We start from the raw sequence: 102,363 nt of genomic DNA, 5'->3' as shown, positions 1-102,363 counted from the left end.
TGAGAATATATGCGAAGAAATTTGCCATACATGTGTAGTACAATAAAGTAATCAAAATTGAAGAGGACTTTGCCCTATGACTCTTAAAAACCCCCACTATTAGTGTGGTTCTATAGGGGACAATCAACTTGAAACACCTCCAAACAGCGCTAACCAAATAACACCCCCCTCTCGGTGAACGATCAGCCTAGAAGTTTAGTAACAGCAGAGTTCTTTTGTTTCAAAATGAAATATCATTTATTTTAAATATTGAAAACAAAGGCTGCTTCGTTACTGTTCGATATTGGATGGCAACAAAAACAAAGTCCAATACAATACAGTGAATAAATAGAGTTTTGTAATTGATATGTAATCATAGGATATACGAAATAATTATAATTACAATAATTGCATGCAAAATAAAAAAAAAATAAATCAGAAACTGTGTCTGGACACATCCACCGCGATTGCGGTATCCCTGAACATTTACACACAAAGAAATATGTTAGTAAATACTACCACAAAAATTTGCTAAACAACAAATATTGTCTACTGTTTCCTAAACTTTATTATCCCGTAGGTTAGGTTAGGTTAGGTTATGTGGCAGCCCGATGTATCAGGCTCACTTAGACTATTCAGTCCATTGTGATACCACAGTGGTGAACTTCTCTCTTATCACTGAGTGCTGCCCGATTCCATGTTAAGCTCAATGACAAGGGACCTCCTTTTTATAGCCGAGTCCGAACGGCGTTCCACATTCCAGTGAAACCACTTAGAGAAGCTTTGAAACCCTCAAAAATGTCACCAGCATTACTGAGGTGGGATAATCCACCGCTGAAAAACTTTTTGGTGTTCGGTCGTAGCAGGAATCGAACCCACGACCTTGTGTATGCAAGGCGGGCATGCTAACCATTGCACCACGGTGGCTCCCGTAAGATGGTGTGTCATATCCTGGCTAGGAAAGCTGCCGTAGCGATGAGTTTCCCGGCAAAATAGTTTGCTGGAGCAAGCATCATCACTCATAGAAAAAGTCTGCTAAAAGCAACAACCTGTGTTTGCTGCTGTGTTGGGGGTTTACCCGCAAATTTTTTTCCTCTTTTGGGCGGGTTTTAGGGGAAACATTTATTTGGGGGGTTAAAAAAAAATAATTTATTTACTTCCAACAATTTGGACACTGCCAATCCAGAAGATTTAGACATTTTGGAGAATAATGCACATATTTACAGATTTTTATTTTGTCAACTTTTCTACATTATAAACCGAATTTTCACTTATATATTTTTAATTAATTCGATTTAAAAAAACTTTATAAATTGATATACATATTGTGTGTACTTGTATCAATACAGGAGTTGTTCTCACAATTTGGAAAGGCATTTTATCTATTTATATTCCTAAAATTTTTGGGGGTTTAAAAAAAAAACTCTAGAACAGTTTAGTGTTTTTTCTTAATATTTGGGGGTAAGGTCCACAAAATGACCTGGCAACACTGGTTTGCTGTTAGAATAATTTCAAATTTTTTTAAATTCTAAAGCAAAAATATTTCCAAGAACGAAACATATTAAAGCTCCTAAATGCAATAATCAAACATTTTGTTTTTAATTTGAGAAATATCCAGATTTTTTTACAAGACATACATATTTCCTGACAAAGTTTTTATTGTGTTATAATAGCCCAGTTTCACTTCGATTGATTGTTATAACCAATTTAGAACATCATAAAGGGTAGTCGAGTTTAAAAAATAACAACCAACGTTTGCTATTTCAGCAAACAATGAGAAAAATATTTCCTTTCTTTGGGTGAACAAATATGAAAATTCAAGTTCAATTGCAGCATTTAACTTATTTATCACTCATACTTATTTATCACTTTGACTAATAATTATGTCTGTGACGTATAGCAAAATTGTAATATTCATTTATCATTATAACTAAAAAAGTTGAAGACAATTCAATTAAATAATTAATACTCAGTTTTTTTTTTTGCTAATTTACGAACGAGAAAACAAATCTCAATAGATCAAGAAAAGAAAGTTGTTCATTCTTTATGAAGAATATTTAATTTAAAATTATTACTTACATGAGTAGTTGCTTCGCAGACGAAAATATGTAAAACCCTTCCGAATAGTGTCTTACTTACATTTATGTCCATTATATTTTATTATAATAGTTGCATACCTATTTGGAAAGACAAAAGAAACATATATTCAACATTTACCATCATCAATTAAATAATAATAATAAAAGTGTTTTTAAAATGGAAATAATATGATTTATTAGTATTCATAGTGTTTACTTAGCAGACTAATTCCCTGCATTTCAGTAATAAAAATACACCTGCAGACAAATTTCTTTGAGTATACATCGATTGACTGTTGTACCTAAATATGCCAACTTCGTTTTACCTTTTCGGAAGACCATGAAGTCAAATCTACCACCATACCAGTGACAACAGAATGGAACTAAAAATACAATATTTTATATATACACAGTAAGATTGTTTTATTTCTTCAATCACGAAATTAATTGATACAATTATTATTTAATTTAAATGGCTTTAACCATAATATGAACAACAAATTTTAAGCGGGTCACACACTAAACAAAAACATGTTCCAAAGATTCCCGAGTCAAAAAAGTACTTAATTGATATAAGGGTTCATTTAAGACACATTTCTCTTTTAAATTTAAGTTTTGCATACTTGATTCTAAGAAAAAATTCAATTTAATTATGTTTTGCAGTTTTTTTCATCGTGTGATTTTAAAGTCCCAGCAAAAAAAGCGTCGCCAAAAAAGTAATGAAAATGCTCTTTTTGGATCCGGAAGTGGTGCAAAATTGACGCAGAAGCGATGAATTTAACATTGGCTTGTCATAGGACGGAAGTCCTCCATTTCAACAGCCGTTGCACTGAATTTGCATCACTTCTTTAGGTGTGATTCGAATTCAATATTTTGGATGTAAATTAAAAAATTCTGTGATATTTTGTCAAATAATTTTTATAATTTTTTATAATTTTTAATAGATTCTAACCCTTGTCGGAAACGTTTGACCTCAAATATTTTCAAAAATTCACAATTTTTTTAGATTGGATTTAGCATCTTTTTCGACAAAATTTAAATGATTTGTACCAGTTTATGAATTCTTAAACTGTTTTTAACCAATTTGAAGCAAACAAGTTAAAATTACCCATTAAATGTATGAAAAACCCAAGTTATAAAAATTTGAATTAAAAGAACTTCCTGGGTTGTTAAAATAAAGAACATCATTGGGAGTGCATCTTCTGGAAGTGCTTTTAAAGTTGTGCCTTTGGAAGAACTTCCAAATTTTTTTGCTGGGGTCCTTTAAAAACGTGTTAATGAAACTTTTCCACATTGGGCAAAATTTAACTACACGCTCACAAAAAATCGCTTCTGTAACATATACTCCCAAACATATTTTGCTTCAAGCATATACATTTTTGGGTATTGCCCAAACATTTATATGTTTGATCTCTTCCAATATATAATATGTTGGAAAGCTTATTAGCCTAAACAATATATGTTTGGGTAGTCTAAGTTCGAAACATTTTGTATTTTTGCATCCAAATTCAATAATGTTGTCTTCCAAAAAACATGTGAACATATAATATGTTTGGAAGCATTTTGCACCCAAAAATATTATATGCTTAAAAAATTCTCCCAAACAATATTGTGCTCAAAATTTTATTTATTTATATATTTACAATCATAACGAATTATGAAAATAAACAGGTAATATAGGTGCTAACAACATAGATTTTCGACCTGAATGCTCAAAATTTTGTTTTTGCCTAATTGTATATTCCCCCACATCTTTCTCACTTCCACGAGATTTTTTAGTTCTTAGCACCTTTTTCTGTAATACAAACATTGTAGAAGAAATTATTCAATTTTATGATTTTTTTCTTATTTTAATTTTACCTTTTGCCGGACGGGGATTCGAACAGCGGACCACACAGTTTGTAAGGATCAAAGAAGTAGCTGATCAATTGCCCAAGGAAAAATAAAATGTTAATTTTGTAATAACAAGCAACAACCACCAACTTAATTCAATATCGCTCCCTGTTAAATAGCGCTCCAAGCTACTAAACACATATATGTTTATAGGCTATTTCTAAATTAATATATGTTTGCATCCAAGCATATTATATTTACAAACATTTTATGTCCCAAACATAATATGTTCTAACATATTAACATATATGTCCCAAACATGTTATGCTAGTTTATGAACATTATATGCTTGCACTCAAAAATATTGTGTTTAAAAATTTGTGTTCCAAACATATAATGTTTATAGACAAACATATGAAAAACTGTCTTTTTCATCCGTGTAAACGTGTCCTTCACTAAAACGTTCATCAGTTAAAATAAAGTTAAATTGTCTATAGAAATTTTCCTTGACTTTTTTCTAAAGGTACACAGAAAGAAATTTGTTATTAGACAAAGCAGAATAGTTTGCTGAAATAGGGAAAAGCAGGGAATGTTGATCAAATTAAGGCATAACAGCAAACAACTTTTTTGCTCTTCGCATATAGCAAAGAAATTTGTTAGTACCTTCGAAACTAAAGGAAAAAATGTTCATCAATTTAGTTTAGTAAAATTTACTTGTTTCAGTAAAAAAATCCTAAACTGGAAGCAGTTTATTAACTAGATACTGTTTTCTTTGCTGGGTATAAGAATTTACTACTGAACAAGAAAATTTTATTCACTGATAACAAAGCATTCGTAAAAATAAACAAAAACCGAACTAAAACCAAGTTTCCTCAAATTTAGTAAAATTTCTTATAAAATGATAATTCTGACTTCCTTTATTATAGAAAGCTTATCATAATTACGAATAACACTTGCCATAGAAAAATATTTTAGTTCATTCGTACTAAGAAGTATTCAATCCTTTCAAAACTTAAGGAAACACACTTGCTAGAATATAGGAAATTTTCCTATATTTCTTTTGTCTACCTGTAGTCGATGTAGCCATTGAAATTGAAAATAAGATTAAGGGACTTGAAAGTTATATAAAAAGATGATGTACAGTGGGAGAAAAGATGATTCAATTTGTAAGAGGAAATTTCCCAAATGTTTTCTCCATAGGGAGTTAGCATAAAGGGCCCAAAATTGAGTTATCGCTCCCAGCCAGATCTACACACAAAAAATTTTTTTCTGATTCAATCACGAAATTAATTGATCCAATTAATTTTTTAATTGAAATGTCTTCAATCACAGAAATGATAGTATCAATTAAAAAATTAATTGACAGTCAATTAAAAAATTAATTGATCCAATTAAGTATTTAATTGATACTATTAATTTGTGTGATTAATTTTTATTTCAATTAAAAAATTTGTTGAATCAATTAAATTTTTAATTGAATATTTTTTAAAACTCAATTAAGATTTTAATTGGAAAAATTTTCGTGAAATTTTTTTCTGTGTATACTAAAGGCTGTGGAAAGGTTCATTCGCCCGAACCGAAACATGTACAGTCCAGGCGTGTATAGATTTGTATCTGGCGTTTTCTTTTCAATGGCTCTATTAACCATGTTCCTTAATCTATATCTGTCCATAAAGCTCGAAAAATAATTGTATAATTAGATATAATGCATTTGGACGTCAATTGCCTGTTTCGGTATCAGGCTAACATTAAATATAATATATTTAATATATTAATAAAACATGCCTTTTATTGAAGAAAAAATTGCTTATATAAATAAATGGTCAGACCCTACTTATATGCTGATGACGTTCAGCTGATCTTTACTGGCTTTAGGGGAATTCCACTTGTTCTTGAGTCAGGGATTAATTATAATTTGCGGTCTCTTTCGGGGTGGTTGACGGATAATGGCTTTGTCGCCAATCCGGATAAGACTAAGGCGGTTATGTTTCGTACCGGTCATCGTTTGTTTTCATACCGGAGGATTCATATGTGTGGTACTGATATTGAATTCGTTGACAGTACTAAGTGTCTAGGGGTGATGATTGTTTGAATTTTAGTCACCATATTGATTATGTTTCCTCCAGGGTCACACTAGGACTTAGGAAATTGTACAGATGTGGACTGAATTTGCCTCTTCCGGTGAGACGTATGATGGATTTTGCGTTCCTAATGACTCAGGTGAACTACTGCCTTGAATTGGTATCATGCACTCAACACTATAATAGACACAGGATCAGGCTCATCGTCAATAGTGCGTTTTGTGTACGGACTTCGTAGGTTTGATCATGTCAGTGACTATGTTAAGGAATTCCTTGGATGTAATTTTGAACAATATGTTTCATTGCGTAAATTGATTTTTTTCTATAATAGACACAGGATCAGGCTCATCGTCAATAGTGCGTTTTGTGTACGGACTTCGTAGGTTTGATCATGTCAGTGACTATGTTAAGGAATTCCTCGGATGTAATTTTGAACAATATGTTTCATTGCGTAAATTGATTCAGAGATCGTTACTCGCGGATTTACTTTCGAAATTTATTTTCTCCCACTCTGTTAGGAACCCACAGATTAATATACCTCAGATTTCCTGTTCTACATTCGAGAGATCGTACATAGTGTCCGTTGCTAGAATTTGGAATTCTCTCACGATAACACTCAGGTGCTTCAACTTTACTGTTTACCAATTTAAGCAATTCTTGTTACAGAGTTTTCTGAATGAATGATTTATAAAAGAATAAATTAATTAATAAAGATGTCTGTCATTGCACCCTCATAAAAAATCGCTTCTGTAACATATACTCCCAAACATATTTTGCTTCAAGCATATACATTTTTGGGTATTGCCCAAACATTTATATGTTTGATCTCTTCCAATATATAATATGTTTGAAAGCATATTGGTCTAAACAATATATGTTTGGGTAGACTAAGTTCCAAACATTTTGTATTTTTGCATCCAAATTCAATAATGTTGTCTTCCAAAAAACAATATGTTATTTTGTGAACATATAATATGTTTGGAAGCATTTTGCACCCAAAAATATTATATGCTTAAAAAAATTCTCCCAAACAATATTGTGCTCAAAATTTTATTTATTTATTTATATATTTACAATCATAATGAATTATGAAAATAAACAGGTAGTATAGGTGCTAACAACATAGGTTTTCGACCTGAATGCTCAAAATTTTGTTTCTGCCTAATTGTATATTCCCCCACATCTTTCTCACTTCCACGACATTTTTTAGTTCTTAGCACCTTTTTCTGTAATACAAACATTGTAGAAGAAATTATTCAATTGTATGATTTTTTTTATTTTAATTTTACCTTTTGCCGGACGGGGATTCGAACAGCGGACCACACAGTTTGTAAGGATCAAAGAAGTAGCTGATCAATTGCCCAAGGAAAAATAAAATGTTAATTTTGTAATAACAAGCAACAACCACCAACTTAATTCAATATCGCTCCCTGTTAAATAGCGCTCCAAGCTACTAAACACATATATGTTTATAGGCTATTTCTAAATTAATATATGTTTGCATCCAAGCATATTATATTTACAAACATTTTATGTCCCAAACATAATATGTTCTAACATATTAACATATATGTCCCAAACATGTTATGCTAGTTTATGAACATTATATGCTTGCACTCAAAAATATTGTGTTTAAAAATTTGTGTTCCAAACATATAATGTTTATAGCCAAACATATGAAAAACAGTCTTTTTCATCCGTGTAGGTATTGACATTTTAAAAGGAATACAAAATCGCTAGGCAGCAACTTAGGTACTACAAGAAGAAAAAATGTGTTTTAATATTTCAAGGCCAGTCGATGCTGTTTATTCTAAATAAATATATTTAATATATTAATAAAACATGCCTTTTATTGAAGAAAAAATTGCTTATATAAATAAATGGTCAGACCGTACTTATATGCTGATGACGTTCAGCTGATCTTTACTGGCTTTAGGGGAATTCCACTTGTTCTTGAGTCAGGGATTAATGATAATTTGCGATCTCCTTCGGGATGGTTAATGGATAATGGCTTTGTCACCAATCCGGATAAGACTAAGGCGGTTATGTTCCGTACCGGTCATCATTTGTTTTCATACCCGAGGATATTGAATTCGTTGACATACCCGAGGATATTGAATTCGTTGACAGTACTAAGTGTCTAGGGGTGATGATTGATGATTGTGTGAATTTTAGTCACTACATTGATTATGTTTCCTCCAGGGTCACACTAGGACTTAGGAAATTGTACAGATGTGGACTGAATTTGCCTCTTCCGGTGAGACGTATGATGGATTTTGCGTTCCTAATGACTCAGGTGAACTACTGCTTTGAATTGGTATCATGCACTCAACACTATAATAGACACAGGATCAGGCTCATCGTCAATAGAATAGTGCGTTTTGTGTACGGACTTCGTAGGTTTGATCATGTCAGTGACTATGTTAAGGAATTCCTTGGATGTAATTTTGAACAATATGTTTCATTGCGTAAATTGATTTTTTTCTATAAGGCTATTCAGAGATCGTTACTCGCGGATTTACTTTCGAAATTTATTTTCTCCCACTCTGTTAGGAACCCACAGATTAATATACCTCAGATTTCCTGTTCTACATTCGAGAGATCGTACATAGTGTCCGTTGCTAGAATTTGGAATTCTCTCACGATAACACTCAGGTGCTTCAACTTTACTGTTTACCAATTTAAGCAATTCTTGTTACAGAGTTTTCTGAATGAATGATTTATAGAAGAATAAATTAATTAATAAAGATGTCTGTCATTGCCAATGGTAGTTATCCTTATTTTCTGGAATAAGTATTGGTGGATATTATTTGAACCTTTAGTCATATTTTTACTTTTTACTTCTTAGTTTTATTTTTATCGTTTGCTTTATTTTTGCTTATTTCGTTTGCACTTATATATTCTACACTTTTTCTAAAAATTCATTCATATTGTTACTTAATCAAATGGTAAATTTATTTTAGATTTTATATAATTAATTAGTTATAGCAATATTTTTGCTTATTTCGTTTGCACTTATATATTCTACAATTTTTTTAAAAATTCAGTCATATTGTTCTTTAATTAAATAGTAAATTTATTTTAGATTTTATATAATTAATTAGTTATAGAAGCAATGAGCTATTATTCGCCTTTCTGGCTTATTGTATTGTCGTAAATAAAATAAAAAAATAAAAATAAATCAAAAATAAATTTGTATTTAAAAACGAAGGTAAGCAGTTCTAATTTTGAAGTAAAAGGTTTACCACAAATATATAAGATTTGTCCAAATGAATGAAAATGTTCAATAAAATCATTCCATATATGAATTCAATTCATTTAAATTTGTTTTATTCTGTAGTATAGTGGTACATAAATATAGGAAAATGTTAACTAATATATGGAATGCATTCTACCTAATTTCTACGAAAGTCACATCGTTCAAACAAATGTCTCAAAAAAATGTCTTTGGCGCTATACGAACTTCAACTTTCTTCACAATGAGTTCATTTTACCTTAAAGAAGGCGTCACTTTTTTCTGGGTGTAAAAACAGCAGAAAAGTTTGCTAAATCAGCAAAATGTCTGCTGAAAAAGTGCACTCAAAAAAAAAGTGAACTCTCTATTTCACTAAAGCCAAATTAACTTTATATTAGTTCATAGAAACATTATGTTTGGAAAAAGTTTATTTTAGTCAAATAATTGTTTGCGTATGTTAGTTAAATGAACTAAAAAACGGGAAAAAGTTATACACAAATAAAGCATAAAGATTTCCTAATTTCGTATTTCTTACAAAATAGTTCATTATTTCTTTAAATTTGTAAATTTTACCAAAAATGTGTCCATCATGAACTTCGTATGTCACTAAAGACATTCTTGCAATTTTGAACTCCAAGATTTCTCTTAAAACTACAAAATTTTCTTTAACTACTGAAAAAATTTAGTTATGTCTAATAAATTTTCTTGAATTTGTCGAAAAATATTTACTTATTTTTGCCATATCGGAGTGATGCCAGCGCTTGTAATACCGTTTAGTTAAAATTTTCTAAAAAAGTTCCAAATTTTCTAAAATTAATCGAAAGTTATCTTTCCTGGTGGGTTCACTGTTTTTTCAGTGTGAAAGCAGTCACTGTTTGCTGAAATAGCAAACATTGTCTGCTGTATTTTAAGCTCGATTACACTAAAACATGTGTTAGTTTGGCTGAAACAAATAAAAATGTCAGCTTAGGGGCTATCGTAACACAATTAACATAAAACAACATTTTATGAATATCTATAGTATTTGCCCAAAAATCTGAATATTTATCAAATTGAGGCAAACAAAATGTTTGCTGATCGTATTTCGGAGCTTGTAAGTATATTACAGTGCAAATATATACCAAACAAGTAAGTAAAGTCTAAAGTCGGGCGGGGCCGACTATATTATACCCTGCACCACTTTGTAGATCTAAATTTTCGATACCATATCACATCCGTCAAATGTGTTGGGGCTATATATAAAGGTTTGTCCCAAATACATACATTTAAATATCACTCGATCTGGACAGAATTTGATAGACTTCTACAAAATCTATAGACTCAAAATTTAAGTCGGCTAATGCACTAGGGTGGAACACAATGTTAGTAAAAAATATGGGAAACATTTAAATCTGAAGCAATTTTTTTATTGATTTATCGCTCGATATATATCTATTAGAAGTTTAGGAAAATTAGTGTCATTTTTACAACTTTTCGACTAAGCAGTGGCGATTTTACAAGGAAAATGTTGGTATTTTGAACATTTTTGTCGAAATCAGAAAAACATATATATGGGAGCTATATCTAAATCTGAACCGATTTCAACCATATTTGGCACGCATAGCAACAATGCTAATTCTACTCTCTGTGCAAAATTTCAACTAAATCGGAGCAAAAAATTGGCCTCTGTGGTCAAATGAGTGTAAATCGGGCGAAAGCTATATATGGGAGATATATCCAAATCTGAACCAATTTCAACCAAATTTGGCGCAATGCTAATTCTACTCCCTATGCAAAATTTCAACTAAAACGGAGCAAAAAATTGGCCTCTGTGATCAAATGAGTGTAAATCGGGCGAAAGCTATATATGGGAGCTATATCTAAATCTGAACCGATTTGGCTGATATTTTGCAAGTTTTTCGAGACTCATAAAATATTCGGATGTACGGAATTTGAGGAAGATCGGTTGATATACACGCCAAGTATGACCAGATCGGTGACAAATATATATGGCAGCTATATCTAAATCTGAACCGATTTTTTCCAAAATCAATAGGGATCGTCTTTGAGCCGAAACAGGACCCTATACCAAATTTTAGGACAATCGGACTAAAACTGCGAGCTGTACTTTGCACACAAAAATACACCAACAGACAGACAGGCAGACAGACGGACATCGCTAAATCGACTCAGAATTTAATTCTAAGCCGATCCGTATACTAAAAGGTTGGTCTATGATTACTCCTTCTTGGCGTTACATACAAATGCACAAACTTATTATACCCTGTACCACAGTAGTGGTGAAGGGTATAAAAATGCTTTTGCTTTTGGGGGAAAATTTATAACCTAAAAATTTCATAATTTTCGTTAGGGCCTGAAGTACAAAAATATAAAAGCAGACATCGAATGCTGTTTTAAGCAGACTTTTTTTTAAATGAGTGTAAATAGCTTTGTTAAGATATCACAAAAAGTGAATATTCGGATCTGTAATAATGTTATAAAACTAATTTTAATGTTATAAAGCCTAGATTAAAAGTTTGACAACTCCCCAATAACCCCCCAAAAACTTCCCAAAAGAAATGTCTTATCTTTGACTCGGATTAATACCAAAGGAAGGTCAAACTCGTTTGATCCAAATATTTTTTTTTTTTTTTTTGAGTGTATATGCGCTTAATTTCTGGTGGATACATTGTCTCGTGCGGAAGCCCGCGTGATTTCGTAGAGGGTATCAAAAAGTATCTGCATTGGTCCAATATGTAATTTTGGAAAATAGAAATATTTTTTTTGCTGTGTATGTATTAAATTTCAGTATTTTGAAATTGGAATTCAATTTACAACAAAACGCGTTACGTTTTGATAACCATTTCTCACAGGTGCCTGCCAGAATGGGTTCATAGATCAATTTTCACAAAAACATGCAAAAAATTTGTTTCTGATAATAAATGTGAAACAAGGTGGAGGTAATCAATTTAATAACATTAAGTTTTTTGTTTTTCTTTTATTTCTTTGGCCATATACCTACGACTGATAAGCAGTAGATACAAGTGCAAAATGTATTAGGCGGAATATATGCGATCGATTCGGAAAGCGAAAGTGAGTTTATTGATCATAATTCGAAAAGCGAAAAACAATGAAACCCCATCCAAAAAAGGGGCCATTGATAAGACTTCGCACTCTATGGTCCCCCCAAACAAATTAGTCAATTGCTATGGGAATAAGTAAAAACAAAATTAATTACAATTGCAAACACTTTCGCGTTAAATTCTTAATATAATCGCATTAAGTGTAGTAGAACATTTAGATTTTTATTTATTTTGTTTTTTTTTTTTTTGTTTCTATTTGCAGAAATTACGCGCTTTTGTTGTGATTGTCTTGTTGTTTGGATAAAGTCAAAGGTCTCCAAGGTACATGGCAAAATATACAAAAATTACCCTTTGGACTTTTTGGTCATAGCAAAATTCTTGGAATATGGCGATGGATTAAATCCCATCATGATGGATAAGCATTTCCTTAATTCTCTAAGAGAGAGAGAGAGAGAGAGTGGTTACCTCTCTTAGATTACAAGTAAGCTATAGTTCTGCTAGTCGACTTTAACGATTTAGAATTTCAATTTTTGTTTTTTTTTTTTTCAGTTTCGCCTTTCCAACAATGTTCGGTGGCGATGATGGTGTCGCTTGCTTATGTCGCTCTGGCAGTGATAAGAAAACGATTTTCCCCAACGCCAAGAAATAACAAAATAATAATGACGAGAGAAGCACTGTCTCAAACGAAGTCGTCCAGTCGGAGCACTTCAACGCCAACGTTTTTTGTTTTTTTTTTTTGTTTTTCTGGCCAATCTTCTTGAAGACCGGACATATAAGTATACGTACTACGGCTACGTCTTCGGTCAGGTTCACAAGGAAGCAACATTTGTAGTTAGAGATCAGTTGTTTAGAAAAGCGCGAATGTCGAACAACCTAAATCCGTCCGATTTCAAAAACAACAAATAAGGAAAACCTAACAACCTCTTATACAAACAAAAAGTGATATTTAAGCTTGAATCATCAACGTTTCCAGCATCAATCCTGTGATAGTTAACTACAAACTACAAAAGAGACAAACTAAAAATAAATAAAATACAATTTTGAAATAAGTAAGTGTGGAATACGACGGTATAAAATATTCAAAAATACCTGCTCGTACTAAACGGTCATCACAGCAGCACAGCCACCTCCTTCCCACAAGTGAACAGAGATTGTTTTTTTTTTTGTCTAATTTCATAATTTTCCTAATTCAAATTGCGTGAGAAATTGCAAATATTTACTTTTTAAAATCATTAAGCAATTTTCAATAAATCTATTTACGCTGTTAAAGCTCAATTTAGTACAAAAACAAAATCAGCAAAATCATAGAATCGTTTTAAAAAGAAATTATTTCGTTGCTTATAAATACCGGCAGTATTGAAGTGAAAAAAAAATATTTTTTTAGTCCATTGAATGTGTGGTCTCATCATTTGTTACAAATACGCTCTGTGGTGCCCAGTGAAAATGTGCTTGCATTGATTTTTGATCCTGTATTTGTTTTTTCAATATTTTCTTATTTCCCCATATCTACAAACCTCTATAGGCATCAAATCAATCCTGAAAATGTCCAATACAAATAGTGAACAAGCTTTTAATCTTCGGGTTGGATATTTCACACCCGAAACTATGGAAATTGCCAAAAATGAATTACGAGAAACCCCAGAAGTCAAAGAAGCTGCCATTGTAGAGTTACGTGAATTGTTAAATTCCTGTCCAGACATCAAATACAGAGATGATGATGAATTTTTATTGATTTTCCTCAGAGCCTGTCATTTCTATCCTAAGAGTGCATTCGAAAAGGTATGTACATATGTGTATGTGTGCGTGTGTATGTACATATTTTTTGAATTATTTAAAAAAATGAGATTTTCTACAAAAATTTTATTTATTATAAACAAACAGCTTCAGTGCTTTTTTATGAATATTCAAATCATTCTAAAGTTAATTTAACAAAATCAAAAGTTCTCAGTTGCTGAAATAGCAAACAGCAGCAGAAAGTTTGCTATTTCAGCAAACGAGACTGTTTTCCTTTTTCAGTAAGCAATAATTGCTAAAGCTACTTTTTACCGTTTTACAAAGATCAGCTTTGTGTTTGTTAAATTAATATTGTCCTAAATTTTGTATAATGACCACTATCCAAATTTAATGGACTTTATTGTGCCCCCAACATAGGAAGTATATAGTATATTCTTGCTTGTGGTGAAATTCTGAATCGATTTAGCCATATCCGTCCTACCATCTGTAGAATTTGCGCCAACTTTCGAACGAATATAATATATTTGGTGCAAAGACTTCTTATTGCTATAGATCACCGCCAAATGGGGCATATCGGACTATATGTAGGGCTATATCCCGATATAGACCAATCCCCAGATATGACACCAAATGCTGTATTTTTCAGTCATTTTTTTATTAGCGTACTTTCAAAAGCCAATTTAACTTTATTTTAATCCATTTTTTTTGAGTACGGCACTAAAGACTTTTTTATAAATTCTAACTCTTTTAATTCTACGAAATTTCCCTTATGAAAGAAAAAATTAATTTTGTCGAATTAATTTTCTTAAATTTGTGGACGAATCCTATTTTTGATATTTTTTTACCATATCGGGATTTGTTAATTTAAAAAGAACCTGCATATTACAAAAGAAAAAAGCTAATTTTGTCAAATAAATTTAAATTTGTGCAAAAATATTTACCTATTTTTACCATATCGGTATTTGTTAATTAAAGTGAACCTACATATTACACTTTGCTCATGTACATATTACATGTACATATTACCCCCATAGGATGGGGGTATATTAACTTTGTTTTTCTGTTTGTAACACATCGAAATATTGTTCTAAGAACCCATAAAGTATATATATTCTTAGTCGTGGTGAAATTCCGAGTCGATCTAAGCATGTCCGTCCGTCCGTCTGTCTGTTGAAATCACGCTAACTTCCGAACGAAACAAGCTATCGACTTAAAACTTGGCATAAGTAGTTGTTATTGATGTAGGTCGGATGGAATTGCAAATGCCATATTGGACCACTTTTATAGCCCCCATATAATCCGACCCCCAAATTTGACTTGCGGAACCTCTTAGAGAAACAAATTTCATCCGATATGGTTGAAATTTGGCATGTGGTGTTAGTATATGGTTTCTAGGTTAGGTTAGGTGGCAGCCCGATGTTTCAGGCTCACTTAGACTATTCAGTCCATTGTGATACCACATTGGTGAACATCTCTCTTATCACTGAGTGCTGCCCGATTCCATGTTAAGCTCAATGACAAGGGACCCCCTTTTTATAGCCGAGTCTGAACGGCGTTCCACATTGCAGTGAAACCACTTAGAGAAGCTTTAGACCCCTCAGAAATGTCACCAGCATTACTGAGGTGGGATAATCCACCGCTGAAAAACTTTTTGGTGTTCGGTCGAAGCAGGAATCGAACCCACGACCTTGTGTATGCAAGGCGGGCATGCTAACCATTGCACCACAGTGACTCCCATATGGTCTCTAACAACCATGCCAAAATTGGTCCATATCTGTCTATAGTTATATATAGCCCCCATTGGGAGCCACCGTGGTGCAATGGTTAGCATGCCCGCCTTGCATACACAAGATCGTGGGTTCATCCGATCCGGTTGAAATTCGGAACGTGGTTAGACCGCTAACAACCATGGCAAAATCTATAGTTATATATAGACGATCCCCAATCTCACAAAAATTGGTCCATATCGGTTCATAATCCATATTGTTTCATAATCAATCACTCGAACCAAAAATAATCTACCAAAATTTCATTTCTATAAAAAATTTTGTCAAAATTTTATTTCTATAGAAAATTTTGTCAAGAATTTATTTCTATAGAAAATTTTGTAAAAATTTTATTTCTATAGAAAATTTTGTCAAAATTTTATTTCTATAGAAAATTTTGTCAAAATTTTATTTCTATAGAAAATTTTGTCAAAATTTTATTTCTATAGAAAATTTTGTCAAAATTTTATTTCTATAGAAAATTTTGTCAAAATTTTATTTCTATAGAAAATTTTGTCAAAATTTTATTTCTATAGAAAATTTTGTCAAAATTTTATTTCTATAGAAAATTTTGTCAAAATTTTATTTCTATAGAAAATTTTGTCAAAATTTTATTTCTATAGAAAATTTTGTCAAAATTTTATTTCTATAGAAAATTTTGTCAAAATTATATTTCTATAGAAAATTTTGTAAAAATTTTATTTCTATAGAAAATTTTGTCAAAATTTTATTTCTATAGAAAATTTTGTCAAAATTTTATTTCTATAGAAAATTTTGTCAAAATTTTATTTCTATAGAAAATTTAGTCAAAATTTTATTTCTATAGAAAATTTAGTCAACATTTTATTTCTATAGAAAATTTTGTCAAAATTTTATTTCTATAGAAAATTTTGTCAAAATTTTATTTCTATAGAAAATTTTGTCAAAACTTTATTTCTGTAGAAAATTTTGTCAAAATTTTATTTTTATAGAAAATTTTGTCAAAATTTTATTTTTATAGAATATTTTGTCAAAATTTTATTTCTATAGAAAATTTTGTCAAACTGAATTATATATGTATTTAATCGGCCTTTTTTTAGCTTAATATATACAATGTATGGACTAACTTAGAAGACAGTGTTAGGAGGGTTTAATATACCTTGCCATCGGCAAGTGTTATCGCAACCCAAGTAATTCGATTGTGGACGACAGTCTTTAGAAGAAGTTTCCATGGTGGAGGGTACATAAGCTTGGACCTGGCCGAACTTACGGTCGAATATACTTGTTTTAATTTAGGACAGAGAGACTGCTTTCTCTTTTTATTTAGCCGATTTTTTTTGTAATATGTCTACCCTCAGATAAAAGTCATCGAAGATTTCTATAGTCAGTTTATCCCTTTTTATTAAATGATAATTAATTGATTTTAATTAAATTTGGCAAATTCTGACAAAAAATTGTCCTTATTTCGATTATTTTTATTACAAAAATAACAATAAAATAGTGTTTTATACAAATAAAGTATACAATTACTAAATACTAAAATTCGAAATAAACAAAGTTCATATTTTTCTGAAATAAGTGTAATTTACTAAAATTATGTTCATAAGTATCTAAAATGTACATTTATTTTATTTTATTCCTTTAACTCCCACTGGAGCATAGGGCGCTAATAATATCCCTTCTTCCATCTCACTCGGTTTGAAGCTATGTATCAAAGTCAGTACTAGGTTAAACCGATAGACCTCATTTCTGGCATATTTTACATAAATTCTGTCTGTCTTGAACTTCGTTCAGCGCTAAGGATGTTTTAATAATTTTTAACTACAATTATTTCCTACATAATTTTCTTAAAAAACATAAAAAATGTAAATACATTTTCTTAAATTAGTAAAATGTTTTATATTTATAAACAAATTCTTTCTTGGTACGTTCACTGTTTTCGTTGTATTAAGACATTTCTTTGAATATTTAAACAGCTAGAGGATTTTTGGGGTTTTAAAACAAAGCTATGCTAATGAGAATCAAAATTCAGCTTTTCGTATTTTTCAAAATTTTTACAGTTCGTTTTTTTAAAATAAAAAAAAAATTAAAAATAATTAAATTTACCTAAAGGACACTTTTCATTGGCACAATAAAAATGTTTGTTAATTGTATGAAATTGTTCTAAGTTTAATAGCAAATCAATCATTACAATAATGAAAAATATAAATTTTATGAAATTGTTTGATTGGTTTAATTTTAATGACAAATTTACTTCTTTTTTTTGTATCGAAGCCAGTGCACTTTCAACTTTTGCTATTATTCAGAAGTCGACTTTTTAAGTGGCTTCTTTCGATTCTTTGATAACTTATCAGCCTAAAAAGATTTGCATTCTTTTTTCTTTTCAATCGAAAATCAACTTTTCGATTTGATGGTTAAAAAACCATTAGTTGATTTGCCTCGATTTAAAAATTTGATTTTATTCTTTACAAAAAATTAAATTTTTAACCAAAAGACTATTTTCGACATTTGTATCTCTAGTGGAATACTTTATATAAATAGTGGCATATATCGAGAATACAAAACTTTGTAATTTATTGAATATGGAAGTGATAAAACTGTAAAATAATATGGCACAAATATTGCAGTAATCTATAAATAAATAATATGAATTATTTTTTTAGAATTACAACTATTAATTTCGAAAAAAGCATTAATTAATAATTTGTCGTGTCATTTCGTCTTGTCTACAATGGCTTGTTCCCGTTCACAGGGGTCACAATAAATTTAGTGACGCCAATATGCATCAATACTGATGTTACAGCCATACTGATAAGGGCATCGAGACGCTCTACATATTATAGCCAATACCAATAGTATAAACTTATGACACATTTTTTATTTATTCTACTACTGTAATATGTAATTTTAAATAAAATTTATTAAATATAGTAATCTTTTGCAACGAGTTCCACTTTCTTAGGTTGATTCCATTATAAAAAAAATAAAATAAAAACGAAATTCATGTTCCTAATGCATGTGTATTTTATTGCCTGAGCCTTTGAACTTATAAATGTTCATTTCGTTGGTGATAAGATTCGTCATACAATTATGGAAATAAAATATAAATGGAATTATAATTATGTGTGTGTGTGTTTTGACAATTTACTGATTACTGATACAAATATACCATACGATGGTAATTCATAATAAAATAAAAACTGCAATAATTTCGTTTTGTCTAAATTTGAATGATATTTTAATCTTCTTAGAAATGCACAAGGACCATGAAATAACGAACTATACAGCGTGTGATGAAAACAAAATACAAAATTGATAAGCTTCTTCATAAATAAAATATGTCATTTCTATGGTCACTGATTTCGTCACATACAATATGTGCATGGATGATCATACATTTGAGTGTGTGGTATAAGATCCGCTTATTAAATATTTTATTTTATTTGTATTTTTTTTTTAATGGAAACATCAATCGTTAGGAAAATATCTTATCTTGCCCAGTATCATTTCATAGTGATGGATGAATGAAAAATATTCAAATTATTTAGATAGCATATTTTACAATTTAACATTGAAAATTATAACCAAACTGTTGTGAGTGTAAGCGATATTGTGGATATAACTTGCACAATTTTCGATTACTCACCCACAATGGTGATTTTTTTTTATTCGAAAATAAACCCAAAAGGTACGAAATCCTAATTGAAAATTAGTCTCAAATATCTATGGGTCTCAGCCCTCATCATTTAAAAAAAAAATAATGTAGGCATTTCCTGTTATGCCTTAATTTGGAATAAGTCCGATTTGTTAGCAAATACAAGACATATTCATAGTACATACATACATTGCTTTTATTGTTTTATACCCATCAAGCATTCTGTGAGTCTCAGGATGATTGATCATTGGAATGACTATTTTTTGACTCTGTCTGATGTTCAACTATGGATTAATCATGAATTATTGACCCTTTTGTTATGCACAAATGTGATGTACTGATTTTGGAGAATATTTTCTTTATCATTAAAAAGTGAGTGATGAAATTCTTAAAGAGTGTATATCTGAATTTACTGATTTTCTTATGTGGGACAAACAATTATTAGAAAGTCATTGTTTTTCTTTCCGAGTTAATTTGCAAAAAAACGATCATCAAATAAGCACACATGTAATTAATAAATGATATTTTGTTGTTTGCTTTGTCTTGCCAATTTGTATGATTGAGAAATGGAATACATATTTTTTCGGTTGAATAAAATATTTTGTGACCACATAGGTTAGGTTAGGTTAGGTGGCAGCCCGATGTATCAGGCACACTTAAACTGTTCAGTCCATTGTGATACCACATTGGTGAACTTCTCTTTTATCACTGAATGCTGCCCGATTCCATGTTAAGCTCAATGACAAGGGACCTCCTTTTTATAGCCGAGTCCGAACGGCATTCCACATTGCAGTGAAACCACTTAGAGAAGCTTTGAAACCCTCAGTAATGTCACTAGCCTTACTGAGGTGGGATAATCCACCGCTGAAAAACTTTTTGGTATTCGGTCGAAGCAGGAATCGAACCCACGACATTGTGTATGCAAGACGGGCATGCTAACCATTGCACCACAGTGGCTCCCTATGACCACATAAGTTATAATAAATATAATTTATGGGCATGAAAAAGATATATATTTTTCTTTAATTATTGTACAAAAAAAATTTGAAAAAAACATCGCAAATACGATTATTTATTTTTTTTTTTTACTCAAGGGTAATAACAGTTGTTGGTTGTTTCAGCTAAACTAAAACATATTCTAGGGAAATCGGGCATAAAAAATAGTTGACAAAAAATTTTTGTGTGTTTGGTGTGACTTTTAAAATTTTAGAAAACTATATTTTTAATTTTTTAAAAATTGGTTTCTAGACTTTTTGTATAATTATAAAAATATCATGTCTCGCTTGTTTAATAAAAATTAATTTTTAATTGAAACCCCAATTTTTGAAACCGTCTATTCTCTATTCTATTTGAAAATTGTCCTCTCATTGTTTATGCTTTTCAATAACCTTATAATTTGAATCTCTTATTAAAAAAACCGATTTTCAATTTCTCATTCAAAACTATTACGTATTATTTAAATATTTCAAAATTAATCACAAATAAATAAGGAACAAAGTAACAATAATTAAAACAATAAACAAATATGATTACCACTATTTCAAGTACACTTATTTTTGTTTATTTGCAAACTATTACAATTCTATTGATTATGAATGTCCCGAAGAAGACTTTTAGACGAAACGGTGTATTTTTATGGCTTATTGCTAATCGATTTATTGCCAAAGTTGTTCTTGTTTGCCTTGTCTTGTGTGGTCAATAAACCTTTTTCAAGATAAAGATATACATACATTTCGTTTTATTGTCATGGCAATACAGTTACTTTCATAAATTTCTTTATTATTGCCAATTTATTTTATTATTGACACAATATGTTAGTAATTGCGATAATTATAAACTAATATTACGATTCTTTTGACTTACCGTTACAGATGAAAACAACCGCTTCCTTCCGCAAAGAACATGCCCTCCTTGTACATGGCCTATGTGTAGACCAAGTTAGAGATAAATTTGTTAATGGCAAAGTTATCAATGTACTGAAAAATGTTGATCAATTGGGACGACGTGTTCTGATTGTGAATTGCGGTGAAATGTGGGATACATCATTTGTACCAGCCGATGATGTTTTTCGCATGTTGTATTTGGTGCATATTGCTGCTCAATTGGAAATTGAAACTCAGGTTCGTGGAGTTGTCTGTATTATGGATTTCGAGGGCCTGAGCATGAAACAAATAAAGGCCTTGTCTCCTACCTTCTCGAAACGTTTGCTCACCTTCATTCAAGATGCTATGCCCTTGCGTACCAAAGAAGTTCATTTTGTTAAGCAACCTTTCATTTTCAAAATGGTTTGGTCCTTGTTCAAGCCATTCGTTAGAGAGAAATTGAATAAGAGGGTAAGTGTTAGATTCGTTGTTTTAAAATGCCTGGCGTTTTATTATTTTATTTTCTCACATTCCAGATGCATTTCCATGGCAATGACATGAAGTCCTTGCATAAATTCTTGTCTCCAGAAATCTTGCCCGAAAACTATAAAGGCAAATTACCTAAGATTGATTACAGTGGCAAGGACTGGATAGTAGCTGTTGAGAAGCACAATGACTACATTAAAGAATGGGCAGAATTTGGCCCAGCCCAATGGTAGAATATATTAAATAGATCTAATTCCAAATATTAAAATGCATATGCTAAAGTTTTTAATTTAGCCCACATTCCAATTTTGTTGTTAAGCTTTAAGAATAATACCCAACTAAATTACAAAAAAAAATCTGTTTAGTTTTATAAGGTTTAGTTTAATAAAATAAACACACAAAAAAAACAAAACCTTTAGTGTCTTCTTCTATGTTTATTCGTACTTTCTTTTCTTTTGGTTTTTTTTCTAATACGAAACATAACAATTATCAATACCCCCTCCAATCGAGGGTCCATTGAAAATGCCAATAATTGTACCTCGTTATGTAAAACAATTGTTATCGTTGAAAAGGAGGTCTTGTTAATTTTCTACTACATATCTGCAAACTTTAAATTAAGTGATAAATAAATGTATTAAGGAAATCCGAGTGGATATTTCGCAAAATATTTGCTTGATGATACACATCCATGGGCGTATCATTAAGTTTCTTGAGGCTATATTGGTTAACAAAATAATAAATACAAGGTCTCTCATCAAATACAACAACAAACAAAAGAAACAAAAGAGAAATAAACTAAAATAAATAAAACATAGGGTTTCCAAGATTTAAGACCTCTCTATTTTGCGTTGTTGTTATTTTAGTTTTTTACAGTGTGATCCTATTTAGATCAATTTGCGATGTCCATTCTGAGAGTTTCTAGTTGATCTTCTTCTTCTTTCATCATCCATGCATTTCATGACATATGTCTTTTTGTGATGGCATTACTTGTAGCATTTAAAAAAATGTGATGAGTATGTGGAGATTATGTTTAGAGAATCATATTGGCGGGATCTTCAATGAAATCGCGGAAATATTGTAACCATTTGGCAGCGACAGCACCATCAACAGTTCTATGGTCGGCGGAAAGTGTTACATTCATAACGTTGACTTCTTTAAAGCTGAAACAATTAAAAGAACAAATTATCTTCAGGCCATATAAATGCATATTTGTATATTTACCCTTTCAGACTATCGGGATCGGGTAGGAGTTTCTTGGAAGTTGTGCCAATTGCCAAAATGCACGACTGTGGTGGATTAATCACAGCACTGAATTGTGTAACGCCTAAAAGTAGATAATATATTGATTGTATGTCTATGATAGGGGTTCTGTACAATGCGACTTTAGGTCAAACTAATTTCCACCTAAAGGTGGGTATTAAGTTCGAGTTTAGCCGCTAAAATCGTCATTTTTTCACGATTACTTTTCTTTAATAATTCATTTTAAGGAATAAAAACTTTGTGAAAATTTGCTTTGGGCTATTCCCCATCAAGTTATAATGATTTAAAAATTCTTTTATCACACAACTCCATAAGGGAGACCTTTTTATGTGGCAAATATTTTATCAAGTAGCGATTTTGGAACCTTATCATCTGAGTTTCGTAGGGGTTTGTCGAAAATTACTAACCTGTTGGAATCAAATCTCTGCAACGAATACACAAGCATGTTTCTTCATTGTACATTTGTCAAACGAGTAAAATAGAAACCTTGCAAATTGTGAAACAGAACAAATAGATACCAATAAATTTAAAAGAAATACCAAAAAAAATTAAAAGAAGTGCACAACGATTCCTTTTGAATGTGATGGCTCTGCAATGCTTGGCAGTGTTTCTTTTCTATTCATTAGTCGAAACATTCGAAGTATTCGTAAAGTGAATTGCCTTCACTAGAACATCGAGTATTTCGAATTTGCTTGTGCAGGCCTTTGGCTGGAATTTAATTCACATGTTAAGGTAAGTACTATGTTCATTTTCAAGCTGAAAACGAGCTTGTTTTCAGGTTACAGTTTTCAATCAATCAATTTAGAAGTAAAAGCGATTTAATAAAAATATAATCGTCTTCATATAGATTTTTGTTATGTTAATGCAGTGTTTTGGTGAAAATGCGAACATAGTACTCACCTTTAAATATAGCCATATCGATAGGCGGAAGCGAAACATTTTCCCGCACCGAACAAATAAAACATCCTTGTCGGTAAAAATGTCCCCCTTTCTTTTTTTATTTATTTAACTCATTTAAAGAAATACGTTTTTTGTTGGGTTATGTCAAGACAAAATATTTGCCAAGTAGTCAGACAGCAACAATGCCTAGTGGTCGGCATTAACGTAGCTAGACAATTTTCCTAGGGGGGGCTATAGCCCCCTAGCTAAAACTTTATAGACTGAACTTATAGGTTCAACTAATGTTTTATTTCATAAAATTGAATAAAAATAGACATCAAAATAACTCGAGAATCAATTTATAATAAAGCAACTAAAAGTAACCTACGGGAAATTGGTGCAAATTGCCACTGACGGACCTATCACAGAACTGGTACCTGTGCTCCAGTTAGTTGCAATTTTCGCATTTAGTGAAATAAAATTATCAGAATAACTTTTTGTTCGATATATTTCAAAAAAAAATTTTTTCATTTCGGGTTCGATTAGGAGCCCAAATTGAAAAAGATTTCTAAGAGTTTGTCCGAGACTGGTTCCTGAGGACCTGTTTATGGGTTGCTCCTGCTAAATTGTCCCAGGACGTGTCCTTTGGGGTGAGTCCAAGACGCGTCCTAAAATGTAAGTTTACTCCGTCAATGACAAACCCATGTTAAGGTGGACAGTCCCTTCCATACGTTTTGATCAGAACTGGGACTGGTCCATACACACCAGGGACTAGTCCTGTACCAGTTCTGTGATTGATCCATTTCCCGTAGGGTAGTTCCACACTTTTCCCAGCAAAAAATTGGGAGTTGTTCTAAAGGCACAACTTTAAAAGCACTTCCAAAAATGTCCTCAAAAAGAATTTAACTATTTTAACTACACAGGAAGTTTTTTTACTTCATTTTTTATATTTTAATGCGTAACTTTTTGTTTTCTTTTTTCAAATAGTTTAAAAAAAGTGTGAGAATAAATAAAATGGTACAAATTACTCAAATTTTGCCTCAAAAATGCTAAATCCATTATAGAAAAATCGATAATATTTGAATAAACGTTTAAAACAAGCGTTAGAATGCATTAAAAATCATAAAAAAGTATAAAAATTATTTATTTGGGAAAATATCACAAAATTTTTAATTCACATTCAAAACACTGAATTCAGATCACACCTTAAGAAGTGATGCAAATTCATTGCAACGGTTGTTGAAACGGTGGACATTCGTTCTATGACAAGTTCATATTACATTCATCGCTTCACCGCCGTACCACTTCCAGACCCAAAAAGAACATTTTCACTTCTTTTTGGCGACGCTTTTTTGCAGCATTATTAAGATATTTATTTATGAAAGAATAGTTCTAATATCAATTACTATTTTTTATTCAACTAAATCATAAGTTCAACCACAGCTTTATTTCATAAATATCAGACTTCTACCACAAACCAAGTAATTCGATTGTGCATGAAAGTCTTTAGTGGAACTTTGTGCGTTGTACGAGTATATACTTGTTTAATTTTTATAAAAATGTAAAATCGTAAATAGGTTTTCAAATTCTGGGGGGGGGCTAAAATTTTTCTGGGGGGTCTAAGCCCCCTCCCCAGAGGCCTTCCTACGCTTATGGTGGTGAGTTCAAAAATTTGATAAACAATGGCAACACTATCCCATTCTCCGTCAAAGAATTGGAATAAAATTTAATAGCCGTCGCGAATTTTGAGCTTCCCATAAGATAGACATGTAAACAAGTGTCCGCCTACCGCAATGGTTATGTTTGTTACACAAAGACATGTTACATATATGGATATTAGTAAGATATTCGATAGAGTTTGTCAGAAGTTATTGTTATACACATTGGATAGGATTGGCCTGACAATTACACTTCTTTAATGGAGCAGAAACTAACTTTTAATAGTGATATTAGTACGATGGTGAAGAAGGATTCTGGCGTCCTTACTTTCAAAAAGTGATGGGCGAAGGAGTTCGTGGATCCTTACATTATGAGTTGCTCTTTTCTCTTGTCACAACAATTCTTGAATATGGTTCTGTTATATGGGATCCGCAGTATGGATTATGGTGCTACAATTGATTCGGTACAAAACATTTGGGGCATCATCCTTGGGGTGATGCTTTAATTCTATCAACTTACACTTGAAGACTGAAGTTGATTAAGGTAGAATTACACACCATGCGTCAATCCGTGCGTTGATGGAAGGGTTGTTTTGTTTCTGTTTGCGGCAGACTATTCGAGCCTTTGATTTCAAAGAGAAATTTCAACTCTTCAATCATCGGACGCATTGTACGCATTGAACGCATGGTATGTAATTCTACCTTTAGGATATCTACTCTTACGAGCCGACGGATGATTTTAAATAAGAGATTCCCTGTTCGGATCTGGGATCTAGAATTGGGTTAAACGTCCTCTTTAGGCCATCTAGTAATCATCGGTCTCATGTTATTGAGTTTCTACGCATCAATTACGTATTGGTTGAACCTAGTTGGTAAACTTCTCTCACTCAAAGCTGCCCAATTGTATATTTAGTTCAATTGCAAGGGACCTCGTTTTTGGATCCTACGGAGGCTAGTATAAGAGTATAAGTACAGTGTAAGAACAATAAACTGATGGCTAAGAATCATTCTGGGGGCTCAGTACATCAGATAAAAAGATCAGATTCATCATCTCGAGGATACAAATTAAAACAGGGTGACAGCTTTAAATACTGAAATCATAGACACAACTACGGTTATAAATTTTCAGCATATCAAAAAAAAATTCCTGTTAAAGGGGGCTTCGGTTTATTAGCATTATATTCCATGTAGCACACAGCATAGACTAATGAAATACTAAAGGATGTCAGTAAATTGAACTATGAAGCATAAAAAATAAAAAATAAATAAAGATCTAGTCCAGAAAAAAGTTACAAAAAAGCTGGATTTAAAAAAATCCGAATTGTAGCTAAAAGTTAATATCGCCTGATCGAAGTGTAAAATAGGAAGGCGGTAACTCATTCCATACTTCGTGTTGCAGTAAGCAGAGTTAAAATGGCTACCATGGCAGCTTATCAAAACATATTTAACTACGAAAGAAAACTTGCCTCTTGAAAATTTTTCACCATTCCAACATTCACACACAAGTACATAGAAGGTTCTCTAAGAAGAAAACAATCGTTGTTAATGATTTATAAAGCAGACTGGATTAGTCCTACATTACATATCATATCGCAACGATATCCTTTAGTTTGTCATCAGAGAACGAATATGGAAACATATTAGTAGACTCTATTTGGAATAACCTATTTGTGACATATAACGACTTCCACCACATCTTGCCAATTTTGGGGATTATGTTTTCTTTAAGCAAACTTAGCTTTAAGAAGCTAATATACATCCTAATTTTCAAAAATTTCGCTTTAATAAAATGTGGTTGTGTTGGATTGTGATCAATTGTGGATTGTAACCAACGTAAATATTTACATAAAAGAATTTGTTCAATTGGAGAAACAGAATGTGTGTACTACAAAATTTATGCATTCCCAATTTGGGAAAAAGTGCTAGAGGTTAAAAATTGCTTGTTTAAGAGAAACTCTTCAGTATAATTGTTAACATATATTTTAAGTACCGCTTTATGGCCTATTTTCAATTCCGAAAGCGAGTGATAGCGCGCATATTCCTACTGTCCTTTCTACAAAGGTCTATTTAGCCACTATATATCTATAGGCATTGGAAGTATGCAAAGTCGTCATTTTTTGATGTTTCGCAATTTTTCCAATAACCAAATAGAGTGTTAATGTCATCTAAGAACCTTAGAGAGCTCATTACTACCGTACTCGCCTATTTTGTTTTGGAAATATTTCGAAACTATTTTTGTATCACTTAGAACGCGCTAGTTTTTAAAAAATTATAATCCACTTACCGAACATGCCCAAATTCGAAACACTGACAGTGCCACCTTGGAATTCTTGTGGTTTCAATTTGTTTTCCCTGGCTCTACCAGCCAATTCCTTGATCTCTTTGGAAATATCAATGACACCCTTGCGATCAGCACCGAAGATTATTGGAGTTATTAAACCACGATCAGTTGATACAGCCACGGAGACATCAACATTATCAAATCTGAGGAGATAAGTTAAATGTGGAAATTAAACATAAATTAAATATATTAGTGGTAATTTTTTTCCTACTGTCTGATTACATTTCCCATCCAATAGCTATTGGATTCTGGCACCTTACGACAAGCAATGGCGGTGGCTTTAATGATAAAATCATTGACAGATACTTTAACGCCTTGTTTCTCGTATTTCTTGTTGATCTTCGAGCGAAGTTTCATGAGCTGTAATTGTACACAAGATATTAGAAATGCAAGGTTGCATGATTTTTTCAATAACAATTACATTGTCCACTTGGCACTCTACGGTGACATAGTAATGAGGTATTTGTTGTTTGGATTCCAATAGACGCTTAGCAATGACACCCCTAATATTGCTAACGGGTATGTCTATATAGCCACCTTGTGGTGCAACGGGTCCGGCAGCGGGAGCTCCTGCTGTAGCTGTGGGCTGAGCAGCAGCCATGCCTGCAAGATCGGAGGATTTTATTGAGCCATAAACACCACTGCCACGACCTGCATGCAAAGGTATGGAATTAGTAAATGCAGAGTGGAACAGTTAAAAACACAAAAAGGACAGCGATAATAAACCTTCTAAACGTAATTGCTGGGCTTCGGCCAATCTCTTAGCCATAGGACTGGCATATACACGTGGACCACGTTGTTCCACTGCTGTCATAGGCTTACCGCCAGCAGGTGCAGCAACTGGTACTACGACTGGTGCTGGTGCGGGCTCGGCTGCAGCAACTGGTGGTGGTGGAGGAGGAGCAGCAGCGGCCGGTGCAGGGGCAGGTTTCGGAGCTGCTGCAGGTGATCCAGTATCTTTGAAGTCTTTGAAAGCGGCTATATCGGCGGCATCTTGAACAATAATACACACCAATTTTCCTATAGCCACATCTTTAGTACCGGCAGGAATCATAATTTTGGCCAAATAACCCTCTTCAGGTGTTTCAAAGCCCATGGTGGCCTTATCTGTCTCAATTTCAGCCAATAAATCACCTAAAACAAAGAATGGTAATCCACAGAACTACAAAAAAAGGAATTGTCAATCACATACCTTCATTCAGTTTATCACCCTCCTTTTTCTCCCAGCTAATAATTGTACCCTGTTCCATAGTAGGTGACAATGCAGGCAATGCCACTTTTATATGATCGGGATAATCGGCATAGGCACGTACGAAATTTGTACTCCATGCTCCCAAAGGTTTGTTAGGTGCAACCAGAATTTGTCGCGAAGCTCTTGAAATGAATATGAAGATTTATATATAAATCAACCAACCAAATTTGTATTAACTTTAAACATAGTTATAATTAAGTATTTTAAGCAATCATTCATTATTGAACTTTTATTAAATACAGTTTAATGAAAGGACTTAATTTATTTAAACCGTAAAGCTATAAATGGAACAATACATTGGTAGAAGATTTAAGATGAACATAAAGGGTGATTCTTTTGAGGTTAGGATTTTCATGCATTAGTATTTGACAGATCACGTGGGATTTCAGACATGGTGTCAAAGAGAAAGATGCTCAGTATGCTTTGACATTTCATCATGAATAGACTTACTAACGAGCAACGCTTGCAAATCATTGAATTTTATTACCAAAATCAGTGGCAGAAAATCCGCTTTTTTATCGACAAATTTTGTTCAGCGATGAGGCTCATTTCTGGTTGAATGGCTACGTAAATAAGCAAAATTGCCGCATTTGGAGTGAAGAGCAACCAGAAGCCGTTCAAGAACTGCCCATGCATCCCGAAAAATGCACTGTTTGGTGTGGTTTGTACGCTGGTGGAATCATTGGACCGTATTTTTTCAAAGATGCTGTTGGACGCAACGTTACGGTGAATGGCGATCGCTATCGTTCGATGCTAACAAACTTTTTGTTGCCAAAAATGGAAGAACTGAACTTGGTTGACATGTGGTTTCAACAAGATGGCGCTACATGCCACACAGCTCGCGATTCTATGGCCATTTTGAGGGAAAACTTCGGAGAACAATTCATCTCAAGAAATGGACCGTTAAGTTGGCCACCAAGATCATGCGATTTGACGCCTTTAGACTATTTTTTGTGGGGCTACGTCAAGTCTAAAGTCTACAGAAATAAGCCAGCAACTATTCCAGCTTTGGAAGACAACATTTCCGAAGAAATTCGGGGTATTCCGGCCGAAATGCTCGAAAAAGTTGCCCAAAATTGGACTTTCCGAATGGACCACCTAAGACGCAGCCGCGGTCAACATTTAAATGAAATTATCTTCAAAAAGTAAATGTCATGGACCAATCTAACGTTTCAAATAAAGAACCGATGAGATTTTGCAAATTTTATGCGTTTTTTTTTTTTTAAAAAGTTATCAAGCTCTTAACAAATCACCCTTTAGAATCAGGCAGCTCTTATTGCAATGAGAAAATATTTTCGAAATGTTGGTTTTTTATATCATTCAACATAATTTCCTTTCAAATTGTCAGAGTTGACCCAACTTTCAAGATCTGCAAATTTTGCCAACTAATATCTGTGGTGCCCAAGAAATTATAATGGAAGCAAACGAATTACTTAGCCCAAGTCGAATAACTTTTTATAAGGTGGGTGCATGTGAGTTTCATGTTCAAAGTGTACCCTTTGCTTTGACATATGGTTTTTATTTAATTCCTCTTCGCATCATCCCAATAACTTACCAAAGTAAAAATATGACCGATTTACTCTTCTCCTGGTAGAAGATGTGAATAACATTTTATCAAAAGGAAGTAGTCATCAGCTCTCCGACCGATATTACAGTATTTGACTTCGAAGTTTCCCTTGGACAGCGTCAAAAAATATCAGTGTGAGAGTAAAGAGATATCCATCGAATGGTATAAACGAGACACGTATCTTACCGACAGCTGTCTCATGCTAAAAATGTCGAGCTGAAATGTACTTTTAATTTCTACTAAATCGGCAACCTCGTACTCAATTAATCTCGAATACGAGATTATTGTCTGTGGTAGCCGTTTTTGGAGAGCAACAAAAAGTTGCAGGGACACAATTTCAATCAAAATATTTAATGATAGGCATCAACGGGAAAGAACCTTTTTCTATTGAATTTTGAATAAGATCATTAAGGTTTATATAGTCGATTCGGAGCTTCCAGACACCAAAATTATGCTCTGATGAAAATCATTTTTATAACTTCTTGTTCCAAAGATAAATTCTTCGTATTCATAAGTTAAAATAAATTGGAAGGTTGATATAATAGGAGCCATATTTTTTTTTGGGTTAAAGTTATAAGGACACATATTTTCTGCCATCTAAAATTGCAGAATAATCTGTTACGGCGTCTCTAATAGAATGACTGCATTAAATCTTTAAATCTTGGACATTATGAAATTCTTTTTGCCATCCTATGCGGTACCTTGTATTTATTATAATTCACCCCATCGACTTTCTAAACGGGCAAAGATAATTTTTGTGATTCATTCCTACTTTATGTCACGCGCACTTCTAATCCCTGCACCAAAAAATGATGAATTTCAATAGGTCTTCAAGAATTTATAACGTTTCGGTTATCTTGCGACGTCATTACTTATGTATGTGCATATAAAAATATAAGTGTTTCTTCAATAAGCGTTGGTGAAATTTTACATTCACTTTTCCAACCAACGTCAATCTTGTGCTGACGTAACCATCTAGGATTCTTTTTTTCCACAACTTCCCCCCATCATTGAAAGTGAATCTTATTGAATTTTATACCGGCTCTTAGATAATATTCACCGGGCATTGTAATCGTTTCATACGTTATCAGAAAGCATGCAAATTGTAACAAAAAAAAACAATACCTTCCCTAACAAAACAAAATAGTACATGTAAACAAAATTGGCTGCCATATGCTTTAAATTCAAAACAAAATAAGATAGATTAAGTTAGTTCGCCCTCTTTGGGAGGAAAACAATTATGTATTCTTTTTTCTAATTCAATTGCCGAACGGCATCTGTGACGACATCTAGTGTAGTGATAATGGGGGGCATGATTCGATGATTTGTCTAAACGTATGTTATGCCAACAACATGTTAATTTGGGGCATTTTTTTCTATGCTCCGCGCTACCTCTTCACATTCGTCTATACCTTGGGGATTAATTGCAATTGTATTTAAAAATGTAAATTGTTGTAGTCACAAAAGATTTGCATTAAGGTAAGAAATACAATGTTGATTAGTTTCATTGCTACTTTCGGCTATCCAAAACAATCACCACCGTTTCACAACTTTCATTGCTGACTGACATTGAGATTACACAACAGTTTATAACCTTAAAAGTGCACTGAAGTTATTGGAACATTGAATTGCTAATGGGAGAGCTTGGGAAGGATTGTCCGCAAAAATATTAAAAGTGTTGTTAGTTAGGCCCACCTGATTAAGGGTATGTTCCTCGCTGCTTGCGTACTAAGTACTCTGGCAGCAGCTTTAGACACAGATCTGCGAAGAATCCATTCGTTGCGAGTAGCAATTGTCCTCAGCATTTTGTATGCTAAAACTTATGACTGACTGCTGACACGGCTTTTCGTTTTTCGGTCTACTTATTTAGTTCTCTATCGCCACACGAAACAGTTCGTTTTTTAGTTTATGTAAACGTTATGGACCAATTCGATTCGAAATCCAATCAAAACCCGATTTTCCACCGACCTTACTATTTTTTGCTAGGTCAAATCGCACTCTTCTTCTTCTTCTGTACCGAAAGTCAATGGAACTAATGCCGAAATGTCACATTCTCTTCTTCTTACAATTACAAAAAAACAAAACAAGTGAAGTGATTTCTCGGTCTTCTTTTGTAGTAGACCTCCCCAAATTAAATCGTATGGACGCCGCGTATGTAAAATCAAATAATAATTGAGAATCATGCCCCCTTCAGACGATGCTTTTATTTGTACGACTTTTTGGGCATTATAGAAAACATATGGCAAAGGTGAATTATGCGTAGAGAATGAAGCCGCCGAGTCGCGCCGCTGATTTCAGTCGCCGCCGGCCATCTCGACTCAAATTTAGCCGCCAATTAATGAAAAATATCGATTAATAATTGTCGTATTTTTGCCAAAATGTCGAACCCTCCACCCACAATCAATCAGTTTCAAACTGCTATAACAGTTTTGCAAAAATTTAGCTCAGAAAATATTAACGAAATGTAAATTAGATTGTAAGATTGGTTGTACAACTAATCTCATTAGCATTCGAATAACTTCAAATTGATTTTATAATGGATAATTGACTTCCGCCGGATGGACAAATTTATATCGACATCTGCTATGCAAAGACAGTATACGTAGGAAGATGGGAAATTGGCTACTGAGCACATCAAACCGTTTACGGTGTTAGTTTTATACTTTTCGTTTATCGAACCAAACGCGTAAACGACAAGTATTGACATAGCATTAAAATGCAAATAAAAAGAAATTAAGTGCAGGAAATAAATTTCCAAAAAGGGAAAAATGTAATTTTTTTGTTGTTGCCTAAAATTTATCATTGTTTCATTAAGAAAATTAAGTTTTTCATCTAAAAAATAAAAACGAAAAACAAATAAAAAAATTACAAACGTGTATGGAACTAATGCGCTTTACGGATTATCAGTTTTTCCGGACGACAGTGCTCGCGTCGAACATATCCCATATATTGTGCACAGTATAAGTTAAATCCGAAACCATAATCGATACTGCTGCATGTTTATGGGATCGATAACACATTTACATCACATTTTATAGTGATAATAGCCCTCCGCCGAATAAACTAATTTATATCGGCTTGACGACTAAGCTGATATAAATTAGTTTATTCGGCGGAGGGCTATTATCACTATAAAATCAATTTTAAGACACCCGAACAGAGAATGAAGCCGACCCATTTTTGTCGGCGGCGGCGGACACTAAATTTTTGCCTCCGGCGGCGGCGGCTTGACGGCTGAGCCGATATAAATTTGTTCACTCGGCGGCGGACAATTATCCGTTATAAAATCAATTTGAAGTTAATCGAATGGTAATGAGATTATTTGTACGACCTATCTTACAAACAAATTTACTTTTCGTTCGCATTTTCTGAGCTAAATTTTTGCTAAATTATTATAGCAGCTTAAATATGATTGGTTGTGTTCAAAATTTTGAAAAAAATACGACAATTATATATAAATTTTTCTGATTTAAATCGACATTTTTGACTAATGCGCTTTACAGACTATCAGTTATTCCGGACGGAATGTCGGTGTTTGTAAAGAATCTTATAGTGTGTCGGATCGATACGACTTGTCGGCGATGACTAAATAATCGGTAAATATGTTATCGGTCCCATAAACATGCAGCAGTATCGATTATGCCTTCGGACTTAACTTATAATGTGCACAATATATGGGATATGTACGACACGAGCACTGTCGTCCGGAATAACTGATAGTCTGTAAAGCGCATAATTGGCGGCTACATTTGAGTCGAGATGAGTCGACGTATTCGGCGGCGGCTTCGACTGGCAAAAAATGGTCGGCGGCGACTGAAATCGGCGGCGCGACTCGGCGGCTTCATTCTCTGCACCCGAATGGCAATCAATTTCATTGTAAGATTGTACAACCAATCTTACAATCACATTTCCATTTCATTCAAATTTTCTGAGCTAAATTTTTGCAAAATTATTATAGCAACTGCTTGATTGTGGGTGGAGGGTTCAAAATTTTAGCCAAAATACAGCAGGTTTTAATAAATTTTCCTGATTTAAAACTATATTTTTTTGAAGTCGAGAGGAGCCGACATATTCGGCGTCTGCGTTGACTGGAAAAATGGTCGGCGGCAACTAAAATCAGCGGCGCGAATTCTTCATTCTCTGTTCACGTCGAGTTGAGATGTTTTAGTTTGACGGTTGTCATGGAAACTCGAAATTCCCATTTACTCTAAATTCAAATATATGCACCTTTTGCTCAAATAAATACCGCGATCGCAAAGGGAAAAATTTTTAAAGATATCTTCACATCCCTATGTTCTTCAAAGCCTTTTTTTATTCGTTTTTTCTATGAAATTGATTTTAACAAATTGACACATATTTTGAAAAGAGTATGTTCAGTCAGAGTATATTGCAAATTAAGTCCGTTAACATTATAAAATTGACGAGTTTTGGAGGAAAATTTGTGTTCTGAACTTAATTTTTTGTATGGGGAAAACGACTCGTTTTGAAATGCTTATAAAGGGAAACATTTCAAACCCCAAAATATTCTTGGTGAGACCGCAGTATAAGGTAAGTACTACGTTCAGTTTTCAAGTTGAAAACTAGTTTGTTTTCATGGTTACTTTTTTGAATCAATTTAAAAAGGTAAAATGCAATCATTGCCTTGGATATTTTCCATCCATAGTTTGAAAGAAAAAAAATTCAATTGTTGCTTTGGATCATTCCCCATCAAGTTATAATACAATTTACCAAAAAAGTTATTCTGTTATTCTGCTATTACAAAATTATTTTTGATTTTAGCGGCTATTGTTTATTAATTTGAATAAAAATTATATGTATAATAAAGGGTGATTCTTTTGAGGTTAGGATTTTCATGCATTAGTATTTGACAGATCACGTGGGATTTCAGACATGGTGTCAAAGAGAAAGATGCTCAGTATGCTTTGACATTTCATCATGAATAGACTTACTAACGAGCCACAACGTCGAATTTTCAGTGAATGGGCCCTAGAAAAGTTGGCAGAAAATCCGCTTTTTTATCGACAAATTTTGTTCAGCGATGAGGCTCATTTCTGGTTGAATGGCTACGTAAATAAGCAAAATTGCCGCATTTGGAGTGAAGAGCAACCAGAAGCCGTTCAAGAACTGCCCATGCATCCCGAAAAATGCACTGTTTGGTGTGGTTTGTACGCTGGTGGAATCATTGGACCGTATTTTTTCAAAGATGCTGTTGGACGCAACGTTACGGTGAATGGCGATCGCTATCGTTCGATGTTAACAAACTTTTTGTTGCCAAAAATGGAAGAACTGAACTTGGTTGACATGTGGTTTCAACAAGATGGCGCTACATGCCACACAGCTCGCGATTCTATGGCCATTTTGAGGGAAAACTTCGGAGAACAATTCATCTCAAGAAATGGACCGGTAAGTTGGCCACCAAGATCATGCGATTTGACGCCTTTAGACTATTTTTTGTGGGGCTACGTCAAGTCTAAAGTCTACAGAAATAAGCCAGCAACTATTCCAGCTTTGGAAGACAACATTTCCGAAGAAATTCGGGCTATTCCGGCCGAAATGCTCGAAAAAGTTGCCCAAAATTGGACTTTCCGAATGGACCACCTAAGACGCAGCCGCGGTCAACATTTAAATGAAATTATCTTCAAAAAGTAAATGTCATGGACCAATCTAACGTTTCAAATAAAGAACCGATGAGATTTTGCAAATTTTATGCGTTTTTTTTTAAAAAAAAGTTATCAAGCTCTTAACAAATCACCCTTTATAATATATGTATAATATAATATATAATTTATACGACTAAAAACACATTAAAAATAATATTTTACATTAATAAAGTTGCAATTCTGCTATATTCTCCTGATGTACCAGCGTCTATAAATCAATGTGTTTATCCTTGTTGGGGCAGCATATCTGGAAAATATCACTTTATTCCATTTGGATTGTCTAACATTTTTCACCATATAAATAAATATTAACTTAAACTGAGACATCGTATATATTAAATGTTATTACTATTATTGCAACCTATTTATTTATTTTGTTTTAATTTTTATTTATTTATTTTTTGTATGAAACTACAAATGCTTCACAAAAATTATTACAATTAATGAGATCAATTGCTTAGAGATGTATTTTACATAAACTAATAGGAACAATTTCTTCAGAAAAAAACTACTCCGAGAACTGAGCAGTTTAAAACCGTAAATTATAATTATTACTATGTTTCTTTTTTAATCTTTTTATTTATTTATTTTTTTTTTTTTTTGTTTAGCTTACCGTGGGTAACTACATATAGGTAAGGTATCTATGTTTACAATTAAACTTACAATGGGTAATGAGCTTTACGGACTATCAGTTATTCCGGACGGAATGTCGGTGCTTGTAAAGAATCTTATAGTGTGTCGGATCGATACGACTTGTCGGCGATGACTAAATAATCGGTAAATGTGTTATCGATCCCATAAACATGCAGTAGTATCGATTATGCCTTTGGACTTATAAAAAAATTCACACAGGGTTGGTGAATTTTCAATAAAAAAAATGTTAAAAGGATAATTCGGGAATAACTTGTTACTGAGTTAGATCTCGTCCAATTTGTGTTTGTTCGTGTCAACAAATTTTGAGTCGGTCAGTATATACAATGTTGGGTGAAAAACCAATATGTCTTAATACTCGATATACAAGCCGTGATTATCAAGAGAAAATACCGAACTGACTTATTCAGAACATGTTGAGAAAGTCCAAAATTAAAATCAGCGCTATAACATAAATCTCCAAGAACTAGTTAAGTATTCTTTGTTTAGTTCTGATATTGTTTAAATAGTAATAAATATTACTATGAAGTCCTCTATTGAGACCGAGTAATAGACATCGGTCAAAAACCGACACTGGGCCACGAATCGGGCTTCGACATGATAAGGCGCGATTAACCGAAGCCGTGTCTTAGTTTCTCCTTTGATGCAAGAAAAATTCGGCTAATTTTAAGATAATTTTAACCTTAAAAATAATACATCAAGTTATTATATATAACCAATGACGTGTCAATACATTCCTAAATTTAGCAATAAATCCTATTTTTGTCGTGAAAAATAGAATTATATATATTATTCTTTCGAGGTATGAACACCGGAAATTGTTGTTGGTGCCAGATCATTACAATATAATTGATGCAGAAGCAAAATTCATACATTTTACCATCGTTTTCACTGCTGGATCATTGTCTTGCCAAAGGTGACCATTCTATTTCTTTAATTTCGTTTACCCACGATTTCGTCTTCATACGGTCCAACAACCCTGTGGCTCCATTCGTTTTTGAATTTCATCAACTCTAATTCGTTTTGCTATTATTGTAAAAAAATTATTTAGTAATTCGTTTTCAAACAATTTAAACAAAATGTTTCAAAATGAATAATTTGTAATAAATTGAGCTCCTTTATTTGAACCACCTACAACGCTATGTAATTAATACTCATTCACTGCCTTTCGTTTTCAAGGAAGTCACTGAATATGATTCCATGGGCATTCCAAAAATTTCGAACCGAGTGTTCCTATCCATGGGGGAGATTTTATTTAATTTTACTCATATTCCATTGTAAAGCCATGTTTACTGCTGCAGAAGAAGAATAACATGTTTTATTCAATATGTCTCATATTCCACGCTTACCACTGCTTTACAATTTTTATTGAAATCCGAAGTACGATCCATAAATTTCAATTCAGCTATTATTACCGAACTTCACTGAACCCATCAAACTTCTCTTACCTACATACATAGAAAAAGAAGATTCCAATAATTAATCCAACCATACTATACTTATCTTTACACGGTTACTTGAACCACATCCTCCTGTAAAATGTATAAAAAATATTTGTCGGTCACATTTTGGTCCTTACGGAATTATATGTTTTAAGTATCCAAAACTTTTAATTTTTTAACGTCATTCGTCTCACAGTGAATGTACTTCAACATGTGCCGGGTTATATATGCACCAGAGCACCTGATGAAGTACAATAGACATGAGACATTCTATTCTTGTCGGCTAGCCATACATGCTTAGTTTTTTTGAGTTTAAACATCTGTTTATAGAGTAATGATGACGGCAGTGGTTTTAAATTGTGTTAACTTATGATGTCAATGTCTAAAACTTCGCGCGCTACTTCAGGTACCTGACTGCTTGTTCAATATCCAGCCCCGGTCTCTGATTAGCGCGCAGTGTCAGTAGACATTAGATGGTTATTTCTACAATCACAACTCACATATAACTATTTGAAACTTTTTGATTTCAAACTTTGCTGCAAAAGAGAGAGAGGAAGAGATTATACTCACACGTTTCGACCTTGTATCCGCGCAATGTAAAAAAGATTGTTTAAGGTTAACGATCCTCGCCAAATGAAAAAAACTGCAAATATGTACGCGCTGCGTTAGAAGCTGTCGAGTGTGGGGCTGCTTCCAAAAGTGAACGAGCAGAACAAAGGCTTTGTGATCATTACATTTTATTGAGTTTATGAGTATTACTCACCGTTCGACCTCTGTATGACTTGACTAATATGGCGATTTAAATTTTTATTTGTCTGAAAAGCTCCACTACAGCACTTGCACTGAGTGCGGAGTTGCCAAAATGGTAGCTTCACACCATATCGAAAAAATTTCCTGAAATTCTTAGAATGGCGATCACCGCACCATACGAATTGAAAGTCGTGAACGGCGAAGCGTTTGTAAGAATGGGCAAAAATGCTCTCTATGTTTACTCTTTAATTTTATTGCATTCGTCGAAGTTTTCATCCAGACTAGCCAGATGGTGAATATTTGACGGGATACACACATATTCAAATGCCATTTATTTTACAATTAAATGTGGGTACTATGTTCGAGTTTAGCCACTAAAATCAAACATAAATCAGTAAAACCAATATAAAATTTTAACTACTTAATGCAAATTTTATTATAACTTGATGGGGAATAGCCCAAAGCAACTTTTTCACAAAGTTTATATTCTTTATAATGGATTATGAAAGAAAAGTTGTCTTGAAAAATGGCGATTTTAGCGGCTAAAGTCGAACTTAATACACACCTTAAGATATAATTTAACAAATCTAGATTTTGCCAAGACTTTACAGCGATATGTTTGTTTCCATTTTGAGTATTTAAGGATAAGTAATCGCGAAAATAAAGTGGTTTTCAATTCGAAGAACGAACATAGTACCCACCTTTAAATAAATTAATTATAACTACTACAACATGCTCGACTTAATCTTGTGTCAACACCAAACCGTCTAAATGTCTTGGATTTTATTTGAAATATAACAACGAGTAGAAATTTCTGCAATTTTGTCAAACCTTGGATATAAAAAATAGCCAGAGCATTGATATATGTCAAAGCTTGGATATAAAAATCTCCAATAAGCTGGTTTTCGACAATATTCGCCTGGTGGCAATATTCGCCTGAAGACAAAGCCATTATTTTGAAGATATAATTTAATAAGATTCCAGAGATTTTCTTTATATTAATGTATTTTATTGAATAACGTGTAAAATCCTTTAGTTTGACAACATAATTACAATGCAGAATTGTTTCCTTCCACGACGAAACCAGAGGCGAGATACAAAAACATTTAAAAAATTGTCGGCTTCGGATAATTGGTCTCATCACGCCGAGGTCCGATTATCGACTTTTAGCAGAATCCCCACATTAATACAAAGGCAAACGAAAGATATTTGTTTTTTAAGGTTCTCAGAAATTTTGAAGCTTCGGAAATGTTTAATCAAATCCCCATTTGTCATGTTAACCATCTGGCAACTAATTCACTATATTGATTGATACTCTCGCATATATGAGAGCTATATTACACAAGCGCCCAGCTAACCGCTCTACTGAACTCAAGCTCTGCTGCTAATAACTGGATGATTGTGTTGGAGGCAGTGTTGCCAACTCCCCAAGGCCAAAAAGCACCAAAAATATTATAAATTCTAACATACCACCTTCCACCACAAAATCGAAAACTAAATGCTCTACTTAAAAAAAAAAAAAAAAAAAAAAAAAAAAAAAACTTCCGAAGATGTACCTATTATAGAACTTTTGTGAATTGAATTTTAAGACGTTAAGGTGGGTATTAAGATCGAGTTTAGCTGCTAAAATAGTCATTTTTTGACAATTACAATTTCTTTATAATTCATTTTAAGGAATACAAACTTTGTGAAAATTTGCTTTTGGCTATTCCCCATCAAGTTATAATAAAATTTGCAGCAAATATGCATAACTTTATGCCTTTTTTACTGATATAGTTTTCACTTTAGCGGCAAAACTCGAACTTCGTACTCACCATTATGAACCGCTATTCAAGTATACACTTTGATCAGTTTTAATGCTTTCGTCCAATTCATTTTGATCAGTGATGTTTTTCAACTTTCAAAATATTAATATATGGAAGGAGTCTATATTAATATATGGAAGGAGTCTTATTTCAGTTGTGCGTGCTTATGTGAATTTAATACAAACGTTTTTAATGACATCTTTACCAAATTCGAAAATTCGACACTCATCGCTCGACTTTCCTACAGAATACCCTAAATAACAATATTAATTAAAAAATAATCAATACCAACTTCATAACAATCAAATTCTATATTTGGCAATAAATTTGAGTTTCTTCGGCTCTTGAAAGTCTAATCAAAATTTTTGTATCAATTAAACTTAATACTGTTCAAAATAAAAAAGCACCAAAAGCACTAAATGAAAATGCCAGAAAGCACCAAGTTGGTGCTTTTTTTGAAAAGGCACCAAAAAGGCAATTTGGTGCTTTTTAGAAATCAAAAAGCACTAAATTTGGTGCTAAAAGCACCAAATTGGCAACACTGGTTGGAGGTGAGTAATGCTCGATTCAAAGTAATTGCGATAAAAGGATATGACGTCATTTCTCCAAAATTTATACCGGCATACTTTATAATAATAAGGAGTGGTATTGGGTGCTTGCATATGTAAGAAAGCAAATTCTCTATTATTTAAAAAAATAATAATAATGCGACATATGTGCAAATAAACAAGTGCGTAGGGAGACCCAGAAATGACCCTGGTTTTTCTAAATTTGAAATTGCGTTAAATATTTGCATATATCTGTTGCTGATCTGCTACAGCAAAGTATACAACATTGATATATACAACCTCAACACAATCGAGTATTGGTAAAAAAAAATAGCTCTCTTACTCTCGCTCTCTACTTAGCAAGACAAGAAACCATATGGTTGGTCGCGACTGGTTAGCTGTTTTTTTTTTCTTTGTCGCTTCTTTGTGGGGTAGAGCAGTTGTATGAGATGTTGCTATCTTTTCTTGTTCCCTGTCGCCTGGTAGCCTTATTGGCCTTGGTGCACTCTTTTCAGCTTTTCTGCACACAAATGCTGCAAGACATTTTGCGCTTAATATTTAACGCAAACTTGCAGGAGGTACAAGTTTTCGCGTTTGTTACCAAGCAGCGTGTGCGCGATGGCTGGTTTGTTTTTTATACCTATATTTTTTAATGAGCGCAGGCAGACGGCCTCAAACTTTTTCCTTCGCAGATAAAGATTCGCATTTCTCTCACATATACAAACGCAATTGAAATAAAACACGTGCCCCACTACATTGAAACAGGCAATCATTTTCTGCTTTTTTTTTTTTTTTGATAGCATAAAGAAGAAAAGAATGGGCTAAAAGCGGCATATGTATCAAATCGGTAAGAAGGGTCATACTTGAAAAATTACACAAAAGATGCAGTCAACATGTGTTTTCTCTCCATATACATTTCAATGACCGTTAGATAAAAGTGTTGCCAATTCTTTAAAACACCAAAGGTATTCGTGTGGTTCTCACATATTTTGGCGATCGACAGAAACGTGGGTTGGCTGCTCGATATTTAGCTTTATGATTTTCACTGATACACTTTAGTATATAGATGACAGACGGACGGTGTCTAATTTATGAGCAAGCACTAGCATTTGCATGTATAATTTAATGAGATGCTGCTGATTTCTTTTTTTATATCGGGGCATGTTCCTGGTTTTCGTCTTTTTCAAACATGTACATACATATGAGCATATTCATACATGTATGTATGTCGCACGTATATTCTACGTCTGTACATATGTATATAAAGACAATCATGTATGAATGAACGTAGGCATGCACAATCTATATGTAGTATATACCCATTTGAAAACGACGTGGTTTCTTGGTTCTTCGTAGCTTGACTGGGTGGGGCACTCGGAACTTGGTATTATAACCTCACTTTGACTCATGGTTTACTAACTCACACACAAAAATATATATATCTCACTTGTTTCGCTTTTTACAGCAGCTGAGTTTTAACACCGCACTTACCGGCAAAAGTAAGTCTGCTCAAGTTTAGATCGTCGACTCATAGACTCGCCACAAGCACTTATTGATATAGATGGATGAGGTACAAAGTAACTTGGCTTTTGCCAATAGTTGTTTGCCTACTATTCAGGCAACCCAGCCATATGATTAGCTAGCTCTAGACTGGCGCTGCTTTAATATTTGCGAGAACTTAGCGAAGCGCAGCGCTGCCGCTATACAACCTCATGATTCTTCATATTAGCAAAGAAACAACACCACGACAATGAAACGAAGAGACCGGTCGTCGTGCAATGAGGTTCGTTAAAAAGACGAATGTTCAATATTGAGTAATGTGGAGAGACTATTGAGTCTCAATGTTAAAGAGGCCAACACAAAACCATATCCATTATTATCATTTTTAATAAGAATGAACACTAAATGCATTTTTTCGATTTATTGCCAGCCAAGTCCGAGTTTTTCGGTCATACAAAAGGATAATTGATTTAAAATATCGGTATATTTAGGAGAGAAAGAAGTAGCAGCCCATGCGTGCATTTCTCGATTTTTGTAATGAGATCTTTAATTTTTAGTAGTGTTGCCAGACCGCGCATTCTTGGTTTATCTTTTCTGGCAAATATAATGAGAATTAAACAAATAATTGTCAGAAAATGAGAAAGTTAATAAAATAGTGGAATCTACGCTCGCCTAACAAAAATATTTTGTTATTCCTTTTACAAAATTAGGTGGAGCACATTCGTTGTAAAACAAACAAAAGTAATCTGAAGAGAAAAATTGGAGAAATTTCAAGTTTTGCAAAACTTGTTTTCCAGCAAAATCTTGCAAAAGAAATCTTACGTGTTTCATACTTTTCAATGGGATTGCAACTTCCATTAATTTAACTGTGTTTGAAAGCTGAAATTTAGTTTGTGGAAAATTTTTTGATAAATTTCTAACTGAATAGCTGCAATGCATTATAAATTTCTTTACTAATTAGTTCAAATTTTATGAGATTTCAGTCATTATTAGTGCAAAAAGGCGGTACTACTATGTTCGTTTTTCGCGATGGAATTTCCGCGGTTACTTTATTAAATAGTGCGATTACAAGCAGATAATTTAACTCAATTGAGACGCATTAAGATTTTATAAGAATATATGTGATTTCATTTATAATTTTGATTGTTTTAGAAAAAGTAATCGCGAAAATAAAGTGGTTTTCAACTCGAAAACCCAACATAGTACCACCATCCTAAATATGGCACGTATCTTGCATACACATAAAATATTTGTATGTAAAATATGCGACATAAAATTTAAAATAATACGAACTTCAATTAGTACTACATATGAAAACTTTTTAGCATGCAAGACCTTATAATTCGAAGGGTTCGTGAATGAAATAATATTTAAAATATAAATTGAGATATTTGTAAATATATAAGAATTCCAAATGAACTAAAATAGACAAAAATATTTATTTTGCCTGTAAATATCGATGTTACTGCTTCAATACGAACAAAATATTTACGATGAAAAGAAACTTTACATCTAGAAGTATTTCTTTCGAAGATTTTTTTAGGAAATATCGAGTATATTCATTTAAATAATATCAATTTTTTTTAGAATACATAATTTTTACCTTAAAAATTTATTTTTCTGGCCTATACGAGAAATGTTTTATACGGGCATATCTTGTTTAAAGATAGCGAAAACGTGCTTTCGCTAAAGATAGCGAATGCAATGTGATATGAATATTTGTTTTTTTATCTTCTAGAAGTTTATTGAAATTTGGAATTTCCCCATGGGATATATACAATCTGGCATTTTGTTTTCTTTATGATTTCTCCCATAAATGTGGTCTCACTCTTTTGTCTCTTTAATTTTTTGACTAACCGGCATTTTTTGCAATATTCATTGAATAAACGCGATGGGGGGGATAAGAGTGTGCAATTTGAATATCTTCTTGTTTTAACGAAAGCAATCGAGTATTGATATAATTTTTGTTGCTATAATCCTAGTAACGTCACACTCACGCACGCACATAACTAAATTTCTTTGTACTGTTATTTACTTGCTTGCGTCACACAAACTTTCGGACAAGAGTACTTTCGTTATGGACAAAAATGCATAGTACTGACAGTTCATTTGTTGTTCGTGCTTTAACACTTAATAATAATAATTTTGACTGCTTTTGTGCTATTGCTGGGGTTAATGATTCTCTCGCCTATAAATAACCGATTGGCGAATTATTTGTTTGATGATTTGTTTTTTTTTTTCAGCTCGATTATCGGGAAAGTTCCATATGAAAACATTTCGTTCGTCAGCAACACAACAGACGACAGCAGCGGATGCGAAGAGAGCTTTATTGTAGTCTCATGCTTTGTTGTTTTTGTTACAGAGTTTGTCACTGTGTTGTCTGCCGCTGGTATCTGTGTGGACAATTCATCCATCATATGCTGGTCGTTTTGTTGTTGTTTCTGGATGCCGGTTTGAATTTCACAATTCACTTATTGCGTTTTCTTTGGAAGTCTTTGTTAACCAACGGCGATTGTTCATTATTTTTTTATTCATTCGAACACATTACCATGCGGTCACGTCACCACATCTTTTTACAGAGACCAGTAGTACGAAAAAATTCAATTAACAGTTCACATGGATGATGACAAGCCACATTTCTAGTTAAAAATAAATTTATTTGTAATTGTTTAAGAGGAACACATTTCTATATTCAGCGATAGCTCTTTTATTTACTCAAGAATAAAAAATCGAAGAATCACTTTTTAACACAAAGTAGCAGTTTGCCATAAACACTAATTTATATTCTTGAAAAGACTCCTCGGAGCTCACAAAATTCCTTGAGACCGTTCAGACCCGCTGTTGGGGATCAAATGATGGTATTCAATGTCGTCGTTCAATCCAAAAGCCAAAAAGTTTGCAATATGCCGTCGAATGTGTGCTGCATGCCGGTAGCTGCCTCTGCCTGCAGAGGTTTTATTCATTCGTATGATTCTTATTTCTCAGCATGAGCTGCAGTGTAGCAGCGCTGTCGGATTGTACGATGTTGTTGCCGACCGATTGGCTCTCGCTGTCCGATGTTGTTGGTGCGTTCTGTAAGAGAAGAAGATGGATACCAAACCAGAACGTTGTCGACCACACATAGTTTGTCCATAATCAAATCACAAAATAAAAAGCACACATCAAAACGAGAGAAATCGAGGCAGTGAGAGAGAAGAAGTAAAGCATTATTCCACCATACTCGTTCGTTAACACTCCGTGGCGATGTGCATATGATTGTAATAATCTTTTCTTTGTCTCTTTGTCAGTCGTGAATTGCACAAACAATTCTCAGACGCCGTCCATATGTATTCGTGTAGTGCAAGGTATCCAAATCTGAAGGCCACATATGTCATCTGGCACAAATTTTGGTTTCATTTATATACAAGTGACCACTGTGCATGATGTTGTAGTTGTGTGGCCACAAATGTCTAGTTTTCAGGATCAAAATATAATTCTTGTTATCAGAATTTGGGATATACTACTCAACAGATTAATGCGAAAATAATATTAGAAAAACATCATGATCGCCAAGGTTGATAAAGTTGACACTTTTGTGCATTTTTTGATGCATTTCGACTACCAAAAGCACCATGGCACGACCACGAGTCATTTGGTGCTTTTTTATCACAATTACTCTGTATAGAGTTATCCTGCTCTAAATGTGAACGTTTCTCAGATATCAACTCAACTCTAAAAATTATAAATAGCGGACAATGAGGAAATAAACATATTCCAAAATGAGGATATTTTAGTTTATGTTACAGGAACTCAACATTTTTGAGAGGAATATTGTCTATACCACATTCGTCCGCAAATGTGAAACGTGCAATGTGAGGAACACTGAAGAACAAGTATTATAAGATAGTGCTTAGAGCTTGCCCCTGAGCCGGTTGCCACAGTTGGTAGAATTCTACAAAAAATAGTACATTTTTTACTGTTTTGCAGATTGGCAGAATTCTTGATTTTTGCAAAGAGGTACTTCTTCATAAATTTTCTATTGAAGTAAACTTTTGACAAAATTTTCTGTAGAAATAAAATTTTGACAAAATTTACTATAGAAATAAAATTTTGACAAAATGTTTATGGAAATAAAATTTGGACAAAATTTTCTATATATATTTTCTATATATAGACATAATCTAAAAAAATTCCAAATCTAGATTTAAATATACGTATACTTTTTATGTAATTTTAGCACCTTTTGGCTTCGAAAAGTAAATTTTTAATACATGTTTAGTACTTTTTCGTCAACGTCATTTTTCATCCCTGATGATCGCTATCATGATTGCCTTAAACGCAGATATTAAAACATATTACTGAAACAGAAGTAGTTGAAATACTTTGTATTTAGCATTTTCACTTCAAATGAAACCTTTTTCAAATCAAATGAAAGGTTTTTCAATCCAAACAAAACATTCTTCAAATCAAATGTAATGCAAAAGGTTTCATTCGAAGTGAAAATGCTATATAAACACTCGGCATATATACTATCAAGTAATGTTTGAATATAATTTGAAAAACATTTTCTTTATTTATCATGTAGTGAAAAATTAGTTTTTCATTCAAATAAATACGTTCAATAAAATAATTTGACTAAATAAAATCCGTGGAATCCAATTATTACAAGAGAAAGAACTTATGCTGTTGCTTTACAATACTTACCAGTTTCACGATATCTATCCGGTACCCCAAAGGTATATTTAGTAAGGTACTTTCATGCTATTCGGTGCTTAATATTTTTTATTTCAGCAAAAATTTGTCAGTAATTACTGTGCAAACATATTATGTTTCACCCTAAGCATTTATTTTTGTAAGATCCCAAATAGCTAATTCTTTTTTATTCTACTCTCATTATCTGTTTGTCCCACTGTCCGTCCGTCTATGAAAATCACGCTAACTTCAAAACGAAACAAGATATCGACTTGAAACTTGGCACAAGTATTTGTTATTGATGTAGGTCGGATGGTATTGCAAATGGGCCATATCGCACCACTGTTAGGTAGAGCCCCATATAAACCGACCCCCAGATTTGGAATTTTAGCGGGTATGTTATTAAAACAGTTCAATACAAAGCATATGCATTAACTCATTGATGCGCAGTTTCTTTTTCACCTAGATTTCGGCAAGACTTTACATGTTTATTTTCGTTTAAAATTTTGATTATTTTGGGAAACTTGAAAAACGAACATCCACCTTAACAAACAAGCAAAAATTGGTTCAAATCGGTCCATAATTATATAGCCTCATAGAAACCGATCCCCAGATTTGCTTTACGGAGATTCCTAAAAGAGCAATTCTCAAATTTGGTACGTGACGTTAGTATATGCCCTCCAACATCCATGCAAAAATGTATCCAAATGTGTCCATAATTATATATACACCCCATATAAACTGATCCCCATATTTGCTTTACGGAGACTCCTGGAATAGCAAATGTTATCCGATCCAGTCTAAATATGGTACTTGATGTTAGTATATGCTCTCCAACATCCATGCAAAAAATTTTCCATATCAGTCCATACACTAACAGAAAAATTACGTTCCACAATCGAGAACTGACGGTGACAAAATGAAACGGAATCGTTGACAAAAAATTACGATATCGTCAAAATTTAAGTTCTATATAGAAGATTTTGGCAAAATTTTATTTCTACAGAAAATTTTGTCAAAATTTTATTTCTACAGAAAATTTTGTCAAAATTTTATTTCTGCAGAAAATTTTGTCAAAATTTTATTTCTACAGAAAATTTTGTCAAAATTTTATTTCTATAGAAATTTTTATCAAAATTTTATTTCTATAGAAAATTTTGTCAAAATTTTATTTCTATAGAAAATTTTGTCAAAATTTTATTTCTATAGAAAATTTTGTCAAAATTTTATTTCTATAGAAAATTCTGTCAACATTTTTTTTTCTATAGAAAATTTTGTCAACATTTTTTTTCTATAGAAAATTTTGTCAACATTTTATTTCTATAGAAAATGGTGTCAAAAAAAATTTTTTTCTATATATAAAATTTTGTCAAAATTTTATTTCTCTATAAAAAATTTTGTATTTCTATAGAAAATTTTATCAAAATTTAATTTCTATATAGAAGATTTTGGCAAAATTTTATTTCTATAGAAAATTTTGTAAAAATTTTATTTCTATAGAATTTTTTATCAAAATTTCTTTTCTATAGAAAATTTTGTCAAAATTTTATTTCTATAGAAAATTTTGTCAAAATTTTATTTCTATAGAAAAAATTGTCAAAATTTTATTTCCATAGCAAATGATTACCAACTTTGGCAACGTATCTACCACCCAATTTTACTACTTGAATATTTAGAAGAAAATTTTCCTTCAAAAGTACAAGGTAACCGAACTCCCATTTTTATATCTCCAGTCTCTTGGTGTTGTTCGAAATCTTAATCTTGCTTGCTGGATTTTACAAAATTTTAATTTTTAAATATAACTGATTTTCAGAGCCTTTTGCTTTATTTTTTGTTTTCAAAAAGAATTATATTTTCAAAAAGAATTATATAAAAAATGTATTGGGGATTTTTTTGAGGAATCTAAGTTTAAATTGGGGATTTTTGAAGACGAAAATATCATAATTTGGTGATAAGAGCCAGATAAATACTGGCAACATTGATCATGAACGGTGGTTATTGTTTTGACAACGCATGGTGCCATTTAACCGTTGTCAGATTGAAACCGTTTGTTCTGCGTGTGACACGACTTGTGTGTTGATTAGAGCTGCAAAACTATCGATAGTCGCACCATTCGATATTTTCGATAGGTTCAATAAGAGCAATCGATAATATCGATACTATCGGATTTTGTGCAATAACTAATTATTTCCGATTTGAAATATTTTTCGTTAAACAAAAATATGATCATATTTCTTGTGCGATTGAAACTCACATTTTATTGAGATTAGATTATTCAAAACGAATAATGGTAATTACTAAGGTCTATTGAGAACATGTTGACATTATTTGAGTTCAAACAAGTCCTTCTTTTTGAAATGGTGGATACAGTTTTGCTTAACATCCCTCCAGATGCTGGAATGTAAAAAAAAAACGTAAGGCCCAAGATTTTCCACCGACACCCCGATGAAAATCATTGTAAAATTTATCACAATCGACTGAATAGTATATGTGAGCCTGAAATAAATCGCGCTGCCTATTTGACCTAAATTTGAGTTTTTTAATTGATGTTAACGTGATCTTCCCGGTGTTTATTGCATGAAAAAAACTATTTGCTACAAAATAAGAGGAGAGTCAATTCATTTAATGAAAAGTAGTCAACTAAAGATAAAAAGCATCAGTTTTTAAAAGAATAAATCTTTAGACATTAAAATAAATCAGAATGGTTCATATTTGGTTTATCTTCACCTACATGAGTACCTAGCATCGCCGGTATTTTTTAGTGATCTGGGGTTCTTCGATAGTATACAACTATCGATAGTGCTATCGATAGTTTTGCAGCTCTAATGTTGATTCACTTTCATGAACGGATCATTTTGAAATGAGCACGCCGTTCATGATTTTTTCTATGTGTGTAAGATTTATTCTTTAAAGTGGGTATTAAGTTTATCCGCTAAAATCGCCATTTTTCACGATTAATTTTCTTTAATAATCCATACTAAAGATAATAAACATATTTTTTCCAATTGATATTTGTTGATAACAAACATAAAAAGTTGCTTTGGGCTGTTCCGATTAAAGTTATATTAAAATTAGCATTAATAATATATAATTTTATACTTTCTTTACTGACTTATTTCTGATTTTAGTGGCTAAACTCGAACTTAATACTCACCTTTAAAGGTGGATATTAAGTTCGAGTTTAGCCGCTAAAATCGTCAATTTTTACGATTACTTTTCTTTAATAATCCATTTTAAGGAATAATTGTATAATTTTATGCCTTTTTTTACTGATTTAGTTTTCACTTTACCGGAAAAACTCGAACTTAGTACTCACCTTAACACGTATTTTCTACGGCCAATTTCCACATATATATCATAAGTATATAAGGACATAGGATTCAGAGGAATGGCATCCCTGTGTGTGATATATTTAATATATATTGCAATGTTTTTACAAATTTCCCCATACTATTCAATAAATAGAATTTACAAAGATCTATGTTTTTATTTATTGTTATAATCAAATTTACAAATGTTGTATCTATCATAATGTTAAAAACTTAAAAAGGATTTGATTTTGTTGTTTTCGAGTTTTTGCAAAGTTATAACTTTTCTTGTGGCGTACGTACATCTATGTGGTTCATGTGAGTATGTACCTACCTACTACCTATGTAATATTTTATTTTATATACTACAACAATTCAGCGATATCAATAGTTTTGGGCGGCTGATTTTTCCACAAAGAAATAACCTCTAATGCCGCCAAGAGGAGAGGGAGAGCGAACAAACCACGAAGTCCATGTTTCATCATATCGTGCAGCCAGAGTTTAGTGATGCATGTGAAGGTGTTCATCATAGCATATGCATGCATGTACATACTCACAAACAATTATGCACATTATATACCTGAATGAGCGCATGTGTGACTAATCATCATTGCCAAATTCATGGGCACCAGCACCACTGTTTCGGGGGTATCTTCAGCTGCTGCTGCTGCATTATTTTTTACTCTCATCCGTTCGTGTCTGACAGAGTAAAGCTTCAATTGAATAAAAGAACATGTGAAATGAACAAAGAAGTATGAAACACTGTGGTTGGCGGTTGTGGTGTGACCTTAAAGTTAAATATTTCCTTTGTTCATCATTCACAAACATACAACATGCATGCTTTCTTCCATACTTGCATACATACAATAAATATCATTAAACAAATAATAAAGTGTCTAATCATTATAAAATAATAATAAAAAAGTTCTAATAAATAAACTATGTATACACGTACATACTTAAATAAATAATCTATGGAGGAAAACAAAACAAAAAACTTAATCATAATTGGGAATAACCCTTTTTCAGGGAGAACTATTATTCTGTGCGGGAACAAAAGGCATCCAGCGTAAACAGCTTTCGTCTATTTTCGGGAAAGTACCACGTCTTTTTATACGCTCCTCATAATCGTCCAAAACATCCTGGAATCAAAGAAGAAGTAATTAATGAATTTAAAAAGGGTCGTCAAAAATGGGGTAACTTTATTAGCTGAAATGCAGAGAATCACAAAGCTTCTTATAACGTTGATCGTGGGTTCAGTAAGCCAACAATAAGATGTATCTAAATAAATTTGATTGATACTACACCCAAAGAAAAAATACTTTGCACCGGAACAAAATTTTAGACAAAAGAAAATTTTAGACAAAGCGTCAAAAGAAAACTTTGCTTGTCTAAAGTTCCTCAAAGACAACTCTTCTTTCAGTGTAAGATATAAGCGCAGCCGTACACACAAACAATTTTTTTTCTGATTTAATCACGAAATTAATTGTTCCAATGATTTTTTTGAATTGAAATGTCTTCAACCACGAAATTGATAGTATCAATCCCAGTTTTAATTGGGCATAAAATAATGTTCTCATATTTGCTTTAAGAATAGCTCCAGATTCCAAGCACTTTTCTTTCAAACATGTTGGAGATCTTTGAAGTTTCTGTCTACCTATTTATATTGCCCAATACATTTCAGTCCCAAGTTTTTCCTTTCTGCCTGTTCGAGAAGGAATAAAACTACCTGCTTTAGCTTTTATATGAATACTTCTTATTTGTTCGAATCGAAATTTTAGGCAAACAAATTTGCCCTTTAACCCATACCGCCGCTGTCCCCGTATGAGGACACCTGTTTAAAGTCAAACAACTGTGAGCTACCCGTTATTTTTGTAATTTTAAATGCACGTATGACAGCTTTAAACTAAAGGGTGGTTAAATTGTAAGGGCCGATGTTGAATGCGAACCACACCTAAACGCCAAGTTTTTTTCCCCGAATTTTAGTTGACATTTCTCTATTTCAGACTTACTCAATTTGAACCATGGATAGATACACAATCCAACAACGTGTTAAATGGTTCCAAGAAATGGCAACAGTGGATGATCAATTTTCGAAGAAAATCATCTTCAGTGATGAGGCAATTTTCACCTCAGTGGATTCGTCAATAAACAGAATTGCCGCATTTGGGCGAATGGGAATCCAAGAGTGATTGTCGAAAAACCAATGCACCCACAAAGAGTGACTGTTTGGTGCGGTTTATGGGCTGGCGGCATCATCGGGCCGTATTTTTTCCAAAATGAGGCCGGTCAGGCAGTTACTGTGAATGGTGTTCGCTATCGTGAGATGATAACGAACTTTTTATGGCCCGAATTGGAAGATATGGATGTGGACGATATGTGGTTTCAGGAGGACGGTGCTACTTGCCACACCGCTAACGAAACAATGGCTCTTTTGCGCAACAAATTCAATGGTCGTGTTATCTCACGTAATGCCGATGTCAATTGGCCGCCAAGATCATGTGATTTGACACCGTTGGACTTTTTTTCTTTGGGGTTATTTGAAACAAAAGGTGTACGTCGATAAGCCAGCAACAATTCAAGAGCTAAAGGATGAGATAATTCGGCACATTAACGGTATAGAACCTCCATTATGCCTCAGCGTCATCGAAAATTTGGACCATCGGATGAAGGTGTGCCACCGAGGTCGTAATTTTATTTTATTATATATTGAGTAATACCAATATATAATAAAATAAAATTACGATAATTTCCTAAATAGTTTGTGTTTTATTCAAAATCAACATTGGCCCTTGAAATTTTAATCTGATATATTAAGAAAAACACTTGGTGGAATTTTATAAATAAGTGTCATATTCAGTGCGTTATATTCTTGTTATTGTACGGATAACTTTCATAGTTTCATATGTAGCAAGTGATTCAAAATCTATAATTCTTCGCAAAAAATATATCGATTGTGAGTTGATAAAACTGTGAAGTCTATTGTAATAAAAAGTTTAAAATTGTACTACCAGGTTATGGCGATTTTTGGAGAATTTCATATTTAATTTACCCGATGTCCCCACATGGGGACACCTTTTTTCAGAAAGTGTAAGTTTTTTATTTAAATATTTTTATGTAGTCGTTACTGAGTTAATAAAAACCCATAAAATCCATTTTAGACCGGCAGTTTCATTTGGAGCGTTAATGGGTTAAAGTTGTTTCTCTAGGAATATTTCGTTTTGGCGAATAGTCTATATACACAGAAAAATACCGATATTAAGCAAATGCTAAAATTATCTTATGCTTTATTTTTAGTTCATTTATGGTTCTAGGAGAAGTAAGAATTTCGTACATGACAGTTACAAACCTTTCTTTAATTAAACTTCAAGGAAAACTCAAAAATTGGAATGCACATTAGTTAAATAGCTCAGTTTACTTTGATTCTGTGTATATTTCCATTGAAATGAATTAATATCATATGTATAGGAATTACCTGTTTCTTGAGTACAATGTGCTTCCCTTTCCAGTATTTCATCATACCTAGGGCCTGTAATGTGCTTACAATATCATATGAATATATGGCCATTTCCTGAAAAGTAATTTGAAAAAAAAAAAAAAAAAGAATTGATATAAAAATGGTTTGAATAGAGCCAGGTAATGTTATTTATATTACCGTTGATACGTCTTTAATGCTTAATGTATTTCCAGAACGATTACATAAATAATCGAGCAGGACATCTTTCCAATACGAACGATATGATATTAATCCTAAATCGGAGAGAGGCTTTTCCGGAGATCCAATTTTACCTTCAACTCGCGTAAGAAGATAACCTGAAATGAAATAATGAAAATATAAGTAATCGTCAAGGGGTAATGTGAATATTATGCACTCAAAGAAATTATATGTTGGTAGCTAAATCCAATATACACAGAAAACAATTTCACGAAAATATTTCCAATTGAAATTTTAATTGAGTTTTAAAAAAATATTCAATTAGAAAAGAGAAAGAAACAACACAAACCTAACTTCAAAACAGTAAGAATACTTGACAGAGAGAACATAGAGAATAAACGCTACACTCTTGAGAGCTTAAGAATCCAACAGAGGCTGCAGATATCAATAAATACAAAAGAAGACAAAGACAACACTAAACTGCAATATTCCATCGCTATAACTTGACAAGGATCATTCTGTGATATAGTATTAAGTTTAGACTTGACTCCCTCATATTGTGCAATTATTTATATTATTATATTATTAGTGTCGTGTTGTCCAGTTTTATAGTAATATAAGTAATTTTTATAATGTAATCAGAATCGTAAGTCTGAACTAAATATTTAAAATCAAAAAAATAATTAATGTATACAAAATTGTTGACAGAAAATCCAAAATAAATACACTCTCCTGATGAAGCTGAAACCCCATACCAGCGAAACGTCGAGAAAAAATAAAATGAAAACACATCGTTTTATTTACTAAAAATTAAAAACTACTGACCAAAAAGCCTATTAGAAAAAAAAAACCCAAAACTAAAACAAATAAATTGGTCATAGAAAAAATTCCAACAATAAAAAAATTTAATTGATTCAACAGATTTTTTAATTGAAACAAAAACCAATCACAAAAATTAATAGTATCAATTAATTTTTTAATTGGATCAATTAAATTTTTAATTGACCTTCAATTAATTTTTTAATTGATACTATCATTTCTGTGATAGAAAATTAAATTAAAAAATTAATTGGATCAATTAATTTCGTGATTGAATCAGAAAAAAAAATTGTATGTAGCGAAACAGATACTATTAACAGGTTGGCTGATAAATCCCCGGTCTAACAAAGAAAAACACATTTTTTTGTCAAAATTCGTTTTTATTATTCAACATAGTTCCCTTCAAGAGCGATACAACGATTATAACGACCTTCCAATTTTTTGATACCATTTTGGTAGTACTCCTTCGGTTTTGCCTCAAAATAGGCCTCAGTTTCGGCGATCACCTCTTCATTGCAGCCAAATTTTTTTCCAGCGAGCATTCGTTTGAGGTCTGAGAACAAGAAAAGTCACTGGGGGCCAGATCTGGAGAATATGGTGGGTGGGGAAGCAATTCGAAGCCCAATTCATGAATTTTTGCCATCGTTCTCAATGACTTGTGGCACGGCGCGTTGTCTTGGTGGAACAACACTTTTTTCTTCTTCATATGGGGCCGTTTTGCCACGATTTCGACCTTCAAACGCTCCAATAGTCACTGTTGATGGTTTTTCCCTTCTCAAGATAATCGATAAAAATTATTCAATGCGTATCCCAAAAATAGAGGCCATTACTTTGCCAGCGGACTTTTGAGTCTTTCCACGCTTCGGAGACGGTTCACCGATCGCTGTCGACTCAGCCGACTGTCGATTGGACTCAGGAGTATAGTGATGGAGCCATGTTTCATCCATTGTCACATATCGACGGAAAAACTCGGGTGTATTACGAGTTAACAGCTGCAAACACCGCTCAGAATCAGAGCTTCCGCATATCCAATTATTGATGAATGATATGACCAACACGTTCCTTTAATATCTTTAAGGCCTCTGCTATCTCGATCAACTTCAATTTACGGTCATTCAAAATCATTTTGTGGATTTTTTTGATGTTTTCGTCGGTAACCACCTCTTTCGGGCGTCCACTGCGTTCACCGTCCTCCGTGTTCATTTCACCACGCTTGAATTTTGCATACCAATTAATTATTGTTGATTTCCCTGGGGCAGAGTCCGGAAATTCATTATCATGAAATTCCTTGTTTTTACAATTACAAAAGTTGCTTCATAAAAGACGCTCTATCTCACAAACTAATTGACTTACAGACGTCAAATTTTGACACGAATCATTTGAAGGTTGGTACTATATAAAAATAATATGCATTTAATACTAGCGACGCCATCTATGTGTCAGACCGGGGACTTATCAGCCAACCTGTTATATTTCGATCTTAATTTTATTTGATTTCATTTGCATTATATTTTTTTTAACCAAATACTACAAGGACCCACTACTACACTACAAATCATATAAATGGTGATTTTTTAGCTTTTAACTTTTTGACAATACTGGTTTAAACAGCTAACGCACGTGTTTTTTTTACTGTAAAAAATCTTCAGTTTTGTCTATAATTTAATCATGATTACAAATTATTGAAAATTGTGTTCAGCGAATAAGCTCATTTTTGGCTCAAAGGATACGATCAAGCAAAAGCTACCAATGCATCCAGAAACTCAGTTTGGTACTGTTTATGGTCAGGTGGCATCGTTAGGCCGTACTTCTTCATTGATGATGTGAATTGTAACGTAACCGTGAATGGTGAGCATTGCCATGATAAGATATCCAACTTTTTATGCCCAAATTGCAAGAGCTTGACTTATATGACGTGTGGTTTCAAGAAGATAGTGTCATACTTCAATTGACGCATTGGAAGATAACTCTGAAGCATTTAACCGGCCGAAAGAGTATGCCAAAAATAGTCTAAGCGGATGAACCATTTGAGGCGAAGTCGCGGTCAACATTTGCATGATATAATCTTCAAACATTAAATTATATGAATTGTATTTTTTTAATTTTCCTATAGCTCATAAAAAATCACCCTTTATAATAGATGGTTTATAACAAGATTTCTTCTCCCTTAATTTCTGATTTTTGTTTTAGTCTGCTCCCAATATAGACAAGTTAAGCGATTCTGTAGGCACTAGAATAAATGATGAATGTAAAAATTCACGGATTTCAATTCTTTTTCACAACAATTAAACTCGACACGTAATTCATACAAGATTACATTGTACATTGTGGCGAAATAGGTAATAAAAAAGTACCATCGTACTAACTATTTTCATCCCTGAGTCTGACTCCCATTCATAAAAATATTCATTGGGAAGTTTCTTATCACAAAGACAATAAAAACAGTTCGACGCAGTTCTTGAAATATGAGAGAGAGGATGAGATTTCCTCTGGATACGTAACCAGAGCTCCCATTTCTATTGATGTGCTATTTTTATCCCCATGCTTAAGCAAGAGATTAATTTTAGACTTTAATAATTTTTTTATACTCTGATTAAATCAAACAATCACGTACTTCATGGAGAAGACAAGAAAAAAAAAAGAAATTGCAAGCACAAAAAAATGTGCATTGTTAGCTGCCGTCGTTAAAGCCATCGCTATTGTTGTTGTTATTGCTGCTGCTATAATAGAAGTGGAAAAAATGTTCACTTGTCTAGACAGTAACGCCGCCACCGCCATCCTTGGCTCATTGTTGAGACTCTGCAATCGGTGAAAAGTATGAGAAGTGAAACAAACTGCAAATGACCTCTTCTTCTGTTGCCACCACACATACACCACCATCATCATCATCGTATCGGGCGGCGACCAGTCAGTGGAGCGAACAAAGCCCGAAACTCTTTGACTGCTATCTCCTTATGTACTGCTCTACTCGCATGATGACGGCGATGATGTTGATGATTACTCATTCTGACTGACTTGCCGCCGCCGCTGCCTCATCGGTGTGGTTTCATTCGGTACGGCCGGGTGTTCTATGACTAAGACTACGACAACAATAATAATAAAAACAACAATAAACCAAGTTTAACTTTAGTCCATTCAACCCAGTATGCACGGGGAGTAGGCAACATCTACTTCTTTTTGTGCTCAATGCAGAATGGTAGTACGCGACTGATTGTGAGAGCAAGTACTCGTCGACGCTTATTTGCTCGCCGCAGTCGTAAACATTTCGCCTCACCGCCAGCCTCTCCACTTTGCGTTGTCGTTCCTACTTTCACATTATGTGCTACAATGTGTTCAAAGTAGCCAGACAGTCAACCATCCATCTAGGGGCTAAACGAAACATCATTTGAATGGGTATTGCAGCCGAAAGGACATGCAGTCGGAGTTGGTAGGCGATTTAACTTTAAAGGGATGTTAGTTTCTTTCCAGAGTTGCCGTATTGCATTCATTGAGGGTATGCATTTTAATTTGAGTACCAAAGTTGTTGTATTACTGGGCTAAGAGTTTGAAGTTCTTTAGCGAAATTTCTGTTACCCTTATAGCCCATTCACATTACGCTCGAAATCTACTAAAAGTGGATTCTTAATTCATTTTTATACCCTTCACCACTACTGTGGTACAGGGTATAATAAGTTTGTGCATTTGTAACGCCAAGAAATAGTGGTCATAGACCCATCTTTTAGTATACCGATCGGCTTAGAATTAAATTCTGAGTCGATTTAGCGATGTCCGTCTGTCTGTTTATGTAATTTCGTGCACAAAGTACATCTCACAATTTAGGTCCGGTCGTCCTCAAATTTGGCATAGGGCCGTTTCTTGGGACAGAGACAATCGCTATTGGTTTGGGAAAAATCGGTTCAGATTTAGATATAGCTGTCATATATATTTATCCTCGATTTGGTCATAGTTAGCGTGTTTCACAACCGATTTTCTTGAAATACCGTACATCCAAATATTTTATGAATTTCGAAAATCTTGCAAAATATCAGCCAAATCGGTTCAAATTTAGATATAGCTCCCATATATATCTTTCGTCCGATTTGAACTTATATGGCCACAAAAGCCAGAGTTTTGCCGTGATTTGTTTCAAATTTTGTACAAGGAGTACGTTTAATAGTATCGTTAAGTGTGTCAAATTTTATTAAAATCGGTTCAGATTTAGATATAGCTCCCATATATATCTTTCGTCCGATTTGAACTTATATGGCTACAAAAGCCAGAGTTTTGCCGTAATTTGTTTCAAATTTTGTACAAGGCGTACGTTTAATAGTATCGTTAAGTGTGTCAAATTTTGTTAAAATCGGTTCAGATTTAGATATAGCTCACATATATATCTTTCGCCCGATTTGGACTTATATGGTCTCAAAAGCCAGAGTTTTGACCTGACTTACTTCAAATTTTGCACAAGCGGTACTTTTAACGATACTACTGTATGTGCCAAATATGGTCAAAATCGATTCAGATTTAGATATAGCTCCCGTATATATCTTTTGTCCGATTTGAACTTATATGGCCTCAAAATCTAGGGTTTTGCCGTGATTTGCTTCAAATTTCGCACAAGGAGTACGTTTAGTAGTATCGGTAATTGTGCCAAATTTGGTTGAAATCGGTTCAGATTTAGATATGGCTCCCATATATATCTTCCGTCCGATTTGCACTCATATGACCTGGGGCCAAAGTTATACTCCCATTTACGTGAAATTCCGCATAGATAGCAGAATTATTATTCTAACTATACATGTCAAATTTACTCCAAATCGGTTCAGATAATATATAGCTCCCATTATACGTACACCAGAGTTGGGGAAATATGGTAGACTGTTACACATTTTAGGCCCACTTTCAATGGAAGTTTCCTACAATTAACTGGATAGCGTTAGCCGATTTAAATTTTAATTCTAGAGATTTTGTAGAAGTAAAAAATTTTCTCCTTTATATAGCTTCCAACAAATGTGAAGTAGTTGAGATGGTAACACAAATTTTGGCCTACATAGGGGTGAAGGGTATAATATAGTCGGCCCCGCCCGACTTTAGACTTTACTTACTTGTTATTCAAAAATTATTAACATCAAGAGGACTTTCTATTTCTTCATTCGAACTAAAATAGAGTTAAATTGGCTTTAGTGCCCTAAAGCGTTTTGAGTACAAAATCGTTTTTCATTTATCCAAAAATTTTGAAAATTTTTTGTTATTTCTGCAATTTGATAAATGAGCTAACTATTACGATGAATATTAACACTGCCTTATTTCCGAATCAGCCTATCTCTTCTATCCGAATTCTAGTCTTCGTTCGCATACAAAACGAAAAACGAAGACGTAACGTAATCTTTACAATTGGATTTCTCTAACTCGATTCGTTAGCATTTTGTCGAACTGAAATATCAAAACCACTAACTTGGTAAAGACCTTTCTTTTTATGGAAAAAGGCATTCATAAATAAGGAAAAACTTAATAATTGATAAATTGATTAAAGCTTTTAGTGTAAATGTAACCGCCACATAGACCGTTAAAGGGAAAGTCTAACACGAACAAACACATACATTTCGAATGAAATACTCATTAAAAGGAGAACTGAACTGTAATTATTGTAGAAATATGGAAATACAAATACATATCTCTCTACACGGGCTAATTTGTAAAAAAAAAAATTATTAAGCTAAACCAAATATCAAAAGTGGGAAAAGTTTGCCAAATGAACGGCGATGCCAGATTGAATTTTATGGAAAATAATTTTTGAAATGTATGGGCCATGGCTGAACAAGAAGGTTAAATCATGGGCCCATATGATTACATTTTTTTTATTTCGACAAAATTTTAAGATGTCAAAATCATATGTTTATGGTGGTTGCAGCTCTCCAAATGACACTGCATAGCAAATGCATCTAAAACTCACGCTTTCATAGCTGGAGATCTGTTCGAAGATGACTTTAGTATCTTGATAACATATTCCAGTCCCAAATACCACGCACATCAGTTTTTAAACTGCATCATGAATTGTTTTTGTTAATAGCTTAACTTTGGTGGGTATTATTGTCTTATTTGTCTCATATCGGCGTTCCTCGGATGAATTATCCACTTCACAATCACTCGTAGGGTACGCAATTAAATTTGAACCTTCACTTTTTTCTGGATTTGAATTATTTTTTCAGGACAATTGAAAGAATAAATAATTGCCACTTTTACCAATGCCATACTATTCTTTTGACTTCTTAAAATTGTAAACAACATATTGAATTTTTTGTTTTTGTAATCGGTAATGTTAGCATTTGACAGGAACGTAAGGCATGCGAACGAACGAAAGGAAGTTAGAGAAAACCAAATCTAGACGAAAGTGAGTGACTACCGTTCCGAACCTTATAACAGGTTGGCTGATAAGTCCCCGGTCTAACACATAGATGGCGTCGCTAGTATTAAATGCATATTATTTTTATATAGTACCAAACTTCAAATGATTCGTGTCAAAATTTGACGTCTGTAAGTCAATTAGAGATAGAGCGTCTTTTGTGAAGCAACTTTTGTTATTGTGAAAAAAATGGAAAAAAAGAACTTCGTGTTTTGATAAAATACTGTTTTCTGAAGGGAAAAAATACGGTGGAAGCAAAAACTTGGCTTGATAATGAGTTTCCGGACTCTGCTCCAGGGAAATCAACAATAATTGATTGGTATGCAAAATTCAAGCGTGGTGAAATGAGCATGGAGGACGGTGAACGCAGTGGACGCCCGAAAGAGGTGGTTACCGACGAAAACATCAAAAAAATCCACAAAATGATTTTGAATGACCGTAAAATGAAGTTGATCGAGATAGCAGATGCCTTAAAGATATCAAACGAACGTGTTGGTCATATCATTCATCAATAGAGCTCACATTTGACCAAAAACAACAACGTGTTGATGATTCTGAGCGGTGTTTGCTGCTTTTAACTCGTAATACACCGTCTCGTTTTTCTGTCGATAAGTGACAATGGATGAAACACGGCTGAGTGGACAGCGACCGGTAAACCGTCTCCGAAGCGTGGAAAGACTCAAAAGTCCGCTGGTAAGGTAGTGGCCTCTGTTTTTTGAGATGCGCATGGAATAATTTTTATCTATTATCTTGAGAAGGGAAAAACCATCAAGAGTGACTATATGGCGTTATTGGAGCGTTTGAAGGTCGAAATCGCGGCAAAACGGCCCCATATGAAGAAGAAAAAAGTGTTGTTCCACCAAGACAACGCACCGTGCCACAAGTCATTGAGAACGATGGCAAAAATTCATGAATTGGGCTTCGAATTGCTTCCCCACCCACCGTATTCTCCAGATCTGGCCCCCAGCGACTTTTTCTTGTTCTCATACCTCAAAAGGAAGCTCGCAGGGAAAAAAATTGACTGCAATGAAGAGGTGATCGCCGAAACTGAGGCCTATTTTGAGGCAAAACCGAAGGAGTACTACCAAAATGGTATCAAAAAATTGGAAGGTCGTTATAATCGTTGTATCGCTCTTGAAGGGAACTATGTTGAATAATAAAAACGAATTTTGACAAAAAATGTGTTTTTCTTTGTTAGACCGGGGACTTATCAGCCAACCTGTTACTAAGCACCAAAGTCGAAATCACCATAAAAGGCTCACCTAACTAACATTAAGTTCCAACGGTTCAACTTTTCGGATACTTTACTAAAATATTACCCTCGTTAAACCTAAAATGTATTTGTGGCAATATTGTTGTTACCTTAATTTCTCTCTTATACTCTCTTTGCTTCTCGCTCTCCATGCATTGCATTGTATGGCATACAATGGGTGAAGGAAGAGCCAGCAGAAGCTTATGATTTTATTTGTTTATTGCTTTAAAATTCGATGGCGTCTAAATTTCTACAGAACCACCTCGGAACTCATTTCATTTTCAAACATATTACTGTTACGAGCCCTCCAAGGGGTTGAATGAAATTCGTAAAACGTACACACAAATACCGTTTTCACCGCCGTCGCAGACGTCCTCACCTTCACCGCCCACATGGTCATAATCACACGGATACCGAGACACACAACCACATCTCCTCCCCCAAGGCAAAATGACGCGACGTAAAAGTTCTTGTGCGTTACCATATAAACGTTAAAAGCAACAACAACAATGACAATCACGGAGTAACGTCAACGTTACCATCATTTTCCTGACTGCATTTTTTTGATTTTTGCCACAGCGATTCCTATGCAATGAGCACTGAATGGTGCTGTAAGTACATAAGAATGGGAAGAAACGTCGAGACAACTTTATCGATCCATGTGGCAAGTGTTGTTAGCATTGGTTTCGTCAATCGCCAACAACCTTAATATAATCGGTTTTCTGTCACTAGTAAATTCAATGATAAAGCAAACCCATGCCATTGGGTTGCACTTATATCTTAAAACACATCAGTCAACGGTTGTCTCCGTTCCCGTAACGTGTTGCAACATTTTTTATGTTGCATTCCGGGAATTCTTTTCCGTTTGTTGTTAGCCCGAGCCCCGGACCGTAGTTCTGCTGGAACCAAATACACTACCCTTTGTGGTGGTGGCACTTCCGGAACTATTCAGACTTAATATCACTGCGGGTATACAATAAAACTGATTGACTGTGAGCGGTTCCTCAAGTTATACGATTCCCCCCGACCACCTCAGCATCCCACACAGAATATCGTTGTGTTCCGGAGGGGTATTTTATTAATTGAACAACAATGAAGGAAACTACTGTCACGTGTTGCTTGTACTATTGTTCTGTGTAAGGGTTACTCTAGAAATGGTGGTGGGACCGGGCTTTTGTATTACACCGCTCTATGCAATATAGACCAGACCTGCGACCAATCTTACAATCACATTTAGATTTTATCCAAATTTTATGAGCTAAATTTTTGCAAAATTATTATAGCAACTTGATACTGACGGATTTTGGGTGGAAAGTTAAACAGTTTGATATAAAATATATCAATTATTAATAAATTTTTCTGATTTAAACCAATATTTTTTATTAATTGGCGGATAATTTTGAGTCGAGATGAGTCGATTTATTCGGCGGCGGCTTCGACTAGCAAAAACTGGTCGGCGGCGACTAAAATCGGCGGCTTCATTCTCTGCATGCGACTGCAGACATAGAGATATAATTCCCTTATACTACCCAATATAAAAAATTAAATTTTAATCGTATTTGTCAAATCAAGGTATGCATCCAAAAAGGTATCGTAAGCGTACCGTTGCAGGTCAGCTATTTGTTATTGATATCATAGACCAAGAAAATATAGAGACATACCTTGATAATTCACCATGGTTTTGTTCATTTGCAGTGCGTAGTCATTCCACTCAATTGCGCAGTCAAGTGACTCAATTTCTTTTTGGAAAACGAGAATTACCGTTCAAATCAGTCAATTTGCATTACAAAAAAGGTGTGGATATAACTAACTGCTCAGAGGCCTTGCTAAACCAACCCAACACAGGATACAAATTAGCAGATCCCTAGCGCACTAATTAACCCTCTAATGCCCCAATTTTTTTGCCAGCTAATTAAATTTTCAATGTTAACGACACAAAAGCAAGAGAACTAAGCAAGAAAAATTTATACGGTAAAATAGCATATGCTGCAAAGCCTCTTGAATAGTTTTAAAAGAGTTTTCATTTTATTTCGCCCATTTTTATTGTCTTAAGGTGTGTTTTACTAAAAGCTTCCTTATTAAATGAAGACCGCCTAAAGGCGGGCTTGGGCATTAAAGGGTTAAGTATTGCTGTTAAGGGTTCGATCATGAAGCAATTCGAGAATAGATATTTACGAGCATGTAGTAAGTAAGCTTTGCACTATTTTGTGCCAGAATATAAGGAAAAGAACTTATCGGACCCGCTTATTATATATCATATGCCAATAAAGCCTATGTTCTTACCTACCTCCGTTGCATTTATTCGAATAAAAGTTAACCGTTATTGCATGAACACTAAACCCCATGGTCGACGCCTTTTCGTTATGACCTATCCTGACCTTTGTTGCCAGTAACTCATACACATTCATGCAAATAGCCAAGTCAAGGCATACGTATATGTCTGTAGAGTGAAACACACGCACTCATTGGTTTGTTTGCAGGATTACGTTTTCAGACGCATTTCGAAATACAGGGACGAAAAAAGTGTGATTCCTATATTCCCAAAAAAATAACATATAACAATACATATGTGGTATGTAAGTATGTAGTATCTAGAGCTGTGTATCGACTGGGATTTTTACCCAGACGGGGCGACGATGAGTAATTCACTTTCAAGTTGTGCGAATGAATACTCAAAAATTTGGAAAAGTTAACACCTTTGATCTCCCAAAGGTTTTTTGTGAGTTATCTCTTTCATATTTTATAAAAAAAGTTTTTGGGCGAAGTAAAAGTTTTACGTTTACGACTGCGGTATGGGGACGTTTATAGAGCATAGTGGGGGCCGCAAGATATCTTAGACATTAAGATCACGTGACATTTGAATCTTGAGAAAGTTGTCGGCGAGATGAGTGCCGGTTTGATCCCTCCCAAGATCAACTATGGGACCATTTCAGTGAAATATGCGACGCTGTTGAAGCATAATCGAGCGAGTTTATGCTTCCTCAGTGGCATATTGGAAACCAAGTGAACTACGTCCGGTGAATTTACCCCGAAGAAGACGAAGACTCTCATCGGCCGGAAAGATGATAGTCACTGTTTTCTGAAATTAACAAGGACTTCCTGTAAAAAGGGTAACACGATCATGGACCTTATTACTAGGCTGAATCGACAGCGAATTGAAGATTCGCTCCTGAACAGATGCACACAGAGAAGATAATGGTTGGAATTCGGTTGTTCTTATGAACATTCAATATTTAGAAATAAATATTAGTTGTTTATACCAATTTTCTGTATTTACATATATTTATTCATACCTGTAAAAATTTGATGTGATTTTCAACAGATTTTCTGTTGTGCCACAACATAAATGGTTGTAGTAACCAGGGCTGTGGAGTCGGAGTCTGAAGATTTTGCTGGAGTCGGAGTCGGAGTCGTAAAAATTTTGCTCGACTCCGACTCCGGCTAAACAAAATTTTTTAAAATACTTCACATTTTTGTAACTAAGCAAGTATTTACGCAAATTAGTTTCCATTGCGTTATTCATTCGATCAATGTACAGCATGATTGTAAATGAAAATCAACTTCCAATTACGGCTATCTTTTTATGTTTCCTAGAATGCTAGACTAGCAGATGGGCTGGATCGATCCATTTTAATGTCCATATCAATTTATTTGAAATATTTCGAACAATCGAAATTATTTTGTTTAATTTTATCTTAAGGCCATATACATATGTGGAATATTGACAGAAAATTTTTTCAAAGTTGTTTTTTATAGAAAAATTTTCAAAATGTTATTTCTATAAAAAGTTTTGTCAAAATTTTATTTCTATAGCAAATTTGTCAAAATTTTATTTCTATAAAAAATTTATTCAAAATTTTATTACTATAGAAATATTTTTTTCTATGGGAAATTTAGTCAAAATTTTATTTCTATAGAAAATTGAGTCAAAATTTTGTTTCTATAGGAAATTTTGCCAATATTTTATAGTAATAGATTTTTTTATTAGAAAATTTGGTCAAAGTGTTATTTCAATAGAAAATTTTGTCAAAATTTTATTTCTATAGAAAATTTTGTCAAAATTTTGCTTCTGTAGGAAATTTAGTCAAAATTTTGTTTCTGTAGAATATTTTGCAGAATTTTATTTTCTACACAAAATTTTTTCTTAAATCATATTTTTATTGAACATTTTATCAAAATTTTATTTCTATAAGAAAAAATTGTCAAATTTTATTTCTATAGCAAATTTTCTCAAAATTTTTTTTCTTACTGATGCTCACTGAAACTCACTGCTATAAAAAATGTATTCAAAATTTTATTACTATAGAAATATTTTTTTCTATATAAAATTTAGTCAAAATTTTATTTCTATAGAAAATTTAGTCAAAATGTTGTTTCCATAGAATATTTTGCAAAATTTTATTTCTATAGAAAATTTTGTAAAATTAATACACAATTTTTTTTAATTGTATTTCTATTAATGATTTTTTTCCAACTTTTATTTCTATAAAAAATTTAGCCAAAATTTATTCTAAATTTTATTTCTATATATTTGGTCAAAATTGGATTTCTATAGAAAATTTTGCCAAAATTTTATTTCTATAGAAAATTTAGTCAAAATTGCATTTTTGCGAAATTGTCTAAACAATTATAAATATTTCCCAAATATTGCCCGAGATTTTGTAGAAGTCTGATTTGAGATTTTATCAAAATGTAGATCTAAATACAAAGTTGTGCAGAGTATATTATAATCGGCCCGCCCGACTTTAGACTTTCCTTGCATTTTTATTTTTTGTTAAAATTGTGTTACATCCCATAACGTTAGTTTTAAATTTTAAGTACATAGATTTTGTAGAAGTATATACAATTTTGCCTAAATAGATTCAGATTCAAATTCATGCATATAGTTCGCAACAAATTTAACGGATTTGAGATAGAATCAATAATTTTGGTCCACAAATACATATACTGTTGGTATCTTCTCATATTATGATGGGTGTTTATATCATTATTTTATTTATTAAACATTGCCCTAAATTTGAAATATAGAGTTCAATTGGCATCTAAAGTGAAATTAAGACCTTTTTTGCACATATAAATAAATACGATACTTTATATCGATCCACTTACGGCACCCCCACAATAGAACTACAAATTTGTGGCATTAAAATGAGATTTAGTTATATTACCCGGAGTCGACTCCGGAGTCGGAGTCGAGCTGATGAAAAATGCTGGAGTCGGAGTCGGAGTCGAGCAAAATTGGCTCGACTCCACAGCCCTGGTAGTAACCATATTTCGTATTGGTTGATACGACCATCCGTAAGGAAAATCATTTAGTAACTATCATTAGTTATTATTCATAGCCGAATATCATTTAAAATATTTATAAAATATCATTTGTTTTTTTTTTTTTTGGAAGAAGAATAAAGAATTTTATTTCAAAATTTTAAATAGAGGCAACAATAAAGGTAGAATTACATACCACGCGTTCAATGCGTACAATGCGTCCGATGATTGAAGAGTTGAAATTTCTCTTTGAAATCAAAAGCTCGAATAGTCTGCCGCAAACAGAAAAAAATCAACCCTTCCATCAACGCACGGATTGACGCATGGTGTGTAATTCAACCTTAACAAAAACATAAAATTGTATCATCTCTTCACCATGAATGGGATCACAATACAGCATGAATGGTATAAGAAATGTTTTCTTAGGACAAAAAATTCAAAACAATGGTTTGTAGTGCAAATAATTTTTTTTAGAGGACTCAAAATAACTCAACAGTCTTAATATCTAGCATGTATCAAAAATAATCATGGAGGTTAAGGAGGTCCCCGAAAACATTTATGATTTATAATTAGATGTATAGGTATATTTGCGACATTTTTACAATTTTACAATTGGGCTGGACCTCTCCAAGATATTTGGCGAATTGTGAATTTATGTTCACAAATAGGGTGGTTTGTAATTATTTGCAATCTACTAGTACATATACTTAAATACAATATATTAATACATTATAAAAAATGTTCACCCTTAAAAGTATACCCTCCAGCATGAGTAGGTTGTGGAATCGATAGATAATGGAGCTAAATCTTTGGTACTCCTACCATATAGTATTTATAGATGGTGTCCGAACTGTCTATAGCCCGTCTAAAACACACAATAAATTAAGTAAAGAAATTAGTGTGGAGTCTTAAAAACGACATACGAACCTATCCCCGATGGTCTCTTTCTTGGGGTTTCATATATATATAAGGCAGATGTAGATATGGATTTTTTCAGAGCCGCCGTGTTAAACACAATGAAATTATTTCATATTAAGGATGCGCACCGTAGCATTGAGTACCCTGAAGCTATTTGTTTGCAATATAGCCAATATTGCTGTGTATTAGTTTAGTTTCACAGCCAATATAGTGTACTAAGGCCAGTTTTGCCCGGCGCGAGTTGTTCACGGCAATATTTTATAGGCAGTCCACGGATGAGGCAGATAAACTTCGAAACGAATGAGAAATATTTCGTTTTCAGTTGTAGTTATTTGATATTAAAAAACAAGTAAGTAAAGTCTAAAGTCGGGCGGGGCCGACTATATTACACCCTTCACTTCTATGTAGGCCAAAATTTGTGTTACCATCTCAACTACTTCACATTTGCTGGAAACTATATAAAGGAGACAATTTTTTTTTACTTCTACAAAATCTCTAGAATTAAAATTTAAATCGGCTAACGCTATCCAGTTAAGTGGAGGAAACTTCCACTGAAAATGGGTCTAAAATGTGTAACACTCTACCATATTTCCCCAACTCTGGTGTACGTATATATGGGAGCTACACGCAAAAAAATAATTCTTTCCTCCCAAACGAAATTTTAGACAAACAAAGTTCGTTTTTCATTTGCTTTTCGCTGTAAAGAAGTGTATTTGGAAGAAAAGTATATATTTTTTGTGATAAACGTTTATTCTTTTCCAGGATGTAAAAACAATTTCATAAAGACTAACTCAAAAAAAAAAAACATTGTTTTCTTGCTAATTGCATTTTCCCTCACATCTTTCTCACATTTCCTGTAATACCAACAATGTAGAAGAGATTATACGATTTTATAAATTTTTAAATTTTTTTACCTTTCGCCTGGACGGAGAATCGAACCGCGGACCATGCACTTTATAAGCCAACACACTAACCACTGAGCTATGTAGCTGTTATGGTCATCAATAGATAATTATCCATATAAGTTATATTTATATAGCATAGCTTGTGGCGCCCACGAAACGAATAAACAAAGTTTATTTAACAGAAACAAACACTTAGTTTGGCACCGTGGGGCAGTGGTTGCTACGTCCGACTTGCATGCGAAGGGTCGTGGGTTCGATCCCTGCTTCGACCAACGTTTTTTTTAGTTTTTTTTTTTACATATATTCCAGATATGTTCGGAAGATTCCGAAAAAATGTTCAACATTACATTGTACTATATTAAATTTTGAACTGTAAAATGTGTCTTATTAAAGACCTAAAGTCAGAAAAGAACAGTGTTTATAAACGAAATGGGCTGTGTTGTTGTTTCAAAAATAACGTTTTTTATTGAAAAAATAAAAATTTTGTAACAAACGAATTTTTTTGGTGATAAAAGTTTAAAATTTTCGAAGCAATTCAAAAAACTGTAACAAAAGAAAAACGTTTTCGGTACACGTTTTCCAAACGTTTTTTTTTCTTTGAGTGTATATATAATCTGAACCGATTTTGACTAAATTTGACATGTATAGTTAGAATAATAATTCTGCTATCTATGCGAAATTTCACGTGAATGGGAGTATAACTTTGCCCTCCTGGTCATATGAGTGCAAATCGGACGAAGATATATATGGGAGCCATATCTAAATCTGAATCGATTTCAACCAAATTTGGCACAGTTACCGATGCTACTAAACGTACTCCTTGTGCGAAATTTGAAGCAAATCTCGGCAAAACCCTGGATTTTGAGGCCATATAAGTTCAAATCAGACAAAAGATATATATGGGAGCTATATGTAAATCTGAATCGATTTTGACAATATTTGGCACATACAATAGTATCGTTAAAAGTACCACTTGTGCAAAATTTGAAGTAAGTAAGGCAAAACTCTGGCTTTTGAGACCATATAAGTCCAAATCGGGCGAAAGATATATATGTGAGCTATATCTAAATCTGAACCGATTTTAATCAAATTTACCAAGCATTGGTAGAATGTCAATTCTAACCTCTGTGCAAAATTTCACGAAGATCGGTAGTAAACTTTGGCCTCTGTGGTCATATGAGTCTAAATCGGACGAAAGATATATATGGGAGCTATATCTAAATCTGAACCGATTTGGCTAATATTTTGCAAGATTTTTGAGATTCATAAAATATTTGGTACGGTATTTCAAGAAAATCGGTTGATAAACACGCTAACTATGACCAAATCGGGGATACATTATATGGCAGCTATATCTAAATCTGAACCGATTTTTTCCAAAACCAAAAGCGATTGTCTCTGTCCCAAGAAACGGCCCTATGCCAAATTTTAAGACGATCGGACTTAAATTGCGAGCTATACTTTGTGCACAAATCAAAATTTTTCAAAAGAGAGGCATTTAGTTTAGACAACTAATTGTCTTGTATTACAAACAAAAAATGGTAGAAGGAACGAAATAACGATTGTAAATAAAGTAAAATGAATGACACAACTGTGATTTGATTGGAAATGTAGAATTTTCGTTACAATAATCGATTTTCAACTTATATGTTTTCTGTGTGTGTACACAGTGGTTCCAAACCTTTTTTAGTAATTCTCTGACTTTTGACATGTCAACATGAATTTGTGTAAACTTTTGTGTGTGGAAGCTTAGGTGTTTTCTTATAAGTTTGCAAGCTTGTGAATTCCTAGCAGATTCTCGTGCTGAATCTTTTGTTTTAGCTGGCAGCTAAAACAAAATTTCATACGAACGAGGTGGCCAACTTTCAAGGCCTACAGGTCAGCCTGTGGACCTATTATGTTGATATCTTTAACCGTTCAAAAGTTGCAGAATTATTTCCAAAAAACCCATTTGAAACCATTGTCTGACGCATGATTGACGTGACTCATGACATTTCTGAACCAGACATGGCTAAAAGTAACAAAATAACTCGAATCGAATATGGTTCTATTCCATAGATTACTGGACTGACTGGGGATTAGAGCTCCACCGAAGCGGGCCGAAGCCTATTATTTGGTTCTATTCCATAGATTAATACTGGACTGACTGGGGATTAGAGCTCCCCCGAAGCGGGCCGAAGCCTATTATTTTCGTCAAATTTTTAATCAAAGAATTTGGTGTGTTTTAGTTAAATATTAGCATAATTTTTTCAACAAAGGCATAAAAACAACTATAAAAGGTCCATGTCTTATAATAATCTTTTAGAACTAACATACTTTATAATATTCAATAATTTGATATTTTAATGACAAAAAAGGATTTTTTATATTTTTTACATTTTATTTGTGTTTTGACTAAGACAAATTCAATACTGGTACAACTCAATATGAAATAAATTATTCAAAAAGCTTCGATTAATCGGCGTCTTGACGCCGAAGTCCGATTCGTGGCCGATTATCGATTTTTGGCCGAATGCCGCAGCCGATGCTACGGTCGAGCTCTATTAGGGATCCACAAGTTCTCAATTTCTCCCATCCACCCTTAGTCAAGGTGGCCTATTTTTTAGTGTTTGAAAAATTATTACTCATTATTCAGTACCAGTGTTACAAGCATTAGTGACAGTATAAAAACCACTGTCGTAGAACTTGTGTTCGACCAAAGCTGGTATTGAATCTATGGATCTCAAAGAGCCAGCCGTGTTTAGATGAAGACAATGCTTTTTCCAATTTTTAAGCCATAAAAACAATAACATTTAAATTTTGATTTTTTTCCAGATATTTTTTGGTGTGTCGAAGATATTGAGGAAAGAATTTAAAAGTAAATATAATTAGATAAAATTTATCAACAACAACTTTCATTCAATCACTTTACGTGTACAAATTGCCATTGTACATTTATACATATAGGCCGGTCGGTTATGTATTTTAAATGCATATATACATACATACATATATAGCTAAAATCTGTCTACCTTTCCGTGTTAATGCCGGCAGACAAAAGCAGAAGTTTAGGAGCTATTTGGTAGGTATGAGAATAGGAAAAAAAATGAAGGAAAGCCAAACAATGGAAATTATGAAAGAAAGTCAACGTAGGGATGCCAATCGAAATTTCCTTGTAATTTCCACCGTACAGACAAATTTATATCGGCTTTGCCGTCAAGCCGTTGCCTTCGGAGGCAAAAATTTAGTGTCAGCCGCCTCCGACCAAAATGGGTCGGCTTCATTCTCTGGTCAGCGGCGGATGAGTGCTCAAAAATGCACTTGTTTGTCACGATGTGTGAGAGCTCTCAATGTCGTGAAGAAGAGTGATCCGTCTTAGGCGGTTGGTTTTCCTGGTTTCTTTGAAGACAACAGGCAAACAAATCATTGTGTATCATTCATTGCGACATGTCTAGGTTTTTCGATATATCTCGGCTCTAACCATACCAAATTTCATATAATATAACCGTTCCCAAAGTGCGGACATTTTGCTATTTGTTTTATCTCACCCCTCTATGCAATCAAATATTTTTGATCCCTTTGTTTGGGAGGTACGTGAAGAAGTTGTCCAATCAGTAACAAACTTCACAGTTTTCTTAGTTTTGACCATCTGCGAGTCCCTTCAAAGTTTCGCTTTTCTACGATGCCTCCTTTTATTTTTGTCCATTTGTTTTATGGGATCGAAGCATTGTGCTACACCACATTCATGGACATTTTGATATTTGCGTTATCTCACCACTTTATGCAATCAGATATTTTTGATCCCTTTGTATGGGAGGTACGTGAAAGAGTTGGCCGATCGGTACCAAACTTCACAGTTTTCTTAGTTGTTACCATCAACAAGTCCCTTCAAAGTACCGCTTTCCTACGATGACTCCTTCTATTTTAGTCCATTCGGATCGAAGCACTATGCGACACCACATTTACTTGGTCCAACAATACTCTTACTTTTTTAATACGTCTGACAAACAATACTTCCAAAATAGGAATCCGTGGATGCGATGACCCCCCTCATTCGACCGATATTTATGCCAGGTGAGCAATTTTGTTTTACTTTGAAAAATGAATTTTACCGTGGCGTGGCGGTTTTTAAATATCCCAATCCCTAATACCCGGATTTCCAAAACTCTTCCCAGACTAATAGTCATACACACCACCCCATCTAAAATATATTCGGACAATTTGAAAATCCATTGGCTGGTCGACTAAACTAAGCAATAGACCGCCGCACCGTACAACAGACTTGATTGACTACCGCCACATACACCTTCCTATAATAACGAAAGAAGAAGAAGGCCAGCCAAGCAGACCATACCATACACACAATACACCAGACATAGGGAAAACTTTTTAAGTGACATTGACCTTAGACGACATTGCCTGTTTGTTGTTTTTATTGTTATTCTTTATGGTGTGGTCTGCATTCACCACGAAGAGGTGGGAAAATGAGGAAAAGCATACAGAGTGTATATGGTGAAGGATGAAGCAAAGCGTTCGAACCAGAACATGCATATTTGCACTCCGTCTCATGAGCGTTCATCACCACCACGTTCACGTATGGCTTTCTGGGTGGAAATTTCATCATAAATACATAAAGATGATTTTGCCAACTTCGCCATAAATGTTAGCGGGTACGCTAGCCATCCTTGCAATCAGCCAAAAACATTCGGCAACGTTGTAGCATTTCATGAATAATGGAGAATGGGTAAAATCCATTACATGCCCCAAGACAGAAGGGTGAAACAATTTGACAACGAAAATTGCATTGACCATTGTTGTACATAGCTTGTGACTGGTGTTACTTTGCTATTCGTGTTGTGTTGCTAACCGCCCATGTAGACATGCAAGCTTTGATACGATAGATTGGGTTGGTAGTTAAGTGTGGTATCAACGCCACCCTTCTGCCCAATGTCTCGTGCACCGCCAAACTAAAAAAAGAGCAATGTCTGAAAATTAAAATACGATCTTATTCAGTGCTATATAGGAAAATTGAAGATCTCCTCACTATTGCGGCAGGAGACTTGAAGCGGTGGTCATTTGCTAGCATGTGCAAAAAATGCGTTTGAGTAAAACACCGCACAGAGGAAAACACAGCTACACCCATACTCGGAGTACCAATGACGGTGTTCGTCGGAGTACAGTCGACTCCGCTTTAGCGCAATGCGCTTTACTGAAAAACCTCGGATAACTGAAATCGATCGCATTCCCCAGTTGTTTTTTCTGTCCATTTCATTTAAATTACTCCGCTTTAGTGAAACTCCGCTTAACTGAAAAAATCGGATTACTGAAAAGTTTTTTGTGTTCAAATGAGTTTCGTCACATTAGTATGACTTCGCTTTACTGAAAATGCCACATTCTCGCTATTGAGAGAGAGTACATTTTCTTCTCCGTATTGAGAACGCTTTATTTCAAGTGAAGATGGCACTTTCAAAACAGTTTAAATCACTCTGTAAATAAAATCAACTGAAAGGTAAAATTGTAGATGGCACACACACGGAATCAAACACCTTGTTTTTATTATTTTATGTACATAGCATTGGTCATAAGTTCGGTTAACTGAAATTGAGTGGATTTTTTTCCAGTTATACGGAGTCCGCTTTACTGAAACTTTTTCAGTTATCCGAAGTTCGCATTACTGGAAGTTTTTTTCAGTTATCCGTAGTCCGCTTTAGCAAAAACTTCGGATAACTGAAATTAAATGGCTGCATTTTTAACGTTTCAGTAAAGCGGAGTCGACTGTATTTTTTTCATTTCTAGAGCGATTCGAATGAAGCAGATTCCTAAGAGTTTTTCCGAGACTGGTTCATGAGGACCTGCGTATGGGGTGCCTTTGGAATGAGTTCCATACGTTTTGACCAGAAATGGTCCATAAACATTTATGACTAGTCCTGTACCTGTGGTTGATCAATTTCCCATAAGGATGTTAGATCATATTATGTTTGGGACCTCGAATTGCACACTGGAAAAATTATTCAGTTAATATATATGATTCTGCAACCCAAATTTTAGGACAAGCAATTTTCTCAATATAATAGATAACTTTCTTTAAAATAAATAAATTTTGATTAAAAGGAAGTTCATAATCTTTACTTAAAAATATTTTCGCTGAATTTTAGGACATAATCTTTAAAATTTGAGTCCCCCGTTAAAGTCGGGTGTCTCTCAAGTAAAGTTAATTTCTTGAAAGTAAATAAAAACATGTTTGATTAAAGGAAATATTTTTTAAATTAAGATATTGAATCTTTGGATTAATGATAAATAGAAAATAGGCTAAAATATTTTTGAGGAGTTTGGATTACTGGTGTAAAGTTTTTTTGTTTTTTTTTTATTAAGAAAATGTTTCTTACTTTGAGATATCTGTTAAAGTGGAGCTTATAACATGTGTGCTTTGGAATTGTTTGTATTTTCGAGTTTTTCAAGAACGGTTTCTAGTAAAAAACCAGTAAAAATAGTGACTAGTGGTACGTAAAGGAACACAACTAATTAATGAAGTGTAGAATCGGGAAACACACCTTGAAAATAGATATGTTGAAATATTACACAATTCCAACTAATTCGTTCAAACTGTGCATAACAAAAGCATATAGATACTCAATAAAGTTTACTTTGATCCAAAGATTTGAAAATTTTCGTATAGATTAGGAGTAAATATGTACTCGTATGTGTTTTTTTTTTTGTTTTTAAATAAATACTTCTTTTTGCAACTTTAAATCTGAAATTTATAAAATTCAAAATTAGGTTACAGATCAGGGTTGATAAAGTAGACATTTTTGCATTTTTATTTGTACTTTTTGAGTAAAAAGTATTGTGGTATTTTTTTTAACCTTTTCCACGCCAAATAATCAACAGATGACAACCTTAAATGCCACACTAAAAAAACTATTAAACGAAAGATACATTATTTTATTCAAAGTTTCTAACATTTGCTTTGATATTTGTCCCATTTTGGGTTAATATTTTCAAAAAAAAAAAAAAAAACAAACAAGTAAATACGGCCGTAAGTTCGGCCAGGCCGAATCTTATGTACCCTCCACCATGGATTGCGTAGAAACTTCTACGAAAGACTGTCATCCACAAATTTCAACTCACATGGTTGTCAAATATCATATACTACTGGGATCATATACTGATGGGATAGATGCTCCCCAAGCCAAATCGGGGGATCGGTTTATATGGGGGCTATATATAATTATGGACCGATGTGAACCAATTTTTGCATGGTTATTAGAGACCATATACTAACACCATGTACCAAATTTAAGCCGGATCGGATGAAATTTGCCTCCTCGCAAGCCAAATTTGGGGGTCCGTTTATATGGGGGTTATACGTAAAAGTGGACCGATATGGCCCATTTGCAATACCATCTGACCTACATCAATAACAACTACTTGTGCCAACTTTAAAGTCGATAGCTTGTTTCGTTCGGAAGTTAGCGTGATTTCAACAAACGGACGGACGGACATGGTCAGATCGACTCAGAATTTCACCACGACACAGAATATATATACTTTATGGGGTCTTAGAGCAATATTTCGATGTGTTACAAACGGAATGACAAAGTTAATATACCCCCCATCCTATGGTGGAGGGTATAATAAATAAATAAGTTATGACATAAATTAATTTAAAAAGGTGGCATAAAAATGTTGAAAGTATGAAGTTTTGGCACAAACATCTCATCGTATGAAAAAAATTCCAAATATTGCAAAGTAGATTTGTAAAATATAGTTTTATATATAGAGTATTTATATTCATTTTACTTACTGAAATCAATGAGTAAACGTCCATATCCCTTTCGTTGATAGGGCGGCAAAGTAAGGATGCATGATACATTATAGAATGAATTTTTTTCCTGAAAAATTAAGATAGGAACACATAAATTATTTTAAACATATAAAAAACAAACAATTAACTTTAAGTGGATTTTTCTCACAAAGTATTTTATTTTATCAAAAAAAAATTATAAAAAAATGTCGGTTAAACGGGGAAGAAATTAAAATTTTCTTAAATTAGAAAAAAAAACAAAAAACAAAACTATCGTAATATTAACGATTGATGTTCGTTGACTAACGTTCGGTAACACAATGACAATTTACGTTAATACTACGAAACTTACGTTAATACAACGAAACCAATCGTTGTTTTACCGAATTTGCTCGTTGGTTCAGTATTCATAAGTACAAAGAACATATTTCGCTTAGTGTAGGATGGTGTCATAATAACACTGTTCCTCGAAAATCCACTATCATGGATTAAAAAGCCAAGTTTGTAAAATAGAAAGCACTCTAATGACATCAAATGAACATACAGAGCATACCATTCAAAAATATTTGGGTACACAGAAAAAAATATCACCAAAATATTTCCAATTAAAAATTGAATTTTTTTTTCAATTAATAAATTAATTGATACAATTAACTTTTTAATCAAAATGGACACATTAACTTAATTAAGTCAATGATTAATATTTTTAATTAAAAATTAATTGACACAATTAACTTTTTAATCAAACTCGAAAGACTAAGTCAAACAAAAAAGTGATGGATTTTTTTTTTAGTTTTTAACTAAAAATTTATTTCAAACAATCAACTTTTTAATCAAACTAAAAACACTAAGTCAGATAAGAAAGTAATTGATAATAGTTATGTCTTTTATGAAAAAATTAATTGAGTTACGGAATCAACATCAATCAAATTTTTGATTGAATAAATAAAAAAATGAATTGAAATTTGCTAATGAAATCAATTAATATTTTAATCAAATATATTTTTAATGTCCAATTACTGGTTCCAAATAAAAAAAAAAAAAAAAAACTGTGATTGATACTGTCATTTTCGTGATTGAAGAAATTTCAATTAAAAAATGAATTGGATTAATTAATTTCGTGATTGAATCAGAAAATTGTTTTTTTGTGTGTATGACAACACCCCGAGCGAAGTGCGTGTCGCGTCGATATAAGAACTTACACCCCAAAATCAACACCAATTGGACACACGATGAACCCTGCCCAATGCGTGAAAAATGGAAACAGCAAACGACAAATCGTGCAACAAAAATGGTATCAAAAAATTAAATCCTTGAATGGAATTGTGTTGAATTTTCTTCTGTTATATAGTATATCCTCTGCTATATAGTACCTCAGATTACTGCCCTTACATAAAATCCTAATGATTTTAAGAATATTTTCGACTCTATATTCAGAAAGCTGAACGTCGTCTCCGAACAGTAAAACAAATATATATTTTGAGAATGCCTGAGAGTGTCATTTAGCGCTATACAAAAATATGTACTTGAAACATGACCATCTATCTACATCACCTTACCACAATTTTAAATCAAATTTTTCGGAAGTTCAATGACCATGCTTCAAAAATGTATCTTGTCGATTTGGCAAGTGGCAAATATTGTTGTTGATGATGATGATGTGTCTGGGTTACTCATCACCATCACCATACCGTCCATTCATTCATATATGTACGTAGTATAGACGCAGAGAAGCTTTTGTAAATAAATGTGCGCAGAATAATACATAAATTGTACATAAAAAGGATGCAGACACATAAAGTGGACAGACAGACAGGCAGGCTGGCTGGCAGACATACTCAGACACAAAACTTTAAAGGACACCAGCCAGTCAGCCAGCATCTTTGTATAGTTGTTGCCGCATTTGCTTCCGATGGGTGGTTTTGGATAATGCCATAGTGATAATGGGTGGCATGGGTGATACCAAATCCGAAATATGTACCCCGTCACTGTTGTTGCGTTAGGAAACTACGGAGATGAATGCCCACTTTACTTATTGTAAAGGAGGAATATTCAATACACCCATATACGGTCGTAAGTACATACATTTTTAGTTATCTGCATTATTAGTAACAACAAAAACCACAACAATAACAAGGTGAATTTTAGATATAAATGAAATTATAGTAACAGACAGCAATGACAAAAGTATACTCAACTATGAATATAGTAAAACTCTACATAGTGTACAACGGCTACGTGGCGTCCATATATACTCATCTGCTACTATAGGTGTGGAATACAACGAATATAGTTATAGTTTGTTTTCGACAGATTTTCATTTCTTACAGATCGAAAAGGCCACTGTTGCCATATTTACCATAAAAATATTGGCTTAAATTATACAAACCAATACGCTTTATAAATAAACTTCTTTTTTATCAAATTTATTTATTATTCTAAATGTACAAATCCAAGAGAGGTTTCTTCGAGAGGACTGTAATTTGTTTGTTAGCGGTCAGAATTGTAAAAGGTTTGTATTGAAAGAAAAAGAGAAGATAGCAAAAGGCCAGTTTCAGTTTCAGTGAACAAAATGGGATTTTATCAAGATCAAAGTTAAAGCTCAAGTGAAGTTAACAAACGAAGTGTTAGATCGACATTATGTTTTAGTACATACAACAATAATAAATATATTAATTCATTTTAGAAAGGGACAAATTCTTAAGTTATATTGAGTGAACGCTTTAGCGTTTCCGCTCTTTATATATTTCAAGTATCGATAACAATAATTCAGTTGGGTTCGTAATTCAGGACAATTCAAATATTTAAACGTTATTTAAGATTAATTCATTACGAGAGTAATTAAAATTATCCAAATCTTAACACTAATATTAAATTTTGGAGAACGGAGTTCAACACTAAAATTGACGTGATTTTGAGGAAATTTTTTTGTGGATTGTTTGTATGGGAAAAATTACTCGTTTTTATACCCACCACCATAGAATGGTGACGGGGGTATAACAAGTTTGTCATTCCGTTTGTAACACATCGAAATATCGATTTCCGACTATATAAAGTATATATATATTCTTGATCAGGGAGAAATTCTAATGTCCGTCTGTCTGTTGTAATCACGCTACAGTCTTCAATAATGAAGCTGAAATTTTGCACAAACTCGTCTTTTGTCTGCAAGTTCGAAGATGGGCTATATCGGTCCAGGTTTTGATATAGTCCCCATATAAACCGACCTCCCGATTTGGGGTCTTTGGCTTATAGAAATCGTAGTTTTTATCCAATTTGCCTGAAATTTGAAATCTAGAGGTATTTTATGACCATAAAGAGGTGTGCCAAAAATGGTAAGTTTCGGTCCATGTTTTGGTATAGCCCCCATATAGACCGATCTCCCGATTTTACTTCTTGGGCTTATAGAAACCGCAGTTTTTATTCAATTGAATTTGAAATTTCCAATTTCAATTTATTCAATTGAAATTGGAAATCTAGAGGTATTGTAGGACCACAAATACGTGTGCCAAAAATTGTGAGTATCGGTCCATATTTTGGTATAGCCCCCATATAGACCGATCTCCCGATTTTACTTCTTGGGCTTATAGAAACCGCAGTTTTTATTCAATTTACCTGAAATTAGAAATCTAGAAGTATTGTAGGACCACAAATACGTGTGCCAAAAATTGGGAGTATCGGTCCATGTTTTGGTATGGTCCCCATATAAAACGACTTCCCAATTTGGGGTCTTGGGCTTATAGAAACCGTAGTTTTTATCCAATTTGTCTGAAATTGGAAATCTAGAGGTATTTTAAGACTATAAAGAGGTGTGCTGAAAATGGTGAGTATCGGTCCATATTTTGGTATAGCCCCCTTATAGACCGATTTCCCGTTTTTACTTCTTGGACTTCTAGAATCCGAAGTTTTTATCCTATTTGCCTGAAATTGGAAATCTAGAGGTATTTTCAGGTCATAAATGGGTGTGCCGAAAACGGTGAGTATCGGTCCATATTTCAGTATAGCCCCCATAAGAACGATCTCCCGATTTAACTACTTGGGTTTCTAGAAACCGTAGTTTTTATTTGATTTGTCTGAAATTGTAAATGTTCTGGTATTTTCGGCTCACAAAAAGGTGTATCAGATTAAGTTTTTATCGGTCCATTTGGTAATGCCTCCATATAGACCGACTTCACTTCTTGAGGGTGTAGAAGGTGCACTGATCATGGAAATTGCTTGAAATTCAATGTAAATTTCCCAGATTTTACTTCTACAGATTTAAGATTTCAAATCAAGACGTTATTTTATAATTTTCTTGCACACTTACAAGATATGTTAATGATTCCTATAAAACTCAAACAAAAATGGTTCTTATAAATCCAGAATCTGATATAGTCCTCATAGGTGAAATCTTTAGATTTATCTTCGGGAAGTGTCCTCAAGTCCTCAAGCCCTCCTGAAATTTCAAAGGAAACCCTAATATTTGGTTCATGGTGGTGGGTATTTAAGATTCGGCCCGGCCGAACTTAGTGCTGTGTACACTCGTAGAAAAAATCATGCACGGCGTGCTCATTTCAAAACGATTCGTTCATGATAGTGAATCAACACACATATGGTGTCAAACTGTGAACGGGCGGTGTCAAGCTGACAACGATAAAATGATCTGAAAACGTTATGGTTACACAGAAAAAAATATCACCAAAATATTTCCAATTAAAAAGTTAATTGAAGTTGAAATTTTTTTCAATTAATAAATTAATTGGTACAATTAACTTTTTAATCAAGATAGAAACATTAAGTTAATTAAGTCAATGATTGAAAATTTTAAAATTTTTTAAATAAAAAGTTAATTGATACAATAAACTTTTAATCATATTCGGAAGACTAAGTCAGTTAAAAAAGTGATTAACATTTTTTTAAATTTTTAATTAAAATTTTTTTTTCAAACAATCAATTGTTAATCCAAATAAAAATTCTAAGCCAATTCAAAAGGTAATTGAAAATAGTTACCTTTTTTTAATTAATCAATTAATTGAGTTTTGCAATCAACATCAATTAAATTTTTAATTGAATCAATTAAAAAATTAATTGAAATTTGGTAATGAAATCAATTAATTTTTTAATCAAGATTTTTTTCTATGCCCAATTAAAACTGTGATTGATACTATCATTTTCGTGATTGAAGACATTTCAATTAAAAAATTAATTGGATCAATTAATTTCGTGATTGAATCAGAAAAAAAAATTTTTGTGTGTACGACTTTATAAACAAAATTAAAAAAAGATTTCCGCTTGCGTGACTTGAACCTGTGTTTTCAGCACCATACGCATTAACAGTCGTCTTAGCACATTGCACCAACGAAGGAGTTGCCATAATAACGTCTAACGATTATTTTAAGACTTTTCATAGCCAAAGAAAAGCGAATGCCGTTCATGAAATCGTGAACGCCCGTGGACGAAATTGTGAACATTCCGTTTTGATTTTTTGTGAACGTTTCCGTTTCATTTTGTCACCGTCCGTTCACGACTATGGAACGTAATTTTTTCTATTAGTGTATACTTGTTATATGCTTAAAAAGGCAAAACTTTTCAAACTCCAAAACATGCATGGTGAGAACGCCGTATCAGGTTAGATTAGGTTAAAGTGGGTAGCCCGATTTAGTTTCAGGCTCACTTAGACTATTCAGTCCATTGTGACACCACATTATCTAAAAGACAACTATTACATATGGGTTCTTCTACACTGAAGGTTAGGTTAGGTGGAAGCCCGATGTATCAAGCTCACTTAGACTACTCAGTCCATTGTGATACCACAGTGATGAACTGCTCTCCTATCACTGAGTGCTGCCCGATTCCATGTGAAGCTCAATGACAAGGGACCTCCTTTTTATAGCCGCGTCCGAACGGCGTTCCACATTGCAGTGCACCCAGAAGAAAGTGACCCCTTCTTTAAGTTAAAATGAACAAATTGTGAAGAAAGTTGAACTTCATATAGCGCTAAAGACATTTTTATTTTTTGAGCGATGAGATTTTCGTAGAAATTAGGTAGAATACATTCCATATATTATTAAACATTTTCCTATATTTATGTACCACTATACTACAGAATGAAAAAAATTAACTGAATTGATTACATATACACGCACAGAAAAAACATGTTTGGACATGGTTGCCGCATCCATTTAATGCTTATTTAGAGTATGTAATGGTCGCGAAAACCATGTATTTTGTCTTTGTAAAAATAATTTTCGAGCGGAGAAAAATATATGTTGGCAATAAGCATTTAAATGGTTCTCAAATGCCGCAAACATGTTCTATTATTTAAATGATAGAATTTGAGACCATTATATGATCAGGAAAATCATGTACCTGACCATTCATTTTTTTTTTACTTTTTTGCAGAGAAAAAAGTATTTTTATAGTTTACGTATAGACATGTCTACAACCATTACATGGCCATAAAGACCATGTACATTGTTTTCGTGACCATTTAATTTTTTAATTTTTTTGCAGCGACAAGAATTTTATAAAAACATTGAGCAGGTACACACGATTTTCATTTTGCGCGTCAATCGTGTGTTGATTGTATCTTGGAATGGACAGAGAATACAGATTTACTGTGTTTTGTGTTAATTTATTTATTCAGAAGTGACACGTGGTTTTATGTGAACACAAAAAAGGAAAGTGTAATTGAAAAATGTACCTGTTTTTTGTTCTGCATTTTGCTATATGGATCATTTATTTTTATTTGCAGTTACATGATGCCTGCGTTTGTACATTTGATGGGCACGATGTAAATATGGAATAATTACTTATTGTTGAAATTGAAATAAAATAGAGTGTGTAAAAATATATGATGTTTGCTTGAACGGCATTATAAATACAAATAAACAATGAATTAGTTTATAAATAAATAAAAACAAATAAATAAAGTTAATTTTGTGTTTTCTTTTCTCAAGTGGCGTCCTTTTTCGACGACGAAAAAAGTTTTTTCATAAAGATCAAAACATTTTAGGTTGTGACCATGTTCTTTTAACTGGAAGAAAAACATTTTGAATGAATACCAAAACATTTTAAAGCGTGACCATTGTCTTTTAATGGAAACAAAATTCTTTTTATCAATATAATAACATTTTAGATGAGGACAATTGTATTTTTCTTAGAACCATGTTCACTGAGCCAACATGGTTGCAGGTTAAAATGTTACATGGTCGCCGCAAAAATAGCTGCTACCATATTATTTTGCTCTTCGAATATGATTGTGACAATCATGTTTCTTCTCTGCGTGTATGGAAGGTTAGCGTTACTGAATGTTACCTGTTAATTGAATGAAGACGAATGAAGGGGTTGTTATTCTGTTTTCTTTCTTTATACACCATTACGAACATAATTTTTTCTCACTAATTTAAAATAACAAATATTTTATATATTTTATTTGTTTTTTATTATATTATTTTACTATATTATTTTTTAACAATCCCTCCGTATACCATAACAACGCGATTCCAACTAAAAAAACAACCCACGCGCAAACGCGCAAATTTTATCAGTGAATAAAATTTTCTTGTTCAGTAGTAAATTCTTATACCCAGCGAAGAAAACAGTATTAGTAAAATTCCATGCCTTATTCTAGTTAATGAACTATTCCTAACTGCTTTCAGTTTAGGCTTTTGTGTCCATTGTAACCATATTTGCCTCAATAAAAATCGAATTCTTTTTTATTTCTTTGTGGATTAGAAAACTTCGCACTCTTGAGAACAGTACTGTTTTTGTTTGCAAGTGAGCCGTATTTATACCCTTCACCACTACTGTGGTACAGGATATAATAAGTTTGTGCATTTGTATGTAACGCCAAGAAGGAAAAGTCTGAGACCCATCGTTTAGTATACCGATCGTCTTAGAATTAAATTCTGAGTCGATTTAGCGATGTCCGTCTGTCTGTCTGTCTGTCTGTTGATGTATTTTTGTGTGCAAGTACAGCTCGCAGTTTTAGTCCGATTGTCCTAAAATTTGGTATAGGCTCCTGCTGCGGCTCAAAGACGATCCCTATTGATTTTGGAAAAAATCGGTTCAGATTTAGATATAGCTGCCATATATATTTTTCACCGATCTGGTCATAATTGGCGTGTATATCAACCGATCTTCCTCAAATTTCGTAGATCCGAATATTTTATGAGTCTCGAAAAACTTGCAAAATATCAGCCAAATCGGTTCAGATTTAGATATAGCTCCCATATATAGCTTTCGCCCGATTTACACTCATTTGGCCACAGAGGCCAATTTTTTGCTCCGATTTAGTTGAAATTTTGCACAGGGAGTAGAATTAGCATTGTAGCTATGCGTGTCAAATTTGGTTGAAATCGGTTCACATTTAGATATAGCTCCCCGATTTACACTCAAATGACCACAGAGGCCAATTTTTTGCTCCGATTTAGTTGAAATTTTGCACAGGGAGTATAATTAGCATTGTAGCTATGCGTGCCAAATTTGGTTGAAATCGGTTCACATTTAGATATAGCTCCCATATATAGCTTTCGCCCGATTTACACTCAAATGACCACAGAGGCCAATTTTTTTGCTCCGATTTAGTTGAAATTTTGCACAGGGAGTAGAATTAGCATTGTAGCTATGTGTGCCAAATTTGGTTGAAATCGGTTCAGATTTAGATATATCTCCCACATATAGCTTTCGCCCGATTTACACTCATATGACCGTAGAGGCCAATTTTTAACTCCGATTTAGTTGAAATTTTACACAGGGAGTAGAATTATCATTGTAGCTATGCGTGCCAAATTTGGTTGAAATCGGTTCAGATTTAGATATAGCTCCCATATATATGTTTTTCTGATTTCGACAAAAATGGTCAAAATACCAACATTTTCCTTGTAAAATCGCCACTGCTTAGTCGAAAAGTTGTAAAAATGACTCTAATTTTCCTAAACTTCTAATGCATATATATCGAGCGATAAATCATAAATAAACTTTTGCGAAGTTTTCTTAAAATTGCTCCAGATTTAAATGTTTCCCATATTTTTTACTATCATTGTGTTCCACCCTAGTGCATTAGCCGACCTAAATTTTGAGTCTATAGATTTTGTAGAAGTCTATCAAATTCTGTCCAGATCGAGTGATATTTAAATGTATGTATTTGGGACAAACCTTTATATATAGCCCCAACACATTTGACGGATGTGATATGGTATCGAAAATTTAGATCTACAAAGTGGTGCAGGGTATAATATAGTCGGCCCCGCCCCACTTTAGACTTTCCTTACTTGTTTTTTTTGATTCAGTGTCGAAAGTGGCAAAAATAGAAGGATTTTTAAGGCAGCATAACAGTTTAAAATGGTGGATATTTATGTGGAGGAAATGTGAAGAGGACATTCGAGACTGCAGTATTACAATGGTGAAATTTAAACTAAAATAAAGTTTGCCTAATTCCAAATATTTTGACTTTACAATAATGATATCGGCTAAAGTAGCACTGAGGATGCATTTAACCCATTACACGCCAAGACAATTAAAAAAAATCATTTACATATTTACACTTAACTTAAGTTAAAAAATATCAAAAACAAAAAACATAAAAAAACAAAACGTTGCCTAATTTCATTTATAAACAAGGTTCTACGATATTAAATGTTGCCAATTATTTGTACTCAAGCGAGTACAATGGCAGGAAATGGGTTAAGGTGAACTTCTTTTGAATTTTGCATACTTAATATTAAGAAACAAATGTGTATATATCTATTCTTTTTTCTGTTTTTCCATCATGTGGTCATTTAAAAACATCTTAACCACAACTTAAATTTCCAAATTCTCAAAAAGACTTCATTAAAAAGTGTATCGACTTATGGTTAAAGAGAAAAACTTTGTACGAAAGAAATGCGCCTTGCATGCTAAGCAAACCTCGCATTCGATAAGAAATACACAGAAAAAAATTTCACCCATAAATTAAATTCGAATTGAATTTAAAAAAATTTCAGTTACAACAACTTATTGATTTACATTTTGTTTTAATTGTATCAGTTAATATTTTAGTTGTTCCAATTAATGTTTTAATTGCCTTTGACGATTGATACTCTCATTTCTCAATTAAAAATTAATTGGATCAGTTAATTTCGTAATTGAAGTTAAAATGTGAATTCCATTAACGCCATTATACTATTGGTTCTATGTATAGATTTATCTAGCCCGATGTAGGAGATCTTTTATAAGATCACGCATGAGATTATATCTGGGTATATCTCATCATACCTATGTGTATCTATTTCGTTTTCATGAAAAAATATTTCTACGAACTTCATAAGAATCAAAGAAGACTCTGGATTTGTTCATTGTTCTTCGAATACGATTTTATAAGGTACCACACTGTTTGGTCTAAGGAAACTCCATCTTCCCTCATTCGAATCTTAACAATGATGCCTAACTGCGGTGACAAAGGAGCTACAAAAACAAAAACAACTTTACACTCTTCTTCTTGCTACATCTTCTTGAGAAATCCCCAAATTGAATTTGTTGAATTTCTCACTGGAATGATGGTAGACATGTGGGCAAATACATAACCATTGTTTGCGTACCCTAAACTGCAAATAGAGGTCCACGACCTCATTACATTGCTCTGCAGCAATATCAAAGAGCAAACACATGCCAACAACCATGGTTGTCGTCATCCTCGTCGACTACGCACAATCATCTAACGATGAAACTACTCTGCACCAGACGAGACGCATGCCATCGAAGTACCATGACTGTGGCTACCACTATATCGCCCCATCTCTATACCTATCAAATGGGGGCCTAATATTATCATGTGTCTGCCAAAAAAAGCAAAATTAAGGAACAGAAGAAAGCCAAAAGTATGTGTGTGTAGCAGACGCTATGAAGCATCACACACTCCTCCGATTATCCTTCACATGATGTGTGCACAACAGTAAAATAGTTAAAATAGTCGAGATATGACCCCCACCCCCCACGTCTGTATACCCGATTTGAGTATTACTGATTATATTTTACCCCAACTACAGACACTATAGTATTTAAATATTAAAAAGTAATAATTTAAACACTACACTATAAGGTAGGCATTCCTTGATTAAAGTAAAGTACTAGACGGTGGTTTTTTCTACCACTTCTGGACTGATGTTGTTGTTGTTGTTGTATTTTTGTGTGCAAATATCCTAGACGGTTGTTATGAATGTACTCGTACGTATGTCTGAATGTGGATTTTGTATATGCTGTGTACTTGGTGTACTGAAATGTACTGCTGGAATGGAGGGTAGAACCTGAAAAGTCAACGGCACGACATGCGCAATTTGTAACACAAACCCAGTCTGTTCTGTATTCCATGTCGTTGGTTCATTCATTGTTGTTGTTGACGGCATCGTCCCTTTGAGGGCCACATTTCATTACACTACATTGCCCTGCCCTACCTTATTTTTTTTTGGCGTCTGTATTCCTCTCGTCGTTCATATCTGCTACACGTTTTTTGCTGTTGTTTTTGGGTAAAAATTCATTTTTTGTATTATTTTTTTTTTTTTTTAATGCAAGTCCTACCAGAATCCTATGTACATATGTATGTATATGTAGATATGCACCAAATTCTTATATGAATGACAACTCCTCTCATGGTATATATAGTACATACTACATAGCTATGTTTAAATTGTTGGTCTTGTACAGCTGTTGGCAAGTTAGGTTAAAGTACTTGAAACAAAAGGTTTTACATTTTTGGGAAGTGTAAAACATTCGCACACACACACACACACACACGAACTTACCACCTCCTTGCAGACAGTTAACATTTGTACATATACGAGTTGTCGATGCCTATTACATATATATAAATACATGCATATGTACATACATATATATAAACGATTCCCACAGACGCCGGTAGACAAAGCGACTGACAACAATAACAACAACAACAAAGTGCACACAGACAAAACAAAGCGAATATAAATTTAAATACACAGAGGCATACTTGAATCCACACCAGACTAAACTACTTTACTCTTACTTGGTATGTTAATCGAATATTTTTGGGTATGGTCAAGAACGCGCGAGAATACTCACAACCCCGACGACGACTCTTATTCAGTTCATTCCAATGTGAGTTTGTTGTATTTTATGATGCCTGTTACTATTTTAAAATTGGGTGGGGTGAATGAAATATCCTAAACAAAGGGTATATCAATTTTGTCTGGATAAGTTTGTAAGAGTGACTGACCCGGACTTTATCTATTCCCGGGAAAGTGGGATTGTTTTTTTTTTAAATTCCCGGGATTGTAAGTCGTGTGTAGAAGACTTTGGAATTGACATTTTTATCGAGTTTAATTTTAAATTGTCTGAATTGTCATTAAAAAAAAGGGATTGATAAGGAAGAAAATTTAGGAAAGGAAAAAATTGAATTCAAAATAGGGTTGTCATCCGGTATAAAAACCCGTCCCTAAATCCCGGGATTTTCGGGACGGGATTAATCCCGAAAAAATATACCCAATTTGTTAAAGGTGTGGCTTTTTAAGATTGTTTATTACTTTTTATACCCTCCAACATAGGGGGGGAGGGTCATTTCGCTTGTAACACATCGAAATATTGATCTAAGACCCCATAAAATATATACAGTGGTGGTCATAGAATTAGAAACGATGAGTTTTCATTTGCATTTGAGTTCACAACTTTCCCAAAGTGAGTCTCTCTCTTCCGAAATTCCCGTTATGCTCTCACTGTAGTTCAAGATGTTTTTGCATTTGTATATTGTATAATAAACACTTGCACCATTTTGAAATAATTGAGTGAATTTGTCTTACATGTGTTCTTGAGTGTGGTCATATATAATTAGAAACGCCGATATAATTGGTGAAAATTTGTCAGCCTCAAGGTAAGTCGAGTTTTTTTTTTTTTGGTTTTTAATTAACATCCTAAATATAAAATAATTCTGATTAAATATGGGGAAGAAAAGGTCATGTACCCCAGAACTTCGCAAGTTGATTGTACCCTGCTATTACAAGGAAAAACAGTCTATGTCCGCCAGAACAAAACGATTTTGTTGTTCTAAGAAAATGGTTTTTGGTGCGATACAAACTTATCGAGATACGAGAAGCTTCGAGAATCCCAAACGAGCTCCAAAACTTAAAAAAACAACTGAACAAGACGATAGAGTTATTTCTAGAACGAGCAAAACCAATCCATTTTTGACTTCGGTTGAAATAAATGATATTGTAAGCCCACAAATTTCACATCTATAACTGTCAGACGCAGACTTAATAAATCTGGGCTTTATGGCTGCAGTGCATGGCAAAAACCGCTGGCTACAAGCAACGATATTAAGAAACGGTTACAATTTCCAAAGGAGCACTTGATGAAGCCTCTAAGTTTCTGGGAAAAAAAATTCTATGGAGTGACGAATCAATGTTTAATTCGTTCGGATCAGATGGAAAATGCTACGTTAGAAGGCCTGTGAACAAATCATTGGATCCTAGATACACCATCAAGACAATAAAACATGGAGGCGGAAATGTGATGGTATGGGGAGCATTCAATTGGTATGGTATTGGCCCCATACACCGCATAGATGGACGCATGGACTAACATCAATATAAAAATATATTGTAGGTCGGATGGTATTGCAAATGGGCCATATCGGACAACTTTTACGTATGGCTCCCATATAAACGGACCCCCAGTTTTGGCTTGCGGAGCCTTTTCGAGAAGCTAATTTCATCCAATCCGTTTGAAATTTGGTACGTGGTGTTAGTATATGGTCTCTAACATTAACGCTAAAATTGGTCCATATAGGTCCATAATTATATATTTCACTTCTGGCTCTCTAATTACCACGCAACAGTTCATATCGGTTCGGTGTTATTTATAGACTCCTCTATATATACAGATAAAGAACAGAGTTATATACGTATTTAATCGGTCTTGTTTATGTAATACATACCCCGTATGGACTACCTTACAATATAGAAGACGACGATAAGAAGTTTTAAGATACCTTGCCATTACCGCAAGTATTACCGCAACCCAAGTAATTCGATTGTGGATGACAGTCTTTAGTAGAACTTTCTACGCAATCCATTGTGGAGGGTACATAAGATTCGGCCTGGCCGAACTTACGGTCGTATATAAAGGGTGATTCTTTTGAGGTTAGGATTTTCATGCATTAGTATTTGACAGATCACGTGGGATTTCAGACATGGTGTCAAAGAGAAAGATGCTCAGTATGCTTTGACATTTCATCATGAATAGACTTACGATCTGCCACAACGTCGAATTTTCAGTGAATGGGCCCTAGAAAAGTTGGCAGAAAATCCGCTTTTTTATCGACAAATTTTGTTCAGCGATGAGGCTCATTTCTGGTTGAATGGCTACGTAAATAAGCAAAATTGCCGCATTTGGAGTGAAGAGCAACCAGAAGCCGTTCAAGAACTGCCCATGCATCCCGAAAAATGCACTGTTTGGTGTGGTTTGTACGCTGGTGGAATCATTGGACCGTATTTTTTCAAAGATGCTGTTGGACGCAACGTTACGGTGAATGGCGATCGCTATCGTTCGATGCTAACAAACTTTTTGTTGCCAAAAATGGAAGAACTGAACTTGGTTGACATGTGGTTTCAACAAGATGGCGCTACATGCCACACAGCTCGCGATTCTATGGCCATTTTGAGGGAAAACTTCGGAGAACAATTCATCTCAAGAAATGGACCGGTAAGTTGGCCACCAAGATCATGCGATTTGACGCCTTTAGACTACTTTTTGTGGGGCTACGTCAAGTCTAAAGTCTACAGAAATAAGCCAGCAACTATTCCAGCTTTGGAAGACAACATTTCCGAAGAAATTCGGGCTATTCCGGCCGAAATGCTCGAAAAAGTTGCCCAAAATTGGACTTTCCGAATGGACCACCTAAGACGCAGCCGCGGTCAACATTTAAATGAAATTATCTTCAAAAAGTAAATGTCATGGACCAATCTAACGTTTCAAATAAAGAACCGATGAGATTTTGCAAATTTTATGCGTTTTTTTTTTAAAAAAAGTTATCAAGCTCTTAACAAATCACCCTTTACTAGAGGTCTGCACAATTCCATTTGTAAATGCAGAGTACACGTGTACTTGGTACATGAGTACATCTATTTGAGAGAGTCGCAAAACAATTGGTACACATTTTGATGAACACCAAAAGCCACGAGTAACTTCTTGTTGCTACTCTGATGTCTTCACTATCAACAAACACATATTCCTCTTTCTCTCTTATTGAAGTGTACTCAGAGTGATCACGTCGAGTATGTTGCGAGAACAAAACTTCATGGAGTACTCCATGTATCACGTGCAGTTTCAGAAATACAAAAAAAAAAAAACAGTTACTCTCCATAATATATGTTTTCGGTTTGTTATAAAGAACGGCAAACGTTAAGGAAAGTGTGTGACATACATAAATATATGAAATATGTGATATACATACATATCTATGATTAATAATAATGGAAAGTTTTGCACATAACTGAGAAATACTTGTGGTACCACGTGAAGTGAAGAGAATCCATGTTGTACTTTTTCTCAAGTACTTACATATTTATTGTTCCTTTTTTCGGAACACATATTGTTTCGGATAAGTACTTGGTGGTATTTGACAAGCAAGTGTTCTCTTCACTTCACTACTTGCGCTCTGAGAGAAAGACAGTGTATGTACTATATTCGACAGCGAATTGCATACATGTAGTGAAAAGTTATTCGATGCAGACCTCTAGTATATACTTGTTTTTCCTCTGTTGATTAAGCTACTTTTGTAGTTCAGTCAACGCAATGGCTTTAAGCTGAGATCAAAACAACAAATATGATTGAAGAACAAACCAACAATAATAATAAAAAAAAACAATTGAAGGAAGAGAAAGCACGCTCGAAATAAACCCAGCCAATTGGACTCAAATCGATGATTTGACTTTGGCAAAGTAAAAGTGAATATTTGTATAACATTTATTTTAGGCAAATCCGACTATCGACAACCTTTTTTTCGGGAGGTTCGAGTGTAATTTACTTTGGGTTTAGTAAATTATCCGAATTTATTCTTATAATTGTTTGATAGTTTTGTCACAAGTAGAGGATGCTGATGAGGAATGTGGTAATTCCAAAACGGCCGTCCATCCAACCATCTTGACAAATATACTTTTTCTCTGTTGGTTAAGCTACTCGTGTAGTTTAGTCAACGCATGGTCTTAAGCTGAAATCAAAACAACAGATATGATTGTTTATTAATAAATTGCACTAAATTTATTAATAAATTCAGTGCAAACGGGCCTTATATTCCATACCCGATAAATTGGGTTAATAAACATTTATGGTGCATCTTGAGCAAGAAGTTATTATACATGAGGTGTAGGAGTTCATGTGAAATGGAATTGGGGCCACATGAAATAAAAAACAATGATAAAAGGTCCGTCGAAAATATGACAAGATCGCGTTTATCTGATAAAAATTTGGATGCCTTGATATTTTTAAGAAGTTACTTTAGCCCTTGTGCACTCCATGGATCAATTTGACCCAACATTGATTTTAAAACGTAATTTTTATTCGTTTAATTATTGGATATTTTTTGAAACTTTTATTTATCCATTACAGGGACGAAATGTATGGTTTTAGAAAATAATAATAAAAATAAAATATTTCCATAATCCGCTATAATGATCCGTACGTACACTCCGTATCCAAGGAGTGCACAAGGATTAAACGATGAAGTACAAAAGGTTTAACCAGGGAGTCGGAGCCGGAGTCGGAGTCTGAAGATTTTGCTGGAGTCGGAGCCGGAGTCGTAGAAATTTTCCTCGACTCCGACTCCGGCGAAACAAACTTTGAAAAACACTTCTTATCCTATCCTATCGAACAACGAAAAACGAAGTAATGGATTTCAGTGAAATTTCACGATGTTATAAAAAGTAGGTTTTACTAGAATATGGGCTGAATTGACCAATTGTATTGTTCATTTTTAACATATTAAAATATCGATTTTTGACCATATATGTACTCTTGATAAAGGTACAATTTTAAGGCAATATAGCAGTAGAACCTAACGTTCTAAATTTTTTGGCAGGCATGTCGAGTTCGAAGATGGGTCATACCGGACAATTTTGTGATATAGCACCTACATATAAACCCATCTTCCGATTCTCAGTCAAAAATTTTCATAAGATTTTTCAAAATTTTGAATTTAGAGTTATTTGAGATCCAAAAATAAATACGAAAATTTACCGTCGGCCCAGATTTTGTATATGGAGATAATTTCTTGAGAAATCTCCATGTACACCCGATGTCTTTGGAAGGTGTAATTTTAAATTGAATCTCTGACAACGTGCCATCTGAGCCTGTCTTTTGGGAGAATGTTTGTTTCATCAAAGCCACTCGAAATTCTTTACATTACATTTATAAATCGATGTTTCACCATTTTATTTCTATAGAAAAAATATTCGTAACTGTCCAGCTATTCCTGTCATCTGTTGTATGGTAGTCGTTATTTAAAATTCCGCCCGTCCTAATTTTTGGCAGTTTATATTTGTTTTCTATATCCGACACATTACATTTTTTAACAACTAAACTTTCGATCTGATTAGCCCGACATTTTGATTTTTGTGTATTTTTTTTTAATGTTTATTAATTTTTTTATAAAATGCCTATATAGATTAATACCAGGATTTTACTTCTTAAACTCCTGGAAGCCTAATTATTTTTTGATTTTTTTATAAATACATATTCTGGAGATTGTTGTTATCTACCCATATTTTGACGCGGTCTATATATAGTCTTGTGTCGTATTTTAATTTATTGGCCTGACATTAATATGTAGAGTTCTTTACATCCCTAATTTTGATACGATTCGTATCAAAATTTAAAATTAGGGTTCTTTAGGACATATAAGCATATGGCAAAATAGAATACTTATATCGGTCTATTTTTGGAACACTACACCTTAAAATTACAATTGGAATACTGTTAAAATGAGATTTAGGTACACCACCTGGAGTCGACGCCGGAGTCGGAGTCGAGGTTAAAAAGAAATGCTAGAGTCGGAGCCAGAGTCGAGCAACATTGACTCGACTCCACAGCCCTGGGTTTAACACAAATGTACGAAAATATACCCAGTATAATCAAAATAAAAAAAATAAAACAAAATCCTCCGTTAAGTATGATAGCAATTTGAAATTGTGTTTTAATTTACTCTTATATTATTTTGTGTATAAAATTAATTTATACTAATTTTTTCGCGCTGTAGATTGTTATTGATAAAATTTTTCCAAAAATCCCGCAAAATCTCGGGATCCCGGGATGCAATATTTTGAAATCCCGAGATTTATCCAAATCGATCCCGAATGACAGCCCCAAATTGAAACAAATTTAGAAAATTTGTGATCGAATGTATCGAAGTGAAGATGTCGATACGAAATGAAATAATTTTTATAGAATTATAAGTGTTCGATCAATATTTTGAAATTATGAAATTGCAAACATGGATTATATAAGATAACTTAACGCTGGTTCATAAAAATATCAAGATCATAATTTAGGAAGATAAATCTTCCTTTAAATTGAGTGGGCACCAATTCAAATACAAGTTCGGGATTTCATAAATAGTGTTCAGTTTTCTATAACATTCTTTGGCCATTGTACTTATTAAGTAATCGTTAGAAGTTGTTGTGACAACTCCGTTAGTGGTGCACTGTGTTAAGAAAACTGTTAATGCGTACGGAGCACAAAGCCACAGCGGAAATAATTTTAGAATTACTATATAAATCGATTAGTTTCTAATATAAATTAAATATACACAGGATAAAGTGAAAAATTTGTATTTATAACTATGAACTGTGTAGAATATGAAATAAAATTATACATATGTGTTAAAAATTATCTTTTCATATTTTTTAGTATGTAAACAACTAATAAAAAATGCAACAAAAAATGTAATGAAAGTGATGATTAATTTTCAGATGATGTTGAAACGCGAATATTTTCAACGATTATTTGTAAGTATGTTTAAATATACATCTTATGTGGAACCAAAAAGGTCCGGAGGTATGGCGGTTTTTATGATAGAGTTGGCATCAGACAGAGGGAGTATAGCCATACTGAATACGTGATGGAGTGTTGTGATGACCTAAGTAAGAATACGTCGTCACATTATTTAACTACTTATCCCACCCAATAATCACAGCTCCAGCATCTCACTTAAAATATTATTGTAAATAAATTGATTGTGCTATTATTATTTCTAAAGGTGACGGCGATCATACGGACGCAGAGCATGCTACTGAAACATGGCATTCGTTTCGTAGACATCGTCACCACGCCTTCAATTATAAGTACGAAGTCAATTGTGAGTGAAAGAAGGAAGTACGGACTTTCCATTCTTAAAAACAATTCTGTTTTCGTTAGTGTTACTCGTGCATATATATTATTCACTACCTGTGTTTCAAAAACAGTTTAGTTTTTCCCCTACAACTTTCAATAAGAAACTTTATAAATACGCTGACAAATATGCTTACAATATTTAATATATCCTTTTTTAATGAATATTTAAGAGTAGTTTTTTAAAGTACGTTTAAACGTTTTTGAAGTGGTGTTATCTATATCTTTAAGTTTTTAATTTTTCTTTTTTTAAATTATATCATTTTTATATTATGTTTTATTGTTTGTATCATTATAAAGTGTTGTTATTTATATTTTTAATATTTTTAAGTTTTTTATTTTTTTTTTTTAATTTTTATATTATACTTTATTGTTTGTATAGGCTATTAGCTCTTGTTTATTTATTTATATTTTGTTTTTTATACTTATTATTTATGTTATATTTTGTACTATGCGCCCAAATAATTTTATTATGCATTATAATAGAGTAGTATACTGTTGTTGTATTATTGTTAGTATAAAAAAATGTTTATTACCTATTAATAAGTCTTGTTGTTAGTGTTAAGATAGTTACGAAGTGCCACTGTTTAAATCATTCATAAGCTTTGCAATTTTGTATTAATGTTAGAATAGAGAGAATTGTTTGAGTAGTTCTTGAAACGATGATTTAAGCAAATGAATAAGGCCTTTGAAAGGCTAGGTTGCATATGATAATAAATAAATTTAAAAAATTAAATTAAATACCATTTTGAAAATTATCGTTGCATATAATTTGAATAGGGAGCATAATGTTGAATGGAATATAAAAGAATTTTGAAGCAAAACGCCAGACATTGTCTAACACAAAATATTGGTCAACAACTTTAAAAATTATGACTTTTCGGTTGACTTGTTTTTGTAATAACAGCAGAATCTTTTTTCAGCCTACTTATCAAAGACACAAACCAAAGCAAAAGGATACCAACGAAAGCCTAAAGATATGCTATAAAATATATTAATATAATAGTAAAACTATTTAATGACGCTATGAGACTGTTACTGTTACTAGTAGTATTAAATCAGTAACAAAAGTATAAATAATAATACGAAATTTTGAAAATTTACACTATTAATCATCGGAATACACTAGATTTAAATTGAACGGTTGTACCACACAAACTTTTCAGCCTATATACTGTGAAGTTTCAAAGATACCTGGTAAAGCTACTGATAATCCTCCATATGCGGTGTTGTTTTTTGTGTTTAGGGAAAGAAATGTGCGTGTAGAATTTTGTATTCACATTGTTTTAGTATTATTATTAATTTACTTTACTTTAGTTTTGTTGAAGTTTGTTTCAAAGCTATCAATGTATGGTCCAAGAGGGCTTAATTGATTAAATAAATGTTTGAATTGAACTGCATTGATATCAAATTGCTTGCATAATCTGACAGGAAGTATCAAAACCGATTATAGTGTATATAAAACAAACAAAAAATGGAGCAATGAATCTTGTGGTTAGGTTTTCTCTAAAAAACGAAAACAGATTTTCCCAATTTCTTTAAGAGAATACATTTTTATATTCATTGGTTTTTGTACTGAATACTTTTATATCTGTAGACATTTTGATTATATGCTTATTTATAACAAATTGTTTTTGTAATTGAGTCTACATATAGTAGTTTCCAACTCTTTATGGAATCCAGATTAAGTACTTAGTATTAAGTATTATCTATATGCCATTTTTTTCTATCTTTGATTGTACTTTTAAGGCAAATTTAATGTATTTTCTCTACGATGAGTATCTCTGTAACTGTAAATGGTAATTGGGCTTACAACCAAAATGAGTTAAATAATTAAAAAAAAAAAACAAAGTCGGAAAATAATACATCATCATCAAATTTGTGAAATGAACAATAGAACGCTCTTGATACCCAATAAGGCAATTCACACGCAGTGGAATTTTCTACAGATCTGTTGGAAGACCTTTCGTATTCGAAGGGAAATGTACACGTACCTACTCAAACTGCCATATTGCGGTTTCATAATATTACAGTTTCCCTACGTACTTGTCCAATGCAAATGACAACTAAATCAGTCTGGACAACCGATATAGAAAATGGTTAACAGACATTTGATGCACTAACGAAATAGATGAAACACAAGACTCCATAGAAAATCAATAAAATAAATATATTAAATCTGAAGTCTACATTTACATTTTCTTTAACTTGTTAAAGAATTTGAAAACCGCATAAACCAAATGTATTGAAATCAATTTAAAAAGAATTGAAAAACACAAAATATGATTTAATTAACTATTTTCTAAATAGAAACGATTTCTATATAAAATTTATGTGATAACTCTGAAGTCATTTGCAATATCTTTACTCTCTAAATCACTTCTAATTAAAATAGTATTAGGTAATTTTGCATGAAACTTCACTCTGCTCATTACGAATAATGTGTTTTAAACAATGTAATTATAATGCCAATAGTAAAATGTTTTCGTATTGATATGAGTATACTATAATTTTTGCGTAAATACATAAAACTCACTTTACTGAAATATCCCACAGTATGGCAGCCTTCATTATCTGCAAGTGTCATTATGTAAAACAGAAAAGGCTCCACATCATAATAGAGGGTTTTATGATCCAAAAAGAATTTTGCCAAAAGGCATAAATGTTGACAATACTGCTTATGACGTTTCCCATCAACTTCAATGGAGAAATACATGGAATTATTTGAAAAAGGCCAATCGTTAAAATGTCGATCAATATATTTTCAATTAAGGTCCTTCAAAAAGTTGTCAATATTTACCTTGCCAAACTTGGAGCTTTCCTTTGCGGTAGATTTCATCACCAGGGGGATGACGCCACACACATTTTTGTGCATGGCGTTTTATACCCGTCTCGGATTTTTGATAACGCAAACAAAACTCACATATATACATTTGGGGCAAACGAGAAACATCCTCAGGATATGGTGACTGATACCAAACTTTCATTTTATATTTCCCCATTGTAATATATCTGCAAAAATTTGTATGCATATTTAAAGAATCTTGTTAATTTCGGCTCCAGGGTACTTACTTTATGCCTTTACCGATTGGCAAGTCTTTGACCTCCTCTTCAATTTTTTCGCTTGCCAAAGCTTGAGCATCTCGAAATAATTGCATATCATAATCAGGCACCAGACCCACCAAGCTTGCCTCTCGATCGTCGTCATTGCAATCTTTTTCCAATTTTACTTTGTCGCTATTCACCACTTCGGCTATTGGTTTGAACCGGGCTCTAGATTCTCTGATTTTGTTATAGAACTCCTTTTGCTCGGGTGTTTGTACGTGCTTTGATGATGACAAGGTTTTATGGGCTTCCAAATTGTTTATATTATTTGAGAATTTTGGCCGAATTTCTCCACGTAATTTACGCTCATTTGCTCTTTCCTTGCATTCGGACACAGACATATTGTGATAAATAGGGCAAGCTTCCGGCAGAAAATGACGGTCTAAATTACCACTCAAGTGCCCCGAAGAATCGCAACCCTCAATGGGACAACACTTCTCATACTGAGGTGGTGATGCTGCCCTAGACATGTGAGAGAATCCATTATTACTGATCTCTTTCTTTACGCTACATTTGGTCAGGGTACCACCAAGGCCAACATATGTCTTCTTTGTTGGCGTTTTGCATAGGCTACGTTTTGCATCAACCCCATTGACAAGTTCAGATTCGCTGTCGGTGCCGAATTGTCCCGCTCCGGCACCAGCTGATGTTTTTAGTTGCTGCTGTGTACGTCTAGTACTTAACGATCGGGTAAGTTTCCTATTTTTCACTTCTTTTGAGGTATTTGGCTCATCGGAATTTGAATGGTCGTGTTTGTTTTTCGATGCACTTCCTTGCATTCTTGATTTAGTACGTTTCCCTCTGCCTCCTTTGGAAGAGAAGGACGAGTCGCTGCTTTCGGTTTCAGTACAACTACTGCTTGTGTCTTCCTCCGATCCTGAAACGCTGTCATACTCAGATTCGTCGGAACACTTTCTTCCTTTTTGAGCTGGTTGTCCACTATTACGTTTAGATGGTTGTTTACCTTTGGCTGCCTGGTCATTGCAATTTGTGTTACTCGTCGTTTTGGTAGACGACTTGGTTTGTGGTTCCTGTGGTTTGCTTCGCTTAGGTCCTGTTGTTGCTATTTGTTTGTCATTATTGTTGCAATTGGAAAGATTTTCTTTGGTTTCCTCCTTCGGATTAGCTATTTTTGATTCATTTGTGGGTTCAGACGACTGAGCTGTTGGGGCCTTTGTTTGTGTCTGTAGCTTCGAAGCTGTCAATGTAAAGGTTCCTGAATTTTTTCTTCGTTGGCTTGTTGTTGGTGTTGTAGGTATAGCACTAACAACTCTCTTTACGGGTTTCTTTGTAGGTGGAGTATCATCGTCACTATATGGTAACGATTTACTTGTCTTGGCCATTCCACCGTTGGAGGTGGTAGTTTTCGAAGCTGTTTTATTTTCCATATCATTTGTTTTAGCCCCCGTACCTTTTTCAGAATTTCTTCTAGTGACTGCTAGCAATTTAGATTTGTTTTCATGGCCTCCACTGGAAGACGTCTCGGTTTCGGAGGAACTGCCCGTTGTATCTGAGCAACTAGTACTAGCGCCACTACTTGTTGAGCTTCCCGATGAGGAACTTGAAGTAGAACGGCTAGAATTCATGGCAAATTCCACTAATTAATCCTTTCCACCCAGCTGCAGAATATTCAATGTTTCTTATGTTGTAAACAATTATACATGGTTGCAAATATCTCGTATGAAATATTTTTGTAACCAGCAACCCTGTTTAGGGCCGCCGACGGCGGGCGAATAAATCGAATTAGTCGCTTAAAGGCTGTTCAGACAAATACGTTATGCTGTACAACTATTTGTACATTTAATATCATTCAAATTTTCGGAGCTAATTTTTTGCAAAATTATTATAGCAATTTGATACTGA

At 33.5% G+C, this 102,363-nt stretch overlaps 3 protein-coding genes and 2 long non-coding RNA genes across 9 annotated transcripts; 1 reads left to right on the top strand and 4 right to left on the bottom strand.

Moving 5' to 3' along the window:
• Positions 1-12,980: 12,980 nt before the first annotated feature.
• On the top strand, positions 12,981-22,162 carry LOC142227319 (clavesin-1). Of its 3 annotated transcripts, none has more exons than XM_075297785.1 (4): positions 12,981-13,317; positions 13,791-14,047; positions 21,274-21,735; positions 21,801-22,162. In XM_075297785.1, exons 2-4 carry the CDS (start codon positions 13,811-13,813, stop codon positions 21,981-21,983), a joined length of 882 nt encoding a protein of 293 aa, XP_075153900.1. In that variant the 5' UTR covers positions 12,981-13,317; positions 13,791-13,810; the 3' UTR covers positions 21,984-22,162. The 3 variants fall into 3 exon arrangements, with proteins under 3 accessions (XP_075153900.1, XP_075153901.1, XP_075153902.1); XM_075297786.1 differs by lacking the exon at positions 12,981-13,317 and adding an exon at positions 13,363-13,408; XM_075297787.1 differs by lacking the exon at positions 12,981-13,317 and adding an exon at positions 13,559-13,713.
• A 2-nt stretch (positions 22,163-22,164) lies between these two features.
• Positions 22,165-32,740, bottom strand: muc (dihydrolipoamide S-acetyltransferase muc). 3 transcript variants are annotated; one of them, XM_075297782.1, is made up of 8 exons: positions 32,403-32,740; positions 29,081-29,262; positions 28,615-29,022; positions 28,310-28,491; positions 28,100-28,248; positions 27,832-28,031; positions 22,972-23,074; positions 22,165-22,910 (listed from the first exon to the last, which is right to left on the bottom strand). In XM_075297782.1, the coding sequence occupies exons 1-8, from the start codon at positions 32,510-32,512 to the stop codon at positions 22,781-22,783; spliced, it is 1,464 nt and encodes a 487-aa protein (XP_075153897.1). In that variant the 5' UTR covers positions 32,513-32,740; the 3' UTR covers positions 22,165-22,780. The 3 variants fall into 3 exon arrangements, with proteins under 3 accessions (XP_075153897.1, XP_075153896.1, XP_075153898.1); XM_075297781.1 differs by having other exon boundaries at positions 28,310-28,539; positions 32,403-32,739; XM_075297783.1 differs by having other exon boundaries at positions 28,711-29,022; positions 32,403-32,739.
• Positions 32,741-38,100: 5,360 nt separating this feature from the next.
• LOC142227321 (uncharacterized) lies at positions 38,101-38,881 on the bottom strand. Its single transcript, XR_012719823.1, has 2 exons — positions 38,536-38,881; positions 38,101-38,466 (listed from the first exon to the last, which is right to left on the bottom strand). It is a non-coding gene; the product is annotated as an uncharacterized LOC142227321 (long non-coding RNA).
• A 5,695-nt stretch (positions 38,882-44,576) lies between these two features.
• Positions 44,577-46,605, bottom strand: LOC142227322 (uncharacterized). Its single transcript, XR_012719824.1, has 2 exons — positions 45,779-46,605; positions 44,577-45,702 (listed from the first exon to the last, which is right to left on the bottom strand). It is a non-coding gene; the product is annotated as an uncharacterized LOC142227322 (long non-coding RNA).
• A 4,596-nt stretch (positions 46,606-51,201) lies between these two features.
• Positions 51,202-102,145, bottom strand: chm (lysine acetyltransferase chameau). The gene is made up of 7 exons (XM_075297780.1): positions 100,468-102,145; positions 100,196-100,407; positions 99,932-100,092; positions 78,022-78,109; positions 54,698-54,855; positions 54,518-54,613; positions 51,202-52,184 (listed from the first exon to the last, which is right to left on the bottom strand). The coding sequence occupies exons 1-7, from the start codon at positions 102,084-102,086 to the stop codon at positions 52,068-52,070; spliced, it is 2,451 nt and encodes an 816-aa protein (XP_075153895.1). The 5' UTR covers positions 102,087-102,145; the 3' UTR covers positions 51,202-52,067.
• Between the last annotated feature and the right edge of the window lie 218 nt (positions 102,146-102,363).

Source organism: Haematobia irritans, chromosome 2 (genome assembly GCF_050003625.1).
Source record: "Haematobia irritans isolate KBUSLIRL chromosome 2, ASM5000362v1, whole genome shotgun sequence".
Taxonomy (NCBI): domain Eukaryota; kingdom Metazoa; phylum Arthropoda; class Insecta; order Diptera; family Muscidae; genus Haematobia; species Haematobia irritans.
The sequence above is the reverse complement of the archived record's forward strand: the minus strand, read 5'-3'. Positions and strand labels throughout refer to the sequence as shown.

What these genes read in the sequence shown, in the direction of transcription:
- LOC142227319 (XM_075297785.1), top strand. Translation starts at nt 13,811, where the DNA reads ATGTCCAATACAAATAGTGAACAAGCTTTTAATCTTCGGGTTGGATAT. An exon ending in CTAAGAGTGCATTCGAAAAG is followed by an intron (nt 14,048 to 21,273) that starts GTATGTACATAT and finishes TTACCGTTACAG; the next exon opens with ATGAAAACAACCGCTTCCTT. An exon ending in GAGAGAAATTGAATAAGAGG is followed by an intron (nt 21,736 to 21,800) that starts GTAAGTGTTAGA and finishes CTCACATTCCAG; the next exon opens with ATGCATTTCCATGGCAATGA.
- muc (XM_075297781.1), bottom strand. Translation starts at nt 32,512, where the DNA reads ATGCTGAGGACAATTGCTACTCGCAACGAATGGATTCTTCGCAGATCT. An exon ending in AGGAACATACCCTTAATCAG is followed by an intron (nt 29,263 to 32,402) that starts GTGGGCCTAACT and finishes ATTCATTTCAAG; the next exon opens with AGCTTCGCGACAAATTCTGG. An exon ending in TTCGAATTTGGGCATGTTCG is followed by an intron (nt 23,075 to 27,831) that starts GTAAGTGGATTA and finishes ATCTACTTTTAG; the next exon opens with GCGTTACACAATTCAGTGCT.
- chm (XM_075297780.1), bottom strand. Translation starts at nt 102,086, where the DNA reads ATGAATTCTAGCCGTTCTACTTCAAGTTCCTCATCGGGAAGCTCAACA. An exon ending in CCAATCGGTAAAGGCATAAA is followed by an intron (nt 100,408 to 100,467) that starts GTAAGTACCCTG and finishes AAATTTTTGCAG; the next exon opens with ATATATTACAATGGGGAAAT. An exon ending in ACATTGTACTCAAGAAACAG is followed by an intron (nt 52,185 to 54,517) that starts GTAATTCCTATA and finishes CTTTGATTCCAG; the next exon opens with GATGTTTTGGACGATTATGA.